Source organism: Motacilla alba, chromosome 10 (genome assembly GCF_015832195.1).
Source record: "Motacilla alba alba isolate MOTALB_02 chromosome 10, Motacilla_alba_V1.0_pri, whole genome shotgun sequence".
NCBI lineage: Eukaryota > Metazoa > Chordata > Aves > Passeriformes > Motacillidae > Motacilla > Motacilla alba.
Genome location: NC_052025.1, coordinates 16,014,303 through 16,148,961, shown reverse-complemented (window position 1 = coordinate 16,148,961; position 134,659 = coordinate 16,014,303). Strand labels below are relative to the sequence as shown.

Here is a 134,659-nt window from a genome sequence, read left to right as displayed (position 1 = left end):
GCTGAGATCTAGCAGATATGACTTCCACGTGATGCTGAGGCTGCCAAAAACTATTATTGTCACTGGTGCCCAGCCATGCCAATCTTTGGGATGACAATTGGGTGAATTACTAGGAGCTCCAGCTCCACATCACCTGTCCCAGTGCTCTCACAGGACGTGGTCTGTGATAGTGGCTGCCCCAGGGCATGAAATGGTGGAGTTGTGCTCCATGTCCCAGTATGAACTCGCTAAACTGGAGCACACCTGACCCTGTAAAACTGAACATCACTGCCATTAGAAGCAGTACAAAGCAAAAGAGTTGCAAGGAGAGAATGCTGGAGGGGAGGGAAAAAGTATTTAGTAAAAACACAAAATGAGACCCCTATTCATGGCTTAATTTGACTTCTTTTTTCCAAAATATTTGTCACCCTTGTTCAAGTCCTGCAACTTATTACTTTAAAAATACCAAAAAAAAAAAAAAGTCTCCTCCCCTTTTTGGCATTTGGTTTTTTTTTTTGTTTAGAGCATCTGAAACAACATGATTTGTGGTTTGGCTTTTTTGTTCTGTTTTTATTTGGTGGGTTTGGTGTTGTTTATTTGAAAGGACAGAGGCTCCACTTTGCTACTTTCTTATTCACCTCTATTTGTCTACTCCATAAACTTCAATATATCCCCTCTGTTTGGAAGAAAATAGATTCTCACTAAACTATATCTTCCTCTTTCCTCTAGCCACTTTCCAAGACCCAGAAAATACTTAAAAATTCTGAAGGAACAAAAAGAAATTTGGGGAAAAAAAGAGTTTAAAATAAGGAAAAATAAATCACTAACATGCTTTTACATTTTTTCCCATGCAAATATAAAACTCCAGAATATTTTTTAAAATCACACTTTGAGAATAGAATTTAAAAACTTCAAGTGATGGCTTTAGAGTTATATTCCATAGTTCTGTAGAAAATGAAGTATTTTTTGACTGCCAGCCTATTCACTCATAAGTACATAGCCTCTATTAAAAATAATCCTCCAAGTAGAAAAAAGAAAAAAAAAAAGTGTCTAAAAATCCAAATTATAATCACTCTTAAGTTATGTAGCAGTTTGCTGAAGAGATGAATCTACTTTTCTTAATGTACAGAGATGAAAAACAATAGATTTTTAAAAGAGAGCCCTTCCATGAAGGAACATGGAAAGACCTCATTAGATAATTATTCATTTAGGAGAAACAATGAATATACCAAAAGAGATATTTCAGGGGACTAAATTAAAAAATCTGATTTCTTAAAAAAAAAAAAAATCTAGTGCAGTTCCCTCTCTGCTGACACGTTTTTGTTGTCAATCTTCTGCTGTTGAGTCTCAAATTTCATGCTCCATTGAAACCAGTTCCATCATGGACGTACTCCAGTGACAGCAAAATTTAGGAAGAAGAATTAATGAATTATTTTGGGTTAATTGTTGGGTACCATAGAGGTCTTTTCCAACCTTAATGATTCTATTATTTCCTTTTTGTTTGTTTATTTTTGAATAAGAATAAGGATAAGAATAAACTTCTTTATAACAATAAACTTTTCCAGCTGGGATAATGGATGGCTCTAGATTTGTCCCACTTCTTAGACCTATTCTTTTATTTCTTTCCTATAAATCATAAATCTTTGATGACGTGGGTCCAATGGCCTCAAAGCCACTACATACACATTATATTTCCACCCATTTGATTTAACTTCTATTACTTTTTCCCACAGTTCTGCTCCTTATTCAAACTAAAACCAACCAAACAAACCAAAACCATCTTTTCATTCCTTTCCCTCGTCCGGATGCCTCACAAAGCAAAGAGAAACGACGGCTTTGATCTGGGGAGAGCGTGGATTTTCTTTCTTCTTTTAAGCAGGCAGAGGATATTCGTGCAAGGGAAGGATCAGGGTCAGGCCAGGCACAGCTTGTAAGTGAAGTTGTCTATCTCCAGGCCACACAACTCTGCTGCAAGTTTCCCTAATGCCTTGGCAGCACTCCATGGCCCAACCTGGAGACACTGAGCTCAGCAGAGGAAGCCAATTAGGTTTTAACCTGCAGTTGGTTCAAGCCCAGGTCCTGGCCGTGAGCTCTGGCTGCCTTATCCACTAAGCTGCCCTGAGTTGGCGAGAGGTTTAAAATTGGAACAGTTTGTTTTGGTGAAAAAAAAATAGTCATAATTTCCATAGAAACCAGAAAAGGATAAAATACCATGAGAAAAATACAATTACAAAAGGTATTTTGATTTATCATCTTTGCTGTTCTCCTTGCTGTAGATTCTCTGAGAATATGCTTTTAACTGCATCATTTCATTAGAAAATCTCCTGTTTTATTTAAAAGTCCATATGTAAATGAGAACAGTATTCAGGGGAAAAGAAAAAACATTCTGGTGCATTTGCATTTGCAGAAAGGGCCAAACCATGAATGAAGGCTACCACATCCAGAATTCCCTCTATATTCCCCCCTTTTTTTAATACATTTGGCAGGGGAGGGGGGTGGGGAAGTAAACAAAAAATTAAGACATGAGCACAGAACCTCAACTTCCACAAATTGGCACGACTCCATCCGACTCGGTGGAGCTTCTCTGATTTATATCAGTCAAAGATTTGAGCTAAAGGTTTCTGGGAATAATGGGAATGGGAGGATTTCAGCAGCGCTTCGCTGACGGAGGAGAGAAGATGCTGCGGGGAGCTGCACATGCAGCGCGTGGCCATGACTGCTTGCACACTAATTAAACCAGTTTTATATTTTGGTACTGGAAAGATGGTTAAAACCATCTGTTTCTTTTTAGAAATCAGTTTCTTTTCTACCAGCTAAGGAGAAAATGTGGACAAAATTAGATCTAGGTGATAAATAGTTGTTTGGGGTTTCTTTCTTCTGCATCTGAAGGTCAAGATGTAAATAGGATTTGCGTCAGTACTTAAGGACAGATGTAAAGGTTTATTGCAGTGCAGCAAACAACATGATCTTAGGTAAATCTCCAATGTTTTGTTTCAACCAAAGCAGTGACTTAATTTATTTAGTGTTCTATTTAAGCTTCCCCTTTTCTGCATGTTTTAACCCTTGCAATGTGGAAGCGTTTAATATAGTTTGAAACAAACGTTGAAAGAAACATTCCCAATTTTTTCACTGAAACTAATTGTGGAATATGACCCAGTCTGAGGCCTCTTACACATCAGGCAATCAACAGGCTGATGCCTCAGTGGAGTGTTCCAGCAAATTACCTGGCACAGCCATCGCAGGGTAGCTGTGCTGGAGCACATCCCTGGAGCTGAATTAGAGGTTGTAAATTGCCTCCACAAATCCCTTCCCTCATAGTCACTTATTGTCCCACATAAGTAGCTATCATTTTAATTGACAGAGTCTTGTGTGAGGGATGCAAAATCATGAAAAATATGAAGTGCATCATACAGAGACAAAACACAGCTCCATTGAAATTACACCTTGTCAAGAGAGAAAATATTCTGGTTGGCTGAACATGAATCAAAGAATTTGGAGGACCAGAATGCTGGAATTACCTGGTCTCAAAAAGTAGGGATAGAAAAGGGCCTGGTTTTCTTATTTAGACTTATCTTCCTCTCGACTTACTTTTCTTTTCTGTTGGTCACAAAGAAAGGGTGTAACTTTGAAAAGGAAAAACATGGAAGAACTAAAATATAAATAATGACAACTTATATTTGTGGAGTAGATAGTCCAGGAGACAGATAATGGCACAAAAGCAGTTCCCCTGGGAAAACAGCTTGAACCCAGCCAGAGTTGGGAGCAATGGCCATCACAGGCTGCCCAAGGGCTCAGGGGTGGTGGGTCTGTGGGCCGTGTCCCTCCCCATATCAGGGTTTCAGTGGTTCACAGGATCCCCATTGGCCCTACAAACAAAGATGAATTTCACTCTCTGAGCACATCTGTCATGTTAGGGCTCTGACACTTTGCATGATGGTGTTTAGCAGTCGTGGTACTGTGCACACCAGGGATGTTGGTACTGCCTTTTCTCCTCTAAAACTGGTGCTTAATTAAAAAATAAGTACATGTGCATACCTGCAATCCCAGTTCTGTCATCTTATGCTGCAAACTCACAAATGGAATATCTCATATCTTTCTTGTCTTTGTTTTCTGCTCCAGTCTGTGTATTGCCCTTTGAAACATGCGCATTAATAAAACAAAGATCAGGGCTATTTTCTCCCTTATTAAAAAATATTAAAGTTAAACATACGTGACCAAAAGGCTGAAAATTGGACAATCAAAACACGCTATCCCTCCTGAGTTCTGTTTGATTTTATGTCTTGATACCCTTTGCTGACAAGGGAGAAATATCTTACGCCACAGTGGAAGTCAACAAAGCTATTTCTCTCTTAAAGACTGTGGGTAGAGGACACTATGTCTTGGTTTTTTACTGAAAAGAGAGATTTTTTTAAAGATTATGTCCTTTATTGATTGATTTATTTATTTAATCCATTCACCGATAGCACAGAAGCTTCTGCTTTAGCACTTTACTGTTGCTGCTTGACTGAGCTATAGAGCTTACTTTTTTTATGCAACCCTGAAATCAGCTTCAACATTGAAGCAAAGGCCATGACACTAGAGATTTTCAAGCTGATGGAGTAAAAGATATTGGGTTTGTGTGTATCAGTGCAATAGGTGTTGAAAATACAAAAAAAAAAAAAAAAAAAAAAAAAAGAGGGCCATTGATCAAAATAATAGATAGAAGCATTTTTTAATCTGCACAAGTCCATACATGTTTGTATCTCCAGTTCTACACACACACAGACATGCAGAAGTGTGTCTCTAACTCCCAAAGTATTTGGCTTTCTATATATATTTCAGCTTTTAGCTTGATTTCATTGACAGTTCAGTCAGAATATCATTCTCCCTTCCCTTGTGAAAAACTACATGTTAAGCCTTTTTTTTTTTTATTTTAACAGAGCTCTCATGTTGTTTCCTTTCTTTTGCCTGACATATGTTTTGTTTTGCTCTTGAAGCAGAGAAGCACAAGTTCTCAAAAAGATTTTTGTTGCCAAAAATCAGGTGTGTTTAAAGTCCAGGCAACTTGAGGAGGGTTTGCTTGAACGGGAGAGGGAGCTTTCTCCTGCTACCCCAACAGCCCTCGTGTTGTTGCTGGCCAATGGAAAAGCCAATCTCAGGGTGAGGACCAAGGAGTGCAAACCTGAAGGACCTTGACATCTATGATTTAATCATTAGGACGAGGTGCTCTGCTGAGGAACAGCCTCAGGAGGAGGTCAGATTTCAAGGATAACACTTGCACCAACAGAATGGTGTAAAAGAGATTTTTTTTCTCACTACAGATATTTATTCAATATGTTGTGAGTGCCACCAGTATATTTTCTGCCCTTGTATTCAAAGCACCTCTAAGGAGAACATGTATCACTGTAAACAGTTCATGGATGAGTAGACTGAGGCACAGCAAAAGCTAATGATCTGACAGTTCAAAATTAATAACTAAATCAGCAAAACAAGTTGCAGAGGAGCACAACCAACTAGCTGCAGTGGCTTGTTTATAATTCTAAATACATTAACATACCTCAGGCCTGACTCCCGTTCCTGAAGGCGAGGCTTTTTTGATGCAAAGCTTCCTAATATACCCAATTTTGCTCTGGATGCTCTGGGAAATAAGAGTTAACTTTAATGAAAGCCTGTTTGTGCTTTAAAATGTCATATATATAGCCTGATTAATGGAAAGAGGTTAGAAAGAAATATATTTTAATATGGTGAACGTAGTTACCAGTGCACTATCAGAGCACAACTGACATGGGACGCAGTCTAAACAAAAGTCAGCAGCTACTAATGAGGCTTGTTAGTGATGCTAATCTATGTAAATGTTATTAATTGAGAACATCTATCTTTTATCTCCAACATTTGGTAATCAGGCAATTAAAAAACAATGACATTCCCGGCGGTTGTTCTCCCAGTTAAAAAAAAGTGATCAAAGAGTCCTGAATAAGGAAAGGGAAAGTCCCTTATCAAGAGCTGGGCCTTGCCTTGGGCTACCAGGGCTCATTAAAGGCAGAAAAGCTCTGTTGATCACCAATTAACCTGATTTGTAGGAACTCTGATAAAGACCTCAAACAACATGAGTTTTCTTAACTATAATAAATGACACAGTTTATTGACAAAAATAAAAACGTTTGGTTTGAAAAAGAACATAAAGGAGCTATTCAAATTGGATAGCCCTACCACACACCAGGCCTGGAAGACGTGGGATGGGTTTAACTTCACCACATTGGTGGCATATTATCAATGCTAGATACAGTCAAACCTATTAACAGCCATATACACAACAACCAAATATATACATATTTGGTAGCTGTCACATAAATTTCTGTCATCTCTAGTCATAACAGACAGCAGATTGCATTAATTATGTATGTACTATGCTCATGAATGGAAATTCAGCGCTCTAGGGTGAACTCTGCATCTCGAAACACGAAAGTAAAAAAAAAAAAAGATATTTTCTTGAGGCTTAATTGGTGGACATTTTGTGATTATACTTTTTTTTTTTTTTAATCTTAGCAGTTGCTTTAAATTATCCCAAGTGTAAATTTCCATATGGCTTTTTAACCCATTCTTTCCTTTCTGGAGAATTTAATTCTTCCTCTCAGGTATTGTTCGTAGTGTCATGATGAGTAAGTATAACACCACAGTGTGACTGTCAACTATAACTGTAATTATTGCCAGAGATTCATTAATTCACATGGTGATGGCCTGTCCCTGTTTGTGTCTCTGGAGAAAGGGAATAATAACTAAATGTAAAACTTGGGCCTTGAGTTGAGTGGAAAAGTAGCACAAATGTGGTACCAAACTCAAGCATTCTCTGTATTTAAAGGTTAATCAGTTTTGGTTTAGCACCACAGCTATTCCACCAAACCTCTGTGTTGTGAAATTATCTGTTACAAACAAATTGTCTGCATAGTGGGGATCTTGCCAGCATTAGTATGTCAAATTATACCCTGAGCTTACATTGCTTTATATGCAACATTTTTTAAGTGTGCTTTAGGTCTTCAATGATAAAATGCAGTTGAGACTGTGAGATTAAAGCTGCCTTATTAGGCCTATCGAGTAGCTGATGTCCATGATCTTTATGGGCTGGATGTGACTTTGATAAGAATCAGATTGGGTCATAAAGTGAAAAAATACCACTGTCACTTTTTCTGACATATCCATTTGACACATGCAGAACTGTATCTCAGGTTTATACATCAAAAATTCAGCTCGCTTTTCTTCCTGATGATGGACACCTTCATCATTTCCACAAAGATATTTTCCACTATAAAATATCTTTTCCTCCTCACATCTGCCTTCTTCATTCTCTGTTTGTGTCTATTCAGTGCAGAACAGAAGCAGTAAAGAAAATCATATGGGGAGGTCCAACGCCTTTAAATGAGCAATTTTTTAAGAAACCTCAGCTCTCATACACAAATTGATGATATGTCGCGTTCAGCAGAGAATGTTTTTGGTGTCAGAGGACATGTCTGAGAAGAAACAAAAAAGAGACATAGCAGTCAGGGTAGCATGAAGTGTCAACAACCCCTTTGAAGCCCAGACCCTTTTTCATTAGGATGATAAAATGAAAGATCAGCTGCTTAATGGTGGAGCATGTGAATATTTTGATCTAAGATGACGTCTGTGGTTTTGCTTTTCTAACTAATGCATTAGTGCCTCTCTCCCTCAGAAAAGGTATCAGTTAGTGATATCATGGGTGAGCTTTTATCTTACCATATAGATCTGAGCGTGTTTTACAGCAAAGATAATTATCTCCAGCCAGCGATTTTGGTTGGTCTTTGATTTAGCTGTTCAAGCAGATGCCACCATAGAGATTCTATTATGCACAAACAATTGTATTTCATTGGTAAGTGCCCTGCATGCCTACCTCATTATTAGAACCCAATTAATTTTTCTTTGTAATAAAATGGAAAGACTTAGAGCTAACAGGAAGGCTACTCTAAAGAAATTTGGACCAACCGCAAAGAGTACCTGGAAGGAGCAGAAAGAAAGAAGAGCAGTAATTACGTGACACATGCACACACACAAAAAAGAAAGAACATGAATTGAAGTTTCAGAAACAGGCCCAGGGAGCACAGATCGCAATCTGGCTAGATTGTGAAAGTACTACTAAGATGTTTTAATTATATGATTGATGTAAGCTTCAAAAGGAAACTCGGCGTTCACAATGGCTGCAAGGTTAGGAGTGTTATCTAATGTATAAAGAAAACCACCACTGAAGGCAAACAGTGCACGTGAAACTTGAGACCTTTCTCTTTCAGAACCAATCAATAACGTCTTATTTTTAATCTATATTATGTTTAAGAAAATGTGATGACATCCTTGATTGAAGATCACACAAATAATTATGCTAATAATGACTGACTTTGTAGGATCTGCAAGGAGTGGATCTACGAGAACTGTCGTTTGAATTCCTGTGACACTGCATGCGAGGGGACCTGTTTCAATTACCTGATAGAAGTACACAGACTTCTTGTTTGAGACAAACTGGGGAGAGCCCTGCTTGGGGACACTGATTAACACCTTCTAACACAGTTCTGATTACTTTAATCCAGTGACTTAGCTTACCAGCAAATTATCTCTTTTCAAGATAGTGGGGTTTTCTGACACTGGGAATCTCATCTTGCAGGGAATTCTGGTATTTCAAATATTCTTTTCCTTCAAATCAGAACAAAATCCCTTCAAATTTTATTATTTTAGGAACCTTTTTTTTTTTCAATCTTATGATTAGAACTTATTTTTGAATCAGTTTTATCATTACAATTGTTATTATTAATGGGAAATAAATAAACAACAATTTAGAATCCACCAAAATGAAATGTTTTTATAATTCGGGGTTAAAAATTCAATTAAGAACTCAAAACAAATCTTTTTTTTTTTTTTTTAATCAGCAAATCATTGTATTCAAGAAGGATATTTCTTCATTTGAAAATTGTAACTGGAAGGTGGTTTCTGAGCTCACTAATACTTTGCAGAAGGTGACCAAATGCTCAGCACGTCTCTGGCTATCAGTGCCAGGCAATAAACTGCTTTTCTGCCTTTCTTTTGGTGCTGAGCTGTTTGTTCCAGGGGATCTGAGGAAATGTTACCTTTCCATACAAAATGCTTCTGTACACCCAATTGAGTTTATTCAAAGGAGCTAATAAGTATTTCTTGCTGAATACTCAAAATGACAGGTGAGGTGGATGGACATGAAGACTTTATCCACAATGGGCAGAAGAATTACATTAAAGCTATACATTCTCTGGGGCAGAGCATATGTTTTTAATGCAAGCATCCACATAAACTTCTTGTGAGATGGGTTTGGGTAGTCCAGACTACCCACTCTTGTCAGGGCTTGTTATTGAAGGGTTACTCATTTGCTTGGGGATACCCAAATAAAATCATAACACAGTTGGCCCAATTCTATTTAAAAGTCCTTTTATGATTCTTGATTGACCAGGCATGATGGTAATAGAGTGAGAGTTAATGCTACAAGCATTACACAGAAGAGGCAAAAATAAAAGCTCTACTGTGCAGACAGGAGGGGTGAAGGGTCCATTGAAAAGCAGAGAGATTAGCAACTCATCACATTATATGTGGGTTATCAGGAGACAGAGGTAATGAAAGTGAGACCTATATCCTTGATCAATAAGAGTTTGACTGCATTTTGAGTTCATTTTCCCCTGCCGAGAGCGAGACAGCAAGCTTACTATTGATCACAGTGTTAATCCATAACTAGTCTGGGCCCTAGCCTAGTGGAACAAGGAGGAAAAATAAGATAATAAGCAGGAACTCTTGATCTTTTATTATGGTGTGCTAGATAAAGAGAGTGCAAGGTTCAAGGTGAAATACTTTACGGTTAACCCCTTCTTTGCTGCTTAACTCCAAGTGCATGAATGAAAGTGAATTAGCCAGGTCTCATGTTTTGATACGTATTGACCTTGAATCCTGTTGACAAACCCTTTGCTATGAAACCCACACATGTGTACAGGTTACCACTCCACACCTCTTCAAAGCCCAGGGGATGGAGCACTCACGTGGCATCTGAGTGATATTGGGGTCATATCCTCAGCTGGTGAAAGCCTTTGTCATATCCCTGAAATAAGCAGGAGTGAGTTGCTGTAGCTGAGACAAGGAGATGCATCCCTAAACCTCACCTTAGCAGGGTTGTTTGAAAATTGAACTTGCTGGTCTTAACACAGGCAATAGTTTCCATTACTTGTATATTTACTCCAGCCGTTGTTAGAAGCACATCTAGATATTCCCTGGTCATTGCTTTTGCCCGTGAGTTGTCTTTTTCTTTCCTCTGATGTTTTCAACTGACAACATGTCATTTCAACTTACTTTTTTCCATGGCAACGCCTGACTGATGTCAGAGACTGCCACATTTTGAGGTGAGCAGCTGATGGGAAGTACGGCAATTACTTTTTAATAAATCCTTTGAAAAGGAAGAAAATTAACATTGTTATTGTAAATAGGTTTTTAAACTATTAATATTCCATAAACTGCAGCTTTGGTAAAATTTTTTAATATCAAAATTTCCTTCAACACTAAAATGAGCTCTGCTTCCTAAAGTTTCTATAAGGCATTCAAAATACAAGTTTTGAGTTCCTTCCACTTGGAGGTGAGGAGCACAGCAGGAGCTTTGTCGTGTTGGAAACATCTCCTGTGGCTCCTGTATAGGTGCAATAGAAATATTTATATTTCTATAAGCATTCAGCCTTTCTGCCTCGTGTGTGATCCCATCACAGCTCCCCAGATAACAGCTCAGTGCTGGCATTTCCAGCCTGAGTTAAGTGACTCATATTCCAGCAGAGCAGGGCCATTCCCTGTGCTGTTGGAAATGTCTTTGGGATATGACTGAGAAAAGCCTTGCAAATGCAATTTATGAGGATTTTTTTTCATTCTCTTTTTAAAAATAGAATAAAATTATCATAACTCCTCTCTATACCTTGATTTTGGGGTCCAAAAGTTACAAGTTTGGTCTGCCTAGGTAAAAATTACTTATCTTCTGCAGACTGCATCAATGCCTACCATCCCTGGTGAATGGGGAGCACAAAGATGCCAGCACACACATGGCGCCAAAGCAGGACTTACTCATCTCAGTGTGAGTCTCACTTTAGTGTTATAATTTGATCCTACAGCTTGGCCAAATCATAATTATGCTCTGCCTGCTAATGACACGTTGCTGCTTTGGCTTGGTAATGTACTTTTCAGCTCTCCCAGGCTACACCTAAGTCGTTCAGATAGCCCATACAACTAATTTACAACCTCTCTGGAGCTTCCTCACAGTTAGCTCCTCTTAGTAGTTGTTAAATTATCCCTGTGTATCATTTACATGTTGCATGATTTGGTTGGGATAATTAATGCCTGCAAAGCACTCTGAGGTTTTGGGATGAAATGTACAGTAGAATTACAACAAATTGTTCTGGTGATGTGATGATAAATAAATACTGAAGAAAAAAAAAAAAAAACAAACTGACAACAGCTTTCGTATGCTATTAAAAACACAAACCTGTAGCTGGAATGCTCTTTTCCAGCTGTGAGTGCCCTGTAGTCTCAGATACTCAAACAAAGAGAAGATTAATCTTCAAGTGGTAGATAGTCACTTATTCTTTAGTGTTCAGCATGTTTTACACAAGGGTGTGTAATTCAACTATTCACTGTAACATAAATCAATTTATGGACAAAACAAGAGGAGGAAAAAATCCCATTGTTCTTTAGCTTAATAACACACACGAAAAAATAATAAAAGGGAAAATGATTTATAGGACTCCAAAGAAATTGCAAGGGTGTTTTTAAAAAAATATCAAATGGTTAAAATATTGCTGTAGGCAGCACCCACAGGTTAAGCTGAGTGATCCTTCCTGCATGGAAGAAGAGAAGCAAAGGCTCCTGCAGATCAAAAGCAAGCATCCCTTTGCAGTTTTAGGGGCTGTGTTTACTGGACTTTTCTCCTTTATTTTATAGTATTTCAGTAGTTCAATGAATGTTATTAGTTTTACATTCTGAAAACACAGCTTTGACTGCAGAGGCTCAAGTAGTTGATGCCTTTAATTCAAGGTGTTGGTTTTCCCCGACAAGGAGGTTCCCCCAAACTCTCTCATCTCATTTTTGTCGTGCACTTGAAAGCACTCATTAAGTTTGCAATGAAAGGAGGTTGTTAGAGCAGAGGAAATTGTAAAGTGGACTCTTGCACAGGAGCTGCTTTTATAAGGCCATGATCTGGACTGGACACTGATGCCTCAAGTTTCTTACACAGCTATTTATTTATAGATGTACGTGAACAAGGCATAGATTTGTGTGCTTTGAACCACATCCCCCGAATCTTTGAGTTCTATTTTCTGACTACAGCCTCCATTTATGCACGTGCCAATATTTAGTGCAATCCCTGCACAAATAAATGTTATTGTCTTCATCTAACCAAGGCAGCAACCTTAAAAATATCACTGATGACAGATGTGTGTACAGAGATTCAAACATACAGATAAAGATGTCTGTGTTCATCTTGTGTGCCAAGCCAATAATGAAATGCAATGTAGCATTTATAGTCAGATCAGAGCTTTGTGGTTTTACTCTCTTGAAAGTACCACAGTTCTCAGGCTGACATTTCTGCCCAAGCTGCCCCTGGGGAGGACTGCAGAGCCCTGCTAAATATTTGCAAATGAGTCTACCCCTTGTGAAAGTCTAATATGGAAAGTTTTGCCTTCAATAAATGTTCATTAAGGAAGGAAGAGCATGGTCTGGAGCTGGAAGTCTGCTTTACTCTTTGTTAGGGAGATCTTACTATGTTTCTAGAAGTGAGATTTTAGAGTCAGCCTCTGGACACAGAGCAAAGTTGTGATTCTGCATGTTGATTTATGCATTTTGTTCAGGGGGAGGGATTTATAGCAAAGGAAGACATATAAAACCATTATAAAAATAATTACAGTGAGATGGATTTTAATCTATTTATGGTCTAGTTTTCACATATACAAAGTGTCCAGAGTGAAGACCTAAAGAGAGCCCCTCAAGTCTGCATCTGGTGCATTCTTACATTCTGTGCCCGGTTGTCACATAAGTTAGGGTAGGTCATTAACTGTCTCACAAAGCACTTTTTAAAATCAGGATTTACCCCTACAACACTTTTTTGACCATTTTGTCAAGCTACAGCTGGATTTCCTTAGGCAAAGTGAGGCCCTCCATTCTGCTGTGTTTGAGATGCTCCAAAAGGACCAAGGTGGATGTGGCAGAGGCTGCCAGGTAGGATGGAAAAATGCAGCCTTACAGGACAGCAGCCAGATGCCAGCACAAATCACAGAGTATTCAAAGAGCAGCAGACAACAGCAACAAAAAAAATTTTAAAAAAAAGGTAGAAAATGTCAATTATTTTTTTTATAGTTTGGAGCTCTTGGGTGACCTGTGCAAAATGTGCTGCTCATAATTATGTCCCCAGTCCATTTTGCAAAAGTCAATGCCTGGACATGCTGGGATATCTGGCATAAAAATTTATTCTTCTGTACACACAAATAAAGTGGCAGTGGGATATTTTGCTGTAACAGAGACTGTAATCACTCTGAGGAATACTGGCATGAGACATTTCAGAGCGGGTTTCAGCTCCAGATTGTCGAAACTAACAATAATTTCTGTAATTATTTTATATTAATTATAGGTCATCTACTAATATCTTTAATTAATTAATGTTCTAATGTGATTATGTAATTTATAGTTACTGTTGGAAGAGGTTAATTTGTCAAGAAAGACACAAGGTAAACAGAAATGCTATTAAAACTCTGTATAAACATTCATTATAAAGCTTGAACTAAACTAAAAGCAGCAGTATAAAGAAATAAATGCTTTAATGTCTACATATATACAGCCATCTATCCAGTGAAATTTCATAGAATGGTTGGATTTCTTACAGGGGTTTTTGTCTCCTTAGAAATGAAAAATCAATGCATTTTTTTTCCAATGAGAATTTTATTCTTAAAAAAATTTTTTTTGCATTTTTGAAAAAATCATTCCTTTTCCTAACATTTTAGCCTAAGGAATTTTTTTAAATATTTTTAATCTATTATTGTGATTTCATTTACGTGGAAAACTTAGGACAAATGTAAATGAAAAGATAAGGATTTCTGTAATCAGTTCAGTCACATTTTTGTAAACAATATTTCATTTTAAAGTCTTGAAATTTAAGCATTTTTTTCTCTCCATCATACAGATATTTTCAATGAGTTTGCAATTTACCTTATCGTCAGCCTTAAAAAATTATATTTACCATTTTCTTGACTGAATTTCCCGAATGCCACAGATCTTAGGAAACCAGAATTACCTTGGGTAGGATTCAGAGACCATTCACAGAGCTCCTTTCCATGCTCCAGGTGTGCTTTTAGCCCTGAAAGCCTTCAGACCCCTTTTCCAAGGTATCCTTGAGCCACTTCCAGGTTTCTTACATCTCTGCTTGCTGCTGGACCTCACAGACTATTTTATGCCTGAGTAACTTAGGTCAGCAGAGTATTCTTTTCTGAACTCACTGGAATTGCTCTTATTTGATTAAAACATGGCAGCTGCTGAAGTTCTTGGGAGTTCTTTGAGGGATGTTGCCTCTTCCTACAGGTTTGTGCAAAACCAAGGTTGGTCTGGGCTGGGATGGTGAAGGAAAAGAGGCAAACAAGTGACAAGAATGAGAGGCACGATGTTAAACAGGTGTAGTGGGATCAGAAGCCATCCCTAGCGTTCATTACTGGCATATGCTATAATACCATCAAATTATTTCAGCAACCTGATGTGAGAATGGGGTGTGGGGTGGAAATTTGCAGATGGTAACAAGGGCAAAAAATGCCGAATGAATTTTAAATCTGCACAGCGTAACATTTTAGCATCAAAGTGAGCATTTAGTACCAAATACCATTAATTAACATTTCCATGGGCTTTTTATTAAATGCTTGCTCAGCAAGTCAAGTGTCTTTCAAGCTCCGAACAGCTGTGAATGTATAAAAATATATTGACACAGATATATTCATGCATGCAAATAAATGTATTTCTTTCGTTTGTCGTGAATGATTGTTATTATATTATAGGCTTTTAACAAGTTAAAAACCAATTTGCATTATCAATCTGAGCAGCTGAAAGGGGGTTGTACATGAATACCTGTCTACCTGTCTGTGATCACTCTGTGGCATCTGGTCCCAGCTAATTCCCTGTTTCCTACTTGTTAGTAGCTCACTCCAGGAGAGTGAGAATGGGCCCTTACTAGAGTTCTCTTCCTTCATCTCTTTTAAGACTACTCAGGTACTCATTTAACAGCAGCTTTCAACCCAGAAAACTTGGTCAATGCCATAAAAAGGGCATAAATTAGGTTTAAAGTAGTGCATTGCAGTGAACAGTGCTACAGTACGTGCAGTACTTACAGCTTGATCATCAGACCCAGTCAGCAGTCACCTGATAGCTTTTGTTTTTACCCTGTGATAGCAACTAAATTAATTTATTTCCTAATAAAATATTTCAGGATGTTGAGAAAACACGGATAAGTAGACAGGATCCTTATTAGGATCATCAGTATTAACATAAAATCCTTTTGTGCTCATTAAGGAAAATACAGTCAATTTAATTAATGCACATTAATCCCCAGTTGACATTAAAATCAGCTAAAAAACAACACTGATATAGATTATTAAAATGAAAGTGTACGAGGTGGCCTCTATAGGAAGAAAATAATTCCTAAAGACCCAGGACTCCCTTTTTTTTTTTTTTTCATATGGAAAATGTAATCTGGTTGCCTGTCCATTTCTCTAAGGAAAGTTTGCAGCCACCTGTGCTTCTCCTGTGAGACTCAGGGGCAAAGAAAGAAACGTGCTGGAGACAAACATCTGTCCCACATCACTGGGGTGATGTGGAAGAACCCTCTGTCATCCTTACACTGCTCCTTGTGGAAGTGCAGCAATGGGTTTGGCACACCCTGAGCTGGGTTATTTTCAGGACCATTGCTAAGCCTGAGAAGCTGCTGCTCACCTTCTTTATCCCATGTGTGCTTTTTTGCTGCCCTGGCTGTGATCCAGCAGCGTGTTAAGACATGGCATGATCCCCCAGTGGGTGTGAGCTCATCCCTGCTCAGCAAAGCCCAAACATTTGCTTTGAGGCATGAGGTGCCTCAGCCAGGTCTGTGAGATCCTTCACGTGGCATCAGTTCAGCAGGTGCTCGAGAGCAGTATCATGAAAAATACCTGAGTGACTCAGGTGTGTGTCAGACTGGTCTGACAAAGCACTGGAGGTGTTCAGGCACCCAAATCTCCTGATCCTGACATGTGTGTTCAGGCATATCCAGTGCCTGGCTGTGTGAGTGCCCATGCAATGCCCTGGCGGGGAACAATGCAGGAATTTGAGCCCCACCTGATTAGGAGCTGTTTGCTGGCACAGTGGCAGTGTTCAGGGATCTCCCAACCCAGCACTGCACTGAGCTCCACAGGAAAGCTCTGCCAAGACCAGGCTGCTCTGGGTGAATTTTGGGGCTGTCCTCAGGGATTTGTCCCAACGTGGAGTGGGAATCCAGGGACCATTCAACATCCAGTCCCGTTCCCTTACGAGCTGGAATGATAACTGGGGAGTTCGAGGGCTGGGATGTGCAGCAGTGATGCTTCAGGTGCCTGAAAGCACAAGGGATTCCAGCTTCACCCAAGAGCTTAATTTCCTGCTCTCTTTCCCTGCTGCGGGCTCTGGCCACTGAGACACAGAGCCATGCTCATGTTTGCATTGCCTCTGGCCCCGTTTTTCTGCAGAATGCAGCCATTTCAGGAGGAACTGATGGAAATGTGACCCATTTCTCTTCATTTCCCAGCAGAGATGGACAAGGAGCTTATGTCCTCTCAGAGGAGGACCTTGAGAGTAGATCACCATCTCTCTGGGGCTGGTCTAGCCTCTGGAGGACTGATGGAAAGGCAAGGAAATCACTCCTTCCAGGGGGGAAAGGACAGCAGGTCAGTCCTCTTTCTTCACCCAGCTCACTTTCCCTTTTAAAGACTCTGGGCAAGAACAGCAACATCATTTGTGAAGGGCTCAGGGAAAAAGCAGAAAACACCAAACTGTTCAGCCCTGCCAAGGGATTGAGAGCCCAAGACCTGCCCAAAGGCAAATTCCAGGCACTTGCCAGGCTTCAAGGAAAAAAAACTGCAGTGCCTACAAATTCTGGTTTTATTTTGACCAGCAGCTGCACAGGCATTTTGAGAAGCCACATTTTGGACATGGGTGTGTAAGTGCCTCTGTACACTAGTATCAATTGTCTTTGAAAATTGGTTTTAGATGGCTCTGCAAATATTGTCTTCCTAGTTTTTTGTTGAACAGGGACTGAAATAATTTTCTGATAGAAGCTGGGTGTTGAGGAGAGATTGACCTTCAATATGTAGCTTAGATTTCAACTGAAGATGGTAGAAAAGTTTCCTGAAAGAAGAAATGTAGTAAGTTTTTGTTTAGAATTCTTGCATGTGGAGCAAAAAAAACCAATTCATTTTCATAGAATGTAGGGTCAATAATTTGTAGCTGTCCTCCTGGACAGCAGTATTGCTAAAATACCACTCAAGTCACAGCAGGTCTCATTTAAGGGAGTGAGTTTTGCCACTGATTGTTTGGTTACATTGCACTTTGTATTTCTTCATCAGTACCTGATGGTTTTATTTTGTACAGCTTTTAAATCCAGAGAGACAATTTCTTTTTTCCTTTTCCTCCAGGATTTTTGTCTCTATTAGAACCTCATGCCCTCCCTTTCCTATTGATTACACTCACAGACTCTTATCTTCAGCTTATAACTTATTTTATTAACTACTTTAGAAAGTGAAGATAAAACATGAAGGAGGAGAAAGGGAATTGTGTGGTTATCCCATGAACAGGGAGGTTTTATTTTTAGAGCAGACCTAGGTGCTAACAAAATAGAAGAATTATTTTTCTTTTTAGTGGCATGACATGTTCCAAACTATGATAAGGTTTTGGGCTAATTAAATAAGAAGTGAGGTCTGTTAATGTACAGTTTTTATGATAGATGTTAGCATGTCAAGTCTTTCCTTCTTTTTGCTTCATATTTTAAAGTTTCCTTTTATGTGTGTGAAAAATGAGTAAAAGTGTCAAGCCTTATCACACCTGACCTTGCTTTTTGGCTAGCCTCTTTCCCTTATCTATCGAACACATTACTCTCCCCATCATAACGTGGTAGTGCAAACATCGCAGCTGCCCGGCAAACATGACCAAAGCTACCTTTAAACTACCTCTAGACTCTTTAAACTCAACTAAAAGGCTGATTAGGTTCCACCTCTTTGGTCATTATCTCATTCCGATAGCCACGCAATGAAAAAGCAATCTAGTAAAAGGCTCTCTCCTAGGAAAGCTGGTTAAAGTGTGTGCTTGCTTAGGACGGTGTACTTAAAGAAAACAATTTATTCGTTCGTCAAAACCAACTGTGTAAACTAGTTTAGCTGTTTGCCGAGGCTTGGAATGAACAAACGTTGTTGTTTTCCTCCCTCCTCGGGGCGGGGGACCGGGGGTTCGGGGCGGCTCCGGCCCCGGCGCTCCCGCGGCGCGGAGCGGGCAGGGCGCGGGTGCTGCGGGTCCTGCCCCGCATCCCGCCCGAGACAGCCGCTGTCCCCTGCCAAAGGCGACAGCCCTGCCCTGCCCCGCAGCCCACGGAGCGTGCATCAGCCTTCTCCAGGGCAGGGAGAACCGGCACCCCCGCGAGAAAAGCGATGGGAACCCCCGGCCGCGCTCCATCTCCCCCTGGCCGATGCTCGCCCCGGGACTGACTCGGAGGTGCATGACCCTCCCCGTGCTGTTTGATCCGTTCTCCCTCCCCACCTTCCCAGGAATTATCTTCTTCTTTTTTTCCCCCTAAACAAATTTAGAAGGAAGAGATTAGCCAGGGGAGGGAGAGGCTGGCTGCGAGCCCGCAGCCGGCGGTGGAAGGGAACCACAAGCCTTTCTCGGGCGGTGTTTGCTCGGGCTCCTTTAGCAAGCGCGGCACAATGGCAACTATTCAGGAATCAGTCAATATGACCTGGCACTAACAAGCCCTAAAAACATATATGCTTCATTCTCACAGAGACTAGGAATCATGTTTTTAAGTGGGATTTAGTTTACTTTGTCAACAGAACAGGTAATGCGGAAAGTCTCCGCTGCGGAGTAAAAGCGCTCCCCGTGCCCTCCTCCGAAAGAGACATTTGGACCATAAAACCGCCTTTCCTGAAGACATCCCAGCACAGGTGGTCCTAAGTGACAGGATTTTCCCAGAGCAAAATTAAGGTGGGCAGCAGAAGCGCCCTGGGAAATCCATCTGCCTCCCCCGGGGGGGATTCCTGAGGGGTGAGCGGGACGAGCTCACATCGGTACCGGGAAGGTGGGCAGGGAGAAGGGCCCTGGCCACAAAAGGGTTACGAGCCCGGAGAGTGGGGAAAAAAAAAAATTTAAAAAAAAAAATTACTGATTAACGTGATCTGTCAATACGCCTCTGCCCCGCGGCACTGCGGGACTGGAGCCGATCCATTACCTGGCACCTCCTTTGCCATCTCCCTCACCTTGCCGAGCCCCTGCATCCCTGGCCTGGCCCTGAGTCATGGGTAAACACCGCCGGGTGCCAGGCTGTGCCCGGGGTACCCGCCCGGGCCGGGCCAGCTCCCGGCCCGCACCCAGCGCGGGGGTCAGGCCGGGGCTGGGGCCTCCTGCGGGACCAGGGCGCAGCCTCCAGAGAGGAAAAGGGGAGATCCCCACTTCTCCAAAGGGCACAGACAAGCCAGAGGGGAAAAAAAACATCCCTCACGAGCAGGGAGAGACGGCTGGGGGGTGAAGATCTGCCCCGCAGCGCATCCCTGACCCGGCTGGAGGAAGGGTTAAAAATAGAAACAATTATTCTTTCTTTAAAAGAAAAAGAAAAAAAAAAAAAAAGAAAGAAAAAAAAACAGTTGGAAAACGTTGTTTTCCGTAGCAAAATGTGGCTGCACGCAGGATAAACATGGAAAAAAAGAAGAAATGCTCTAATGAAAGCTGCCCTGGATGCCCCGCAGCGGGGCTGAGAGGGGCGGCAGCCCGGAGCCGCACCTCGGCCGGGGATGCCCCGCTCCGGCCCCGCCGCTGCCCGGGCAGGGACCACAGCACCGCTGCGGGGAGCAGCCGCCCGGATCCAGACCTCCCCGCGAAAATTAATTCATCACAGAGCTTGTTAAACAATTTGCAAGGCGGACATGATGTGGACTGGGGGGGAGGGGGGGGTCGAGGGGCTTGGGGTGTTTTTGGGGCGGGGGGGAGAAAAGATGGGTGTTTTGTTTTTATCTCCTCTCTGGGGCCAAACAACAGCTGGCAGCCAAAAGACTTTCTGAACTGTTTCATTTGAGGAAAGTGAGGGGAAAACTGACGTCTGACTCTCTCCGCATTTTAAATGTGCTTGAATATAATTGACCGACTGCCGCTATGGAGCGTTTGACGCGCGTGATGGTGCTGCACCCGGGTGCTCCGAAAGTCCCAGGAAATGCTCATTTGCAGGAAGAACTTGTTAAAAATGAGGGGCTTGGATTAAATGTAGAGGCTAAAGGCGTTTGCGTGTGCCACCGTTCGCATCACGATTCTGCAAGCGCTCCTCCACCTCTCCCCGTACATCAGATTTTTAGTTCAGAAAAGCCTGGTAGCTGTGCGGTACTGGCTCAGAGAAACCCCTCACTGCATTTCACGAAAACCTCCTCTGTGCTGTAGGACCTGCTGTGTTAAATTATGATCCAAAGGCTGTGGGGTGGGAACAATCAATCAGAATACCTGGGGTAGTGTGTAATGTGTGTGCTCTTGCCAGCGGGAGCAAGCGGCCCCTGAACACAGTCCCCCAGCAGGTTAAATAAATATGATACTATAGACAAACCGAGAGGATCACATGGCCGCATCAATCAGCTGTTGATAAAATACAATCTTCCTTTAATACACGCTGGGAAAGTTATTTAACACTTACAAAACCTGAATTCAGTGCTGTTTCTTTTAGTAAAAGGGGAGAAAAATATTCTTTGAAAGTGCAACTCTTCTTAAAAGGCACGGAGAGGTGACAGTTGCATTTTCCTGGGGGATATAATAGAAAGCTTTTAATGAAGCCACAGACACTGTACAAAGTACGTGAGCCACGATGCTGGAAAAATACAGAAGCTGTTAAAAGAATAAGTCAATGTAGAAGTGGCCGGAGTCGGTTCCTGGCTGCGCATTAGGGTTTATTTCCTTTTCATTCATGATTTCACAACCCGGGTGGCTAAAAGGCTCCCGAGAACTGTTTCTTCTTGGCATGCAATTAGGGACGAGCCGCTCCAAGGAGGAAGCGACCGGGGGTTCTTCCCTCCCAGCTCGGCATCTCCCGCAGCTGCCGGACAGTTGGAGCGGCTGGAGAAGCGGCAGACACGCGGCTGCTTGGATTTATTTTTTTTTTTTTTTTAGAGAGACTGTCAGATAAATACTAAAACACTAGAATTTCCTAAAAGAAATCAGTTGTCCCGGCTATTTGTTGAAATAAAAGTTTTTGGTAGGGGCTGATCGCAGGGTTTCTGGTTGGATTTTTTTTTTTTTTAATTGAGGAAGGAATGGGGCTCTCGGGGTGCAATGTGTTTCCCCCCTCTCAGGTGAGAAGTTTTGCCTACCGAGATAAAAAGACCTGTCGCCCGAGAACGCTTTGGGATTATCGCCCATTTGTTGATTCCCGCTTTCCACTCACTGAAGTGTCCCTTTAGAATTCCCTTCCCGCTGCCTTGTCCCGCTTCCCCAGCTGTACCCCCTCCCCGACAGGCCCCGGTGCTGCCGGGCTGCAGAGCCCTGCAGAGTTTGGGGGGCTGGCGGCAGCAGCGCGGGTTTCCAGCCCCTCTCCGCCCACCTGCGGCTCCTCAAGGCACGGGAAAAGCCGGCACCGAGCCCCGGGGAGACACGGCATAAATCACCGGGCAGCCCAAACCTCCGTGGGGAAAAGCGGGAGGAAATTCTGACAAGGTTTCCCCTAACAAATGGAGATTAATGCCCGCTGTAAAAAGAAAGCGGCTGGAAATGATGTTTATACAAGAAAAATCCTGGAAACAGGGGAAAGACTGGAAAAACCCCAAAAGCCCGGCAGGCTGCCGGTCCGGGGCTGATGTCAGCCAAAAAAATACGGGGCTGAGAAGCCAGGAAGGCGTTTGATTCCCGGTGCTCCCCTCCGCCCCTGGAGAGCCGCACGGCCGCCGGGTGGGCATCGCGGGGATGCCCCGAACCTCGCGGGTGCCTCCGGGGCTCCTCGGAGCGGGAGGAAATCGCCGGGAAACCCCAGCTCGGGACGGGACAGGACACCCAGGGTGGGCGCGGTCGTGGGGAAAGGCTGTGCCCGGGGCCGGGGTGGGGTGGCAGGGTGCCCGCTGCCAGCCCCAGAGGAGCTGCGGGCGGCTCCGCGCCCCGGGTGCGTTCGGAAAGTTGCGCTAAAAAGCTCTTTACCTGCGCCAGCCACCCCTGAGCACTCTCCAGGGGCTTGTTGGGCAAATGTAATGGCAAGGCCAGGGGGTCTTGTTTGGCTAGACGTGGGGACATTTGTCATGGCTGACCTGTGAACTTCAGCTTCTGAGCCCAGGACTGTAAGGAGAGGCTCGGGCTAATGTAATAAAGCGAGAGAGACAAGAGGAAAGGCCTATCTTGCCCCAGGGCCACCACATGTTCACTCCGTTTTACTGTCAGTGCTACATGGAAGCTGTGGCTTCATTTCATATTCTATTAATATTTACAGCGGCGATTGAATTTCCCGTTACAAAGTTCACCATGCACGCACTGCTAATATGAAATATTAATAGTATTGTGCACATTATGAAAATTCTTCTCATTAAAAAATATATATATTATATATAGCGGGCAATTTGCGCGGGTAACTTCATTTACTGTGTCCACCTGGCGCAGAGGGGACCTGCAGCCCCCATCCCCGCGGGGGATGCCCCGGGAGCGGCCCCGGAGCCCGGGTGGCACCGCAGGAAACAGTGTGACCCTCTCAGTGCCACCTCCACCCACGGGACTGAGTCATTCGCTCGTGAAGGGTCACGTTTTCCATCTGGTCTGGGGCATCCTGAGGACAGGAGATGCCCAAAGCAGCTTTTCCCCGACGAGGGATGAGGCCGAGGAGAATCAGGTGGATCCGATGGTGACAGAGGGGTTTTAAGTATTTTGACTGCTTCTCCCAGCTCGACTTTCCGAGACGGTTTGAAGTCCAAGCAAACCCCGAGTGTCTCAAAGATGAGTAATCAGGCATCACCTTACTTTGCAGACCGCAGCTGAGTCACTTTTCAGTTGCTGCTCAGGGGGAACGGAGAAATCCTATCTCCTGTGAAAGGAAAATTGGCCGCCGGAGTCCCAAAAGTGCCCCGAGGATCAACTGAAATGAAAGTAAACCGATAATTTCCAGATCGCGTGGAAAACAGAGGGGTATCGAATTTAAGCCCCGCAAGCTCAGCTCAGCAGGACGAGCCTGTCCTGGAGCACTTTATCTCGCTGCCATTCGAGGGAAATGCCCAGGTCATTCTGCTCTTTTTTATTACCTTTATTTATCATTCTGAGCACAAGCAGCCCTTCCTTTCCCTGCATCACAAACCTGAACGTTCGTAGCAAAATATAAATTAGCCATTTGTGTGTGAGGAAGGTGCCGGGAGAGACAAGTCTGGGGGCTTTGGGGAGCCCCGTGTGCAGCATCCACAGGTGTTTAATATACTGGGAAGAAAGTTGGCATAACTGGGTATGGAGATTTTTTTTTTTTTCCCTGAGATAACTCTTCAATTACTCTGCTGCCCGTCTGGAACTCAGATTCGATTAAAAACAAAAACATGACAAAAAAAAAAATAAAAACCCAAAAAACAAAAACCAACCTTGTTTTCCGTCAGGTGGGGATGTGTATTGATTTACCCGGGTATTTACTCTCTGCTGATTGCAGTGAGAAAAAACAGCTCTAGAGTCACTTACTTCACCTTGAATCCTCGGTGAAGGTTGTGTTTGAACTGGGGGTGTTCCCACCTGCCTGCTCCCCCAGATTTGATGTTTCCCCATAGCTCTGGGCCCTGGCTAAGCGGTGCCTAGGGGTTTTCTCTGGCTCATTTTGACCGTGGGATGTAATCAGACCCAGAAGGAACTCCCTGGGCAGCTGGAGGTGCTGCAGATGTGGGTGCAGAGAGCTGTTAGCCAGCAGATCGTGGTGGCTCCTCTGTTTTCCCAAAGCTTCTCCCACGCACGAGGAGTAGATGCTATTTATGACTCCTAATAGATCTGGATTAAGGTAATTTAGGAGTCCTTAGGTTCGTCTCTCAGCTCGGGAAGATGACAGGCTCTGGGAGGTATGGATGGGTGACATTTCCACCATGAGATCCGTCCTTCCCCCTCCCCGCTGCCCCCCTTCGCGTCCCCCCCTTCCAGCCCTAAATGTGTCATGCTTTGTCACATCCTCTGCGTGTGTGTTTTTAGAGAACATTTGAATAAAAGGCTCGATGCCAGGTATTGGTGACACAGTGGGTGGAATTTGCAGCCTTTCCACAAAGAGTTGGAAGCCTCCATTTGCATAAGGTCAGGGTACAGCTTCTCACAGAACTTTAGCAGCATCTCTGTCTCTTAGCAACACTCTTGCACTCTTGGTCCCTGCATTAAATTGACTGGTCCTTTCCTTTTCTTCCTTTCATAGGGAGGCTTACAATAAAATGTCACCCTTCCAACCTGTGCCTGTCACCCAGTAGGTCATCTGTTTCTCTTACACCTCCTCCCCCCCACCACCACTTCATCTCCAATTAGGGGATGAGATTATTCATTTGGTGGATTCCCAAAACTGCTTCATTTTTTATTTTGTTAATTAATATTAATAACATTTCTCCCTTTGTATTAATAAAAAGGAGCCCTCATAAACAGTGAGGAGATAAGGAGCAAATTGCAGGCACCTGCAAAACAATGGGATTGGAGTGGGGTAATAAGGCGAGTGGAGATAGAGAGAGCAAGGTTTAGGTCATCCTCTCCACCCATTTAGTTGATGCAGGGTTGAACTCAGCATGGAAGCCTTCAATGTGCTCAGAATATTAGAGTCACCCCTCTTGGCTCCGGCATGGGAATTGGTGACAGAATACAGATGCTGATAGGTGGTGTTAATGGAGGGTCAGCCTTGGACAATAGTATCCATCACTTGCCTCATGGCTCTGCTGTCAGATGGAGTCATTTCTGACTGCTCTATCACCAAGATTTGGGAGAGATTCAATTATTACCTTAGGCTTGGCAGCGCTAGATACAAATCTCTGCCCAAAGGACTGGAAAAATCACCCCCGTTTCCTTCTCTCCCGAAGTGTTTTTCCCCCTTCCTAAATAAAATAAATAATTTTTAAAGGGGGGGGGGGGAATAGGGGGGGTTAGAGAACAAATTTTTAAAAAGGAAAATCAATGTCCATGCCATTCGATCTGTCCCTCTGCTACGAATTCCTGGGGGAAAAAAATATCTGCCAAAGCTTTGCTCGGCCTGAGAGTTACCCGCCAGTTCCATCGCACTGTCAAACTTCTGTAACTTTTGTAGGGAAGGTTCTGGCAGAACCTCTAAACTTTGCAGTCCGTACCCAGAGTTCGTGCTCTTCCCCCTGAGATTCCGGGCTCTGCATCCCTGGCAGGGAGCTAAATCCCGTCTCTGGGTGCCAGGGGATGAGCAGGACACACTGCAGAGCCCCTCTTCACCCAGGGCGGGTGGGGAGATTATTTATCAAGAGCCCTCGTTAACTTTAAGAACGGGGCAAAAGGACAAACTTTAAGCACGAAAAAAGCTCTCCATTTTCCCCTTTCTACTTTTTAAAGGTATTTAAGTGGTGATAGCCGTTTTAAATTCAGTTCGGATTTTATTCCCTGGCTCCCTGTGGCGACCTGATCCACTTCTGAGGAGGAATGGCTTGTTTTCTCTTACGCGTTATCCACCCCTTGAGTGGCGCAAATGCTAAGGTGAAACCTGGTGCTTTTCAGCGGTATTTCTTCAAAACTCTTATTCAAATGCCCCCCTCCCTCCTCGCTGTTCCTCCCGAAGCTTTCAGACACTGTAATTCCTGCAAGATAAATTCTCAGGTAATGGGTTCTGAGAAAAAGCAACAGAGGTTAGGAGTCAACTGCCTCCTCTTTAATAATTCACATGTCATATTTCTTCCACTTTGTCAAGTTGGCTAAAGAAGATGGGCAGGGCTGAGACAGGCAGACACTTGAGTTTATTATCCGAGGGCTGGGGGGACCCAGGGAAAGGCGATGCCCCCTCTGCCTCTGGCAATTCCTGCTGCCCGGCTCCAGGGTTGTGTCTGCTCGCCCATGTCTCAGGGACTGAGCACAGGAACTCTTGGTTCTGCCGCTCTCCCGCCAGGCTTTGCTCTTCCTTGGATCCCCCATTCTCCTCTCCTCTTTCCCTTCAAAGCTGTCTCTCATCCCTTCGATTCTTTTACTACTAAATGTTCTTTTTAAAGTGTAAAACAGGTAAATCAAAACTAAACCTCAGCAAGAGCCCGTACTTTATTTTCCTTAATTTTTATTTTAGCCACTGTACTGTGATTTGTCTCCCTGGGTGCTAATGCAGTCTTGGGTGGGGTATTTCTCTACTCATCTTTGTAAAACTTTTGGGACTCGCTGGCTCAGATTCGAACAGTTTTGGATAACCAAAGGAAGGCTGAGATTTAGCAGTGAGGTGAGGAAGTTTGGTTTGGGCTGTCTTCCCCCAATGCTACAAAACACCAAATGTAGGGAAAAACCTGTCACTGAAGGGAAAGAAACTAATAGTTCACTCTTAGGAAACTGGTCACCATTCCTTAAATGATAAAGGTCTCCAAAAAGTGTTCAAAATGTTTATGTTATAATCCGAGGAATCCCCACTAATTTGTCTTTTCAGACGGCTTTGAGAAAAACTTCCAAGATTTTCTGAATTTGTACTTTCCTGCCTCATCCTTGACACATCCTTCCACCACATTCCGCAGCCCTTTCTCCGAGTGAGAGTGCCGATAATGTCATGTACCTGTGAATGTGTCGGCTGCATTTTGAAATAAAACAGAAGAAAGGGGGAAGAAAAGCAGTTCCCTGAGCCACACTGCCTGCTCTGGAAAGCGCACATACAGGTGAAAACACGAGTGACAGCAGAGCAGAAAATGTCTTTATTCTTCTGGGAGCTGCCTCCTTTCCCCTTTTACTATTTTTGTTATTTTCCTCATGCTATCGTTTAAAGTAAAAGTAGGGGTTTTTTTCCAACAGTCTTTTATTAAAGCAACAACACATTTTAACTGATCTTTTGCAGTGTGGTCTCTTATGTGTGGCCATAAGTCTTATCCAGAAACAGTAAATCTGTCTTATCTGTCAGATTTTGGTAACTTTATACATGAAAGGGAAGAGCAAGCAACCTTGGACGATTTAGAAAAAGGACTTATCAGTGTAAGCAAGGATAACAGCAAACCCTGAGGCCCACGGGAACTTTGCCCTTGTGATACTGGCCAGGGTTTGTTACATTTTTGGTTAGAGGCTCGTGACTTTCACCCTTTCTGCAAGCATCATTTCCAGAAGCAGGCAGCTCTGCTTTGCGGCGAAGATTGCTCTGGGATTTCGTTGGGGTTTGTTTTTCCTTCCGAGAAAACCTTTTGTGTTACTGGGGCTTCAACACTTCAAAAACAAATATAAACCCGAAAGGAGACCCGTGAGCCAAAGAGAAACAGCGAGCTGACAGTCACCCGGCCGGCTGGAGGGGAGCATCCTTGGGGAAGGGATGCAGAAGTGCTCCGTGCTGTGATTCCTGCCTTCCGCCCTCCCGACGACGCCCTGCCTGCCTCGTGTCTTGCACAGGGGTGGCGGGCTGGCACAGAGGTCACCCTTGGGCTCTTAAAGCGCACGAATGTGCCCGAACTGTCTGCGACTGTCGCGTTTCTCCCTGCCCCGAGGAGGGTGAGGCGCTCCCCGCGCAGCGCTCACCTGCCATAAGGCACAGCATCACCCCGGCTGAAACTCTTCAATTCACAGTCTGACACTTCAAAACTTTTTTTAAATTATTTTTATTTCTTTTTCCAGACACCAGCACTTTTTTTTCTTTTCTTTTTTTTTTTTTCCTTTTTTCCCCGCCAGTTCCCGGGATGGGAGTTGATTTTCCCGGTGCCAAGCCGCTCCCAGAGACACCCGGCAGGGCTCGAAGGGAGAGACAGAGCCATCCTCCATTGGCAACCAGCGATGAAACGCACTTGAAAAGCTGCCAGGGAGAATTAGGATGGTAGCCCTATCCTGCAAAATCAGATGGTTTGCAGTGTCCCTGAGCAGCTGTTAGGCTTGTTGAGGTTTTTTTATTAGTATTAGTAGTATTATTTCCCGGCATATTTTTTTAACACCTGCGAAGTTTGTCTATGAGGATGCCACTAAAGACAGAAGTACTGAGTGCTTGACAGACTCCATAAAGTCCTTGGCATCCTTCTGGGTACGTGACAGGTCCAAGGAGCGGCAGGCGAGAGCCGGGGGGTGAGCGCGGCCCGGCGGAGCGCCGCTCCCTGCCCGCTCCGCCTGGCACCCCGGGGCGATGCCACCCCCCTGAAGCCCGGCAGAGACGCCCTCCTGGCCCAAAACAGGAGAGGGACGGAGGGACTGGGTGGGGAAACCACCTGCAGCCCATCCCTCCCGCCTCAGTCGCACACGGCGTGTCCTGCGCAGCGCAAAGGGGACAGAAGCTCTCTAGACGCGCAGAAAACACCGATTTAATAGGGGGAAAAAAGGGTTTGGTGATCTCTGCTCCTTGCTCCCCGATAAGGAGCTGCCGCTGGTTGCGGGGTTCTGTCGGGCAGCCCCCGCCCCGCCCCGGGGGGCTCTGCCCGGAGGAGGATGCGCTGCGCAGCATCAGCATCCCCCGGCATCAGCGATGCTGCTCACACCCCGACACCAGTGTCCCTGCTCACACCCAGAACATCAGTGTCCCTGCTCACACCCCGACACCGGTGTCCCTGCTCACACCCGGCATCAGTGTCCCTGCTCACACCCCCACATCAGTGTCCCTGCTCACATCCAGACATCAGTGTCCCTGCTCACACCCGACACCAGTGTCCCTGCTCACACCCCCACATCAGTGTCCCTGCTCACATCCAGACACCAGTGTCCCTGCTCACACCCCCACATCAGTGTCCCTGCTCACATCCAGACATCAGTGCCCCTGCTCACACCCGGCATCAGTGTCCCTGCTCACACCCCGGCATCAGTGTCCCTGCTCACACCCAGACACCAGTGTCCCTGCACACACCCAGACACCGGTGTCCCTGCTCACACCCAGACACCAGTGTCCCTGCTCACACCCCGACACCGGTGTCCCTGCTCACACCCGGCATCAGTGTCCCTGCTCACACCCCCACATCAGTGTCCCTGCTCACATCCAGACATCAGTGTCCCTGCTCACACCCGACACCAGTGTCCCTGCTCACACCCCCACATCAGTGTCCCTGCTCACATCCAGACACCAGTGTCCCTGCTCACACCCCCACATCAGTGTCCCTGCTCACATCCAGACATCAGTGCCCCTGCTCACACCCGGCATCAGTGTCCCTGCTCACACCCCGGCATCAGTGTCCCTGCTCACACCCAGACACCAGTGTCCCTGCTCACACCCCCACATCAGTGTCCCTGCTCACACCCAGACACCGGTGTCCCTGCTCACACCCAGACACCAGTGTCCCTGCTCACACCCCCACATCAGTGTCCCTGCTCACACCCCGGCATCAGTGTCCCTGCTCACACCCCCACATCAGTGTCCCTGCTCACACCCGGCATCAGTGTCCCTGCACACACCCAGACACCGGTGTCCCTGCTCACACCCAGACACCAGTGTCCCTGCTCACACCCCGACACCAGAGTCCCTGCTCACACCCCGACACCAGAGTCCCTGCTCACACCCCGGCATCAGTGTCCCTGCTCACACCTCCCGTCTGAACCCATCTTCCTTCTGCCTGCCAAACATCTGCAGCATGCCCCATCCTGGCCCTTGATTCCACTCGCTGTTTCTTCTTATTGAGTTCTCCGAGTCTCTCTGCAACTTGTCATAACCTGTAATAAAATGCCATTTTCGTCGGGAGTTAAAGTCCAGAGGGCATCAGATCCATTTCCAGCTGACAGCGGAGAAGCCGGGCAGGACAGCGGCGGGAGGATCGTTTTTGTGTGCCCCCGGGGCTTTAACTATTTCCCAGCGAGGCACCCCGAGGGCAGCCGGTGCCCACCCTGCCCTCCGGGTAGCGCTTCGCAGCCTGGCGTGGTCACCCAGCAGCGCACTGGGACCAGAGCTGGGGCTCCTGGGCAAGCCCTGCCCTGGGGGAGCCTGCAGGTCCCTGCCAGGGAGGGCACTAAACACCAGAACATCCTCACGGCCCAGCCCAGATATGTGAATTATTCTAATTCTCATTGCCACTGTCATTCTTTTTAATTCTTACTCGTATTTTAATTCTTTATTTTTACTGCCAATATCTCCAGAGTACATGGAAGAAGCATGACCACTATATAATACAGAAATAGATACTATTTTATATATATATACATATATATTTACACTATTTTATATATATATACAATTATATATTATATATACATTATATATATATATAATATTTTATATATATATATATACTATTATATATTATATAGAGGGCAACATCAGACACATGCAATGAATATTTGTTCCTTTTATGTCCACATGCCTGAGCATTGAGAATAATGCACAACCATAAATGTGACCATCTCTAGGTGCTGTGTAATTATTTATGCTTACATACATATGCACATTAATAAACACGCACATGCACACATGTGTTTGCACAGAGAGGAGACATAAAGACACGTTTTCCTTGCATTATACTGCACCAAAAAAAATTCATCCTGCCCAGTCTGCCCCCTCCTCTGCTCACGGAGTTGTGTATAGGGCCAGAAAAGCATGTCAGAATATAAGGTGTGAGAGGCCAATAAGCCCTTAAGTGGTTACACGTGATTTATTTTCCTTTCAAGCCCAAGCAAACAAATCACAAAGAGGAGGTTGGTTAAAAAATACTCCCAGCAAGGTGCTCTGTAACCCCAGCGTAGCCCAGCATGTCCTGGCAAGGGGTCAGGCTGTGGGGCTGCTGCTGGGGCTGTGCCTCTGATCAACTATTTATGGCCACTGCATCTTTGCATAACATTTACTTTGCTTTCTTTAATGGCTTTCTCCGCTCCTTTCCCCGCTCCTCGCTGCAAACAGCCTCAGTCAGCCCCAGCGATGATATCAAGAAAGGTTTTTCTTTTTTTTTTTACGGTCCAGCCAAAGGGAGGTCATTCTAATAATACCCAAGGTCACTGGTGGGAGCCACCGAGTCTCCCAGTCATTTTTCATTTGCTTGCAACAGTTAATGACAGTCACAGGGATGGAGCTGGGAGCTGATGGCCATGTGATGTCACCAGCACATGCTAGGGGATTATAAGGGCAGGTACAGGGCAGGGTTGTGGATTAAAAATGATGGAAAAAAAAAATCACTATTAACTGCTTCACTCCAGCAGCTTGGTGGAAAAAAAAAATAAGAATGCTACAGACAAAGGAGGGGGATTTCTTCCTCCCACCCCCCTCCAAATCAGTCCTCTAAAATGCCAGCTCAACTGCTCCATTTTTTCCTGGTTTAGTGACTCAGCTGGAAAAGATCTGTGCAGTGTGTGAGGGGAGGCGCTGCTCGCTGTACCAGCTGCTGGGCAAAAGGTTGCAAAAGCAACCTTGCGATTTCCTGGGGGTGTTCCTCTCCCTCCCACCCAAATCAGAGGCCTCATCCCTCTCCTCATTCTGCCAAGGGCAAAGCCTGTGGTGGCACCAGCAGGAGTCAGACCTAGCCAAGTTTTTGGACCTCTGGAGGTGTGCTGGGGAAGTGTTTTGGTTATTTTAACTCATGTTTTCTATTCCAGCTGTCCACTTGGGAAAAAAAAAAGAACAAAAAGGAAGCAGATCCCCTGGTTAGATCCCCCTGGTCAGGCTCTGTGGCTGGAGGAGCCCTGGGGAGGTGGGTATTGATTTAACCATGTGCACCATGTGAGGTTCATGCTGCAAAGTGCCCCTCGCAGAGCCGTGGTCATCCTCAGAGCTGCCCTCGCCCCCAGGGAGTCACCCCAGGGCTCCCAGTCCTCATGTGTGGCCCAAGGTTCAAACCCATGGGCTGAAACATTACACCCTGGAAAGCCAGGAGAGTGCACCAGCCTGCAGGGACCAGGGGAAGAAGCTCCACAAATCAGCTAGATACCAAATTCCCGAATAATTTAATAAACATAATGATATTCTGCTCCAAAATTGCAGAAGTAAAATTTTTTTGACCTGTAGGATAACTAATAGTTTGGACAAACTGCTCTTTCTCACTGAGAAACAAACCAAAAGATAGATAAATTGCATATTAATCTTCACCCAGCCTCTCATCATTTAACTATTTTGTCTTAGTTATCTCATCTTATTGTACTTATTTATGAAACATGACCTTCTCATAGCCTTTGTTTCTGCATCTTTATTCTTTTCTGACATATTTACTGTATAGTGACCATCAGTTTAATGGTTTATTATTGTCAACACATATATTTTAAAAAAATTCCATGGAGAAAGTTGGATATCAGTTGAAATTTTCTTTCAGTGAATTTTATTAATTCCATGTACAAGAGAAAAACATGGCAAGCCACGAGAAAACAATTACAACAGAAAACAAGTGATTGGTTTATATGAACATCTAATTTCTAAAACTGTTTCACAGCCTCCAAGCATTTATGAAACTCTCACTTCTGAGGTCAGTGGGCTTTGGATCAACTCCTGTTTAGAGCAGGATGGATCAGTGGAGTGAAGAGATGAGTTCAAACTGATGCCGTTGTCCAAAATACCCCGAGATGCATAAACCCCACACTTCGTGTTTTCTCTGTTTGTTGTCTCCTCTTAAAGCTCATCCCTGCAAATAACTTTTCCTTCAGATCCTGCATCTCATTTTGATGAGAAGGCAGAAACAGATGCAGCTGGAGGCTGAATCTTTGAGCCAAACTGAGCAGTGGTGGCTGCAGTGAGCCCCTCTGAAGGATGCTGAGCTGCGGCAGTACGATACCAGCTCTGGGATGTTTTGTTAAGGATCTTCACGTGTTACCTGGTGCTTACTGCCAGAATCAAAGGCTGCTGCATTTATTTCTTTTCCCTGGGAGGACACAAACCCGTGTGCTGCTCCTCAGATGAGAAGAACGTGGCACATCCTTCCCCTCTGCCTGTTTTCCACAGAAATGCCTCACGTCCCGTTTACGGTCGGGCCTGACTTGGTTTGTGGCGGTTAATAGGATTAGAGCATCAGCCTTTCTGGAGGAGATTGAAATGCAGGGGAAGAGTGGGACCGAGTTGCTGGTGTCTTTCTTCTCCTCCTGTGATGGGCAGAAGGACACACCTCCAAGCAGAGGGTATTTGTCTGGTGGGAGCAGGCAGATTATCTGTATCTAGTGAAACAAGGTGTGCATGGCAACCTTTGCCAAGGCTCAGAGCCAGAACCTGCTCACTATAAAATAATTGTGTCACTACCTAACCAAGGCACTCTTCATGTTTCATTTATCTTTTGACTGTAATTGAATGGTTGAAAAGCAAAAAAAAATGTAGACAAATTCCAGCTGTATTGAGATCTGTTTCTTTCTCTGCTACCATGGCCCATCATTAGATAGTTTCACTCTCTGTACAGAAGGTCAGAGAGTATAAATATAAATTGCATTTTGCATTACTTCTAGATGAGTGAAGCTGTCAAAGCAATAATATAAGCTTTCAGTCCCACATTCTACCACTTCTTTCCCATTTTTTGGCCAGGAGGTCATGTGCAAATTGAACGTGACAGCCCAGACGACATGTCCAACAGACTTATATTGTTAGACATTTCTGCCATGGCACTCACCACAAATTAAACCCACGTCGGACTTGGAGCTCTTCAAGAGCTGCTAACAGTAGCTCAGGCTTCTTGCAAAAAAGTTTATGTCCACATCAAGACTGTACAAGAATAACAGCAACTCCTTTGGAGGATCTTGTCAGCAAATGGAAAACACAAGGGGAAAAAAATCTGACAGGTAAACCTGAAAGAGCTGAACACAGTAATGCAGACTTTAAGTTGTTTGAAAGGTGGGTAAATCTATGCTATATATGTGTACTCTTCACTTCTGTCAAAACTCTCTCCTCCAATCTATCATTAATAGGTAATATTTGGTATTTAGTGGATATTTTTGCTGTTGGCATTCAAAAGAGGGAGAGCAAACTCCTAATTTTCCACCTCTTTTTATGCAAGCAAAGTTAACTTGGTGTCTGTTGATAAAACACTGTGTACAGCAGTTAAGACATTGTTGATAATTTGGAAATAACTGTATCTTTATAGCGTTGAAATCTGCATGGACAGCTTCCACTAGCACCTATTTGAGTGATGTAGTCTAAACTAATTTGTGAAAATAGATGCTACTGAATATTGTCTTTTATATTAACTCAGAGCACAGTTTTTTGCAGAACACCAGAAGGATTAAAATTGAGGTTGTTGTCTTCAGCTGGAGTCAAATCAGGTGTCAAAGTAGCTTTAGAAAGTTCTTTGTGCTGTGTACAAAGATAATGCTGAATGACAGTGAAACAAGATCGCTCTGGGGACAGAAAACCAGATTTCCAGCCCTTCACCTTTAGGTGTCTCAAAATGCAGCGCAGGCTCTGAACAACTGAAAATTCTTAGCATCTGGCAGTGTCTGCTGGCCCAGGCTAAAGAGCTGGTGGTCTTGGTCCAAATCTTGGCAGAAAGGAGTTCACGTTATAAGTTACATTATCTGGCAAATCTTTGCAGTCTGAGCAGGGGGGCCAAGAGCTCACTTGGCACAGAACCTCCTGCTTTCCTTCATGGCAGAAATGTTCTCCCTAGATAAGGGCTGAGTATGGATCAAGAAAAGTCCCTGCCATTCTTGCTTTACCAGCTTCCCATGAATGAACAAAGAACTTCATTTTCAAGGACTACCAGGGCTTTCTCTCTCAATTTTTTATTTTTTTTTCAGAAGGACTAAACTTAGAGTGAAGAGTTTGAGCCCCATCTGGTACAAATCGGTAGGGGCTTTGCAGGCTTCAGTAGAGCTACACTGATTTACACCAGATGATGCTATTAGAGGACTGAACTATCCAACAATAATTATAAAAAATGTCTTTGATTATGCATGTGCAACAACTATTTATGTTTACATTGCGGAGATTTGCATGTAGCACAGTGGGGAGTATTTTATCTCTTGAAAACATTGCACCAGCATAAATAATCCACTGACATTCAAATGAGCAAAGAAATACCCGTGTTTTACCACAAGATGGACCATAAAGGATGTTCTTCATGTGTCTTTTTCAAGCAGATTTGTCAATAATCCTCAACTGCGAAGTTTATTCTAAAGAAAGAAAGATGGGACAAAAAGGAAAAGGTAAAAGTTACGTTCTGTTCCAGGTGGTTGCATTACAGATTGCTCTGAACTCTGGGTCTCAGTGTAGCCAGGTGATCCTGCACTTGGGAAAGAGGATGGGGGAACCAGGTGAAAGAAGGACATCAAAAATGCCCCACAAAAGTCAGTACCATACCTCGTGTGGCAGCATTCAAAGCAGATTTTCAAAGAATGTCAACCAGTTCAAATCCAGAGTGAATTGGACACAAACCTATCAAAGGCAGAGATGGAGATAATCATGTGAAAAATGGGAGATTCTGCTGAAGTACCGGGCTGGAACAGCACAACAGAAATTACCACTGGGGTAATTACTCTGACATTTAAGCTTTCAAAACAGAAAATGCTTAAAATATGCAGTAATATGTTGTATCTTTGACTCACAAGAGGAAAGGGAGATGAAAGCACAGGTAATATTCCTTTGATGTTTGAACTACATACTCAGGTCTCCTGCCTTGACTTCTAGGGGTTTTTTATTTGCTAATTGTGCTTTGGTAGTGCTTCGAAGGCATTCAGTTTCTCAAATTAAGGCATCTTGCCCTACTCCAGATATAGCTTTCCTCTTGAGACCAAGGCAGGAGAGCATTGCATTTTAAGTTCAAATGCCCAGCAGAGAATTGGAAGACCCACAGACATCATTTTCATGGCCCTTTTTCACCTTTGCATCTTCCTGATGAGGAAAACAAGGAGATTCTCCCCTTATACCCAGCAGAAGAAGATTTTGTCCCACATGGGAGACTGCAGAGCGCTGAACTCACCTGGGTGGTTTGGCAAAGTCTCCACTCTGTTGGCCTAAAAACACATTGCCTCAGTTTCCCTGTCAAAGGAGTGAGGATGTGATAATGATGAGCTGCCTCTTGGGAGCACTGTGAACAGTAATTTCTGGTTTTATTAGCTCTTCCAAGATGAAATATGTCACATAAATGATCAGAGTTCTTAAACTGGGCTTCATTGGCAAGGGCTTGAGAAGAATTTCTATCATAAAAAGGTGTCTTTGAACCCGTGAAGGAGTTGGTCCTTGATCATGGCCCAACGCTTCCCTTTTGTGTGGCGGGAGGGGAACCATCCCACCCATCCCACTGGGTCCTTAAATGAGAGCCTAAGAGGAGAAAACAAGGTGTATGCTCAGGATCAGTGTGAGACAGAAACCCCAATTAATTTCTGGAGTAAACAGGATGAAAATGAGCTTCCCAAGAATCCTGGCTGCTCAAAACAGTGAGTGAACATTAAAAACCAGACCCGGGTTCTAGCAGAGGAAATGTGACAAGGGGAACACAGGCTTAGTTGGGAGCTTTGGAGCACCAGTCAGATGGGATAAATCTACTTTTGTATCTTTGTGGATTTGGTTTTCTCTAAAAGCAGAGCTCTATTTTGATGGCTGGTTTGAGGGAAAACCAAGCTACTGTCATTAAAACCCAATTTGTAATCCAAGCAAATTAGCCAAACCTCCAGGCGCTCTGCTGACCAGAATTTCCTTACCAGAGGAATCTGTCACTTTGTCACTACAAAATGAGGCCAAATTTTCAAAGATGTCTCTGCAATGAGTCTCATAGGTCTGGTACTGAGCCATCAGGAGATTTGCATGCACAGTTTGGGTTCCCAACATGACAATAAGTTTAACTCCAAATACAACTGTGTTGCATGAGTGCATTAAAAAGAAAAACAAAGTGAGAAAAAGCCTCTTTTCATTTTCTGGGACAAGCATGAGTAAACTAAAGTGACAACTGTGCTTTTGCTTTGCATTCAGACTTCCTTTGATTTTTCATGAGAGCTTGGACACCCAGAAGCTGCGTTCATAGGAGCTAATCAGGAAAATAAAAGAAGTTTTAAAAACTTCTCCTGTCTTGAAATCAATGGATGTGGAGCACTGAAGTCACCTAATGGTTATGAATTCCATTCTCCTGAAGTTTTTTCTGTTGATTACAGAACTGCCTCTAGATCCTTAGAGGGGATATAGATGTTCAAGATATATGGGTACAGTGATGAATGGTGATGGTTTTAAACTGAAATAGGTTAGATTTAGATTAGATACTATAAAGAAATTCTTCCCTGTGAGGGTGGTGAGGCCCTGGCACAGAGAAGCTGTGCCTGCCCCATCCCTGGGAGCGTCCAAGGCCAGGTTGGATGAGGCACTGAGCAACCTGGGATAGTGAAAGGAGGGGTTGGAAATAGATGATCTTTATGGTCCCTCCCAACTCAAACCACTCAAGGATTCTGTGGCTCCATGATTGTTTGAGGGTGAATCTGTTCTGAGAGTCTGAGTGCATCCTCTCTGCCAGCAGGGACAGCAGGGGTGGAGCTGGGTCACTGCTCACTCCCTGCTCGAGCGGAGGTGGCTGAGACCCTGCAGGGTTCCAAGATCATGTGTGGGTCTGAACAGAGCTGGGCAGTTTTCATGTGGTTATAGACATCTCTGCCTTAGTGGCACCAGCTCCTGCAGTCTGCCAGATATATCAAGTGTGCTTCTAAATCTGGTGTTTATTTTTCACTCGATTTTGCCCTCCATCATGATTTAACCAGCTGGGCACGCAGTGCTTCTCTTTCCAATTTTATCACTAACAGGTTTTGCTATGGCTCCGTTTCTTCTGCATTTTATGTGTTTTTAAATTGGTAGCTGCTTTAATGATATTTGCAGCTAATATATCCCTCCCCTGAGCCACATCCACTGCACTTACAGCATTCTATCAAATATCTGTGCCAGGGCTACAGTGTCACAGGGTTTCATCTTTTCACCCTGTCTAAAAGGGGAGTTTGGGCTGGGCCATCACAGGGGCTGCTGGCACACACTTCAGATCACTCGTTTATGTGTACTTCCCAAATTGTCACATTAGTGCAGCCCCAAAGCAGGGTGTGTAGTCATGCAGTGACTGCTGTCCCAGTGTAAAGTGACACAGCTGGGCAGTCCAGCGTATTCTGAGAGCAGTTTTTGAAGCTGGGCTCTGCTTCCTACAAGTGCATTTTGTGTGCTCACTTATTGGTGTGCTTAAAGATATTTCATTATTTGTTTATGTATGAATTCCTTGCATATTATTTCATGTTACATGATAAAATAAATTTAAAACATTTACAAATTTATCAATCCAGGATATTTTTTATTCTCTTTCTTCCTCCTCTTTTTTACTGAATAATAAATCAATGTTTAGGGAACCCATTTGTCATGCAGAGAAAACTTGTGTTCAAAACTTCTGTTTATTTTTCTGTTTCCCTCTGTTGATATCTTCACTGTGGGTCAATTTGTTTTTCTTCTGGGAGGATTTCTGCCTGAAAGGTTTTGGCCAGAATGTCATACCTAGGTTGGAGAAATCTTACAATTTAACAGAAATAGATGTCATTTTTTAAGCATCTTTACTTTCCAGCAGAAGAAATACATGCACATATGGGATTCAAGCTAAATGTCTCAGAGTCTCCTCTGCCAGAAGAGTTTGTTAGGGCTGAGGGTTGGACAAGTCAACCACAACATCTGTGAGGAGGCAATGCCTGGGGTGACAGGAGAAACAGCCAGCCCTCCTCAGCCAGGGACAACTGACCCTTTAACCAGTTCACAACCACCACTTGCTTCCCATGTCATCTCCTCTAATACAAAATGTAAGGCTATCCTTATAATAAGTCTTGGTTTTTGGCATGATTTTTGAATTGTTTGTTTGTTTGTTTGCTGGGTTTGGTTTGGTCTGGTTTTTTTTTGTAGAATGAAGAGCTGTGTTCCTTGGCATTATTTTCTGCAGCTCTAAGTAAAAAAACACACATCACTTTCTTAGCCCAAAGTATTCACTTTGCAGATGCCCCTTACCAGATTTGCTGTAATAAACCAGTGTTGTTCTTGGGAAAGCTGAGGGTTAGTGAAACATTTCATGAACAAAATAATCCCTGATGTACAGGTGAGCACAATCAGGAACAGCCAATACTTTCTCTTCTTCATACCCATTGCAGAAGCAACTCAAAACACCAGCCCAAATTTCAATTTATGGGCAGAGGAAGTGCTGAGGAGATGGTGTTGAAGGCTGAGCGCTGCAAGTATCAGTTCCTTTGCAGACATTGTGCCAGCCAAGCTCTCAGTCCCCTGCTTTGCCACCATCTCGAGCTGCTGCTCCGGTGCCTCCTGACACAGCACAGCCAGCCAGAACCAAACGTGCCCATCCCGGACCTTCCCACCATGGTTCACATCTTCCAAGGTGCTGAGGTGTGCCCTCACAGCGCTGTGGGGGACCTGGCAGAGTGACAGCACTGTGCCCAGGGCCAGGCTCACCTGGCTCTGCAGGGCTCCCCGAGCAGGGGACACCAGGTGGTGCAAAGGCACTGGAGTGGATCCGGTGCCATCTGCCCTTCTGGCCATGAGCACGGAGGCTCTTGGATGTGCCAGGGAGTCCTGGCTGCCAGAGCAATCCCTCGGTGCTGCTGACAGCTTGTAGGAGGGACAGGACTGTGTCCAGATGGCCCCAGATTTTGAGGAGCTACACTGAGAGATGGAAGCTGAACTCACCCTTCCCATGTCAGTGGTGGGGGCTGAGAGAGCTTTCTTCTCCCATATTCCCCATTTCCTGCTCCTGTCATCTGCCATCCCTGACAGTACCAGCACTGACAATGCCACCCCATCACCAGGCAGGCTGGCAGCCATCCCCACCTCCCCCAGCCTGCACCGCCTGCCACCTTCCCCCACCTCCCTTCTGAGGGCCAGCCTGGTCTGCTGGGTGCCCCTTTCTGTGTCTCCTTCCTCACCACAGCCTCCTGTCTGTCTGCCCATCCCAAAAACCCAGTGACAAATCCCTTTTCCCACCATCCCGTGCCTATCCTCCAGATGCCCTTTACGCTGCTTTTTTCCATCCTTCAGCAAGATGGAACTTCTTACCCTCACTTCCCAGATCCCCATCTTCTTTCTTCTTTCACATATTTCATCATTTCTTACTGTATCTGAGTTTCTTTTTCATCAGCGATGCCAGCTTGGATCCTCTGTTTAGCCACAATTTGTACAACTGCCTCTTCCCCTCCATTCCCCCAATCCTCCCCTCATGGCATTCCTGCATCAGAGTGGATAGTCCCTCTTTCCTGTCCCTGAAGAAATGGGTCCGAGGTGACAGCTTTTTAAAACTTTGCCAAGACCATAATGGATAGGTCAAATGTAAAAGGAAATCTGTCTCTTAAGTTGTCCCTTAATTTGAAGTGGACACTGGGAGTTTTTCTTCATCTGAAATTTACCCTGTAAACACTTTACATCCAAGGAGCAGTTGCAAGGATGTACATGGATTCCACTTAACTAGGCACATGTTTCCACGCAAAACAACCTCACAAAAGCAAGAAAAACCTTCACCCAAATTACTCAGATTTACTTCTATTTGGGATAGATTTACTGGTAGGACCAAGGAGATTGCATCCCTCTTCCCTCACTAGCAAACAAGCCATGGATTCCCAAGAGGAGAAAAGCACCCCCATCTCTATAACGGTGCAGCTCAGGTCCATTTGTGAAGAAAGCCTGCTCTTTGCTGCAAAAACTGCCCTTCTCTCCCAGTAATCTCTTTGCTCTGGAAAGTATTCTTTGTTTCTTCATGACTTTTCTTTTGTCTGCCTCCTACTTATCATCCCCTTCCTCTTCCCCCCAGTCACTTTGTCACCAGGGACCACTGACAGCAGCATCTTGAATTGTATGGCGAAGTTCTGAGCAGGCCTGGTGGGTTTTTTCCTCATTTACACTCCTATTATTTTACCTGGTAGAACCGTGCAGCAGCTGGTCATCAGTATGCCTTGATGCTCGAATTCCTTGAGCAGTGTTGGTTGGACCGCAGAACTCTACCTGGTTCATTATTGGGAAGTTCAGGAGAGCCCCTGTGATTGATACCCTGTGTCCATCACCACTCTTGACCAGAAACATTGCTGCTGAGCTGGGTGGGAAAGGAGAAATGCCCCTAAGGCAACACTGGGGCCACAGCCCTTCTCTGAGTGCTGGTTTTGAAGCAAAATCTATTCTGAAAAAGACATAAAGAGGTCATAGAAATTTTCTAAATGCTGTAGAGGAAAGAGCTACCCTCCTTTTGCCAAGCTTGAGTTCCAGAGAGGCCCATAACTCCATTTTTCTGTGTACACACATGTGCACACACACACACACACACCTGTGCCCACAAGGAGAAATGTTCAGATCTCAAAGATTTAAAAACCAGACACGGTGACTACTTACCAGGCTTTAGAGGTCCAAGGCAGTACAAAAATGTCAGAATCAATCAAATGACTGCTGAGGAAAACTTAAAAATGCTGGAGATAAGGGACACCAAAGGAAATGTTAACACTTTAATATTTAAACCAACTCTTCTCATTGCATACAGTGCTCAATGCCCTCTGATGCTTCCTGTGGCAAAGAAAAAAATTTAACGAGTTGAAACTGAGACTGCCAGGCAGAACAAAAATAAAATGCTGCTCGTGGCACATTGCTTGGTGTGTGTGAGCATCACACCAGGCCAGTGACCCTGAGAGAGGCTTGTTCTGCTCATTCTCATTCCTCCAAGCAGCTGTTCTCAGCCTCTGGCTGGGGAAGACCTTGTGGTCCATGGGGCAGCCTCCAAGTGACCGGGGGAGGCAGCACCAACTGGCAGGTCTGCAGTCAGCAGGAAGAGTGGCAGGGGCTGGAAAAGTGAAATGGATTGAAAAATCCTGCTGTACGGGAAGAAATTAATTTAACTCTTTGGTTCTAGTTCCATTGCTAGGCCAGGATAAAGCTGTGGGACAAGCTGTTAAAGTGACACCCAGAGAGAGAATTCTTCCAGAGGTGTAAAAACACCCAGAGTGCTGCCTAAGTTTTATAGATGAGACATTCAGCTGGCAAATCTACCTTTTATCACGTTAAATTTAATTCAAATCCTTTTGCATATTAACACGAGTTAATAACCTGTGTCCTAGGCTTTGTGGGGCTCTCAGATGAAGATCAGTTTGTGGGTCAGGAGTGGCTGCTTCAACCCCCTCCTCACTGGGAGCCTTGGGAAGATGAAGCCATTTGTGTGAGCTTGGATGTCCCTGTGTGGAACAGAGAGAAAGCAGTTCTACAAAGGCACCTCCAAAGGAGGATTCCACCCTCCTGGTCCGAAATGGGCTTAGAAAATGAAAGCAGAACTGCTTTTATTGCTGCAGGCTGGTTGACTTGACAGCCCCTGGTGAAACCATGCCCAGTATGGACCAGAGTGACACCCAGGTGGGGTCTGCAAGTGACATCATTTTAACAGAATAGATGAGAAAGGGATTCATCTCTCCCTTTGCTTCAATCTCCTCTTCTTTCTCTTTGGATGCATCTATTGAAAGATGTGTGATGAGTGTAGCTAGGTGCTTGTCTGGCATAAACCATCTCGGGATTTTTGAGAAACTTATGATAATCTCCAGGACCTGGCCATCAAGCTCTTTGTGAAGCATTCAAGGCCATACCCCACACAAATCTTCATTCTAATTTAATCCAGACTAGCTGAGACTGGGCTCCATTCAGAGCAGTGAAAATCTGGTTGAATAGCCACCATCAAAGTGGAGCAACAAGGGGAGCAAATTACCAAAGCAGCAAACCTGGGGCAGGTGTCCCCTGGAGAAAGGCTGGTGAGCTTCCCTTTAAAGGCTTATTTTGTGCAGGGGAAGGCTCTCACCTCCCAGAGTACCAGTTCTGTCACAGATTAATAGTCTCTTTCCATAGCAACACCTGACCCTTTCCTCCCCTTGCCTTGATTATACATACATATATACATATATATACATACAGACATATTCCCTGTCTAGGGAAAGAATGGACAGCTGACAATTTTCTGTGGCATCAGCACAATGTAATGAAAGGGAAGCTTGGAAAAAAAAAAAAAAAAAGAAGAGGGAGAGCTGGAATGCTACTTCTAAAAAAAGAAATATGGGGAGTCACAAGATCTGCAACCGTGTCACCAGCACAGCAAGGTGTTATCAGGAGCTTCAGACAGGATCCTGAAGCTTCCTGGAGAGCCTCTACTACAGCAAATATTGAATAAACGTGGGTGACAGCGCTTTGGAAACTGGCCACTGCTGGGGCAGCTGCAAGGATGCCCAGGAAAAGGCAGATGCCTACTTGGCCCCTCTCAGGCAATGCTGTAAAACTTGGTCTGCAAGTGCCTGGCTGAAATCCCAGCTGAGCTTGCATCATCCCTGGCCACAGCCCTTCAGATGAAAAGCACACACTTGGGGTTAGAAGCAGAGACATCTTTCGTGGCTTCCTTCAGCCCGCGGTGTGCAGGATGGCTCGGCAGGGCTTGGCCTCCTGCCACCTCTTGCAAGGAGGAAAGTACAAATAAAAACAAAAACCCTGCACCCAGAGTAACACAGAACATGGGAATGAAGTGAGTAGGAGCTGGAGAGGAAATTCTTTTCAGAGGAGGCTCCGTTAATAATATTGTATTTACAGGAAAATTAATTTTGCACAAAGAACTGAAGGGTTCTTTTTGCAAAAACTGAATTTGTGCACAAGACCAACACATATCCAAAGGGAAAAGGTCCTCAGGTCCGGGGGATGTGCTGTAACACCATTCAGAGGCCACACAAAGCTGCTAATAAAAATCTCAAGGGGTTTTATCAACCCCTTGATAAAGCAGCTGGCACAGGAGGGTGTCCACCAGCACTGAGCTACAGACCAGGGCAGGGGATGGGTGATATTGAGATGTTCTCAGGGTGGCAAAGAGCATGTCCCTCATGCCTCCTGACCACGTTTAGAGGGTATGGAAACATTTGGAGGAGACGAATCCTACAGGAAAAGGTTGGGGTAAAAGCAGATCCCCTGATCACGTTAACAGAGAAACAAAATGCCCTCGTAGAGCTACTGAATAAAAAATCAAACTTGCACAGGAAGACGAGATCATGTTTAAGAAATCCAGTATGGAATGGATCCACGTCCCAGGGAGAAGGGAACTTGCAGGTGAATTGGAGGCTGGCAGTGACCCAAAACTGCTAAAGAGCACAATGCAAAGCATCGAGTGCCTGCTACTGATACTCCAGTGATCTGATGTGAAGAAAAGATATTGCCCAGGGGAAAAAAAAAAAAATCATTCCTAGAGGCCAATAGATTAGGTAGTGTTTGTTCCAGCTGTGAGGAGCAGGCGGCAGCCTATCAACACACCAAAACATCTTTGCATCTCTCATTAGAGCTGATGAATTTTCCCTTTTTTCCCCCTCTGATGAAACAGATGTCCAATTCATCACATCTGAAACATTTTGTTTCATCCCCAAAGATCTGGGCTCCTCACCCTGGGGCACTCCCCTGCTGAGGCTGTCCCTGGGAGCTCGGGGGCCTTGGGGCTGTGGGTCAGCAGGGATCCCTGGGTTCAAGGCCCCGCAGCAAAGCCAACAGGCATGTTCCGGGGGGGGGCTGAAACAAAGGGGGTTGGAATTCCCAATTTGTTAACCTTATGGGCCCTCTGAGGCTGCTCACAGCCATAGGAGTTAAAAAGGATGGGGAGAGGTGAGGGAAACAAATGAAAAAAGACAGTGCATTCCTTGCTTGATGTTATTATCCCAGGGCCATGGTGGGCTGGGGACCACTGGGACAGAACAAAGAGCCACTGCAGACATCAGTGTGCTCAGATGGAGGGTCCCACCTGCTGAAGGAAGCACAGATTTTTGACTTTTTAATCCAGGCTCAGTCAGAAGGTTATTAGACCCATGACCACTGGGCCTAAGCCAACAGCAGGCCCCTGACTGATAATTTCTACAGATTATATTGATAAAATAGAGGATTTCTTTGAAGGCAACACATGTTTCTGCTCTTGCTATACACAAACCATCCTGGAAAACCACACGTGATGCATTCCCTGTGCATTCCTCTGGCATTCATGTGCCTCTCCAATGAAATAAAGTCCACTAAAGCCAAAGCCAAGCTGTGTTCAGCTGTGTTGGAGAAATAAAAATACACTCACGTAATGTGTAAAAAGTGCTTCCAAATTAACTAAAACGAAAGAAGCTCACAGATAAAGGTAACTTCTATAAACATGATTGAAGGAGTTAAAATCTAGAAAGAAATTGTTAGCAGCAAAATCTGGTGGAGTAAGACTCCCACCAAAGCATCCTTGCTCTGTGTAAGCTCTCAGCCTTGCCGCTGAATTAAGAGTTATCTCCTACAAAGATATCCAAACCTGATGTTCAAAACTGAAGTGAAAAATAAACTCACAGGCTCCTTCAAAATAACAGTTTGAAATATATTGTTCACCTTTGAAATCCTGATAATTATGACACTTTTAAGCCTGGGAACCCAGGAGAACAAATTATAGTCTTGATGTTGAGCTGCAATTCCAATTCAGCATCTCCTCACTGCGAGTCTCCTCACAGACACATCTACTCAGTCTCTGCTGGCCAGATTTTATTTTTTTTTTCTTTGTGGAAAGGTGGGAATCAGTAAATGTAGGCGTAAGTTATGATAATCACCTTAAAAGGCTGAGTTGCTTTTGAATTTCTCTACGGTTTTCTCTTTTTTTTATATCATTTGTTACGCTGAGAACAGGAAAGGTTTGCCCACCTGGGTGTCTGTAAACTTTCCTGGGGTCTGTGTCAAGCTGATTTTTATACATTCCCTCTCGGAGAAGTCTCCTGTGCAGGGAACAGCAAGTTCAGATTTACAGTAGGGAATAGAAGAACTAAATTAGGGTCCTCGTGAGTGTAAAATAAGGATAATCACAAGAACACGAGGATAATCACAAATCGCGTCCTCAGCTCAATCAAGCGAACAAAGTTTCAGTCAGAAGGCAACTTGAATTTGGTTCATCAGTTCCCACCGCACCCATCGGGCAGAGTCACCTCAGCCCCGGGACCTGCGGGAAGGGTCCGGCGGCTGCGGGGAGGGAGGGAGGGAGGGAGGGATCGCTGCCCTCCGCGCCCCTCCGCGCCCCTCCGCGCCCTCCCTCGCTCCTCGGGCTCCGCGGGGATCGGAGCAGCGATCCGGCCGGGAGGGCGGAGGGGGGGAAGCACCGCGGATGCACCGCGGGTGCGGGACCCCCAGCGGGGCGGTTGCGGCACGGCCTGAGAGTGCAATTAGCATTATCTTGATGAATTTCTAGGCGGCGAGTCCTTGCTGTGCCTTTCAGAAGTCGCAGGGCACTCCGTCCCCATCTGTTCCTTTATGATTATTACTTTATTTTTTTTTAATTTTTTTTTTAATAGTAATCGGTGACCTGGTATAGATGACTGGGGGAAACGGGGGTGATGTGGCTCCTGCAGCGTCAATCAAAAGTCCTTCTCCAACCCTCCCCACACGACCACTTTCTATCTCCCAGCTGTACTGGCAAGATGTTCTTAGCCAAATACATGATTCTATTAATGAGCACTTATATTTGCTAAGGAATGCAAATTCTTTCTCTCCGTGTATTATTAGCTGTATCAGAATGTTTGTCCTTTCAGTCCTCTTTGAAGTTGAAGGAGGAAAGGCTGCTGTGTGGCACTGAGAAGGGAAAAAATATGAGAGAGAGGAAAAAACACTTCTAACTCCTCCGGGTTTTTATTTGTTCTCTTGCCAAAACCGCCAAAGGTAGCAAAAGTTACAGAAATTATTTAAAATCTGTGGTCTTTTCCCTCCAAATTAGATAGATTTTTTTCCCAACTGATCATTCCCTTTTCATAATAATGGGATCTAATGAACAGCCTGGTTTGAATTTGCTTTATAAAATAATCTCTCAGATGCTCTGGAGAATCTATTACGCTTGGGATGGAAATAAATCAAATTGCCTCCCCGAACACGAGCACGGCTGCTCTCGGCGCTTTGGGCTGCAAACGATCACCCTCTGCCCCCTCTGCCAGTGTGCGGCCGGTGGAGCGATCCGCCCGGGAATTCCCGCGGGATGCTCGGGGCTGAGCCCGGTGCCCGCTCCAGCCGGGAATTCCCGCGGGATGCTCGGGGCTAAGTGCGGTGCCCGCTCCAGGCTCCAGCCGGGAATTCCCGCGGGATGCTCGGGGCTGAGCCCGGTGCCCGCTCCAGCCGGGAATTCCCGCGGGATGCTCGGGGCTGAGCCCGGTGCCCGCTCCAGGCTCCAGCCGGGAATTCCCGCGGGATGCTCGGGGCTGAGCCCGGTGCCCGCTCCAGCCGGGAATTCCCGCGGGATGCTCGGGGCTGAGCCCGGTGCCCGCTCCAGCCGGGAATTCCCGCGGGATGCTCGGGGCTGAGCCCGGTGCCCGCTTCAGGATCCAGCCGGGAATTCCCGCGGGATGCGCAGAGCTGAGCGCGGTGCCCGCTCCAGGCTCCAGCCGGGAATTCCCGCGGGATGCGCAGGGCTGAGCCCGGTGCCCGCTCCAGCCGGGAATTCCCGCGGGATGCTCGGGGCTGAGCCCGGTGCCCGCTCCAGCCGGGAATTCCCGCGGGATGCTCGGGGCTGAGCCCGGTGCCCGCTCCAACCGGGAATTCCCGCGGGATGCTCGGGGCTGAGCCTGGTGCCCGCTCCAGGCTCCAGCCGGGAATTCCCGCTGGATGCTCGGGGCTAAGTGCGGTGCCCGCTCCAGGCTCCAGCCGGGAATTCCCGCGGGATGCGCAGTTTGCGCGGCCGAAGAGCCTCTGGCTGCAGGCTGGCAGCGGAGCGCGGCCGCGGGGGATCCGCAGAGGTCCCCACCCACCCGAGGTCCTCACCCACGAGTGGGGGCTCTCCGCAGTGAAGTTTTTATTCCAGATAAGTCGGGGGGAGGTGGGGGGGGATGAAAGGGGGCCCCCGCGTCAGCTCAACTTTTGTCATGTATCACTTTTCCTCTTGAAAGGTGTTATAACAGCAATTCAATTACAATAAATAGTGTACATCATCCTCACAGCTGGAAAATTCTGTAACTAACTGTGACCAAACGTTGTAAAGGAATATAGCTTAACCAGTAATACTTTTTTTTTTCTTTTTTTTTTCTTTTTTTTTCTTTTTTTTTTTTTTTTTTTTTTTTTTTTTTTTGGTGCTGACCACAGGTTAATTAATTTCAAGGAGCTTAGTATATCTAAACAGAAACACACTGTGATGCTGGCAAGAAATCATAAAACATAAAACGTGGAATTAGGAAGATCATGTGAAATCTCCACAGCAGTGTCTGGTGCCTGGGAATAATTCCGGCCGTGCCCCTCAGCCGGCCCCCTCCTTTCCCGGTCCCCCAAAGCCACCGGAGGCACCGAGCCCTCTGCAAACAGCTCGGGGCACACGCTGGCACCCTCAGTGCGACAGCCACCCGCGGCTGGGGCTGTGTGTGCCACCCGCTGACACCTTCAGCGTGTCCTGAGGAGCCCGCGCGGGCCATTATATACATTATAATCATTAAATACATTATATACATTATAGTCATCATATACATTATATACGTTTATGTACATTATATACGTTGTATACATTACAGGCCATAGGTATAGACTTTGGTTCAACAGCCGCTGCCAGCCCGGGATTAACCCCGTGCGGGAGGCAATGAGCGTTTCACCTCGGGGCTGCGAGGTGCTCACACAAACAGGGGTGCGAGAGAAGCCCCGAATCCCCCGTGGAAAAAAAACCCCGGGGGAAGTCCCCGCGAGCCGGGCGCAGCTCCCCTTCCCACTGACGGTGACACCAGCTGCCATCTCCCGCTGCAGTTGGGAAGATTTCGGGAGGATTTCATGGACTCGGGGCTGCAGGAAAAGGTGCTGCCTGCCGTGGGAGGTGTTTTCAGCCCGACGCGTGGAAGTGGGGGGGTTTCCACCTCGGCTGACCCCGAGCGGGGGGACGACAAGCGGTACCCCGGGAGAGGAGCCGGGATGGGGCCCGGGGAGTCGCATCCATCACCCGGAGGCAGCTGGGAATTGATCCCGCGGCTGGCACTGCGCTGTCCTGCGTGGCCGTGGGGCAGCGGCAGGGGAAGGCTGGGTGGTGCAGGAGGGGCGGGGAGGAAGATGGGATGGGGCTTGATCCCGGTTTGGGGAATTCAAACACACCTCCCACTCCCTCCCCGAAATTACAGAGAAAGGATGAGAGGCAGGTGGATTTCCCTGAGGAAGGGAGGCAGGATCGGGCCCGTCCGCCAGCTCCTGCCCTGATTTAGGGATGCTTTCACCAAGCGGGCTGGAGCCACCAGGAGAGTTCCCATTGATTTCCACGTTTCTTAGCGAGCTGTTGGCCACGCTTCAAAACAAAAAGAAAAGCGGGGGGGGGGGAAATTTAAAAAAGAAAAAATAACCCCCAAAAATCCACTCACGGCTTGTGAAAACTTTATTGTGGGGGGGAAAAAAGGTCATTCCACGGATCGTCCTGTTTTTCTTTAAAAAGGGAGAAAACACAAATCGCCACCTCCAAATTGCAATCGGCAGCCCAGAACAAAGGTCCGAACCCCCGCGTTTCGCAGTTGTCAGGACAATCTTGTCCATCTCTAGGGTGAAAGGAATACAAATTCCCCCCCTCCTCTCCCTCAGCCCGCAGGAGGGGGCATCACCACTTCAATCCTGCGCCCACCGCCCTCCCCGCAAGCCGGCTCGTTAATATTTCAGTTTTTCTCCTCTTCCCAAGTAAAACTTTGAGAGGTAAACTCCTGCCCCACGTCCTTGCCCAGAATGGCAACGATTCCCTCCTGCCAAGTTCGTTTGCTGCTTTTCCTCCCCTCCCTCCCCTCTGACCAGGTACGAACTCCCCGCAGCGGGACGGGACCTTTCCAGAGATTAAAAAATATCCACGCCATGCGAGCACAAGCGTGCTGGTTTACAGGGCAGCTCCATGGCAAAGTTAGGACTTCCGTAATTTTTTCTGCTTTTTTTTTCCCTCCGAGAATACAGTTTGTTCAGCCGAAAGCGGGAAATTCGGCAGAAGCTGGAATTTATGTTGTACATGCGGAAAAATTCTCGGATTTTTTTTTCCCCCAAGCAGGGAAATGGTTCTTAAAAATTGGCTTATTTCTGTTTCTCCACACTCCCCGTAGAACGCTTTTAATCTTGCGTCTCTCTAACTCTGTTTCCCCGATTTTCTGTCTTTATTTCCCCATTTCTAAAGTTGCACGTGAAAGTCTGGATTGCAAACACGTCACCATCCAGGTACAGGCAGAGGGGCACAAAAACCCGAATCCTGCTAATTCCGGTTTATCTTTTCAGGGAGAAAAAACAAGAGCTCCCCGCAAAAGATATTTCTAATAATCCTTTGAAACAACCCATTCCTGCATATTCGAATTATTTTATTCTAAATTCTTCAGCCTTGTTTATTATCTTCCGAAAATTGCTTCCACTACCGCTTAGGTTTATTTTTGTGACATAACCCTGAAATATTCCCAGCAGAGCAAAATACACCCCAAACTCATCCCTCAAAAGTTTGTTTGGTTTTTGTTTTTTTTTTTCTTCACACCCTCAAGTTCGTTGTTAATTTTTCGTCTTGAAGTTCTCGTCCTTCATTTAGAAAAAGTGGGGTCCTCGAAAAATGAGGGGGTTATTTGTTAATTAACTGGCTGCTTCAGATGGCAAGGGGAAAAAAAAAAAAAAAAAAAAAAAGTTTTGTTCATTATTGAGATGTCATTTGCCAGAGTTAGCACTGTCACATTTGGGGAGGAGCGGGGGAACGGGAAACTTTGGTGGTTTCAAATATAGACTTTTTTATCATAACTTTAACAAATGTAAATATCATCATTTTAGGCATTTTACAGGGGTTATTTTCTACTTTCCACCGTGACAAGGGTGGTTATGTTTTATTTCTAAAGAAATTGTGAAACTTTGGTTACTCAGTGGAGTCCGAATCCTTTTTCATCCTTTCCAAGGACCAAAAAAAAATTCATCATTCTTGTTAATATTTTTTCTTCATAAAGAAAAAAAAAAACATATATATATATATATATATATGTTAATAGTCTATTAGTCAATTACTAAAAGCATATTTTCGCTGCTTCCCTGTCCTCCCTTTACCTGAAGAAGCACACACGGCACCACAGAAATTGATTTTAAAATATCAATCCCACAAAAATCCATGCAGGATGTGCAGTATCGGGCATTTTTTACTAATTCTTAGGACGTGTCTTGCAGAGCACTCAGGAGTAAAACGCAGAGAGGGAAACTTTCGGGCGGTTCGAGGTGCCAAGCACTCGCCTCGGAGCTAATTAGGAAAGAGCATCCCGGCAAGGTCCGATTTCCAAACCCGGCTCGTTTCCTTTGGAAAGTTACCCGCATCATTTCTTTTAGAAACCACAATAATTAGACCTGAGCTAACTACTCTTCCTCCTGGTCAACAAATCAATAGCAATTAATTTGAAATAGCTGAGATGATAAAACACTTCCTATTGCACCTGACCTTGCCAAAAGAGCTATAAATAGAATATACTGAATATATGTTTTAACACGGTTCCCGTTGCTTTAATCCTTCTTTTGCTGTTCTTCGGCTCTTATGACGCTTCTAAATTTCCTATTTCCTTCCGTTTTTACGACCTATTTTTTTCAGACTTTAAACATATTTTATGTGAACGATTTAATGTTTTTAATACAACAATAACGGTACGAGATGTTTGTAGCAAAAATCATGTAGTTACATATAAGTTCGAGTAAAAAATACATCTCGTGGAAGAATCAGTAGGATGAATGATACAGTATTAGACACGAATATACATGTAGCCAGTATTTTACCACTTGTGCACACTGTTTCAGAGGACCTGGATTGATCTAAAATTGAAATTGTAGAGAAGAAGAAGGTGATGGGGTGGGAGGACTGCAAAGGGAAGAGATCAGAAACGTTTAGGTGTGGAATATTAATTATGAAACACACAACTCTCCTCACTTTTCTTTGCTCAGTAAGAAAGCCTCGTCTTCCCCCGCTCCCCCTCTTGCTCCTTCTCCCTCTCTTTTATTGGAAAGAGGATCCTAAATTCCTTTTGACTGATAGGAAGTTACAAGACAAGATGCTATTTTCCCTTTCTTTTCTGACAACTCTGTCATCCCCGGGATCATAGTCATGTCAGAGTGTCTGTCTGGGAGAAGAAGAAGAAGAAGGGGGAAAAAAAAAAATCAGTGGAGCCTGTGGCCATCTTTGCATCAAAATTTTCCAGACCTCTATTTTTGATTGTGATCCCGCTGATCTGAGTTTGAAATGCGAACACAGCAAAGCCCCTAAGCCTTCAATCGTGTGAAATTTTCAAAAGATCTCTAGAAGCAATCTCAGGCTGTCTGACCCCTGACAGGCGGAGATCTCTTTATACCTCTCTCTGCCAGCACTTCATTTGTTGGAATATCTTTCAGATTTGCACCTCCAGATGACAACCTGAGTGTTTATTATGTGTATGAATCTGAAATCTTCACTGCAGTACAAAGGAGACGTCTTAAACATCATGTTTAATTTCAGATCATAATTACCTGCTCCTCTTTTGCTTCTAATTATCTATTCCTCCTTCCTCTCTGTGGCATGTTGATATTTTGTTGATTCTCCCTTTTAATCAGCCTTTCTTGCTTACTTTTTTTTTTTCTTTTTTCGTATTAGTTTAGTCCACGGGGGAATTAAACATGTCACGGTGGACACACATCATGCCTATGTGGAGAGATAAAATTCTAGCCATGAGAGCGTGCTCCCTATGGCTCTGTCTATATATGGGTGTGCTCTGGAGAAATAATAACTATTCCTGCCATTATAATCCAGGTTGTTAGTATGCTTCATCTCCCATTAATCTTTATACATCAGTTTAAATTGGCAGCAGTGTTTATGTTTTGTCCCGTGACGTAGCAGCAATGTCATTTGATAGCAACCAAAGCAGCCGGAGCCCTTTAGCGTCCCTCCTTTCAGGGAAGCAGGAAGGGGGGGGGTTGGAGGAGGAATGGGAAAAATACAAATAATATATTAAACAAAACACCCCCCAACATCTCCAACTTTCCCCCTTTTCTTTAAGGGGACGTTTATGTCTCCTTCCTGCCCTCCTGTTCACCTGCTTAAAGAAACCCTCTGTTGTCCAGGCTCTTTGGAGAGGGAGATGGAGCTGGTGATGCCGATCCCGGTTATTTTTATTACATTTTACATTGCTGGCGTTAATGTCTCAGGTGGAACAGCCGTCCATTGAAAGCATGGTAGGTGTCATCCCAAGTGCCCAGCTCGTTTTTTTCACAGGCTTGCTAAGGTAGAACCCCGCCTTGCTCTGCAGCTAAAAAAGGGGGGAAATAAATGATTCTTGTGGGATGGCAAAAGCCCGCAGAGGTGGGAGGCTGCTGCGGGATCCCCGGCGTCCACCTCCTCCCCGGCGACCTCCCATCTCTTCCAAGGTGCTTAGGAGTTGAAGATATTTTTTTTTCCCCTATGGGGATTTCACATCACTTGTCCCTACCCCGATGCTGCGGACCTGTGGTGCTGCTCTGCTGAACTTATGAAAATATCTCCTCCTCGGTTTAGTTCGCCCCGAAAACGCTTTGCCTATGTGTTCAGCTGTTTCTGTGTTTATCCATTTTTCCCATAAAACTTGTATTAAAACAAAATGTTACTTTTCTTTCTCTCAGGAGCTGTGTATAGAGACCCTCCCTTTTTGAAATAGACCGCAGGGACTGTCATTAGATCAGATGGCAAGCCTTTATAGAAAGTGTTTTGCATAATTACATACCAAAGCCAGAATAGTCACCCTCACATTTTATGGGTCACAAACCATCAACAATTGGCACATTATTGTCCAAGAAACCCAGTCCATTCACTGATAGAGAAAACTAGACTGCCTAATCTAGAACTGAAGAAGATTGAAATTTCTTCTAACAAGAACCCAGAGAAGATTATTTTCAAACTGACAACGTGTTTACATATAGTTATAAAGTTCAGAGGACCGGTGGGGAGAGAGAAAGGGTATAAACCACTAAACATGATTAAGAATCGCACAGTGGCCTAATATAGATGGTTCATCAAAAAGGAACAGACTGAAAGCTCCCCCCCAACCCCGCCCGCCCCCCCCGCCAGCCCCTCTCCTTTTCAGATCTGTTCCCTTTTCTACCGTTGTGATTCAGTAATTAAGATATTCTTATTTGGACAGACAGCTCCTCTGGTAACTGAATAATATTAGTTCCCTTTGATGTCAAACTTTTGACAGTTATCACACTAGCATTGGGCAATTTAGCACAAATGCCCTCTTTTTTTTTCTTCTTTTTTTTTTTAAGGGGGGAAAAAAAAAAGTCTTTGAAGAAAAGTAATAAGTGTGATCGCTATCAGCAAATGATGTAAATCTCAGTGGACAGGCATCCCTGGGTATAAATTACATTTTGTTGTATATAATGAAGCGAGTTTTGTTTTTACCTCATTCCCTTATCAATGTCCAAAATTAAGGCAATAATCCCACTTCCTTCACACCAATTCACCACAGTCCCTCTCCCCCCTGATTATTTTCTTTTCTTTCACGGGAAAATTGGACGGTTTTCCAAGCCCTCCCTCCCTCCTTCCCTCCCTCCCTCCCTCCCTACACCCCCCTGCCCCGCTTCCCACCCACCCTGCGCAGCGCGGAGCCACCGGCGCTGCGGCGCGGGGGAGCGGCGGCAGCTGCGGGCGGAGCGGAGCGGAGCGGGGCTGCGGCCCCGGCCCCGGCTTCACCTGAGCCCCTAAAGCCTCGCCCCGAAGCCCCTCCTTTTGCCACGGCCAAAAAAAAAAACCAAACCCAGCAACCCAAACCCCGCAGCCCTTCGCTTGTGGCGGCTGGCAGCAGCAGGGTGGAATAATAATAATAATAATAATAATAATAATAATAATAATAATAATAATAATAATAATAATAATAATAATAATAATAATAATAATAACGTGCGTCCCCGAGCTGGATTTTGCGAGGGGAGTGGAGCCCGGCTGGCTGGGAATAGAACCGGTTCCTGCCAGGAGTGGTGAAGTGGGGTGGGGAGGGGGGGTGGATTGCAAACATTGCAAGATCTAGTTCGGGACTTTGGGAGAAGGGGGTCTCCTGGGGGATGTTCGCCTCTCTGCAGCATCCCCTGTCCCCGAGCAGGAGCTTTTCACTGCAGCTTTAAGGATGAGCCCCCCACTTGCCCCCGCGCCGGGCGAGAAACCTGCCCGGTGCCGGGTGGGGATGAGGGGCAGAGACTGATTTATTCTGCTTTTTCCATCATAACTTTGGTGGAGCGGGGCGGGGATGGGGGGGAGGAAGGCAGCTCTCGCCAGGTTCGCCTTATCGCGAGATCTGGGCGATTAAAATAATATGAAATGGAATTTTAAAAAATAAAACAAACCCACCCTTCAGTTCTTAGTGGAGGTGTACGGAGGGAGGTTGGGGGGAGGAAGAAGGTGCAGCTCCGTGGCTGCAGTGTCCTCGCTAATCCCGCGGTGCCCGGGACAGCTGGGGGGAAGTGGCGTGTCCCCGTGTGCGCCAAACCCCATCCTCATCCTCCCCATCCTCATCCTCTCCATCCTCCCCACCCCTCTGCTGCCGCACGCAGCCCCCGCCGGCCCGGGCAGCACCCCGAGCCGCCCCCCGGGGCCAGGCAGCGACCCCCGGTCCCTCCCCAGCGCTCACCCCGGGACGGGGGTGCCACCCGTGGGCTCCTCCCGGCGCGGCACCGGCGGCCCCGGCCAGCCCTCCCTTCCCTCCCCGCCTAATTAGCAGCCGTGGGGAGCGCCCTGATTAATTGAAATGCTTTTTGTAACACTGTAAGGGTGAGAGCCGTGTCTGCGGCCGCAGACGGGTTATATTATTTTCGGGCTCGGGTTTCGGTGGCCCGGGAAGGGGGGAAGCGCGGCGGGATCGCTGAGGATGCGTTTGTGCTTCCCGGGCGATAACGTCGCCCCCAGCATCGTCCCTCGCCCCCAGGGAAGCGGCCAGGCTTTTCTGGACGCTTCGCTCCAAAAGGGTATCCTCGTGTTGTGTAACATTTTCCGAGGATTTTCATTACACGTTCAGCCAAAGGTAACACAATCAGAGAGGGGAAAGTTTCTTTCCGTGGCCTTTTTCCCGATGCCGGCGCCCCGGGGCTGCTCGGGCCGGGGACTCGCTCGCCCGAGGCGAGGCCAGCTCCGGGCCGGTGGCCCGAGGGGTGTGAGAGAAACTGGGCCCAGCTCGCCCCACAAACTCCTACCGTAAAAACAAATCTTCGCCTGCCGCCGCCTCGGCATCCTCCGTGCAAATAAACCTCGGGAAAACCTCCCGGCAGCTCCTGGGAAATCCACGCGGGGTGTCGGGCGAGGGAAGCGTGCCTCCCCAGCGCGGCGGGGCAGGGGACACTGGGCCGGGCTGCGGGACAGGCAGGGGACACTGAGCCCCGCACGGCCCGGGGTGGGCACCCTCGGACCCCCCCTGCCAAGCGCGGAACAGTTCCCGCCGGACCCCGCGTTCCCCGCAGCCACCAGCTGCTGCTTCGGACTGGGGGCACCGGGAGTCACTGGGGCAATCTGCACTTGCAACAGGTAGAGAAGTCATTTTCCTTCCTCCCGAGCCCTTCTCTAAACAGAGAGGCTATTTCTTTTTCTCCGAGAGAAAGGGGTCCCTGCGGAGGATCTGTTGTTTTTCTTGTGGAAATAAAAAAAAAATTTAAAAAAAGGAAGAAAAATGTATCTGCGTCTCCATATTTCTCAAGGATAAAGACTTGAGAAGTGCAATGTAAGAGACAGCTTCGTCTTCGGAGAGAGTGTAGTCAGACGAGGAACTTCAAATAAAGTCCTTGAGCGGTGAAAGAGAAAGTGCGGAAACTTTCCCAGAGGTCACCTTTAAAGCAGCAGAGAAACTTCTCTCTCAAGTTCTCTGCTCTGACATTTCTCGGGGGGGTGAGGGCGCCAAGCCTTGCCTAAAATCGATAACACTTTATAGGAAGAAGCCCGGGTAACATCTCAGACACCCGCCACCCCCCATTCCCGGCCCGTGGCCCGCGGTCGTGGCCGCCGCTCCCGGGCTCCGCACGCACCCGCTGCCCGCGGAGCGCGGCGCTCGGGCGCGCACCTCTGCCCCTCGCCACCCCGGGGGAAAGAAACCACCCGGGACTAGAAAAAAATCAAGGACAGTTAGCGGTGCTGGGAAAGGAAGAGCAGCGCTTTGATTTATATTGTGTTCGGGAAAGAAAAAGGGAGGAAAAAAGGCAATTGAAAAATCCATTCCGGCCCTGAATCCCAAGCAGAGTTCTCGTCGTTTGTTTTTCTGTTTACAGCTTGTTTTAAAACCATTCTACGAACTAAAAAAAAAAAAAGAAAATAAAAAGTTTATAAGCCTCCGGGCGGTATTTGTATTTCCCAAGAGCAGAGGTAAAGCCTCCGCACCCCGTCCCGGGGCTGCAGCCCGGAGCGAGATTTGGGAAGGGCACAAGGAGACCCTGCAGGAGCGAACCCTCCGCACAGAAAACCAGTCATGATTCATTCCTAATAATTCCTTAGATAGGAGCGGCAATTCCTTCCTTTGCAACACTTTTCGGGTTACACGCGAGGCCGGGAAGGGACGGGAGGAGCGGGCGATATCCCTCTCACACTTGCGCTTGTTTCGCCCGCGAAAATTATCTTTTTCCCCCCGAAAAGAATCGACCTTTTCCTCTCCTGTCGTTCCTCCCGATTTTCTTTTTTCCATTTATTTCCCTTTTAATTTTTTTTTCCACGCTGTGCCTACGAGCATGCAGGCAGTAAACGAATCAGGTAAAGGGGAGGAAATGGCCCATATTTATTTTGAAAACCTTCCTGGTGGAGGTTGTGGGTTCGGTACAAGGATCAGTTTGGCCTTAAATACCAGTAACGCGGCGAGACTTTTGCTAGAAAGGCCTCTAAAAACGACAAGGGGGAAAAAAAAAAGAAAAAAAAAAAAAGAGAAAATAGCTGATGCCTCCCTTTCCCAGCTGGATGTTGGGGATCGTTTAAATACCCCTTTTTCCCTTCGAGGGTCCATAATAAAAGCGGTGACAGTGACACTGGTTTCCGCACAAGGAGGGATGTTTCGCTGCTTTAACATTGTTATTTTTGGCGGCGGGTGAGGCTCGGGGAAGGCGGCAGCACCCAACGCCGCTGCGCTCCCGCAGCTCCTACTGCGACACTGTATTAACTCCTAGTTAAGCCAGCAAATAATATTGTTCATTCATCTTTTTCAAAGTTGATTTATAGCAATCGACAGGTTAAAGCGTCATCTGACTTCATTACTTTTAAAAGCTGTCTATTTCAGAACTGTCACTTTTCATCACTTAAACCGAATAAACGGTTGAAGAAATGAATTGAGAGAGACTTGGAGATCGTGTTTATAATTCTTTGTCTCGACGTTAACATTCCTAATGACCTGACCTGCATGGGGAACCTGCGTGCCTAACGCCGAGATTAAAAACAATAATAAAAAGAAAATCAACATCAACCCACCAGCCTCCAAAAGTTACAGGGGAGGCGAGGAAGTGGGGACAGAGGAAGAGCAGCACCGAGATGCTGCTGCACTGGCACGGGGGAAGCGTCATGTATGATCACACATGTGCCCACGCACGGAGATGTGGAAGTTAGCGCTGGGTTAGCCGTCAATAATTCTCCTGTGTCCGTTTCTTCCCCACACTCCTGCCGTGGCTGTTTAATATATGGGGGGAGCGTGAGGGGGGAATAATAATAGTAATCATCATCATATTTAAAAAACCATTAAAGGGAAGGTATCTCGGATCCTTTTAGCTCACTGAGTAATTTTCATACGCTATTAAGATATTTCTTTAAAAGCCACAAAGCGATCATCTCTGAGAAGGCTGCAGGTATTGTAGGGAAAGGACAGACCCATAAAGGAATTTTTTTTCCGCGTTTTTTAGAGACCTTAAAAGAGTAAACAAAAAAAAATCTAAATCAGAGAAATGCACTCCTCAATGACAGCACGAGTCAAAGCTCTCAGGAGTTTCCCTGGCCACATAAAAACTGGCGGCTCTGTGTTTGCTCCCCATGCTGGGAATTCACCTTTGTGGGAGTTCTCCTCCCTGCGCGTCCAGGTTCCCGCAGCGTGTTTGGCTCTATAAAACTATTGCCAATAACCTGCGTTTATTAATAAATCCTCGCCAGGGATGCTTCCAGGGGGCAGAGCTGTGGGAGAGGGGGAATTGTCTTAAACAAAGCAGACAGGTTGCTCCCTACCTTTGCTCTCCCTTAACGCCTGAGCGCTAAAACAAGACTGACCACCCTAAAAACGGAGCAGAGGCGCGGGCAGAGCCGGACCCCGCTCCGCGGCCGCGCAGGAGGCGGGATGCCCTGGAGGGGCGTGCGGAGAGCGCGGGTGCGGAAGGTGCGCGCTCCAGAGCACTGCAAGAGGAATCGCGGGGGGAGTCAGACCGCGGCCGGCCGCCACGGGGCGGGTTGGATTTTAATAAAAAATCGCGTATGATCGGTTAGGACGGCGTGGTTGTGGGGGTTTTCTTTTGGTGGGGTGACCCCGCTGCGCGCCCGCTGCGCGCCCGCGTCCCCCCGCGCCGCTCCCGCCGCGCTCCCGAGCGCCACCTCGCTGCGCTGCGCGCTACTGCAGGCGCGCAGAGCCCGCGCACCTGCGGGGCCGCGCGCGGGAGGCGGAGCGGGGACAGCACCCAGGGGACAGCACCCAGGGGACACGCGGAGCTCCCGCAGCCAGGTCTCAAAAGGAACAGAAAGGGTTTCTCTACAATTTTTTTGTTTGTTTTTGTTTTTGGTTTTTTTTTTGTTTGGTTTTTTTTTTTTTTTGTTGGTTTTTTTTTTTTTTTTTGGGTTTTTTTTTTTTTTGGTGCCTGACCTCGCAGGGAGATTGAGCTCGGGAGCGTCCCGGAGCACAAGCTGCTGCGATGGGATTGGATATTCGGGTAAAAAAAGTAAAATTCAAGGAGCTCTCTCTGCCCTGCTATGGCCCGGGTGCTCAGGCAGCAATTTCTGCACCGAAAAAAAAAAAAAAAAAAAAAAAAAAAAAAAAAGAAAATAAAACAATCATTAACTACTATCAACTACTTTCTTTGAATCAAAATGGTACTTAGAAGGCAGAGTCATTTCCTTATGGAGCACGTACAACTGCTATTTCTCAAGATAATTTAACATTTTTTAATCTGTTTGTTTTCCCCAGGAAAAAAAATATAAATTAAATGGTAAAACCCCCAAAACAGCAGCATTAGCTGATATAGTTCGAAATTCCCACGTCGCTTAAGGGAATAATCACAATAATAATGGAATAGGAAGCAGTGAATAATGCAATGTAAAGAAGATGATAGAAACGTAAAGTCTCGAAATAGTTTCAGCGCTTGGAGGACTCATTTGGGAAATTATTAAAAAGAAAAAGGAAAAAAAAAAGAGGAAAGCCCCTGCAGGCTCACAATAGGGACAGTGTCACATGCGCATTTCAAAGCACCCCGCGGATCTCTCCGCGGGCCGGCTCGCAGGCAGGTGGTGCGCGGGGAGGCAGATTTTAGGGGGGATCCCTTTTCCGTCCTCCTGAGAAGGGAGCAGCGGCAGAGGCAGGAAGCAAAGGAAAGTCCCCATCTCCCAGGCTTTTGGTGGCTTTGGGTGACAACGGAGGGCAGACATCCCCCGGGTCCTCTTCGCCCTCCCGTTCGCAGAGAACTCCTGCCCACCAGCGCACATGGCAGTTGTTTAGCATGAAACGTGCTATTAAGTATTGATCAAGAGCATCCACATGTTATTCCGAGAATGTAAAGAGCTATTAAGAGCCATTTGACTTCAGCAGAAAGTAGCGAATATTAGTTAATGAGTAATGGAGAAAATAGAGAGGTGCGGGGCGGCGGGCCCCCGGCCGGCCCCAGCACAATTGGATTCTTTCAAAGAAAGCAGAAAAAGAAGAGGAAAAATCGCTCTATTTTTTAATTCCAGAGAGATTTTCAACTGGGAACAATATAACCCAACAGCTGCGACAGGTGGAAGAGAGATAATTGAGCAAAGGCTGCTTTTGACAATTAATATTGCGGGGAGATAATGTCCCCGGTCGGGGTTTGTTAAGAGCCCGGGGATGCGAAGAGGCAGAGCGGGAGATGCAGCAACACCCAGAAATTATGAAAAACACTCAGAATTATGGAAAATGAAAAAAAAACCTCCAACAAAACAGGAGGGTGAAGAGATTGGGAAGAAATTCCCCCTGTCCAGTGCGGCCAGCGGATCCCCCAGGCTGAGAAGTTGCCCGTCCGAACACCACCCTTTTTTTTTTTTTTTTTTTTTTTTTGGTTTTTGTTTTATTTTGCTGTTTGCTTTTTTGTTTTGTTTTGTTTTTTGTTTAGAAAAGAGTGCTTCAGGTAGACAACTTAATGCCCGCAGTCTTTTTTAAAAAATGCTTTTATTGCTATTGCACTTCCTACCACAAGATGCAGAGCAAGTCAGCGGAGTTTGTATTACAACTATGTCATAATGTTTCACTGATGCAAAACATGTAGCCAGAGGGGGTTGCTAATGATTCCTGGATTAGAGAGAGGGAGAGCGAGAAGTGAGAAAAAGAAAACCTGGTTTCTTTTTTTTTTTTTTCCCTCTTCTTAAACTACGTAAAACCTGCCCATTAATAACCAGCCCTTGCGACATCTCAGTATCTCGCACAGACACGCGGACCTGCCATGAGCCTTTTAAACACCGCAAACGTTTTGCATATTCCACCTATTAATTATGTTTGCAGCCTATTAATTTCAGGAGGTTCTTTTCAAGATGAGACAACTTCCAACTTTGTATCCGTGCGGGGGGCGGGATGCTCCAAGGGCTGGGGATTTCCTCTCGGGGTGAAGACCACTTCAAAGTTACCCTACTACTGCCCCCCAAAATCTCTCCCCTCTGCCCAGGATATGCAAAACCTCTGTCCCGGCTGCTTTAGGTGCGGACCGGCTCCTCTCAGGGCGTGCAGGGCCCCCGGGGAGATGAGGCGAGGGGTGAGAAGGAGAGATGTCGGGATTAAGGAGCGCCCTGCCGGGATGCCACCCGGCGCTGCGGGGCTTTCCTCGCCCTCCCCCTGTGCTGGGCTCTAGGCCCGGTGGCAAAGGCTCTCCCGGGCAGGGTGGGAGGTTTGGGGGGAGGGATGTGACCCGGGCAGGGCGCAGAGCCCTCCTGCACGGTGAGCAGGGAGAGCTGGGGTTCGACCGCCCGGAGCAGGGGCTGCGGACCCGCCGCGCTCGGGGCGCCCGCTCATGGTCCGGCCTCATGGTCCCTGTTCCCCGCAGCCTCTCCAGCAAGGCTGCAGCTGGAAAAGATTTCCCCCATTTGACAAAATAGTTTTCTTTTTAATTTCTCCTTTTTTTCTTTTCTTTTTTTTTTTTTTAATTTAAATTTTTCTCCTGAGAATGAACCTCTGAAACCCGTGCAGGGAACGACGGGCGTCCCGGGGAGCCGGGCAGTGCTCAGACAGCCCGGGAATCAGGCGGGGGCACCGCTGCCACCTCCCCTGCCCCGGCCACCACGGGCTGGAGCCATCTCCATCCTTCCCGCAGGCTCGGGGGCGACGCTGGCCGCCGTCCCACTCCTCCTTCCCCCAGGGGCAACCCCTCCGGTCTGTCCCTCTCCCCGGAGTGACTCGTTGCCCGGTCCCATCCCTGTCCCTCGGCCCAGCTTGGCATCGCCCCTGCAGCGAGGCCGGATCAGGCCCGGCGGGCGCTGGGCAGGGACCTGCGGGGCCAGGTGCGACCAGAGAGCCCGAGACCTGTAGCGTCCTCGGGAAAAGGCAGAGGCGAGGAAAGGGCTCGGGTCATGCTTACAGCCCCTGAGATCTGCCGGGCAGGCATGAGCTTTGCCCCTAAACCCCGCCTAAGCTGGACCCGCGGGCAGCTGCCAGCCCTGGAGCCCGACCCCGACCCCAGGGCTGCCACCAGCCCCGGGCACCCCGCCGGGACGGGCAGCGGCAGGAGCTGTCCGGCCCTTTAATCTCCGGATTTCGCTCAGAAGAGATGAAAAATAAAAAGTTTCAAATGTGACCTACTTCCATCTCCCCCTCCCCCTTCCCTTCAGATATTCACGTCATCTATTAAGGGAGGGTGGGGGGGAGAAGGGAGAAGCTAAATTTACGAGGTCTGGTGGGTTCTGGAGTCTGGGTGCTGGGAAACAGGTGTTGGCAGTTCGCTAGAGTGTCAGTCAACTTTTGGAGATGAAGTCATTAGGGAGGTAGTCTCCTCGGAACAATCTGGTGGTTTCAGTCGGAGTTAATTTATACCGAAAAAAAAAAAAAAAAAAAAAAGAGAGATGGGAGGAAAAAAAAAAAAAAAAAAAAAGGAAAGAAAGGAAAAAATAAAAGAGCCTGTAGAAATACCGAAGGGGACAAACATAACGAGAACAGATTCACACTCCCACAGATTATGCCACTTGGAAGTCACATCCTGAGAAAAATAGCCGGCTCTCGCACAGCAGCGGCGCGGGGCGGGCGGGGGCTGCGCCGGGGGGCGCGCCGGGGCGGCGGGGCTGGGAGGGCACAGCCGGGGGGAGAACAGGTCCTGTCCACTCCCCTGGCCGCCCCGCACCTCCACCGCCTCCGCTCCAGCTCCCAAGGCGACAACCGTCCGGGAGGCGACCGGCCAGGGTCACCTTCTGCTCGGGTCCCCCCGCACCCCGCCGGCACCGGGGCTGGAAATTGCCGGTGACCCTGAACTGTTCCCGGCTGTCTGTGGAAAGGCCGGCGAGCCGCGGGCCGAGACAAAAGGTTTCATGTGCACAAACACAATCTCCTTCAGGCCTGAGCACGGCGCTGCTCGGAGCCGGGGCTGGCGGCCGCTCCGTGCCGGTGAGCCGGGGGGCGGCGGGGGGCGGCGGGGAGGGGGGGCTCCGGCTGGGAGAGCCCGGCAAAGGCGTGGTGCGAGCCCTGCCTGCGAGGCATCGTGGCATATCATGTGCTTCAAAAGATGGGGGGGGGGAAGGAGGAAAGGAATGATGCTCAGATCCCATCGCCCACCCCCCTTTGCAGTTGGGTGACAAATCACCTCCGTTGTATCAACCACTTGTTTCTTTTAGTATCGCGGGGAAAGATTTCATTAATGCTCCTCCAGCTTCCCTTTCCCCCCCCCTCCCCTCCCTCCAAATCTATTTTCTTGCTCGGAGTGTGTCTTCTAATCATAATTAAAATCGTCTCATATACATCGGCGTCTCTTGTGTGCATATTGAATTGCAGGTGACTGGGCGGAATGTTATTTCACTCGTGTCCCTCATTTTTACATTCACGCTCACACGAAAACCACAACAACAACAAAAAGGGGGGGGGGGGGGGGGGAAGGAAAAAAGCAGAAAGGCCACCACCTCCCCGGCCGCAGCCAAGGTGGGTCGTGAGCAGCGACAGAAAGGCGATAGTCGCGATCGATGCTTTACCAGGCAGCCGCCACGCACCACGGCCAGCCCCACGGCCAGCCGCTACTCCACTTAATATAATTAAGATTAAAACTGAAGTGCTGGCGGAGGGAGCGGGTGTCGCTGGGTCGCAAGGACAGCAGCGGGATCCGCTGCCCCGGCTCAGGCACGCAGGGGTCACTTCTATTTAGCGATTTCCACCTTATTCCCCATATCCTGCTCTTTAGGTGCGGGCTGCGCATATGCGCGGCGCTGCGCGCAGGTTCCGCTCTTGCACTGGGCAGAAAGCTCACCCAGATGACCTTTTTCCTTTTTTTCCCCCCTTTAAAAGCAGAGAAAGATGATCTCTGGGGCGTTATTTACGGCCACGTAATTAAGTCAATATGATGGTTTCGAACCAGAATCGCAGTCCCACTCGCGGTGGAGCGAGAGGGGCTGGAGCCAAGTTTATTGTCTATCATTTCGAGGCATGGGGGATTAATTTAAGCGCTATTGGTATTATTTCTCTGCGTCCGAGGCCACAAGCAAAGCACAAACCGAAGTGCTGGGTGTTTATTCCAGGCGATGTGACAGTCTGGATGCAAGGCGAGGAGGGAGTGTGGGAGAGTTCAGGCGAGGGCTGAACCAGCCCCGCAAGCAGGGCTGAAACCCGTGTCTCCTTTTTCTTCCAGGCTTAAATGTAGGTTTGTCATTCTTTACTGATTTTTTTTCTTTACTGATTTTTTTTCATCTTTTTTTTTTCTTTTTTTTTTTTTTTTTTTAAACCAAACAGATAGGCTTTGCTCATTTAATTTCCCGACACCGTATTCAGCCTCTGCACCTTAAAGTCCTTCGAGTGATAGGTCCACGTTTATACCTCCTCTGGAGCAAGTGCAAAATACGCTTCAGCTCAAGGGCTGGAGAAAATCCTTCTCCGCGAGCAGAAGCTCTGCTGAGCAGCCTGGTGCTGCTGATTATATAGTGCAACTTGAAATGATCTCAGCCGGTGGAATATTAATCAAATCAATCAGGGTTGACAAATGAGAAATATTTGAGGGAAGGTGGTAATTTACAACTTTGTTATTAGTTAAGAATCTCCCGCCTTGTAAGAGTAATTAATAACTCCTGGATGGGAACAATTTGGAGACGGCAAGAAGACAGCGTCTTGAAATAAAACAGGATAAAGAGAGGGGTTGAGAAGTGAACTGCGCCTCCGTGGAAGAGAAATTGCAAATGATTTTTTAAAAGATGTCTGCAGGGGTATTATATATATAATCTGTACATTATGTATATACAAGTATAAATATGGAATTATCAGGCGAGCGAGCGAGGGAGACTGGACAGGAGATAAATACTGAAAAAATAAATCAAAACATTGATTCTCGTGGTCACGTCTCCCGTCCAAAGATTAGATGAAACGCTGGGATTCAAAGTACTTCAAAGAAATTATCCCCAAAATGCAAAAGTGCGAGGCAGAAACCAAAGGAGTGAGTCCGGAGTGATTTGAGAAATGTATTTTCCCCCCTCTCTCTCGTTCACCCACACTCCCCCTCTTCCATGCCTGATAAATGTGAAGACCCCTTTTCTCCCCAACTCCCGCTCAGATGGGAAAACTCAATTGTCTGCAATGTTTATAGTGTTAACCCTACTTATCTACAGAACCCTCCCCTCCCCACCCCTCCCTTTTCACTTTCCATAGACACACATCGATTATTAGACTGTATGGACCCCCCTCCTTTTGCACAACCCCACCCTCAACAACTGACCAAAATAATGACTTGTTGGAAAACTATAAATCATTTTCGTGTTTCAATCCCTGAAGACTCTATTTAAGTAAATAGGCTTACTGTGAAACAATGCATAGATCCAAGTCCTTCTCCGGATTGCTTCCAAATGCTGCCATCTCCAAAACTTTTATTTACAAGAGAAGAAGAGGAAGAAGAAGGAGGGGAAGGTTAAAAAAAAAAAAAAAAAAAAGAAAAGAAAAAAAAAAAAGAAAAGAAAAAAAACCCAACCCAAACTTTGGCAAACTTTATCTCTTCTTTATTATAAGCTTCAGCCTCGCCTTGGTAAGCCCCAGCCTGTTCTACAAAAGGTGGCTAGAGATTGAGATTTATTGGTTTCCAAATGAAAAGATTCATTCGATATAAGAGGTTAACTCAAAGTTCCTTAAACCGTGACTAGCATTGGCAAGGAGCTTTGCCTAGTCAGCACAAAGGCAGTTCAAAGAAACCTTTAAAAATACACACAGATATACATACACACAAACACACTCTCACACTTTAGCCTCAACTGCAATTTTCTTTTCATTTTTGTTTCTTTCTGCCATTACAAAGCCCTGAGCCCCTTTGTAGGTAGCTGGAGGGTTTTTTTTTTTTGTTTTTTTTTTTTTTCTCCAAGCTGAACTTTGCCATTTTGGTGTTGACCAACCCCCTTTTCTTTTTGCAACCAGTGAATGAAAAGACTCGATGAAGAAAAAAAAAAAAAAAAAAAAAGATTAAGAAGTAAACGGGGTGAAAAAAAAATCCTTCTAATTTATAGCGAGCAGAACAACGTTTAAAAAATAATACAACCCCAAAGAAAACCCCAAATCCGTACAAAGAGGGGGGGTCAGGCAAGGTGACGCGGGAGAGAAAGCGGCGAGCGCGCCCCGCGCTGCCGGGGGTGCTGGGAGCGGGCTCTGCGCGTTTGGGGTGCTGTCACCACACATGTCCGTCTGTCCGGCTGTGTGTCCGTGTGCGCGCCCCGAGCCGCACACAGCGGCTGCGGGGCTGGAGGGCTCCGTCCTGTGTGTGGAGCCTGAGCTATGGAAATGGTAATGAGGGAAAATTAACCCGGCCGTTTGTTACATTGCAGAGAGATCAATGCCTGACCCGGGGCTGAAGGATAGCTTACTGCTGCAGGAAAGATATGAGATAATCGCTGTGAAACACGCTGGTGGCGGGGACAAACAGGCACCCATTTGAATATCAGTAATAATAATAATAATAATAATAATAATAATAATAATAATAATAATAATAATAATAATAATAATAATAATAATATCATCAACAGCATTAAGGTCTCGCCAGAGCGTGCGAGGAGCTGAGAGCGGGAGGTGCTCAGAGCAGCTCTGGCGGTGCTGGGGCTGTGGCCGGGCTGTCCCGGGGGAGCTGCGGACCCCGCAGCCCGAGCCCCCCGCGCCCCGGCCCCGCCGCTGCCCGGGGCTGCCGCATCCCCGCAGCGCATCCGAACGGGAGCACGGGCGGAACCTCGGGGCTGCGGGAGGCTTGCGGGGATATTAGAGCGGGGAGAAGCTGACCTTTTGGGGATTTAATGGGTTGGTTTTGTTTTTTGGTTTTTTTTTTGTTTTTTTTTTTTTTTTTCAGTGAGACCTCGAAATAAAACATGAGAAGATGAAGGGGTTGGACAAATTCAGCTGGAGGAGAGAGACTGAGCTGCTGTCTAAAAAGCAGCCAGCGGAGGCTAATGAGACCTTTGGGGTAGGAAAAGTGTACTTTTTTTTTTTCCTTTAGTAATACATCAGTAAACCCACAAAATTGCAAATAGTGACAGTGCAAAATGAATCATCCTCCTATAAAGGGACTAGGAAACACAAAACGCGAGCGGGGAGGGGGTGTCTATCAGGCGTGGAACATAATAAAATTATTTTTTTTGAAAGGCAGCTGAGGAAGGTGGCAGGGTTCTTCCCATGTTTCAGAAGACAATATGGGCAGTGTGATGTGCTCTGACCTGCCTCCTATTGTACAAGTTCGCCATTGGCTTCAGCGAGGGAAAGATCGAGTTTTATCTGAATAAAGTCCAGCAAACTTTGCTGGATGGCAGCCCTTCCTCTCACTGCTCCTTTGAGCCTCCTGCAGTGTCAATGCAAAAACTGGTCTGGATGTCAATGTCTCATTTAAGGCTTTATCCTCAAGATATATGCTTCTGTCAGAGTTTATTATTATTATTGTTGTTGTTATTATTATTTACTTTAGTGAGCTTAGAAAAAAAAAATTAGCTTCTTTATAAGGGTACGTGGAACTGTCTGCCAAGAGGGTGAAATTTGAGGTCACTCTACAGCTAATTTCCAGGGGTCCTTCACTAATAACGATGCAGGAGTTAAGGCAGAAACTTGTTGGCTGAGATTAGATTCTGCAGGAAGGAAAACCTGCGAGTGGAATCCATTACATCTGCAGCGGGGGACGACCTTCTTGTCCAGAAAAACAAACGTTGCGAAGAATAGGGACGGACAGTGATCTCCAAGGAAGAAACGGAAGGCGCTGGGATGGTTTGGGATGCCCGGAGCTGAGCCCCAGCCGCTGCGGCCCCAACCCAGAGCCCTGCAGCGGGTGGGGAGCAGCGCCGCTCCCACCGCCAAGCTCAGGCAGCAGAGATGTGGTCTGAAAAAGGCTCTGGGGCAAGGAAAAAATAAATATTGGAGAAGGATGGAAAGTCGCCCTTAAGATGACTAAACAGTTTGTGATCAAGGGAAGAGAGCGGCTGGTGAAGCCGCTTTCAAAATTAGGATTATCTTTAAACCTGGGAATTAGGAGTGGCTGAACGTGGCTTCGCCTGCGGGGCAGGAGTTTGTGGGAAGCGAGGAATAAAGTTTTAACCGCAGTACCTGGCCAACGGAAATAATCACGGGAATGGTTAAAAAGACGCTGGGAAGTATCAAACGGAAAAACAAACAAACAAATAAATAAACAAAAACAAATCGCGAAACTTCCCGGAAAGCTCGAAAGGGCACGAAGGAGGGGATTGGACGGGGGAGGGAGGGGGGGTGGAAAAAAGGGACAGAAAAAATGATTCTGCGATGCCTGGATATTCCGACAGGAATGGATGAAAAATGAGAAATCGGAGAAGCGATTCTGTGCAGCTATATGCGGGGAGTTAAAAATTACATCTGGAGCAGAGCTGTCCTTAGCAAGACGTTCTTGCTCTTTGATATCATATATATATATATATATAATATATATGTATATATATTTATACACGTATTAGCAACAAGTATTCAAGGATCTAAACTAATTGATTCTGAAGTTTCTTGGAATTTGTCCAAAGAGCAATATAATTTTAATTGTACATTGCTTAAAACTCCATTTCTCGAACAGTGTGAAACAAGTCATAAAAGTCATAAAGCGTATCACTGTTTTCCCCCCGCACATAAATACTCGTCCAACACCCTCAATTCTCTCCTGATGCTCCTAAGAGGTGCGAAAATAATTTCGAAGACGTGTAACTACACCATTACAGAAACCTGGAAATTGGTAATCCATTTAAACTGATTTAGAAAGCACTTCTGATTCTAAGTTTTAGTGGGAAAAGAAAAAAAAAAAAACAACAAGATTAAGACACCTTCCCATCTATTTCTACTTACCCACGAGCAAGAAAGGTTTTGAAATCTAATTTTAAACCTGAGCACTAATGTTCCAGTTGGGCTAATGAGGTAGAACTGGGTTACTGTGCGAAGTATTGGGGTGGAGATAAAAAAGGCCTGTAAAGTTTATATACACTTCTGTTTTGCTCATCCCGCCCTTGGAAACACAGCCAGCAGCATCCCCAGCTAATCAGCCAGAGCCAACCTCAGCGAGCGAACTTTTGTTTTTCAATTAACGACACTATATTTTCAGCATTAGAGACCATGGCTATAAATATCTGACTATTTCTCTTAAAGAAAAAAAAAAAAATACGACAGAAGACTGACTGCCCCCTCCCCCCTTTCCCTGCACACCCACACTTTTCGTGTCTAAAATTAGCAGGAAAACTATGCACTGGAGAGAAAGTGCGATGTAGCTAAAGGCAGGGAGGCTTCATTAGTTCCTGCAAAGGCTTGGGTTGGAGCTGGGGCCGGAGCGCCAGCCATCAAAGGAAGCCAACTGCATCTTTGCAGATCATTTTGGCGCTTCAGAGAGCGATTCAGGCTGGAAATCTGTAAAATCCACGCAAACCTTTCTCCTCTCGCTACTAGGCACCCTTTGACACAGTTGTATTGAAGTTGGGGCTGGAAGGTCCTTGGAGGTCTCCGAGTGTGACAGTACTTAGAATAGCGGGTAGATGGCACAATTTTCTAACATTTAGAGAGAAGAACCCACGCTGGGAGCAATAAGTCCATTTAAAAGCCCTTTATTTAAAAGGAACAAAGATAACTGACAAACAAAGTACAGAGACATCTCAATGAAATTTCTAGAGAAGAATAAAAAAACTCTCTGCAAAGGAAAACACAAGTTCTCGGGTTTATTTATTGTTGTTTTAAGTACAATGCCGAAATTAAATTAAATTAAAATGTAGATGTATCTAACAAGCTCCCGGAACTAAGGATGTTTAAATCAGGGAATCCAGGATAGTAAGATACGAGCGGCTATTTGAAAGGAAGGAAATTCAGAAAATAGGGGTAATGTTTCAGAGTGAATACAGCTCTCACATGCCCGTTGTTTAAAGGGCTCCATCACATCAGCACATGCAATTTTTTTTTTTTTTTTTTCCAAGGCGAATCGGAGAAAGATGTGGTCAAGGGTGTGTGTGCGTGGGGGGGAGGGGGGAATAAAACCAGGGAAGAAGGGGGAGGGGGGAGAAATCTGAGGTTGGGAGCTACTTTCTAGGAAAGGGAAATAATCTTAAGGGCGCTATGTGGCTGCATTTCAGTAATTTTTTTTTTTTTGACAGTGCTTGAATCCAACAATGAATGGTGCTGTTTTCTGAGTTCATTCCTTTTATACGCATGCAGGGTAGTGGGTAGGGTTCAAAGCAAAGGCTAAGAAAAAGGAGAGAGAAATTTCAGCAGAGGTAGGCAGCATCTCTGCGAGGTGGTGAGGCTCCCGAGAGCCGCTCGCAAGCATTTATGAAGAGACACGCAGATAATTCAGGGACAATTTCCCCCCCTTTTATTATTCATCTTGGACTTCGAAACTCGCCGGGTTTTGATACCGAACACACGTATGTTCGATATTTTGGGGCTGAAGGAAAAAAAAATACGTGAAAGTAGGGGGGAGAAGGGAGAGGGTGATGCCGAGAAATTAGACATTGATCCGGGTTTGATCGAGTCTGGGAGCTTCCACCAGCAATAAGCAGGCAAACACTCCCAAAACAGAGACAAACACACGCTCGCAGCTCCACTGATTACGTTAAAAAGGAGGGAAATAAAAGGAGGACGGGTAAAAAAGGAAAAAAAAAAAAAAAAAAAGAAAAAGCGAAGGGGAAAAAAAGGCAATAAGCTGTATGTTCCCTCGAATCTGCGGTGCTGTAAAGAAATCAGTTTCCGTATAAATGATTGTATTTGGGTGGGTGCTTTTCCGACTTATTTGTTGAGTAAATCTCTCTCACCGCGCTGAAGGCGAATCCCTGTTGATAAATCCATCATTACCGTTTGGATACAGGGAGACAGCAGCGCCACTAAATTTATCTTACATTTGTAGCGCTTTAATAGACATTTATTAAATGCTTTCAGAGAGAGACATGGGGCGCCTGATTACATCCTAGTTATAGACAGAACATAAAGACACACGTTAACAGCAATTTACAAGAAGGAGGGGGAAAAAAAGAATAAAGAAAAGAAAACAAAAGAAAAGGCAAAGTTTGGGAGTGAAGCTGCTGGGAACCAGGCAGCGTGCGCCTCTCCGTATGGCCGCTAAATACCAGCTTTTTTCTCCTGCATTTCTGGGAACATTAATCGTGGCCTAGAGATGTGTGTGCATGTCTCCATATAGAGTATGAGCCATGCTCTCGCACACGCAGATGCGAGCCTGTGGATCAAACAAGGCGACGCAGATTTCTGTTCCATTCCCCAACACACAAGAATACAGGAGAGCATTTACAATGGATTCATCACCCTCTTCCACACTCGCCCTCCACCCCCTTACCCCTCTTACACCCCCTCCCAGCACACCCCCCCACATCCCCCCGCCAGCTTTTAACTCTAATTTCAATCTTCTTCAACTGGAGAATCTCCAGGGACCTGGGCAAACTTGTGTAAAATAGTTAAACCAAGCGTGTTTCAAAGAGGATTGCTGAGTTCCTCTTCCTGCCTTAATAAACCGAAAGGCCCAGTTCAAAGAAAACACGCTGGAATCAAAATTCAAAATATCTCACGACTCGCACGGATGGAGCAGGCTGCGAGCGATGGATACGGCTTGGTGCGTTGGTGGCCATGTAGTGACAAACATTTCGCCCTCTTTTTTTTTTTTTTTTTTGGTGTGTGTATGGAAACCCTTCCTTTGGGCTTTTTCTCCCTCTCTTAAATATACACATGTATATTTTAAACCTTTCCATTTGCTTCCAACCCCCTTTCTTCCAGCGTCTCTCAGGTACATGTTTAAAGCCACCTCTCGCTTTTATGAAGTTCACCCGCTCCTGCAGAGATCTGCTCGAATTCGCCGCTCACTGCCCTCCGCTCCCCTCCGCTCCACAGCGCGGAGCCTCTGCCTCAGGACCAAGGATTTAAACGCATATACATATATTTATTTTGTTTTAGGGCGTCTCGCAAGGCTCGCCTGCGCGTTACCTTCCCACCACCCGAGTCACTGCAAGGGCAGCATCGCCCGGATAACACATGTAGCTCGGAGCTTCTCCTCCTCTAACACCGCGTGGGTCGCCTTTCACCGGGGACAGGGACACACACACACGCACACCCACAACAGAGACACATCCGCACAAGCACAGAGCTGATCCCTGCACCTCCAGGAAAAGAAATAAATAAATAGCCACCGCGCGAAACCTTCCCTCCACCTCTGCCCTTCTGCGAGAGCACTTCTTCTATCTAAAAGTTTCCGAAAGAAAATAAATACAAGTGACACAGTGGTGGGGGAAAGCTCATTAGTTCGTTGTCCAAGTCTAATAAAAGAACAGAAGTGCAAATTATAGAGTTCAGCTTCAACACACGCTCTGTCAACTAAAATCAACCGAGTGCAGCCTTGATTCAAATAGCTGCGAAGTTGGTCCGCAATTCAAAACCACCTTCCCCCTCCTCCCTTCCCCTTCCCACCTCCACCCTCCGCCCTGCCGCAGGGACATTTGGTTGGAAAAATATTGTTCCAAGGAAGGTAATGATAAAGCTTAACATTAGGAAGAGGAGTGCGCAAACTCATTTCCCCATCGGTAATCCCAATAAAAGGAGCGTGGTGCTTCGCTGGGAAGGGCTGGGACGGGGGCTGCGTGTGTGTGTGGATGAGGAGGGGGAGGAGGGACAGGACTCCTGAAATAACATCTTCTTTCCAGCAAGGTAGAAGAAGAAACGGCCCCTTTGTTTTGATAATTAGCTAAGCCCAAACTAGGAAAGCAGATGTGTTTGCTTAGCTAATCATAAGACAAGTTTCTTTCAAAGAACTTCATTGAGCGATGGCAATTCTGAAGGAAGGAGAAGGATTTCATTTTCCTCTCTCCCTTGCCTCCCACCCCCCTCTATTTTTATGATTATTATTTTTTTTCTCCCCCTATACTTCTAATATGATAGAAACGCTTCCGATTACCTAGATGGGAAGAAAGCAAACCCTCTTCATCATAGCACCGGGCTCGCCCCCGGAGCAGCGCAGCCACCTCGGGCTCTCCCTGCTGCACGTTACCAGCCAGATCTGTTGACATTTTACGTGGGGGGGGATGGGTAGAGAGAGGGGAGGAAAAAAAGAGAAGTGGGAAAAATAAAGTTTTAATGACATGTATGACATATTAAATTAGGCAGTTTTACAATTGGGTTTGAATGCGATGCTAACTGATTACAACTGTGTTATCAAAAGGGTGATAAGATTTATAACTTCGCGAGCACAAGCCTCTCCTCTTAATGACAATAGATGTTCAATAGCAGAAATCTGGTTTCTATTTCCCAAGAAGAGACGCTGTGTGTCTCCGTTGCCCCTTTATTACCGCAGGATTCAAGATCCTCTCTAAAACAGCTCGGCACTTGGAAATCCACAGGCCAGGAATACCTTTATGGTCCCTATTAACTACTGTGTTATTTACACTTTCGCTGGTGCTTCTCACTCAATACCCGTATCACATACGAGGGGATAAGACAGCCTCTCTCCTTGCCTTTCGCTGGCTGTTTTGGGTTTATATTTTGCATTTCTTTGCTTTACAAAAAGGGGGGTGGGGGGGAAGGGGAGAAGAGGGAAATGAAAAAAAACAACCCCACAGCTCTGTCCCTTACACCCTTCTCCTCCCCAGCTCCCTAAACCAACACATTAAGCAAACTTTAAAAACTGGGTTCCTATTACAAAGCAGCGCCCAGGACTAACTGCTTTAAAATTACTGCATAATTAGATTTAGTTGAATTTCACCATTAATTAGGCAGCCGCACTGCGGGGAGCCTTTGAAATCTGAGAAAATGGGAAAAATCATCTGAAGCACGTTTTTTAAACCCAACTTCAATAAATCCTGACAAGGCCTGCATTTCTCCGTGTATCTCTTTCCATTCTACAAAGCAAAGCGAAGCGAGAGCGATCCCCAGGACCCACTAAAGTTTTAATTAAAAAAAAAAAAAAAAAAAAAAAAAAAAAAAAAAGAGGAGAAAGAAATAAAAATAAAACCCATCTCCATTCCCACATCCCGCCCGTTATCACCGGCGGTTACGGAGCGCCTCGAAACATCCTCGCCTTTTCCTCGCTATCCCTCTTTCTCTTTCCCCCCTTTTCTTTCCTTTTTTTTTTTTTTTTTATTCTTTCCCCCCTTTCCCCCCTTCCCTTTTTCGGCCCATCCCGAGGATGCCGCTCTCCCTGCGGGCTCGCACGCCGCTATCCCACCCGGGGTCGGTGTGACCCCGCTGCACCGCGCCGCGCTCGCACGGGGGAGATGCTTCCACAGGTCATTGACATGCGGATGGGATACGGGCTCCGGGGGAAGCGCCGCCCGCGGCCGCGGCCCCGGCCCCGGCCCCGGCCGAGCCCGGCCGCTCCGGCGGGGCCGCGGGCGCTGCGCGGGGCGCGGAGCGGGGCCGCGGGGCCCCCCCGGCTGCGCGGGGCGAGGGCCCGGCCGGGGCCGCCATGTTGGCTGAGCTCCGCCGCCGCGGACTTTCCCACGCGTCTCCAACCGCGGCCGCGCAGCCCCCCGCTCCTCCTCCAAACCTCCAAAAAAAAAAAAAAAAAAAAAACAAACCCCTCCAAAAAATAATAATAAAAAAAAAAAACCTCCCACCGGCCCGGCCCGGCCGCCGGCGGCGGCGCGGCCCCGAGGCAGAGCCCCGCGCCCGCGCACGGAGATACGCGCGGCTCCGCACGCGTTCACGCACACACGGACACACGGACACGCTCACACGCGCGGGCTGGCACCGCCCGCCCGGCGCCTCCTCCGGCCCCAGCCCCCGCTTTTGTCTGAACTTGGGGAGCCGCCTCCTCCCGCGCCCCCTCCGCGCCCCGCGGGGCCGCCGCCCCCCCGGCGGGGCCGGGGGAGGTTTGGGAGAGCGGCGGCGGGGAGGGGAGAGCGGAGGAGAGGAGGAGGAGGAAGGGGAAGGGGGGGGGTGAAGAAGACCTTTCGCGAGCTGTGGGTTGCACCGCGGGCGGCTCCGCAGCTCTCGCTGTCGTTCCGGGTCGCCTTTGGGTCTTTCCCCGCCAGTCCCGGTGGCAGGGGTGGGGGGGAAGGAATAGAGCGAGCTGAGATCAGATTAAAGCAGAAAATATAATAAAAGGGAGGGTTGGGGGAACCGCACGGAAAAAAAAAAATAAATTAGACACTTAGAGGGAAAGAGTCGCCATGTTTAACAGCTTTTTTTTTTTTTTTTTCCTTTTCTTAAAAAAAAAAAAAAAAAAAAAAAAAGGATCTCCTCAATTCAACATAGAACAAGCTTCTCCATCCCAACCCTCCTCTTTTGTCCAATTCAATCTTTGGATAGATCTTTTGTTCTAACTCAGCATGAAAAGAAAAACTTTCTTTAAATGCTATAAACTTAAAACTAACTGAAGTCCCTAAACAAATCCTCCTCTGAGCATTCCAAACATATATACACGGGGCTTGTGTGTGTGCGTGCGTGTGTGTGTGTGTGTGTGTTTTTATTTAACCCTGGTGCATTTTCTGTTTACTATTATTCTCTGTGAACCAAAGCTCGCTGCAAGAAACTTATAAATACAGAGATAGCTTACAGGCTTTAAAACATAAAAAGCAGAGAATGTTTTGGATTTGAAAATCATAAATTATAATTTAATGCCAATAACAATTTACAACAAATGGTTGTTTACAATAAACTAACACAAAACAAACAAGTCAAGATCCTGTGTTCTTAGTAAGCATAAAAACTTCACACACACACACTCACATGGATAGCACTTGCAATAGAAAAAGCTAAATCTAGAGGTCAGCAATTCCCCTGCAATAATAGTATATTTATATATTTATATATATTTATATATTTATAGAAAAGGAGCCATGATTCAGATGTAAAACTCTGCTCAAATTCACAGTCATACGCCCCTCAGCCCCCAGTACAGATGTGTCTAACTGGAACACACTAAAGATCAGGGTTTAATCGACTTTACAGAATGATCTCTCTCCCTCCCTCTCTCTCTTTTTGTGAAACCACAACATGGTGTAGTTACGTGTGGTAAAAAGGGAGAGGGGGAAGCCTCAGACAAGAACAAAATTGCAAGCTTTCACATACAAAGCATCTGCTATAGACCAAGGGGAGGGCGGGCGGGGGGGAGAGAGAAAGAAAAGAGAGAAAAAAAATAAATGACACGCACACACACGAAATAAAATATCAACCCCTTGCAAAAACCACATCATCTTGCCTTCCTTCAGGTTTGGGTCGGGTTATTTTGTGGGGTTTGTTTTTTTTTTGCCTGCTCGGGATAGCACTCAATTCCCCAGTGGTGTGTCCGGTGCTATGCCACCCGCCCAGGCAGGTCCCAGTCCCGGTGGGAGCTGCGCCTGTGCCAGGGCTGCAGGAGAGGGCCCCGTGCCTCCACACACAGGGGACATCCATGGACGCCCACGCCTGCCTGCGTGCCAGCATACACACAGACATACAGCCCATATGGAAAAGGGGGAGATGACCTGTGGTCATGCTTTCACAGTCTAAGGTTAAAAAAAAAAAAAATAATAATAATAAAAAAAAAGAAATCCACTTGAGAGTATATATACATTAAAAACCGACTCCTCAGTGCTAGAAGCTAAAGCCACTCCATTTGAAGACCTCTCAATGACAACGATAGATGGCAACTACGGAGTATTATAAAAAATCACACATACTTAAAGAAAACTCATTGCAAACAACTGACCTATATTTACAATACTGCTATTACCTTGCTTGAATGATCTTGTGCGCGTATGTCAGACATTTACAAAAGATTTTTCGCCCCATTCTGATCATAAAATAGATACTGATCTCCAGATTTCTAATACTTTTTCACAACAATACCTTTCCTACGCAGGCACTTAAGTGTGACAAAAATAAGGGCCTTTTTTTTTTTTTTTTTCCAGAAAATCCATTTTTAATTAACAGGAGGATTAGATGAATGGGGGTTGATGGTTTACCATTTCAGCATAGTACTTCCTAAAACCAGAGATAAACCACGAACTTAAGTCCTCCACCCCCATCCCGGAATTAAACAGGTAAATACACTACAATACATCTGCTACAAACTTACTGTGACAAGTAAACAAATCAATCGCCTATGGACTTAAATGACTGCAAACTATAGAGAAGTAATGTGGTTTCTGAAAGACATTTATGACAGCCAAACAAGTTTCAGATATCAAATAATATTTTAATTTCTGAATACTTTCAATTTTCCTTGGAATATAACACACAAAGACTCGACCAAACAGTTCAGTTATTATAACTTTTACAGTATACAGAAATGTTGCACTTAAAAAAAAAAAAAAACCTTCAGTTTTTTTAAACACAAAACTGTAAACTCTAAGATACTGAATCAATCACGTTATCTATAAGTGCCAACAGTGTTATTTTGTCATGCTGATTTCAATGGTATTTTTTAAAAAGGGAAAATATCAACAATTATTATAATACAAAGGGCTTGCAAATATACAAACAGATAGAGGAGTTTAATAACAATTCATGATGAACTATGTGGAACCCAATTCAAATTACAAAAGTTCACTTTGCTTGTTTGCTTGTTTTTGTTTTTTTTTTTTTTCCTTTTAAATCAAAACCGTAGTGTGTCTTGGACACAAAATCCTTCTACCTATAATAAATCCCCACAGTTCATTTTCTGTCCGAAATATCAAAAAAACCTAGATTTGGGGGGAGTTATATGACACGTGTGGTTCATTCGGGTCTATATAATTATAGCTCTCTCAGCTTCAAGCTAGATTTTGGGTCACCACCTTAAGTGCGCTTCCATCATTGTGTTGTTGAGGGTTTTTTTTTTTTTTCTCTTTTCCTTTCTTCCTATGATACTTTCGTGGACTCAGTTTTAATTCTTTCAGAACATATATTTTAAGGATACACAGTTTATTTTTTTTTTTAAAGAAGCCAAGGTTATATCAAAAATTATTATAGAACCACAGAATAAACTGGTTTGAAACCAGAAAAATACAAAAAAGAACAGCTATAGGTACATAGACACATAGGACAATTAATAATTTGGAAAAAAAAGACTTACTTTCTTCCGTTCTGCTAATTTTCTCCAAATTTCCTTTAAATGCACTTTAAGCGAGATTTTTTAAAAAGTTTACCCCAAAAAAAAAGAAAAAAAAAAGAAGAAAAAAGAAAAAAAGAAAAAGCCCACCATCGTTTCTTTTCTTCTTCTTTCTTTTTTTCTTTCCCTCTTTTTTATTTTTTACAAAAAAAATGATAAGTAGCAAGTTTTTTTCTGAACGACACGGGAGTTTTTAATGCATTCTGTAAAAGTTCATTTGACAGTCTCTTTTTTTAATTCACAGTCCATTAATTTTTTCCTGTCTTCTCTTTGCAAACTTGTAACATCCTTTTACATCCTTTCTTAGCAGAAGGAAATTTAAGAAACAACCAGAACCCAAATGTCATTTGCTTTCCTTTCACTCTCATCTCCCTTCTCAATTTTGAATTTTTTTTTTTTTTTTAAATTTTTGTCTTGGTGGTTTTTTTTTTTTTCCTTTTTTTTTTTTTTCCTCTCTCGGATGTTTTATTGAATGGACATGTAAGGCCAGTTAAAACTGCTGCCAGACAGTAACATATCCCTGATTAGGGTTTCTATGGGGGTTTTACCTACCAAACGGACGAAAAACAATTGCTCTATGACAGAAGAGGAGACAGTGCGAAGGGAGGGGAGACGTAGTAATAGCTTCCCGAATCGTGTTGGCTGGTTGGGATACTGGCTCCTAACATACTCTTCCAAAGCACACTGTGACTTCTCCTGTAAACTTTCAACATGGGCTACATCAGAGAGACCACAGGCATCTAGAAGAAAGTGTATTAAAAATAAAAAAAAAAAAAGAAAGAAAAAAAAAAAAGAAAGCAATCATCAGATTAAAAAGGTTTTGGTGGTTTGTGTTTTTTATTTTTTTTTTTAATTTTTAATTTGATTTTTTTCTCTTCAAATGTCTTGGTTTAAGAGTGGATTGTGCGCCATCACCTCGCCCCCCAGAGTTTAAGTGGGTTCTACCAAAAGGGACAATCTCTCTGTGCATGCGTGTGTGTGTCTGCATTTCTCTCTGGTCTAGAGGGTCTCCTTTAGGACTGAGCACAGCTCCCAGAGTCGAGATTTCTAATGGCACACAGACCTGAGGGGTGGCAAGGAGGTGCTGGCCAAGCCTAATTTCATATCTCTGTGGTTTTTGGGGGAAAGGCTGGGGGGGCGGGGAAGGCTTGAGTCGAAAAGGGGGAAAGGGAGCCACTATTTCTCCACACCCCCCCTTCTTGGAAAATAATTGGGGGGAGCCTAATCCTGTGATGAGAAGGACTACTACTCACAGTGATAGAAATCATAATAATAATAAAAAACTGGCCCAGCCAAAGATAATGGCGCCCCGGATCCAGCAACAGATTCTCCCCCAAAGAAGACAACGCGTTTTTCTTCAGTCTTTGAAACTGATTTAAGTGGCCCTTTAAAACTGATCTTGTCAGTTTAGCCTATTCAGAGGCAGCCATGCAAACTGTGATCTCTCTGTTCATTTGAGCTGTTTCTTTTCCCCCCTCTTTTCTTTTCTCTTTCTTTCTTCCCCCCCCTCCACTCCCCCCTCTTTTTTTTTTTTTTCCTCTTCTTCTTCTTTTTAAACCTAAAGGCCCTTACAAGAAGAAAACTCCCTGATAGGGTCTGGACATTTTTTTTCTTTTTTTTTTTTTTTTTTTTTCCCTGATACGCTAAAATACAATAAGTTCCCTTTAAATCAGAGACGTCTGTGCTGAAAGAGCACAGGTTGTGACCTGACCTCCCTGTGGCTTTCCTAGGCACAGGGCTAACACATGCATATTCTGCGAGTCATTAGAACCCAGATTTTTCCCCCCTCCCTCTTAAAAGAGGCTGCAGCAAACATTATATGCATCTATGTGCGTCTGCTTTACATCAGGGAGGGTTATTGGGGTGCTGCAGAAGCTGCAAGCATCACCCTATATTTTTTTGCATGTGGCTGTCTTCCCCAGAATCAGATAACAAGAAACGTTTATCTAGTTGGGAGGCAATTTACACGCCAGGCCTCCCATTTTGAAAATAGTCATAAATTAAACAGTTACGACAGGATCGGACGATTGTTTTCTCAGAAGGCTAAAAAAAAAAAAAAAAAAAGTAAAAAAAAAAAAAAAGTGATTTGGGAGAAAAGGCAGGATTGGAAATAAACTCCTTGGTGTGGGTGTGAGCTGGGCAGGGGCTGGGGAGGGATGTGAGCGTGTGTGGGATCCTCGCTGAGCGGCTGAGCGAGGGAGAGCAAAATGCATCCTAGAAAAACGATAGAAAAATAAAATAAGCACCCCACGGACACCCCTTCCCACTCGGGATCCCTGTCTCCCTGTGGCTAGATGCGCCCTGCTCATTGATCACCTCAGGATTTAGCACCAGTAATTGGGGGGGGAGGAAAAAAAAAAAAGGAGAAGTTTTTTATGTGTAAAGCAATAATATATAAAAGGAAGTTTAGGTCACGACCCAGAACCTGGACAAAGTCCAGAAAATGACTTCGTTCCCCAGACCCCCTTTAACACAACAAGGAACGGATTGTGAGCCCTTCTTTTCCCACATAAACTACATTTTTTTCCTGTTTCCTGATATCAGGCTTTAAAAAACTCTGATGAGTAATTATTTTGCAGGTCCTGCTTCCATTCATATGTTTATCGCGTGGCCACTTTCCCAAGCGTCCGAATGAGTTACAGGCGAAATATATGTATTTTTAAATTTAATCCCCAAACTTCCAGGGCTCCAGCACACTGGGTTGCCGGTGCAGCCTCAAAGTTAGTGATCTGAGATAACGTATTGCACAAATTAGCGAGCAGATTTTTTTTTTTTTTTCCCCTCAGAAGAAAAAAAAAAAAAATTTAGCCTCCAGAGTTAATATCAGGATTATTACTCACCCAGGTTAAACTCTAGTGCAAGCTAATTAGATTTCACAACGCACTCAATTATTGCTTTATAACTCATGCACTATTTCTAGGCAGCAAAAGTTGACACATATTTCCCCCCCCCTCCCCTCTTTGATTATCTAAGAAACACCTCGAGGTCTTTTCCTCGGGAGAGTCATGCTTGTGCCACCCCGGAATTACACTGCGGAGCGGCAGCTTCAGCCTCCTCTTACTTTTCCATACTATCCCTGTCTACTTATGGTAATGATCTTTTCGCACCCGCTACTCGCTTTGGACTATGCAGTTCCTGCTGGGTACAAATGCAAACTTTTCCCCTTAGCTTAAATGACACAGAACTGCTCACTGCCACATTCTGTTTAAATCAGAGACAGCTCTTTGCAAAGTTGATTTATTTTATTTTATGAGATGGCAGGGAACATATTTTAAACTCAGATTTGCGCATTTAACTTTTTTTTTTTTTTTTTAATTCAATTTTTAATCCTGCAGGGCTTTTTTCCCTTCCTGGCTGCCCATAAAATGATCCTCTTTTTAAAGTGGTTTCACTGATAGGACGACTTGTATTTAACAACATCAAACAGATTTTGCTGCTGTTCGGATGCGTGTCATTAAATGCAACAACCCAGAGCTATACTGTTAAATAAAATATTATTTTCAATGGGAAGAGCGCAGTCTCTCGTGGCGAATGGGTGCCTCTTCCCAGGCCCCTTCTCTCCCAGTCCCCAGCATTATTCAGCTAGGGTTGGGGTATATTTTGGCTGTCTGCATTTTTCTTTTTAAAAAAAAAATAAAAATAAATGGGGGTGTGTGTATTTTATTTTTATTTTATTTTTTTCTGATTTGCACTCCCTAGAAGATGGGATGCTCGGATCCGAGGCCCTGAAGGGGAGAGAGCACAGGGCACCGCTTCCTAAAAGGAAAAGAGACCGCGCTGGTTCTCGGGGGGCAGGGAGCGGGCATGGGGTGCAGGCAATAACACTTTGCAAGAGCAAACACTTCTCGAGGGGGGCCCGGGGAAGGAGGAGAAAAAAAAAAAAATAAAAGAGAAAGGAGCAAAGAAATGCCGCCTACCTGAGGTGAAGAGGACTATGGCCTTTAAACAGCTATATTCTGCAGAGTCGACATGCAATGCTTTCAGTTTTTCTACTTGCTCTTGGAAGATTCGTATGTGGTCCATAAAGGCGACCACTCGGTCAGCAGACATTGGCGAAGCGTGGAGGCCAGCAGCTGCCAGGAGCGGAGCTACGTGGAGGGGCATGGAGCACTGGGCAGCGTTGAGGACAAATAACTCGCTCCAGGTCAGCCTCAGGAGGGCCACCTGGTCTGTGATCTGGAGGTCTGGGAAGAAGGGGATATTCCTGGCCCACTCCACCGCGCTGAAGAGCATCCTAGCTGCCAGTTCACAAATGTTCTCGATGCCCATGATGTTGTTGGGTTGCATGCACTGACTGCCAAAGCGGGAGGTGGGGTAGGGCTCTGCTCTCAGAAGAAGGGAGATATATCCGGATAGGTAGGAATGGCAGTTGAGAGGGTCCCCATTTGTCAAGGCGAACTGACCATGAGTTGGCTGTGTGGGTGGCATTCTGCCCCTCTGGACCGCTGCAGTAAATAAAGAAGAAACTACAGCTATTAATATCTGAATTGCGACCATCGGTTCAAATACAGCCTGCTTTGTGTGCTTGTGCGTGCCTGCGTGACCCCGCACCCGGCCAGCTTCGGGGGGAACATGCATTTTCCCAGCCAGAGTTCAGCCCCGGCCCCGCTCGAAGGCTCCGCAGTTCTCGGGTCAAGTCAAGCAACAACAAAAGCTCAGGGACGCAGTGGGCTCGGCCAGGGCCGCTGTGGGAGCCCAGCTCCTCACTTCCCAAAACACACCACAGTCCAGTTATCCCCCCCTCCCCTCCACCGCCATCCCCTCCTTCAAGAGATGCAGGATACGTCTTTGTGTGTTTTTCCTCCGTTACACCTAAACCAGCTCATTGATTTGAGGCTGGGGGAGCGGGATGGGGAAGGAGGAGGGGAGAAGGAAGAAACACTTCAGTTCGAAATCCCCGGCTCTGGTCCCACACGCGTTTCTCGCCCACTGAATACATTGTTGCTGCTGGTATTATACATCCCCCCATCTCGTAAAAAATACCAAAGGAGGCGAAATCACCCCACGACATCCCCGGCAGGTCCCCTGGTGAGGCTCAGAGCATTATCCAAAGGCACCTTCCCCCGCTGCCCATGGAAAGTGGGCCTTTCATTTTGTTAATAAATTTACACGGTGACAGCGAGAGAAAAAGGAGAGAGAAAAAGGGCTCAGAGGCAGAGAGACGACAAGAAGGGAGAACGCCTAAAAATGTGCTTGATTTATATTTGTTATCGCCTGTATTCCAAGGTTAGTTACTCTTGCAGAAACACAAAGAGAGGAGCCCGGCGAGTCCCAAGCCCCCTCACCCTTAACCTACATAGCAGCGTCCAGACACAGAGCACGCACTGGAAAACTGCAGGCTCACATTTCCCGTCTAATTTTATATCACAAAGACTCCACTTGCAGAGATCCGAGCACCCCACACTTACTTCTGGACTGCTCCTTACACCCCCCACCCCATCCCTTCTACCCCCTCCTGCCTCTCCCGGAGGAACAAGAAAATAAGAGGAAGAAGAGAAAAGTGAGGCAATAACAACCAGGAAAGGCAGGCACACGGCAGTGTGTAAATACACACACACACACGCGTGGAGATGTGTGTGTGTATAAATATATTTTTAAAGGAGGAAAAATCCGGCTGGGAATCCACAGTGGAGTGCTGTAGAGCCTCGGTAGGGTGAGTCCCATTGTAATAGTAATTTGAACCGCCTGTGTAAAATTGCAATCTAAGGCAGGGTGCTGGAGGATATATATATATGTGTGTGTGTGTGTGTGTGTGTGTGTATGTGTATGTGTGTGTGTGCATCTCAGGAGGCTCCGTGTGTGTGTGTGTGTGTACACACACGCACAGACACACACACACACACAGGGCTGCTCGGGGGACAGGGGCTAAGGCTGAGCATGCAGGAGGAAACACGAAGGAAAAGTAACCACACGTCAGAATCATCATCTCGCTCCTAAGCAGCGTGAAACTAAAAATCCACTTTCAATAAACCTCCATCAGCAAAATCAAAACAAACACAAATCAATTACGAGTGCAGGAGAAAGCATGCGAGAGCCCCTGCCTCCCTGCCCACCCTGCCCAACACCGCTTTCTTTCATTACGAGAAAGTTTCTGGCTGGTTTATTCGAGGGGGGTGGGTGGGGGGAAGGAAAGGTTCTGGTTGGGTTTGGGGTTTGGAGAGGAAGGTTAAAAATGCTAAGAGTAATTATATATATTATTTAAAAATAATAAAAAAAGGAAAACCAAACAAACCCCAAAACGCAGCGAGTGAAAAAAAAATTGCAAAACAAATGAAATCCCAATACCTTCCCGTCTCATGCCAACTTTGAGGCATTTTTTGAGGCGGCAGTACTGACACTGATTGCGGTGGTGCTGGTCAATGGGACAGTTCCTGTTGGCACGACAAGTGTAGCTGAGATTCCTCCTTACACTCCGCTTGAAGAAACTCTTGCAACCCTCGCAGGTAAACTGGCCATAATGTTTGCCACTAGACTTGTCCCCACAAACCACACATTCAATGTGCTGCTGCTGCTGCTGCTTGTCTCCTTGGTTCTGCTGGCTCGGCGGGTTGGTCTGGGCTGGCGTACTGGGAGGGCCCCCGGGCCCCGGGGTCTGTGGGGTGTGCGGGGCCCCGGCCGGGGGTCCCTGCACCGGCGGGGCTTGCGAAGGCTGCGTTCCCTGAGCTCCGGGCACATCGTCCTGGGGGTCTCGCCACGCACCGACTACCATTGCCATATCTATTGGACACCGTTGCCAAACTTCCTGTTCCCCCTTTATTTTCAAAGTTTGTTTGCTTTGCTTTTCAGATCAGCTTTGCAGCAGTCTTTTTATTTTTTTGTCCTCCCCTCTCTCTCTCTCTCTCTTTTTCCCTCTCTCTCTTTTGTTGTTTTGCCTTTTTTTTTTTTTTTTTTTTTTTTTCAGGAGGGTCGGGGTGGGGGGGATCTCCCGGTACCGGCGAAGGTGCAGAAGCACGGGGCGATGGAGGTGTGTGTGCGGGGGGGCGAGGTGCGAGTCGATTGTCTGGGCTCCAGGAGAGCAAAGTAAAGGGGTGGTGGGGGTGGGGGAGAGAGGGGGAGAGAGAGAGAGAGAGAGAGAGGAGAAAAAAAAAAAAATCTCTTCAAAGATCTCCCTCTCTCTCTCTTAGAGCTGATCTGCAGCAGAGTAGTTGAAGGAGGAGAGGCGGGTGTCTGGGGGCCAGGTCCAGGGAAGCTCGCAGTCAGCCATTCAGGAAAGCCATCAAAATAAGAATGAATAAAAGGTTAAAGATTACACACACAGCGGAAAAAAACACGCACAGCGGAGGAGACTCTTCTCGGCGCGGAGAGCGGTCGGTCTCGCCGTAGTTTTTGGAAGTCCAGCTTGCAGCAGCAACATCAACTGCGATCGCTTTGTTTTTGTGGGCTTTTTTTTTCCTCCTCCTCCTCTTTCCTCCTCTCTCTCTGCTCTGTCTCTCCTCCCTCCTTCGCTCGCTTTAATTCTTCCTCTCCGCCGCTCCGCCCGGCCGCTGCGCTCTTGCTCTCTCTCGCTCCCTCTTTTGGGCTCGGGGGTGTGGGGGGGCTGTTGGCTTTTTTTTTTTCCTCCTCCTCCTCCCCGCTCTCTCTCTTTTTTTTTTGTTTTATAAAAAAAATTCTTATTATCGTTACGATTACGATTATTATGAATTATTATTATGATTGTTTATTTGTTCCTCCTCCTCTCCGGCGCCGCCGCTCTGCTCCGCTCTGCCCCGTTCCGCCGGTTCGCCGCTCCCGCCGCGCCGCGTCCCCGCCGCCGCTCCCGCTCCCGCCGCCGCTCGGGTGCCGCTGCCGCCGCTCCCGCCGCCGCCGCTCCCGCCGCCGCTGCCGCCGCCGCCGCGCTGCCTTATGCTGCTTCTGCCGCCTCGCAAGTGGGCTCTCGCCTCCGCGCCGCCGGTGCTCACGGCGCGGGCAGGGGGAGGGGGGCCGCGGGGCGGGGGGGAGGGAAGGAGTCAACTCGCCAGCGCAGCAGCGCCCAGCCAGCCAGGATGATAAAAGAGGGGAGCGGGAGGAGGAGGAGGAGGAGGAGGAGGAGGAGGAGGAGAGGAGGAGGAGGAGGGAGAGGGAGAGAGAGAGAGAGAGAGGGAAGGATCATAACCCAGCGCGCAGCATCGCTCCTCAGCCGGGGAGGGAGGGAGGAGGGGAAAAAAATCACCACGGGGAGAGAGCGCGCCAGCGCTCCCCCCCCCCCCCCGCCCCAAAATAAAAAGAAGCAGGGGCTCCCCCCCGCTCCCCTCCCCTGGCGGCGGCGGGGAGGGGCGGCGCGGGGCGGGGCGGGCGGGCGGTGCGGGCGGCGTGTGGGCCGAGGAGCGGCGAGCGCGCTCCCCGCCGGCCGCTCGCCCCGCTGGCGGGAGAGTGAACTTTGACACGGCTGCTGCAACTCAGCGCGCGTCGCCATGGCGACCGCGCGCCTTATAAGGCAACCGGGCCGGCGCCTGAGTGGCCAGGAGCGCGCGCCCCGCCCCCCGGCCCTCATTGGGCCGCGCCGCCCTTGCGCGGCCCGCCATGGCCGCCGCCGCCGCCCGCGCGGTCCTAGCGCCGCCCGCCGCCCCGCGCCCTCACGCCCCGCCGGGGCCAGGGGTTAGGGCGAGCCCGGCGTGCGGAGCGCGGCGCCGCCGCCGCCTCACCTGGGGCTGCCCGCCGGGGCACGGCCTCGGGGGTCGGAGGGGGCGGCGGGTGCCGAGCGGAAAGCAGGCGCTAAAGCGAGGTAAAACTCCACGGAATAAAGTGAAGCCGAGCCCCGGCGCTGCCGCTGCCGCCGCCGCCGCCGAGGGGAAGGGGCGGCCGCGGGTTGCCCGAAAGCGGTCGGGGGAGCGCTGGCGCTCGCCGGGGGTCTCACGGTGGAGCCTCCCCCCCGGCACCTGCGCTCGCCGCGGCCGCCCCGTGTCCCGCCGGCCTCCCGAGCCGTGCCCCGGCCGCCCGCGGAGCCGCGCCGAGCCCGGCCGGGCTGCGCTGAGCCGCGCCGAACCGAGCCGAGCGCGCCCGCGCACGGCGCTCCGGGAGCGGCCGCTCGCACCGCCCGGCCCCGGCGGGGCGCGGGGCTCCGCCGCTCCGCCCGACCGCTCCTGGTTCCCGCTCGCCCCGGAGCGAGGGGACCGCGGCTCCGCTCCAGACAGCTCCGAAGCCCGGCACGCCGCTCCGCCGAGCGTGACAGCCGTGCCTTTGGCACGGCATCGCCACGGCGTGGCTCGCCTCAAGCCCTTTAACTTTATTTCGGGGTTTTGCGGGTTCGGGGGTTCCGTGACCACACGTACCCCGACGCTGTAACGCGACCTCCGTTCTGTACCACGAGCAGGTAACAGAGCTAAGCACGGGGACGTGTTTATTTCCCGCTGAATGGAGCTACCGGCCAGCGGAGCGGGGACTCGAGTCCGTCTCCCGGTGAAAATGGCCAAAAGACACTCGAACAAGCGAAGGGACGGAGAGATAAAATAGAAAACATGTTAACACAGACAGATAAATGCCCGGCCGGACCATTCCTCCTCTGCGAACACACGCGTCTATGAGCGCTCGCATCCCAGCCGGTCACCAAGCACGGCCGCGGGGACACAGACCTGGGCACAACTCTGTAAGGGATTAATTGCCCCTCACCTTCTCACACACACTTTTTCATGTTACCACATGCCCACACACTTCTGCCGCAGGAATAATACATGTGGCTGAAGCCGCAGGTGCGGAGGTGGTTGGAAAGTTGTAAAAAGCACCTCGACTTGAGAGTGTCCTGCCGGGAAACCTGGTGTGTTCAGACCCCACGGGCGAAGATGTTTTTGCGACTCAGTTTCAAAGACAAGGCTGCAGCGTTCCCATTGATCCTCACGGAGCAAAAAAATAACCTTTACCCGAAACAGTGACCAGGAGAGACTGGGAAGACAGAAAGTGGGAAAGGAATCTTTCCTGGTTAAAATGTGGGGAACTGCCTTATGATTTCCAAACAAGCCAGAGCTAAGGAGGTGACCTTTTGGGGAGGGTAGGAGAAGGTGGGGGTTCAAAATGCAGAATAGCCACAGATTGTTGCTGATGTTGGATTTCCTGAGGAAAAAAATAAAAGCCGAAACCCAAACCACAACCCAACACCAACCTTTCCTGTCTCGAATCTGACAAAGTAAACAGGATTAATTCACCATATGAAAAAACATAAACGCCGTCCTAACAAATACAGGAATCAGAAGAGAAAGCGGTTTTTAACAGGACGCACAATATTAATAGTTTGAACGTATGATCGTAAAAATGAAAAACCAGTGATACACGCTTAAAAGCCGCCGTATACGCTGATTGCTCAAGCATTAATGAAGAATGCCCCAGATTAACTATTTGCTCTTCGAGGGATGCAGCGATATAACTATCTATTAGCACCATTAGATGCTTTGCTATTTATTTGAAAACACCCCTGCGAGTGGGTTGAGACAGAAGAGATGAATGTAAAAATGAACTGCAGCTAATTTCGCTAAATAATCCTCGAAACCTGAGCGCTTCGCAAGGAAGGGGGAGATTCTCCACTGTCCTTCTCCGAGGCTAATGACAATGGAAATGCTCTGGTTTAAAAGTGAGATCGTCTTGGTTTTCCAAATAAACAAACGCATCCCTCCTGCCATTTTACTGCAGATGTAAATTTATTTTAATGAGAGGGATTGGAAGGATTTATTTTGCTAAAATTGAGTTGGGGATAGAGCCGGTGTAAATCTTTAGGTTTCAAAAAGAGAGGAGGAAGGAGGGGGAAGCTGCTTTCCTGGCAGAAAGCTGCCTAACAGTCCTCTAATTCTTTCTAGATTAAATCGCAATATGAATACAGCATCGAACAAATACCGAGTTTCGCTCTGAACTCAGTGGAAAGCAGTTACGTCTAACAGAATTCAATGAATTCCTCTTCTCCCTCAATGTAGTATGTGTGTGTTTTTCTCTTCCACCACACTGAAGTTCCATGAATAGGGAAAGTGGCTCCTATTGTGTGCCTCTGAACTTCCAAGTCAATGCAATTTTTAACCACTGGCTTGTGGTACTTTGAAAATCACCAGGGGCTGTCAGAGTTGGGTCCTCTGAAAAATTTACAGTGCTAAATCAGAGCATATGCTGTGAGAGAGGGAAAAAAAATTGCTTAAGATTGGAGCAAGTACAGTATCTGGCTGCCCCCTAGTGTAAGTCTCTTATCTGCCTAAAATTCAACTTTAAAAGAAAAGGATCTCTTAAAGGGAAACGACTTTTGGCTCACGTATGCATACGAGAATGAAACTTCTGTACATTTTAATCTGATTAATTCCTAAGGATTTAAAATTAATTGGCTTGGGCACTCCTAGACCGGACTATAAGATTTCTGCACCAGGGTTTCTGCGAGAGCTGTGCCGAATAGGTATTTTTAAGGGATAGTGGTAAGGGATTGGGGGGGGGGGGGGGAAATCCTGTTTTGTGATTTTTTTTTTTAACGAGGATCCGAGCCTCGCTTGCTCTTGTCAGAGCAAAACACTTCTGCTGCCTAAAGTCACATCTACGTCTTTTGCAATAATACTTAAAAAAAAAAAAAAAGGATAAATAATAGCCTTAAAGCCTCAGCCGAACTGCCAACCACACCTTCGGATGGTGAGTATATTCCAGCTTCTTTCCATTGTACTTGCTTAGCCAGGGAAGCGACCGGAGGGGGAGAGGGGATCTCGGCGCTCTACCTTCACCACCGACCTGTTTTTTTTTTTTTTTTTTTTTTCTTTCTTCCTTCTCCCCCCACCCCAAATAAACGCTGCCAGCTGCACGGAGCGACGCGATCGCGGGCAGTTTAATACCTATCACTTAAAGTTAAGAGCCTCGTCGTGCCCTCCCACCCTCCGGAGCAGGGGAGCAGGTCCGTCCGCGCTCCTCCCGAGCAGCCCCGGCGCCGGGCAGGGGCGGCAGCGCCCGGGCGCTGCTCCCGGGGAAATGACTCGGAGGCGCTTCGCCTCGGACCTGGAAGCCGGCTCCGGTCCTTGGGTTTGTTCGCTTGTTTGTTTGTTTGCTGCTTTGCTTTATTTAGCTAAAGGACGTGCTAACTGATGGTGCTGCAATTACACATACTTGGGTCTGCCCCCCTCCCCTCTTCCCCTCCTTAGAGCAACCCACGTAACCTTAGAAACGATCGTTTAAGACGCACGTTAGCTAACATTTGCTTTTTTGGATTTTTTGTTTTCCTTAAAAGAGAAACACAAGAATCACAACACATTGCCCGAAAAAAGTGTCAAAGAAGAAGAAAAAAAACTATAAGTAAACATACCAAAACCATATTTGCCTTGTTCAAGGTCCCAAATCGCTTGCATCTTCCTTTTTCTACCTCTCCTTTAGTTTGGCAGGTGAAACAAACAAATGAAAAAAAAAAAAAAATCAGACCGCTGTTTGCCCCCCAGAAAGATGTGCGTTGGGTAATTAAAGAGAAGTCTCCTTCTTGGTGTTTATCTAAGCGATTGTGCAAACTGATTAAAAAAAAAAAAAAAAAAGAGAGAGAGAAAAAAAAAGTAAAGTTACAGCCTTCAGGGGGGGAAAAAAAGGAAGCAAGGTGAAGGGAATAGATTTCCCACAACCTAAAGGGAAGTGCTTTCGATGTATTATTAGCGATCAGCCTTGGGAGAGAGAGGAAAAAAAAAAACACCCTGAACACACTCTAACTTTACACAGACAAGATTTCAGGGGGGGCTTTGTACACAGCTGCTTAGGAATGTGCGCCTTGCCTTTAAGAAAAAATCCCCAAGCCCAAGGTAGGAGATGTCTTTGAGTGATCCTTGTCTCATTTCATTCCTTAGAAGGAAGAGCGTCTCGCTACACCTTGTTTGGAGCTGGAAAGGCGAGACTTAAAAAAAAAAAAAAAAGAAAAAAAAAAAGAGGAAAAAAAAAGGGAAAAATATTCACAACCCACCCTTCCAATTGGGGAGAAAAAAAAATAAGAGAGGGAAATCTCCTAAGTTAATGACTGTGGGGGTAGGATGGATGCGACGGATTTCAGCCCCCCCTCCCCCCCTTTCCCACCTCCCCCCTCCCCGGCAGGAAAAAAAAAAAAAAAACGAAAAGAAAAAAAAAAAGCCAACCGCAAACAACTACAGGCTGGACTATCAACACATGCACCGAAGGGGAAAAAATATATAGTGTCCTGTGTAGGGTCGGCAGGGAACGCAAGCACACGCTAAAGCAAGTTGGGAAAGAATCCGAGCTAATCAGCAATCTCTTTCTCTCTCTCTCCTTCTCTCCCTCTCCCCCTCTCTCTCTCTCTCTCTCTCACTGCCCCTGAGATCCCAGCTCGAAAGAGGTACTCCACATTTTTTCATTACCAAAAATCCGTTGCAATAATCATTTGTTGCTAATTGAAACCCTTGGAGACATTTTTCCCCACCCCCTTCACAAACATGGCAACTTTTAGTCATGGGAAGCACGTTTAGTTTTATTTTATTTAAATTAAAAAAAAAAATACGGTTAGGAGAAGGCTGAATCTTTCACCCACGAGAAATATCAGCGAGTCAGCCCCCTTCCCTGGGATGGGAGGGGGGAGTGGGGGGAACGGGACCCCGGTACAGTGAGGGCTTGGGAAAATTTGGAATACATTATACCGCCTTTGGCAGGAGAATACTCTCCAACTAATGGATTCCTGCTCCTTTTTGTGTGTGTGTGTGTATCAGTGTGGGGGGTTTCTTGGAAAGAGGGGTGGTGGTCGTGGTGGTGGGGAGCTGAGCTTTTATTTTAAGAAACTGTTAGGGTAGGGAGTGTGTCATACTTGACAAATGGAACAAACGCTCTTCCATTTCTTGCTTGTCCTTGCCTTAAAACAGGAATTAAGTTAACCACAGTGCTGCATGTTAATTGCATGTTTACTGGGCTAATGAAAATTACAAAAGGGTTTTGCCACCTCGATCGGTGATGAAAAAGTATGAAGGCGATTGTCATTGCAGCCTTCGGGGAGGGCCCGGGGGGTGGGGGGGGAAGGACCGGCCACGAACAATATTGATCAGAAGAAGGATAAATCTTTTAACTGCTTGTTAATACCATAAATATGGTCTACACAAGTTTCCACTCTTGTTAAGTCTAATCAGTACATGGAAGATGGAGACATAGCCCACTTGAATGAATTTTTATTATTGCCAGAGGGGTACTTGCATCTGTGGGCTCCTTCCCCTCCTCAATTTGAGCACCCCCCGCCCCCCCTTCCAAAACCCCCCCTTGCAGAGGAGGATCGTGAAGGTGTGCAGAAAGCACAGGAGACAAATCCAAGCTTTTTGTCCTTTCTTCATTTTTCCAAATGCTCCTTTTATTTTTTTTATTTTTTTAGTAAAGCTGAACGGGTCATGGCGGGGAAAGCCTAAAGGGGGGACACCCCTGCCCGCCCCCCCCCCCCCCCCCCTTTTATTCTTGAGATCTCTGGATGAAAGGCTGACCCAGTAATTCAGTTTGATGATAACCATTTTCATGCTTGAAAACAATCTGCCAAATTAAACCTAAATGGAAAGAGCAGTGGGAAAGGTAGTGAGAGCAGGGCGTTTTGAAATCCCCCCCACCTCTCCGAAAGGGATTATTTGGCCAAAGGAGGAGGGAAAGGCAATTAAATAGACTAAAGATGATTTAAATCCCAACCAAAAATAATTCCAGGGAGAAGTTTGCCCCCTCCGGTGTTGCCCAGCCCTGGATTTGAAAACTTTGGCCCAACTTGTGGCAATAGCTACAACTTTGCTCCGCAGGGGTCAGAGGTGAGGGCTATTTTAACCCTAAAAGCCTGCGAGTGACCAAGGTTGCGGCTGGGTTCGCAGCACTAATAGCCATAATTACCTCCTCCCCTTCCAGGGACATTCCTCGCAGCAGCAGTGTTAGACGCCGAATTGAAGAAAATCCTGGAGTTGAACATATCTTCGGGGGTAAATAACAGCAATATGAAGGAATTTCAGAGCTCTCCCTTTCGCTTGGGGGGATTGAAGCTTTTTTCCTTTTTTTTCCCCCCCCTCTTTTTTTTCCTTTTTTCCTCCTTCCCCCCCCCCCTCCCCCCCCGCCTTGCCAGCATTCCCAAGGCGCTGGGTCTTTGTCTTAGAAGGAATGGAGTGTCTGAATGGTGTGAAAGGGACAGAGAGGGTTGCTTCAAATCGATTTTACTTGTCCTCTCTGTCTTTTCGGATCAACGCCCTTCAATGGACACATAGGTGCTCTTTCAACCAAAAACTTGTGCAACATTTTCTGCCTGTATTGGTGCTAAATACAATAAATGCTGGGCAGATTTTTTTTCCCTTTCTTTCCAAAGCAGAAAGCACCCTAATTAAATTGTTTTATATGGACAGTCAAGACAGACCAATTAAGTATGCATTAGTATAAAGATATATTCGAGAGATAAGCGCTCTATAGGAGCCCTGTCTAGGCAAGGTGTGGAAAGTGTCTTCTCGAAGAGAGGCTGTGAGCAGGGTTTCATATGGATTTTTCCCCTCCATTGCCTCCTATACTCGAGTAACGGGCTGAATAAGTTAGAGAAAAGCCATTAGTGAAAGTGGTTTCTAAACAAAGTTAACAGGTGGATGTAGCTGGTTTTACATTTGAATAACAGTCGCACATCTGTAATACACAGCCCGGGATTTATGCAGCGCCCGTGCAGGCAATGCCCATTTGCAGAGATGAACGCCTCCGACCTAGAGCTGAGGTGCAAACGCACACGCACGGGGGTAAAATAAATATCTGGGCACCTCTGTGGGCTGCAGGGCATGATGTGAGCGAGCACACAGAGACGATGCAGGCATCACTGGGTGGCCATTGTGTGCAGGCACCCAGCCTGCAGCAGACAGGCACCCACGCAGCAGGCACTGCTGTCTCGGACACCTCGGCGGGCACAGCACGCTGCTGGTGTGATTGCAAGGGGAGGCATTGGCTTTCCCAGGAGTGAAATAGCAGATCAGGATAAAGCACACACACATGCACACGCGAACTTCTCTTGCTGCCCATTTTATCACTCTGGGAAAGCTCTCGTTATGGTTAACCACAGGAAACGGGCTTTAAGCTCTTCTCCATTTCCATTATTATTATTATTATTTTCCTCCACTGAAGCTTTTGCATGTCGTTCAAAAAAAAAAAAAAAAAAACACCAAAAAAAAAAAACAAAAACAACCAAAACCAAAAAAACAAAACACCTCAAACCAAAAAAAAAAACCAGACAAACAAACAAAAAAACCACTGAGCCCCCAGCAGCCCTGCCTCAGCCTGGTCCTGGGGCAGGCAGAGCAGCGGGATGCGACGAAGAGGAGGGGAGAGGCGGGCTGGAAGTTGCTGGGGCACCCTCCATCCCTGGGCACATCGTTGGCACCGGCTGAGGCTGAGCTGGGGCAGCGAGCCCTGTGCCCGAAGATGCTGCAGGGAGGCTGCGAGCGGGGAATCGCCCTTTCAGTGCCGTGACACCGCAGCGCACAGAGCGGCCGGGGTTTTGCTGGAAGGGTCGGGGAACAGGGGGTCGAGGGGTTCAGGGATGCGGGGCAGCGGTGCGGGGGATGCCCGCTTGGATCCCCATTTTCCAGCAGCGCCCTGCGTGTGTCAGCCCATGCCAGGGATGTGGGAGATGGGGATGAATAAGCCATTCCTCGCTGAGGTGCTTTAATGGCACGGTAAACAGGTTAGAAACAGACGTTTTTAAAGACTCGGTTTTTCTTTATTGGTCACCTTCGAGGATAAATCATAACAGACAGTATGGGGGGCAAAGAATTCATCTGAAGGAGATCTCAGCAAGTCACTACCCGGACAATAGTCCACCTCCTGTTGGGTTGCGTATTGATCAGGAGAGGAGCTGAGGATGTCGCCACACTAAATATTTACTGATCACACACAAATAGCCGCGACTTGAACGATTTTCTCCTGTGAGGAGAGCAGAGAGAGAAGGGTAAATCATTTTATTAGTGTGTATAAAGCAAAGAGCACACTCTGGCTTGGAGTGTTTTAAAATGTGTCTTCAGCTGGATGAAAAGAGTTAGGGAAATCGATATGGAGTGATTAGACGAACCAGTCGTGTCAAAGAGAGAGGCTGTGAATTTCATGGATTTGGTTATACCGGGAGGGGGAAAATATACCGAGAGATTAAAGGGAGGAACCCATTGTAGCAGAGCCAATGAAAAAATAATATCTAATCAGAGCCGGCAAAGGTAGGGACGGGATAAGACCCACATTTCTAAAGAATCACATCAGCTGGAGAGGGATCAGGGACACAGATGAAAGAGGCAAACGGGGGGAGAGCTGGAGAGTAGGAGCCTAGAAATGCTACAGAGCAAATCCAGGAGAGGCAGAGAAAAGTCGCCTCTGTGGAGCAAAGCTGAGATACCACGAAAATGGGGACAAAAGGCTCAGGAGCGAGGGAGAGGGCTGGAGTGATCGGGCGCCTGCCTTGGAGGTGAAGTTGAGGGGTCCCCAGCCCGTGCACCCACCAGGCAGAGAGGGCTCTGACAGCACATCCAGCTCCCATCCGAGGGGTTTAAATCCTTCTCCTACAAGTTTGTTCTCCCCTCTCCTTCCCGCCCCCCTCCCTCCCCACAAGCAAATGTGGTGAGTAAAATGGATTTTAGCGTTTAACCACCTCATTTTATCCACGTAATGACAAGGCTCGTAATATGTAATCTACAGATTACTGCCATTCGAGGGTGACCACAAGTGGCATAGAAAAAAAATTAAAAAAAAAAAATTCAGCATTTCTGCAAATGACAAAATGGCTAAAACCAGCCCTTGCTTTAAGTATTGAAGTTGGGGAGTTGCTGCTGCAGGATTTTGTCGGTTGTAAGGAGCAATTTAGCCGTGGCTCAGGTACAGCCCTGGGGTGTCTCGGCGGATTAAAGAAAACTTTGCTGGAGACAAGCAAATATCTGAGTGCCAAAGGGCAGAAAGCTGGGACTAGGGCAGGGCTCTGCCATGCGACATTGAAATACGTTCAGTGAGGATGCTCGGGATTATGATTATTATTTTTTTGCCTCGAATCCGTGATGTTTGGCCCGTCTTCACATGCTACCTTCTCTCCGCGTATTTTTCTTTAGCAGAAAATAGGATGCGACTGCAGAGAACTAAGTCAAAGCAGCGAGAGAAAGTTTGTACCGCACTTTAAAAGATGCTGATTGCTGGGAGGGAGGAAAGGCATCTCAAGCTAGGAACCGAGGAGTAAAACTGATGTGAAAACAGCTTTTCACTTCTCCTCCAAGTGCTAATTTTGCTACTGTAAACAAACACTGAAGTTAGAAACAGCTGCAAATAGCCTGCCGGGCACCCAGGGCTCAAGGACCGGAGGGGGTTGACTTTTGCTCGTCTCTCGAGCTGAATTTCCCCCCAGCTTTGCTTTTTTCTTTTTTAACCCCAAAATCAGGGGCTGATGCTGATTTCAGCTGTGGAGAAGGGACAGAAAGTTAGGCACACACTAAGAACATTTCATGCGAGCCTATGGAGCGCAGGCAGCCCGGCTGGATCTCTAATGCAACAGGAAACCTCGGGACAGACTCAGCCTAATTAACAGTTTTCCATAGCTGAAGCGATTTTTAAGAATCCCAGTGGATTAGCCCAATATGTTCAGGTGTGAGGCTACGAGGGCCTATAACTCCTTTCACTATAATCTTATAACCTCCTTACCTAATTCCTTAGATTGCAGATAGGAAGAGTCTGACCCTGGAGGTCGTAAAGAGCTGGGTTTCATTAACCCTTCCCTCCCCGGCGCCGCTCCAAGGTTAACTGCGCCGGGCTGTGTGCTCGGGGGAGCGAGGGAGGGCGGCCAGGAGAAAGGGATTTGCAAGAGGGGTCGATCCGCCGGGAGGGCAAAGCTTAAAATGATTTCTGCTCCCTTCGTTCCCTCCCTTCAGCCAAAGGAAATATGGAAATAGGGAACTTTTCTCTTTCCTATGCATCCGGAGGTGTATAAATGTACGGATGTTTGGGAGGCAATTCATCCCCTTCACGCCATTTCATCATTGTTTATTATTTTTAAATTAATTTTTTTTTCTCCCAAACGTGGAGGAAATGAAACATTGTAGAACCATCAGCAAAAAGTAGAGAAATCTCCATCTTTAGGACCAGCACCAATCTCTTGAGCTTCTTGTCCGCAGTAGAGCTGTAATCTTTAAAGAGAAAAAAAAAAAATCTAGAGAAGCTTCTCAGACTGTATTTGCCTGGGAACACACCTGGTTTATATTTTAATAGGTAGTTACATTGTATTGATTCAGGGTACATCATTGATGTTGAAAGTTAATAACTCTCAAATTATATCTATCTGCCTACATACATAATTGCATACACAGTGTAACACTGGAGGAATTTGCATTTTGCAGCACATTCTTTGTTCTTAAATCTTTTAACACACTGAGTTGTTCCTTTGAAGAAAATGTTATTGAACCACATGTTTAAGGAAAAGATGCTTCTAAACTATATGTTTAAGCAATGAAATTGTTGAGTGAAATACAGATTTCTTTGTATCTCACACAAACCTTGCCACACGCCAATCTTAACCTACACATCGAACTGCCTTTTTTTTTTCTTTTTCTTTTTTTTTTTTTTTTTCCCTCCCAGTTAGAAGGCAGAAATATGTGAACTGCTGAGAGAGGTGGGTACTTTTTGGTAAGTATGTTTAGATATGATCTTCAGATACATTTATTGTACTTTCAAATTCTTGGGATACTAATTGAGCTAGCAAACAATATCCCAGCTGAATGTCTCAGCTTCTTCCCTATTTAACAGGCTTTAATGTAGAAGTATATTGTAGCCATCCTGCTACTAAACAATGTAGCTGAGAAGTCAGCAAAAAATGAAAAAAACATGTTAAAACCAAATTATAATTGCTGCCTTATATCTGACTCTTCTTCCTTTCTGCAGTCCTAATGAACTCTTTAAAGTTTTATTTATTTATTTTTTTATTTCTGAGTGACAGATCAAAAATAATTAGCAGAATCAGAAGCAGCCGGGAAGCTTGAAATAATGTGTCTAAATATTTCATATTGCTACTTATAATACCAGCCCTTCAGTTGTAAAAAGGAACCATTCCCTATTTATTCTGTGGTGGTTTATAAATACAGAAGGATAGATTCTTTTTTTTTCCCAGGGCCTGTCTCAACGATGCCATAAATAGAGATTGAGCTATCAGGAGGGGAAAAAGAAAAAAAGGGAAAGAATAAAATAAAAGCAAAACCCTGGACAGGAATAGAGACAGACAGATAAATGTATAACTGCATCTGAACAATGTTACGTAGCACATTAGGAGTTGGTAAAAAAAAAAATTAAATCTATCGCATATTTATAACCTCATAATTAAAATACATTCTTATCTCTCTCCTCTGAAAGGTTGCAGCTTTCTTGGAAGTATTTTGAGTGCATATTTTAAACTCCATGTCTCGAACTGAATTAAGATGAGCTGTTTTGCCCAAGAGAAAAACCTTTGTTTACAATTTAATATTTAACTTTCAGCTGCCTACCCATCGCCATATCATTTTCTTTAGATTTCACCTCCTTACATTTGCAGGCTTTATTTAAAATGGTGTTAGCCTATATCAAATCCTAATTTCTTATCATAAGAAAGGAGTTGATATAATCCAAAACAGTCCCCCTGGTCTAATCGAGGTAAACTGGATGAGAATCTTTCACATTCAAAGGGTTAAAGCTAACCCGAAAACTTTAAAGCAAAGAGATACCAGCAAACAGTGAAAAATGGTACATCTGCTCTCTCTTGACAAGCTTGCATTATATCACATGTAAGGAAGCCCAAATTTTTGAATCTAAGACCAGTTTTAGTTTTTAATAGGAAATAATTACATGGAACTTTATTTCCAGAGAGAATGTCCCTTCCAGCTACAGTGTTTTGCTTTGATCTAAGTATTAACTGGTAATAAAATAACCATATTTTGGATCCTAAGCATATTGATGCTTAGAGGAATGTTATGCTTTCAATCAAATTTTAACTTTAGATTATCCGAAGGTATTCATCCTTCTTTTGTCAGAAACCAATTTGCTCTCTTACTCCTACAGCTACTCACATGTGGTTTGGTACACTTTGTTATTTTATAGTGGAATTTGCACTATTGAGGTGGAAAACTTTTTAGATGGAATGAGATCATGTTCCAGCCTGGCAATTTGGGCTGTTTCTCATACAGGTCCCCAGCCCAGCCCTTTTTTACACTTGTTGTGCACCACCACCATCACTCACCTCCGAGGGCGACCACCGCGTCAGGATTTTGTTTTAAATATTCAGATTTTTTTTATTTAATAATTTATTATTTTTTTTTAACCTGGAGAATCAATCATTTGGACCCATCCTGAACAATTAACCTCCCCTTTATATTAGAGCCCCAAGTGCAGTACTTCATAAAGACATGAAAAGGACATCCCAGTCAGCAGGACCCGAGCCCAGGCTTGTCACAGAGTATAAAAGGAGAGAGAAGGGGAGTTTTTATCTCTTTGCCCCGCCAATTCTTAATAGTTCTAAGTTTCAGTGTGACAATAAAACAGTTTTGATAACATAGCTCATGGGTTTCTCTGCCACATAAAGTTTTCTTAATAATAAAAAAGAAGAAACTTTATCCCTGCTAAATTAAAATAGGGCAGATGTTGGATATGGTTCATATTAGCCAGCCTTTCACCCCTTTGCCCCTGGCACTAAAGTTCTGACTTTTTCTTTCTACTATGTCTGTTTCTAACTGAAAGGTATTATTCCTGCCCTGGCTCTCTTCTTCTATTTATTTTTTCAGTGTCTAAAATTAAACCTATTCATTTAGTAGTATACATTCTATTTCACATTGCTAAACCTGGCCGGAGAGGGGAAACGCTCTCCAAAAAAGTGATGCACCACTGACCTTAAAAGAAAACATGAAGCAGGGAAAGCTGTTCTTAAAAGGTTTATTTCTAGAGAATTTTGTAGCTCTGTTGACATTATAGGGATAATGGCTGTATTGCAATGGGCTTTCAAGGCCCAAGAGGTTTATGTTTTCTTCTGACCGTGAGTCTAATAAAATTTTAAAGGTGCACAAAGTCTCATCACTTTAGATATTTAAAACTGGTTTGAAAAATCTCTTGGGAAACATATATTATGGTGGATAGCCCCACTGAGAAAGCAGGGGATAGACAAAAAAATACCCTGAGTCCAAACCCAAATAAACCCCCCCAGTTTTTTTCATGCTAGCTCTATGAAAATCCTGGCTATTAAACTCCCAAGGATAGTACAGCTATTTTCTGCAGGGCTCTGCAGATAGAATTTATTGTCCATTTGGAATGATCAAGTTTAGGCTAATAAAAGGCCCTCTGTAAGCAGAAATGCCCAAGTTGATGTTTGGCAGAGTTTTCAGTGGTGGAGTTTATACAGGATGGGGGCTCTGCACTATTTGAAATAACTCCTATCCCAGCAGCTGAAGATGATCTGACACACAAGTCAACGTTAGCAGGCAGTGAGTGAAGGTTAATCAGCGCTGCTTTCTGAGCTGGGTGCTTGAAAGCAGGAAAAAGTGAAAGCTGCTTTCTCTAGCCCTTCCCTATGCTAAGGTGCTGCTAACTTTTATGATTTTTTCCCCCCTTCCTCTTTTACTATCTGTCTTTGTGCCTGAGGGCCAGTGAAAGAACACTGCAGATTCTAGATTGCTTTCAGAGTTTCCCTTTGCTGATGATGGATTACCATGTCAATTTAAACGGCATAGGATTAATTTGTTTCAATGATTTCTCTTTAGGCTGAATGCCAGTCTTTTTTTTTTCTATCTCTCTCCTTGCTCTTCAGAAAAAAATAATAACAATAATAATAATAATAAATCCTTAAACCCCCCAAACACTTTTGAGATCCCATGTTAAAAAGACAATAATAGAAATAGACAAGTTAGGTGTAATGTTGCAACACAGTTGTAGGTTTGAGTGTTTTTATCTCGTTCTAAGGGGCTGCAGCATACAGTCAGTCACATTAAAATGAAATTGGATCCAACGTTTATTCAATAAATACTTGTCTTGTAGGTAATCCAGAACAGAGTGCTTTTGACACATAAGGACTTAATTTGTCTTGGATAACAAGTTATTAATATGGCACATTTAAACTTGCCACCTACAATAAGGTCATTTAGATCTATAATACGACTCACGAGAGAACTTCATAAAGCCAGAAACAAAGTTTGAAACTGCCTCTGAGGCGCGGAGCAGACGCACGGCTCACGGTTTGCTCTTTTCAGAAGAAAGTTCAGAGCAAGTAGGAGCCACCCAAACCCAAATGGTGTGCATCTGCTCCTCTTTGAAAGGCAAACGTAAATGGAGAAAGGAGGGGAGAGAGAGAGAAAAAAAAAAAAAAAAAGGAACCCAAACACACATTTTTGAATGAGTAAGCTTTAAAGCTGTGCTGCGTCTGCTCGCAAACTCATCGCAGCTTTGAAAGTGAAAAAACAACATTTGGTTCAGAGTGGAAATTCGCCTGCATTTGCACCCTACCTCTTCCATGTGCTTCGCAATTTACTCGCTTTTAATAATAAGTGAGGAAGTTGGAACATAATCCACCCATAAATGTTATTGCTGTAATTTGACTGCTCTGTGTTTGTTCATGCATTAGTTGTATCTGTAAAGCGAAGTGGGGATGGATGGTGGGGATCCCCGTGCAGCATGAACAAACAGAGCTGTTTGGGATTTCAACACCCAAACGTCCTGCAATTGTTTTCAGTTTTAGTTTCAGACCTGTCCTAACCCTGTGGTGCCTGCAAGAGGTGCATCAGGAAGGGAATATTGTGGGAATGCTGCTCGGGATGTGTTTGGTGGTGGCAATTTGGTGTCTACGCTGTGTCCCTGAGCTTTGTTATTCTGCTTTTCTGTACTAAGCTCTTGGTTGCTCTTGCCCTGGCAGATTCTGTCTCTTTAAGTAACTAAATCTCATTTTTAAGCTATTCCTGAGAAAAGGATGTTACACATGAGTAGAAAAATGCAGGCAAGAAAGGCTAATTGAATGAAAAGAGAGAATTAGGTTAAAAATAGAGTACAATCCAGTATCACATTTTCACTAGTGTAACCTGAAATGAAGGTGTCTCCAAGTCCCCAGTGATGCCAGAGTGTTTAGATGTTGGGCACAGATGGAGACACCTATTGAAATGTGTCTGAAGAAGATTAATAGGACTTGTCAGTGTTGGGAAAGCACTGCTTTGCTGTAAATTTCTACTAGCACAAGATGAATTACCGATGAATGCTCAGTTATCAACCCCATCACTATCATTGGACACTAAATCAAATTGAGCAGTTATCTACAATCAGAAAATTTCTTTTAAAAGTAGGCATACACCTTTAGGCTTAAACTCTTTAATAAGACAATATCCTCGATGGTATGTGTGTGTTCACAAAAGGATATGATTAAAAGTTTCTATACAAAAAGCTTCTGTTCAGAAATGAGCTCCAAGTTCAGTGTGAAATCAGGGCTGTCAGACAATAGAAGATACTCAGAAAATGCTGGTTATATAATACAGAGTTCTGATGGAGGTCTGATCCAAAATGGATTTTCATGCGTGTCATTAGATTTTGGATCCATCCCTATTTATGAGAGGTTTTTTACAATCTCTGCTCTCCCCTTATTTATGGTCATGATAAACACACCCCTTCTCTCTACCTTAAAGACTGAGCATCCAAATCATACATTAATGCAAAATAGCCATCATGACTCAGGATATATGTATAACAATATTACCACCTCCCCCAACATATTTAGGAAATAACAACTTAATATAATGAACTACGTGATGAAAGAGTCAATGAATAATATTTTAGCTGAGAATATTTCTTTCTCTCCTTTATGAAAAGCGAAACTGTCACAAGCAAAACTACCGCAAGCATTTACCAGCCCACTCCTGAAGAATATTACCTGCATTTACCATCTGATGCTGCTGATGACAATGATATTAAATAAGCATTACACACTTTTAGTTTCTAGGATTTCTGTCCCTCTCACGCAGACACTGCATACTATATCCAAGGAGATTTATCATGGTGTGTTTTCCAAAGTCAATTTTTCCCTTTTTTTAGAGACAAGGGCAGTCATTTGTGTTTAGGGAGGGAGACAGGTACAGAGTCTTTATCTGATCTGCGTCCCCAGCCACCAGCACCTTCTTAATCGACGGCAGATCCCCACTCTGGAGGATCTGGCCCTGTCTGGGTTACTTCTTAGCCAAGCAATGTTTCCTTCCCTTCATCTCCTCATGTCTCACCTGTGATGCGTGTTGCTTTTTGAGAAGGGAAAAACACACTGTTTACCACACAGCCCAGTTTCAAAGCCTTTGTGTGTTTCTCATCTCCAGCCAAAGCTTTATTATTTACCACCCTAAAAATTCACCAGGGTAAGGGATAGCAGAAGTTATTTCCTTCATTTTTACACCACAATTTTCACACAGCAAATGCCCTGCATTAGGACCAGATCCCACTCAGATGGAAGTTATTAACTTTCAGCAGAACGGGGCCGATTTCAGCCAGCCCCAGCCTGTGCCCTTCGAACACGGTCGCTTTGCAGCATCCCCGTGTTTATTTTTTTTCTTTGGAGGGCATGATTCTTTAAACATATTTGTTTTACACAGAGCAGCAGTTGAATCCTAACTTTTTTTTTCCCCCCACAAACACGTAAAGAGAATATTAATAGGGAATATTAACAGCGGTGAGTGCAGCATGAAGCTAGTTAGGTTGTAGTAGCTGAGAAATATGAACTAGTGAACATAATCCATAAACTCCATTTGGTTACTATAATACTCCAATCTGTATTTATTACAACCCCACTCTGATGCTTATACAACTGCAATTGCTAGATTTATACACTCTAATGATTTCACAATAGAAAAAACCTGTGTCTTTATCTTTCTTTTCCTGTCCAAAATAACCCCTTCCACATATACTTCAGGCTTCTCCGGACCTTGTCTGGGTTTAATCACAGGCTTTGGGACAAAATGTGCATTATTAAGAAGTATAAATATTTTCAGAAGCAATCAAAGGGTTGAAAGATTGATTCGGCATGTAGATTGGATTTAATTCGAAGCAGCTTTGTTCTAATGAGGACTACTGGGATACAAAGACGGCAGCCGCTCATGGCCACCAGTTGGGAACTTCGACTCGCTGCAGCAACCTGTCAAGAATTCCAAGAAACTGCCAGGTATTGAGCAGAGAAGTGCTGGGGAGGACGCTGGTCTATTGTTTGCAGCCTCCTTCTGAGGCTGGGTTAAGATTTCATAAGTCCCTATTTTACCAGAATGACAATTCAGCTTCTTGCTGCCCACAGGGATAAACCCTGCAGTGCCTCGCTCGGGGAAAACCCCTATGGACTTTGTGGGTGGCTTTGCCTTGAGGGAAAGGCGGCGAAGCTTGGCTGAGCCTCAACTCCAGCCAGTTTGGGAGCTGTGTAGCAATTTGTCCTGCTCCCAGACCTGGTTGCTTTCGCAGGGATCTGTTCCATTCAGTTTTGCTATCTGCACTTCTAGATGTGATGGGACCTTTCTGCATAGGGAGGTGTTTATCCCTAGGGAGAATTACAGCTCTGTGAGGGGTTGGAACCTCCTGTCCTTGTTGGGTGACCCAGCAGAACTGCTGGACCCGTCCTGTTTCCTGCCGGCAACGTCCAACAAAACATTCTTGGGATGATGCTGAACCAACGGGGACCCTTGACTGCTTTCCCCTCAGACTTAAAAAACCCCAACAGTGAGATGTGAGTGTGGCCCTGGGGGGTGTCGCATCACAGGTACTTGGTTTCCTAAATGCCGAGCGTACAGTCAGAATCACAGGATATACAGGATCAAACACGGACCAGTTTCTCTCTCCCCTTAGCCCCCCCTTGCCTACTTTTGTCCATAAAAGCAATAGAAAGAGAGAAAGCTTGAATTTTCTGAACTGTTTCACCCATCCACAGCTGGAATTCCAAAGCGAAATGAAAATGCCTTTAAAATCAACCCTACATGGGAGCCTGAGAGAACAAGTTTTCCTTTGTTGTAGGGTATAGTATTATTTGCTGTAGGTTTTTGATATACATTCTAAATTAGGCCTGCAAAGGAATGCTTCATCTTTAATTCATCACTCTCAGCTGAAAGAGATTAGCAATGTCTAGCACGCACCCTTCGTATGGTGCTGACCTCATCAAGTATGGCCTGAAATTAATTAGCCTCATTCATTCCAAATGGAAAAGGATAATGGAGCTGCATTTTAGAGATGACCATCACAAATTGTATGCAGCATATTTAAAATCTTTCCCCCCTCGCTCCCCTCCCCATTAAAAAAAAAACTATGTAGATTAAAATTCTTTCCAGAACTTGCAATATGTCGGAGTTATCGAGGCATTAGGAGCAGAAACCATTCCGTTTTTATTTGTGGAACTGGGAGCCACATTTTGTATGTGTGGCTGTAAAAGCAGCAAGCCTGTCTTAATGGCAGAACACCTGGAATTAATTTGATATTTCCAGGTGCTCTGGCAAACTGGGACATCAAGCACTTGATGTTTAAACATTCTTCCACTGGCTTGCTTAAATCAATATGAAAGTGGTGTCCCTTTGTCATTCATACATGCAAAGTGCTAGCACAAACTCCAGCTTGGCTTCAGAGTCCTACATCACTCATAATCTAATTAGAAATCAGAGCAGAGCTGAAGCAGCATTCTTTGTGGATTCTTGGGCAGCAAATAGGGATACTTGTCTTTTGTTTCCCTCCTCGATTGCATCGTTCACAAGCTTTCACACCACATCTCTAAAGGTGGTTAGGTGCCTCAAGATGTTGACAGGCATGAAGGACAAGATTATTTAGGTGCCTAACCCGGGTGATTTCAAATGGAATTAAGCAACTGGATGTTACTGGGCTGGGAGGGGGGATGGTGGTGGTGTGGGGATGGGGGGGGTGAAAAAAAAAAGCGGCCAGTGCATATTAAAAGCTCTAATTTGTTGTCCTAAACTCTAGCAATGTGGGTGATGTTTTTCCAGGGTAAAATTGCCTGCAGGGTACGTTTGCTGAAGCCTGTTAATTCCTCCTGAGGTCAGTGGGTACCGGGTGCTGGGCAGCACAGCCTCTCCTGGCTGGGCACGGTGGTCGCGTGTGCTCCGGCTGCTTCCCAAGAGCCAGGGACAGTAATGAAGAACGTGGGATTTCCCACAGGAATTTGGAAGATGCCCATGTCTAAGACAATGGTGAGGATTGGGCCAAAATCCAGATCCAGCCTTGATTCCTTCATCCAAGTAACCCTGTGCTGACCCACGGCTGCTGATGGATCGCAGCGATGTGGACCTTCCTCCCTCCCTCCTCGCTGCCCTGCCTCAGATCACCAGGAGGACCTGAGAGTACTGTGAGTAAGAGATACATTTTTTTCCTCACACAAAAAATTCATTGCAAAACTTCAGATTTTGAAATGACAAGGTCAAAATGGCTCATATCTGCAATGCTGGGGCTTGGGGAACATTCCTGCAGTTCTTATACCCAGGGCTGGAAACACAGGGAAAACATTTTGTGATATGTACTATAATCACCTCATACCCAGAAAAATGGAGAATTAATTATTTCTCTTTTCACACAAACAAACATTTATCTTCCAAAGACTCCGTTCATTAAGAACTGCCATTGAATCCAAGATTGAACCTATTGTTATTAATCCTAAATGAATTCAAGTTTTTCTACCATGAACAAAGCTGCTTGCCATCTGATAATCCAAATTTGCTCAGGAAAAAAGAATGAGCAAATGTTAGAAGCAGCAGGTGAAATCATACCACAGTTATTAAGCCTTCTTTCAGGGGAAGCACAGGATAGATTAAATTGTTATGTTAGGCTATGTTGTGAGTCCACGTCAATTTTGTCTGAGATCTTATCTTAGCTCAGAACTGTTTCCTCCTAAATTAAACAATGTTGAAGACATGAGAAGCATATTGACCCAAAGATTCATAACTTCGGATTCAGCAGACTTCTGATCTTTTGTCCACAGAGTATCAAGTTGTAAAGCTGTGGGGTATTAAATAATCATGATTATCTTCAACTTGCCCAAGTTGATTTGTCATGCTGGGACACTGGCACAGATTTTCCTTGCTGTTTTTTTTTTTTTTTTCAGAACCATGCATTGATTTTGCCTGCTAGCTGGTATCATTTGCCACTGACCTTATTGAGGGTGGTCCTATCCTAATATTAAGTCTCATGCACCAACTGTGGGCTGTAATTCTATCTCTGGTGCTCTTCACCCCTCTTTTGCAAGCACCATTGTCCAATAAAGCAGCAAACAAAAATCTTACAATCAAAAGAACTGAATTATGCTGGTACTTCGATCAGCTGTTATCAGGCTGTTCTTGAGATTCAGAAATGCAGTGTAATTCACCTGGGATAAGAAATCAAATTTAAAAATGAGCTGAACAGACATTTTTAGGAATACGTAAATTTCTAAATAAACCAGCTTTTTAATTCCACCTTTTCTATATTAGAACAGATCAATATTGTCTGCACTTGGAGATGAGTTTCAGCTGTCATAATTAAATATCATCCTGCTTCTTGCAGCACAACGATACAAGGACTTTTACTCTTGACACAAGAGTTTCCTCAAGTAGGGACAACTCACTTATTACAGCAATGATTTAAGATCCACATGGTTCCATCATGTTTCAGAAAACAAATCTCTACCAAAACACACAGCACGATTGATTCATCCCTGGAGTCAGAGCAACGAAGAGATGGAGTAATAGAAGAAATAATATATTTTAAATGCTTTTTAAATACAAACATAATGATGATACATTACATAATGTGATCTACCCAGCCGGACTTCTAATTATCTACATGCAAACCTCATGTTCATTCATCACTTCATTCTCTTCAGGTTTTTGGTAGACACTACCACGGAGCCATAAGTTTGAATGGGAAGGGAAACAAGGACGGTGCAAGACTGTGTATTAGCTTAGACAAGTAGGATGTCATTGCCAGCCTGAATTTGTTGATGAAACCAGGCATTAAGCAAGCAAATCTGCAGCCACTGAAGCACGAGTTTTCTGACTTTAAGTAATGACATCCAGGAGGTGACACAGTGGATTTACACCAGCAAGTACCTATGGACTAATAATGGCCACTTAGCCCTGACAAAATAACGAGACAAAATGGAGACTCACCTCTGCCCTGAAAAGAAAGATTTTGTTTTTCCTTGTTCTAGTCTCATTTCAAATATTCAAGAATCTGGGTTTGATCATCTTTGAGGATGGGGAAGGACATTTGTCTCTGAAGAACGGAGCTCATGGAGTCACTTGGTCAATCCCCATCTGCACCCAGCAAAGGCCATGGAGATGTTCAATGGTACAAAAAGCTATCAGCTCCCAATCTGGGGGCTGAGTGTGAGGCTGGGTCTTTCTGGGGGCTGAGGTTTGTGTCCCTTTGGTGATCTATAGTGGTTTCACCTGAATGCCTGGATGTTGTAGGTCCACATGCACATGGTGACTTCATGTGCTGAAAACACAAGTGTGGCCAGGAGCCATCATAGTTCTTTGTTCCAGCTCAACTATTTAGCTCCCCTTCTGCAATGTTTTCTTTCCATACGTCCTAATTCTCCCATCTTTTTCCCCTAATAACAACATAAATGAGTACTCTACAGGTGTAATTACGGTAATAGTTCTTTTACTGCAAATACTGGAAGCCTGTAACCTGTAATTCACTTTTTCTGATAGTCTCCTATTCCAACACTAGACATGTTATTTTAAAATGTCTAGGACCTGAAAGCTAAATTTATAGTGATAGATAATAGTAATGGAAACCAAGCATCCTCTTTAGTTCAGACTTCAGAGCTGTGCTGTATCTCTTGGCCAATTCTAGCCTTGTTCTCCTAGAAATATCATACCCATCACTCCCACAGTGATTCAAACATCAGAGTTAAACAGAAGGAAGTAAAACAAATCCCAATTTGTTTATTTTAAAGTATGAATCTATAAAAACTCAAGACATACTAACATGCCATGTCTTTTTTTGAATGATTCCATGGCAACTCCTGGGGCAACTATTGCTTCTCCACTGTGAATCTGCCATATTTCTGATAACATGAGCTACCCTTCTTTTCTAGGAATGAACCATCACGAGACCGTGGTTGGAAAGCGTGGGGACCAAGCACTCAGGGAGGTGGCTGATGCAGCTGATCCCCTGGCCCTGGGCTGTGGCCCAGCTCTTGGTCATGGCACGAGCCACCAGAGGCCAGAGGTGGGGACTGTTTGTGTCTTGGCTACTCCTCATCTGTGTTTTGAGCTGCAGGAAGCCCTGAGAACCAAGGAAACACGAATGCACCACCGGGGATTTGCTCCTCTCGTGGTCTACACCTGAAGAACACCACAAAGTTCTGCCCTTTGCTTCTGCAGGTAGGAGCTCAGTCTAATTTACAGGTTTAGTTTTAGTTTAGAAGCAAGATAATAAAATATTTTATCCTGAAATAACTCACGCAAATGGTCACCCTCTTCTAGAACTGACATTGTTTCGTCATTTTCTCTCCATTTTCTGGGTGAAGCAGCCAGCGTGAGGAGGGAATGCTGGCACATACCCCACTTGATAGCTCAGAAGAACAAACTGACAAATATTTTTTAATATGCTGCAGCTTATCAACATCCCAGTGAATAAAGGGCAAATGAGATTTTCCACTGGTTATTCATAGATCTACATGGAGATGCTGATAATCTGCCATTTAGTCCAGAGACTGGACAGAAATAAATCACCAGATAAAACAAAATATTCCTAGTGAAATCCTTTATGGAATGTGCTCTTGCCCCAAACCCCTCCTGGAATAGGCACAGTCATGCTCCCTGAGACCTGGCAGCCCTTCTAAGTGAGCATATGGTCTGCTCAGCTCTCTCAGTGCTGGTGCACGGTGAGTAAACACGCTGAACTGTCAGAGCAAACAGGGGGCTCTTTAATAGCACGAAATTCTGTGCCTGCTTCAAACTCCATCACTACTCCAGAAATGGATTTCCCTTCTCTGCTGGAGCGTGCACTGTTTGCAGGAGGGGCAGGAAAAGAAGCGAGAGAGTCTCCTCAGATGGTGTCTGTAACCATCTCCCTTAAAGACCCTCCCTTAAAGGGTCTTGGTGTGTCAAAAGTTGCATTTTCTGGTGATGCTACATCGCCTTCTCTGTTCTTTTGAGACGTCCCCTGATGCATTATAACTTGCTCAGTCATTGGAACAGAAAGAGGGGCCTGAAGGTAAAAATCCCAGTGTTAATCAAGGCTGGCAAAGGGCAGAACATTAGCTGCAGTAATTGTTTTTTTGAGGGAGTCAACAAAGCCGGGCTCGTCGGCGCTAGCAAACAGATCTGGTCCTGCCTCTGTGCTCCTCACACTGGCAGAACATTGCCCTGAAATCACTGGAGCAGGGATCGGGCCAGGAATGAGCAGCTAAGTTGCAAAGCAAATTAATTCCTGCCAAAAAAGTTCAGCTATGCTCAGAAGTATGTAAAGTGTCTGATTTGAGAAGTGTCAAGTAGCATTTGTGACCAATTATCCAAGATGAAGGGGGCAGAGCTATGTTTACATGTACTAATCTTCAGCCAAAGTTTGAAAACTCTAATTCATGGACACGCATCAAATTTCCTTTCCAGGCTTGGCATTTGCCTGTACGCACGCATGCACATTGCTCGGGGATGACAGGAAAACATGATTATGACTTGCAAATAATACAAATAAAAAAAAAAAAAAAGAAAAAGTGAGAAGAGCTGCCATGCGGCAGCAGCGTGGTAATTAAACCTATATTGTGATATGCAAAAAGAATCATGGACCACTGTATGAGTAAAATAGCTTTATCAGCTGCGCTGAAATATGATTTGTGGTGTGTCTATATTGTTATTTTTTCCACAACCTCTGAAGCCCTGGGAAATGATCTACACAAAAGAACAAGAAGTAAAAGCTGCCTCTGCCATCTTCTGTTTCATTGACATAGGTATACCAATTTAATGCAATTAATCAAGATAGGAGGGATTAAACAGTAACTCAGCTGACAACGACAGAGTTAGCATTGCTGTGGCAGGAGAAGGGCTGCAAAATGAGAGTGGTGGCCAGGAACACTGTGAGGAAGAACAAGCTGGCTGCAGTTTTGGGAGGTTTATGCAGATGTATTGAAATTTAGGGGCAGCTGATTTTTCATGTGGCCAAGTGTTTATCTGCCCCTGCCCTTTCCTTTACCCTCTCAGACCTTCCAGGGTAATCCCCAGAGTGGCAACAACTTTTAAAGCGATTCCTCTTTCTTCTAACAGATTCCTGATGCTAAAGGTCTGACCTTAAAATGAGCAGTGCATAGGGCAAGAGTGGGTACTGCAGTGAGCTTCTGGCCTTCAACCCTTCCAAATACAGCTATTTTGGTAACCAGAACACTATATTCACGATGGGTGAGGGAACAGAGCCTTTCAGTGCAGGGCTTCTCAGCACATTAACTCTATCAGTGCTGGATTCTGGGTCCCTGTGCAAGTTGCTTGTGCCTATTTAAGACCATAAATGCAGATTTGCAGAAGCCTGCAGCATTCTGTAACTTCATGGTTGTGCTTTAGTGCCCGATGCACCCCAAAACTGGACTAAGTCCTGTGGATTTCGATTTGGTTCTGGGAAGGACTGTAATCACATGCAGCTGAGAGTGCATCCAAAGACTTGGATTTCTTGTTGGCAGGAGAGGCACAGCCTGGTTTGCTACAATGCAACTGTCCTCATTAATGTTCTTCAAGCCCTGATGTACTGGGACCGCCATGGTTGGGTCAGAAGATGGCTGAGTCTTCCAGGCTCACTCTCTTGTCTTCAGAATGTTAAATTGGGTGATAATGAGTAGTAACTGTGTCCTTTTTTACGGTGAAGTTGACACTTGCCTTCTAGTAAACAGACACAGAGATGACCCTCCTCATTTCGCACAGGTCACCAAACAGCCCTGGAATGGTAGGGGTTATTGGCCATTTACCAAACTCTGTTTGACTTGGGTTCATGGGTGAGAGATGAAAGGCTCTATATTGCATTACCAATCCCTGGGGCCAGCCAGTCTCCCTAAAGAAGCATTTCATTTAGCAAGGCAACTGCTGGCCCATGGGAATCCCAGACTTGGGAAAAAGAGGACACAGTTTCAATTGCAAATGTTTCCTTAGGGCAGATGTCTTAAAGCCACACAGAAACTCACTGCTTCAGTGTCACAATAGTTGCTCCAGGACACTTAATGACCAGCAGATTTTCCCCTTTAATTAATCTCCCCTTTTTCCTAAGAAAACATCCTTTCGTTTCCTTGTGCTGTTTCTGCCTCTGCCCTGCTGCTTTGTCCATCTCCCTGGGGCAAGGCCATTGCAGCAGTTGTGAACTGTTACCTTTTCCAAGAGCTTCAAAATTGAACCAGATGAAGCAAGGAGCCTTGGTAACACACTTGGAAATGTTGGGCTCTTGGGAGGAGAAATGAGTACTCCTGAAGTGTCCAAATAGTTTCCTTACCCTAGAGCAAAGATGCTGACTGATTTTCTTGGTTATAGTAGAGTGGTCATTGCTATTGGGGTAGTCCAAGTGCTACCTTTTTACAGATAATGGATGTAGTGATTGATGGCTCCAGGAAGAAGAATATTTGATTCAGACCAAGAATTCAACCCTGATTTTCCTATGCTCTGAAAATCCATTGTTGTACCAAATTCACTATCACTGATTAAAATCCTCTTTCAGTTTCCTCCCTTACTGTTTGTAATGTGAGTCATGAGACATTCAGAAGTTGCATTTGTTGTTTGATAGTTTTACATCATGGTTGTAATAGTGCATCTGCCAAGTCAGCAGGTTCTTTTCTGTGTTTGTTTATTTGTTTACCCCTCCATTTCCAGCAAGTTCTTGTTACCCAATTCCTGCTGACAACAGAGGAAGAGGCACAAGTCAGCTCTGAAAATGAAAGATGAGAAGGTAAGTGAAAAGAATAGTAAACACAGGCCATTCATGTAACAGGATCCAATTCATTTTTATGCCAGGGAGAATTTTTAAATGGGACTTCTCCCAGTGGAGAGCTCACAATGCTCATGGCCTGTTTCACTAAAAGACAATACATGATTATTCTGGGCTTATTATTATTTTTTATCACTCTTTTTCCAGTTGCAGGGAGTGAGGGCAGAGATGAGATCAGGACCCAGTTTATTGTGCAGAACAAGGGGCTGCAGGACCCTGTGGAGGCAGGTAAATGCACCCAGGCTGAAGGTTCAGGTGACAGGTCTGAGATGGGAGAATCCATCAACAGCAAAAGTGGGGACTCAGCCTCCTGAGCTCCTCAGCCCTGGGCTCCTGCTGCTTGTTGCTTTCAGCATCTTTTCCTTTCACACTTATTTTGAATCACCGAAATGATGAATTGAAAAAATGTCATGTCATTTGAAGCACTCTTTATTGTATTTATAGGAAACAGATTATCTGCTCTCTGAGGATAGTGGAAACGGAGTATGATGAGCTCATCTGGAGAAAATGTAGGTTGGGTGTGACAGAGAAACTTGTGTTTTATACCGCAGTGACATCTTAATTTCTGGTTTTGCTATGACAGACTCAGTGATACTGAACCATCCTGGTTCCTGCCTTCAGGCTGGGGTCACAAGCTGGACTTGGAAGAAGAAACTTCCATGCAGAGATGTGACTGCAGTGTGAACACTGTGCCAAGGTAAGGAAATTTTGTTTAATTCGGGGTGTATCCAATATGTAAAATCCATACAAAGTCTGTTGTTCATCCCAGCCTAGTTAAACTGGATTTGACCACTACTTGTTCAACCTAGTAAAGTGTACCTGGGTACCACAGTAACACCTGCTCTGTTTATATATTAAGATTATTTTGCCAGGTCAGCCCTTTAGGATTTAACATTTAATTCATAAAGGATTCTATAACACATGCCCAGTTGTGCTCTCTCTCTGCTTCCTGATGATTTGGGTGATTTTCTCTAGCCAATTTATATTTTAATTAGCCATAACACTTCTTTACTTTCTAATTTGAACAAATGAGACTTAAAAAAAAAAAAAGCTAAAAAATAACTCTCAAAGTCTGAATGGATGCTCATTATAATTTTCTGTTCAGTACTTGCAGGTCCTGGGTTACCTTAGGTGACATTTTCATGTGGACTGCTCTGTGTTAGTTCTGCTCAGAGAGAAGGTAGTGACAGTGGATCCTGTGTTATAGGTTTCTTTACAGATGAAACCTAGAGTGTCCTAAAATCCAGTAATCCACTCAATACCAGCAACTTCCACACCCCTCTGTGCTCCCACCATTGCTTTGAACCAATTTATTCATTCATTTGGGCTTTAAGCACTCGGATGCATTCCTTCTTGCTGCAACAGCAGGGGTACAGGAAGGGGTGTTTGAAACCACGCAGTCAATTCCACCCTGGATTTCAGGAGGAGTTATTCTTGTCTCAGAGATGACGCATTCAAATATCCCTCTACGGATTCCAGGTGAGTTAGTCACATTTGGATCCTTCCAAGTAATACACAGAAAGGTGGTGAGAAAATGATGAGTCTCTGCCTCATCACAAAAAGAAAAAAGCTCAGAAAAGTAGGTCTGTACTAGCCCTCAAAATATTCTAGAAGGACCTGGGGCCAAAGGGCTTTAACCTTAGAAACAGTAGAGATGCACAGTATTTACTTTACTGACTGACCCATCAGCTGCTCTGTGTCCCCAGAAACAGTTCAGGAAATAACTGGAAGTATCTGAAGACATAAAAAGGATAATTAAGTTTCATTGTGGAAATAAGAGGGTAATCTGTCCAGACAAATCTAGGACCTAGTACTGAAAGCTGTAGCATCTGAATATAAAAAAAATGAGTAATTTTGAGAAAAGATGTCTATCAGGACTGTAAATTCAGAGAGTAAAAAAGTAGCTTTGCTTAATAGACCATCTCTCTCTCCATCTTCCTCTAACTCATTTTCTTATTCTCTTTCTTCCTTCTGTGTTATTGCAAAAAAATGTGTGCAAAATCTGATATTGAGAATGCTTTAGCTTCATTCCCATCTTCTATTCTCAAAATGTTTCGTTCCACTGGGAAGATTTCCCCCGGGAGATAACCTCAGCCATGAGTGCACGAGGCTTGTGGGGTGACTGATTTGCAAGGGAACAGCTGCATTTTGAGGTGGCTCTGAGGCAGCCACGTCCCCACTCTTCTGAGGTTCTTAAAGATATTTGTGAGCTGGCATGAGAAATCACCTGGGACTCAGAGCAGACCACAAGTGCTTAGGACAGTGTTTTCTCTGCACCTTTTCTTGCTGAGCAGAACTGCAGCACTATAAACAAATGTGAGTTTTGCCTCATTCTTAGGTCCTGTGAGTTATGAAAGCCCACTCCAGATGTAATGAATGTATAGATCATTTTGACCAGATCATAATCTATTAGTAAATAATGCTCTCTGAAAATGTATAGGTGAAATAAAGAACACTTCTTGCTACTATTGCTGTATTGGTATCAAGGATTACTGTGGAGGCCAACATGATCCTCAGGCTTTGTGCTACTGACATTTAAATACAATGCAGAATTAACTACAGGATTTGGTTAGTAAATTCCCTTCTGCATTAGGATATTCAGGACTTACACTGCTGAAAACAGAACCCAAAATTATACAAGGCTTACCTATGCCTTGGCTTCAGCTCACTGACACCCTCAGTCATATTTAGAGATTTTTCCATTAGATTCCTAATTTTGGTGGTGATATTAATTAGCAAATCACACAATACTTTTCAGAATGAGTAGATAGAGCAAACCCCTATAATACCTATGACTTTTCTTTGCTATCCCTGGAGGAAGCCCAAGGGTACCAGACTAAGACCTAAGGCAAATTGTCAGCACAGTCTATAGGCCATGGGAAGGTTAGGTTTAAAGAAGATGTCACTTTAGGGACATCTGTGTGACACATGCTGCAGTGTCCAGACATTGGAGACTACGTTTTTGCACTAAATCTAGAGAGGAAGTCAATAGGAAAAAAAAGGGAAAGAAGCACGGGGGAATAAAAGTACTTTTGAAAGAGAAGAAATCTACATTTCAATGAAAATCCTTTCAAGGCATTTCAAATAAGAGTCTGAGAGAAATAATTACAAAGTTTGGAGAGAAAGAACGTTAGCTTTGATATCTTTTTCTTCTATGAAGCAATTAAAATAAGCAATTTTTCAAATACTAAGCAGAAAATTACTAATGGCTGAACCCAAAAGCTTTCATTTCCTTCTTGGGGCCTTTATTCTTCTAAAAAAAGACAAAAAAAATGTGAAGGTGGTTTTCCAGATAGATTAATGCATAAAGCAGTCGCTAGTTGGATGTCATAAAAACTACAGCAGCATAGAATAGCTGAGATTAAGAGCTAGATTTAAATCATGCAACAGTCCAGTTAATATCAATGTCTAATTAAGAAATGCATAAGAAGTCTGTAATGTTGATTTGATGGAGAAAAACTCTAATAGGGTTTCTTTTGGAATTTTCCATTTCAATTGCTGTGTAGACTTTTAATGGATGTCCTATCCAGTCTTTGGTATTAGCAGGAATCATCCTCAAATTAAAACCAAGGCCTAAAATGGAACACAGGTAGACAAATTAGCTGGTCTGGGAAGCAGCCTGGGTAGAATGACAATGTGAGCTGAAGCTGAAATTTGAGTACAAATAAAAGAGAGCAAACGTCTCAAATCTGGCATCGAAACCCTCTCTGCTTCTCGTTTGAAACAATCTAAAACCCTGTAATTTGAAACAATGCGATGTTAACCCATTTCCCCACCTCCCTGAGCCTGCAGAAATCCCTGACAATTCATACTTAGACACCTAGACCACTCAGCATTATTAATTAGTCTTTTTTTATTTAAAAAGCTTTCCATAGTTATGCATATTAGTGGTGTGTAGAGGTGGGTTCTTCTCTGCCTGTGATGGGATTTAGAGCACACAGGTCCCTGTCACCATCAACGAGCACCATTAATCTCCCACTCCTCTCTGGGTAACTAAATCTCTCAAACCCCTGGAGCAAAACTAAGCCTGTGGCATCTTCTGTGTCCCATGGATCATCCAAGACGTTTGGTCTCTAGATATGAGAGGGGAACTGGTTTTGAGCATATGACTAATGCCCTGAAGTTGCTAAAAGAGGAGCAGTGTAACTCTTGGTATGCACAAATCCATTTAGCAAAGAGGGGGAAATCACAGTGCTGGGTTAAAGCAGCAGTGTGTTTGTTATCACCACTCTGTTGTTGATCCAACAGAGCCAGAGGGAATGATCTCAAGGATCCAGGAAGATGGTACACTCAGAAGAACCCCTCTGACCAAAGCATACTGGGGAGTAATTTCAAAGTTCAGTAGAACACATTAAAATATAATACATTGGCCATGGCAAAGCAAGGCACGTGATTCCATCTGTCTACATGTCTCTTTCCAGTACTAAATCCATTCCGAGACCTTTCAGAATTATATCATTAAGTCTTGTCACGTCCACAAGGAGTGGAAAAGACTGGAGGTGAAAATCAGAGTAACAGTGAAATTTTGGCACTTTTATTTTTGGGTCGTTGCCTGAAATGTCACGGTCCAAATTCATGCCTGACATTGCTCCCTTGACCCATGAGGCACAAATATGTCATATTAAAGAGTGATACCGTGGCTCTGGGGCATGCCCCAAGGATCCTTCTCCTTGAAAGAGATGGGAACAAGGATGCTCTCAGTGAGGCATCTGCCTTGTCAATGGTACAGAAGGTCTGATGTGAGGACACTCAGGCCATCAGAGGAGTCTGGGTTTTTTTTACCCTTCTCTTGCCTGTAAGACTGGGAGGTGCCATGGCCTGGGATGATGTTAGAGGATTGTTCAGGTGGAGTTCTAAGAGGATGCTTTGTCTGCAACCTTTATTAGATTTATGCAATACTCAGGGAAAAAAACAAGAGTATGAAGCAGGCTGTCCTTTGCAAACACTCACAACAGAAAAAAACCCCAAACCTTAACTTGTCCAACACACTTGAGAGACACAAATTCTGTTACAGTTTTGCTAAATGAGAGGAATATTCCTCCCCTCCTCTATAAAACCATCCTTTTAGACATTACTGCAGTCATGACCTCACTGCAGTTCCTGGATTCCTTCTGAAGAGATTAAAATGAACTAATACACAAATGATCTCATCAGAGCATAAAGGACATCTTACACAGGGGGGAAAAACTAATCAGGAGAACTTCAGTGCTGCATTTGTTGTAGCAGTAGAAAAAGAACTGTAACACCACTGTGGAAAAACAAACTAAAGGTACAATGCCAGAGAGGCATTTTTCCATCTAATGAACCATTTGGATTTGTCCTACCTCATCCTGCCTGTCACACCTGTCATCCTCTTAGCTGTCTCCACATCTATCATGTTTCCCTTTTTCCTGCCTTTATCTACAATTTCCTTTGTCTATTCTGTGCCCTTCCCACCTGCTTTAATATTCCTGGTAACTATGAATTGTGTGCACTGCTATTCTCAACTACACCTAAAATGCATTTTGCAGAGTACATACATACAATCACCTTACACAAAAGTATTCACACATACTTCATCTGTAGTTTATGTCATTCTGGATTAAGAACACCTTTTCTATGTTTTCATAGAGTTCTCAGCCCAAGGGGTCATGGATGATGACAGTTCTCATCTACTTTGGAGCTGTTCTAAGAGAAATCAGGAAGATGAGTTGGGAGAGATGCTTTACTTTCTTTGGTGGGAGAATCTATAAATTAACATTTATGTAAGTGAGACTCTCACCACATTTTTAATGTTGTATCACATTTTGAGGCTGGAAAATAGAATATCTTGGAACTAGGTGATCTTGAAAGTCTTTTTCAACCCAAGCTTTCCTATGATTCCATGATCCTCGGAACAAGATGAATATAGTGTCAATAATGCAACCTTATCTCTGGTGCCCATAGGTGCTCCTCAGCTCTGCCTTGAGGTGACACCGTTAAGCAAGAGGTGACAAACCGGTTTCCTTTCCCAAGGAAATGTCACGTAACTGCCCAGGGGCCCCTTTTGGTGAGGGTTGCACCCTGACTTTTCAAGGAGAGATGCGCTGCTGTGGCCCCTTCCCACCCTGGCTGGAGGAGCTGAAGCTGCTCATTCACAGCTGTGACATCTCTCAGGCAGGAGGAAAGGCAGAAGGCATCAGGCTGTAGGGAGGGATCAGAGCAGCCACCTTTGGACACTGGCAAAGAAACCTCCAGAACTCATCCAGAGGAGAAGAGCTCCCAAGGCTAGACCATGCTGGTACAAAGGATGGTGGTACATTTCTACCCACCCAACAAGATTTGCTACTCCCAAATGGGGGAGCAAATACATCCAACCCCAAATGCTCTACAGCTGATAGACCTGCTCCAGTGAAGAGAGCCCTGAGTGTTTTAGGATATGTGCTGCAGCATTAGGAAAGTCCAAACAGCCAGAGGAGCAGTGCAGAGCATCTGTCTCCAAGAAAATAGTATGTGAAAAGCTGTTGTAATTCCTGTCCCCAGCAGCCTAACTGGAGGCACAGACTTCCCAAGTCTTGGAGGACTTGGAGAACTCAGGATCCTCAGTGAGATCTCTCCCCAAACGCTGCAGATTTACCAGGTCAGCTCAGTCCAGGCCAAAGTTGCCGGGAAAGGTCCTGGGCTCTGCTCCAAGTTCAGTGCTCTATTGATTGGAAGAGGTATTTATTGTAGGGCAGGATCTTGAGCCAAGACAGCTGAAGCTGCAAGGACTAAATTGTCTATTCCCGACCCACAGATAAAACAAATGGCCAGTTTTAGCCTAATCATCACTTCTGCCTGAGGAAAGAGAAACTCTTTGAGGTAAGTTCCCTTGGATATAATTCTTTCTTTCTAGGTTATAGAAGGGCTGCAGCTAATACATATCCTGAGTCATAATGTGGATTTGCACCTTTCCTGTTAAATCTAGCTGGTTTATGTCCAAAGGATCCCTTCTCTCCCTAACGCTCGCCCATATTGTTACAACTTCTACATTAGTTGCAGGTGTGAAATGCCAACTGATCCACACTTCTGGTGCTGTCAGCAGGGGAGTAATGTGTGTCAAAGGCCTGCTTCTGAGAGGGGAGGTCACCCGGATCTCCATTCGCACATCTGCTTTGCTAAACACAAAACTCTGGAGGTTTGAAAAGCTCCAATGTGCACAACATAGGATGTGATCACACGTACAGAAGGAACTGCTTGTGCCTGTCATTTAGTAGGCAGGACACAGCATTTTCCCTCAGTACAAAATTCTTCCTGCATTACAACAGGTGACGTTTTACTTGTAAGTTCTACATTAATAAGGAAAAGACCACTCTTCCCTGCATTCCACGAGCAGACAGGATACCAAGAGGTTAAAAAAGAGCCTCACACATTAAGCAGCTTCAGAAAGATGCTAATATTCAGCATGCCCCTGCTTGGAGCGTGCAGACAAGAAGATCAGGGAAGTGCCTGATCAGAGCTCCTGAAGGGACCGTGCTGCTGGAGCCTGCCTTGCACAGAGGCATCCTGGTTTGGTTCTGAGGGCTTCCAGAGGAGCTTTCAAACGTTTCTATTTCCTGCTGTTAGTGGATTTTTTTCATACCTTGGAATAAGTCTTCCGATGGTAATGTGTTTGCAGTTGATGCTGAGATAATAGTTCTTGCTCAGGGGACCTCTAATACACAGTATTTTATGCTTTCTACATTTTATATGAGATCAAAAACTCCTCCTATATATACATATATGCCTAATTTTTTCTTGATTCCTGCTAGAATCTAGAATATCCCTCAGTATCTGCCATAAGGATGCTCACAAGTAATCTATACAGAGTATTTTTTGGTCTTAATATGTTTGACCTTTTAATGTTGTGTTTATGACATCATGATTCTGGTTACTTTGCACTTCCAGGACATTTTAAACACATGCATCCAAGCATCATTCACCACTATGCACTGTATTTTTTCCTCTCTCAGTTGACTATTCCTAATTTTTTTTGGGGATAATGAAACCAATACTGACCTTTTAATACAAAATGAGAAAACAGGGACTTGGTCTTCAGCTGTATGCTGATGTTCCATGGATATAACATCATGTTCCATGGAATTTAGACCTTGAATCCTCACAGTAACTTAGCCAGAATTAAAGAAAAGTGATTTCTAAAGCCCGAAGCATGCTGGGGAGAGCCATGAGCTGAGCACATAGATCAGAGCATGTTTCATGAACACCTGGAATGCCAGCCCTGAGCCTCTGCTGCTCATAATGGACATCTCCTTAAGGGAGCTGCTGAAAATAATTTCCACTAGAATCAGAAGAAAATAATTTTCAAGAGAATCACTTTTAATACTAAGGAAGGAGAGCACTTGCATTTTAAAGAAAAGTTTGATTCTGGAAAAGAGTCTCTGTGTGTGTGAGTTAGAGGAGCTGTGCTGTAGAAGACAGAGAGGCTGTTTGGCTCCTCATGGAAGCCTCTGTTGAATTCAGGCCTTTCCCCTGAAATTCACACCAGAAATTCAGAAATTTCGTCTTTGATCAGCACAGCTTCACTGTCTCCCTGAGTAATAGGAATGACATTGGTTTCCCTGAGCTGTACATTGTAGACATGACAGAGCCATGAAAAGAAATGGAGAAAGGGATACTGATTTTCTTGGAATGAAATACAGAAAATTTGAGCTCGGAAAACATTTGAGTATAATATGATGAAAGTTTAAAGAAACATTTTTAAAGAAACATTTTCCAAGAGCATGCCTGTTAGTTTTAGCTTCATTTTTGCCATGTATAATTATGAGAAACACAGACAACTCATAAGATTTTTTAGTTTCTGTTGAGAATTGCCTTTTCCAAGACAATTCTGTTATACTATTACTTCAGCCCACTGGGTATCATGTAGGGAAGGTGCAAGATTATGCACATGAATATTTCTGTCTACCATTTAGGCGTGCTGAGACAATATCAACTTATACTTTCTCCTGTCATTGGTCCTTATTCCATAGAGGATATTCTTAATTACCAGCAAGACAATTTGGTAATATCATGTAAAGTGTAACAGCATAATTTCTGCGATGATTTACACCTGCTAAGGATCTGAATACTGAATTTTAAAACATAGCTTAAGTTCAGAAGAAAGAGTATTTTTTCTACAAGACACTGTTTCTATTTTTAATAGAAATAATCTCATTAATTTAATTTACTGGCACTGTTCTTCTAAATTAAATGGAGCTTTTGAACACGAAGACACCATTTTTACACATTTTCACTGCCCTGAAAAATTTGGAGCACACTTCTGTACTGGATTAAATCAACTTGGGTCTAAATGCCTAAACACTATTTTTGACAACTGTGCATGAGGGATGTGCCTGTACAGGGATTCTAAAGAATAAAAACCTAAAAATATCTCAGTTGCAAAGAAAATTCCCTGTATTCCTTCTTACACTTCGTAATAGTGGTTATATATATATATCTTTTTTAACCCTCACAGGTTTATCTCTAATTCTGTTGGAAATTATTGAAATTATTCCACTGACTTTAGCAAAGTCTCTTTTCTGCTAGATTAAAGGCAATATTTGTGCTTCAGATTTGCTGGTGATGTCCCACTAATGAAACAGGTAATTTTATAAACATGTCAGGGAGGGTAAGTGTCCAATAAAAAGATGTCAGATAGAGATGCACAAATTACAGTCTATTTGTAATGGAAATAAAACCAGGAATTCTTACTGTGAGTCATGAATTTCTTTATAATTGCTTCCACATTTGGGACAACTTTTCCCTAGGTTGTCTACAGAAACCCTGCAATCCTTGGGGCTTCTGATGGCACTTATGATCACAACAACACATCTCATTTCTGATAAAAATTACTTACTTTGGGAAGGATTGTTTTTTTCTCAAATTGCTTTTCTGAGTCTTTATCTACAACTATTTTCTTATCCTCCTCCTCATTTTCTATTTCTAATATAAAAACAGGAGTCCTTATCAATTTAGAAGAGCAATAAATCTAAAGAAAATTCAGGCAGAACTGTAAAGCACAGTCTATTTTAAAGTTCCAACTCAGATAATAAGACTCTGGTTTGTGCTGCACCTCACTCATGGACTCAGTTTTCCATAGTGCATTCAGTGTTGTAATAATGCAAATCAAATACAATTTTAATAACTCCTTCCATTAATGTTTTAAGACTGCAACACTTATGAGCATGATTCTAATTGCATGATTTTGCTACAGGCAAGTTTTATAGATCTGTCTGATCTTTGGATATTTGCACCGTTTGGATTATTTTAAATAATTAATTTTTGGAAGAATTTCAGTCTCGGTAACAACAGTTGGGTTTGATAGTGGTTGTCTTGTCAGTAATTGTGTGTATCTACTTCCATGCCAGGATAAACTAGATAAATTTAGAACTCTTTGGAAGGAGGGGGCTGAGGTTTATACCATGGCAAATGTTATGGAGAATGTTCTTAGGAGGGCAATATTTATAGACTATGTTAATACAAGGAGCAAAGGAGGTTTAAAGTGAATAAAATTTTGTCGTGCAGAACAATTAGTTAATTAAATTGCAGGACTTTCTGCCAAAAGAATACCAAAAATACAATCAACTTAAAATACCATTAAACATTCTTGTTTTATGCAACTTCTATTGCCAGTCTCTAATGCACTGAGTGATAGGAATGAGGAAAATACCTCATGAGAAGAATTAGTTTGACTTCTGACATTTTTCTGTGTATCTGCTGGGATTTTCTGCCACAGGGGCCATAAAATCATGGAATCATTAAGGTGGGAAAAGATCTCTGAGATGATCAGTCCAACCACTAACCCAACACTGCCAGGTCTAGCACTAAACCATCTTCCTAAGCACCATATCCACACATTTTTTGAGCACCTCCAGGTATGGTGACTGCACTTCTTCTCTGGGCAGCTTGTTCCAGTGCTTGACCACCATCTCAGTGATGAAATTTTCCCTAATATCCAACATAAACCTCCCCAGGTGCAACTGGAGTCTTCTTCCTCTCGTCCTGTGGCTTGTTACCTGGGGGAAGAGACCGACCCATACCTGGCTGCACCCTCCTGTCAGGGAGAGTGATAACGTCCTCCCTGAGCCTCCTTTTCTCCAGGCTGAACACCCCAAGCTCCCTCAGCTGGTCCCCAGAGGAGATGGTGAGGGGCTTGCAGGACCTCTGGTGTAACCCAACTGCTGTTTTTAGGCAAGGCAAGCAGTTGTTTGAAAGCTTGCTCCTCGCTCCAGAAACCCGTGTAAAACCTCAAGCTTTCCTGTCATTGTGCAAAATGGGATGAGGGAAAGGACAGGATATGGGAAGAAGGTAAGTGGGGCAGCCAAAGTCACAATGAAAGCATTTGCTGAGTGGCTGGTGAGGGCCCTTACCTTGATACTGTCCCCAGGGTTTCTCTCTAGTGGCCGGCACTTGGCTCTCCTCCTTGTACGTGCTGTTCTTCACCTCGAGCATCACTTGAGATCTGCAGCAGAAGGTTCCCTCCTTCAAGATGAACAGAAACACCAACACAGTCTTGCCCACTCTTGATTCCTCATTCCTCATTTCTCCTGTAGAGGATTTGCTCCAAATTTTGCTCGTGACAAATGCCTATACAAGGCTTGGACGAACAAGCATTGAAAGTAGCAGTGGGAATTTTCTTTTGGGGGTTAAAGAATAGCTATGAACCAAAAATTGCTAACTGAACCTTAGGAGGTGATTTTTTTGCCTGCAAAAAATAATATGTTCTTCAGTGAATGTGGCTTTGCCCACCCCAACAGTGCAGGTTTTCCTGTCTGTTTGGTGAATTCTGTGTCTGGCATGATAGAAAAGAACATCTCATCTGAAATACCCTGAGTGCATTTTCCTTGCAGGAAAAAGTTCTAACAGTCTTGCTGCAGAGTTTTCACACTGACAGAGAAACAGTGCACAGGTTGTGCAAAACCTATGATAAACTTTTACCTGAATAGAAGAGCTTTTAATCAATCCTGTTTGAGAGGAATGGAAGGGGCCACAGGCACATAGACCTTTGAGAAATATAAGTTTTCCATGAATGGATACTCAGAAGTATGGATAATTACAGGAGTATTTGAGAATTTCACTGCTGGATCAACTCAGCATGAAGTTCTCAATTATTCTTTCTCAGAAGTCATCCCAAACAAGAACACCCTGATATACTGAATTAATAAAAGTGGATTGTGGCTAGGGTTTTCCACGAGAACTTTGTCCTGGAAAATGCCAAACAAGCAAAAAGGTTTGGATTGAATAATGCAGTTTCCATGAGGCTTCTCTGCTGAAAAAAAGGTTTTAAAGACTTTTAAAAATCATTGCAAGTGTGCCAATACATATTATTCTAAGTGAACATATATTTGCTTCGAAATATATTTTTATTTTAATTTTTAATTTATAAGTGAAAGCAAAAAACTGAAATATTTTGAAACTACTGAAGCAAATGCCTCAGTTAGATTTTTCACTTTTTAGCAGCTTATTGGTTAGCCACAGAATTAGCTGAAAAAAGATGAAATCCTGAAAACTCCCAAAGGACAGAAGAAAGCACTTCCCTGTCAGCTACAAAATGAGTGAAAATTATAATGACATTTTCATTTAGCACAGAGATTTACTAAAACACCCACATTTTCACAGAAGTTGCAAAGACTTGAACTCGGACACACTTTTGGTTTCTCCCCAGGTGTGATGCTTAATGATAATGTTTTGACTAGACCTGGTCACACACCCTCTCAGATAAAGAGCTGGAGGTATTCCAGCCTCTACAGGGGCAATAATCTCTGCTTCATATGCTAGCACAAGAAGGAGGGCAGGAAGCACGAGCAGGAAATTTCACCGTTTTATTTCAAACTAATGCATTCAAACAGGAAATTATAATTAAATAATTTAGAAGGGAGCTATCCAAGGGTAAAGAGCCTTAGATGCCATGAAGGGTTAAGCTTCGTAGGGCACAGAGGGAAGGCCTGTGTAGCTTCACTGTGCTAATGGTGTGGGGAAAGAACTTCTGAGATGCCTGCTCAATTTGTCAGGATTTTATCTTCTGAACTATTACCTCCAGCTTTCCCCAGAACACCCTTCCCAGCCCTTTTATCTGCGAGCTATCTTCAAGTTAACTGTCTGCCTATTGCCTTGGCTGAACCACACTAATAGTCAGCTAATTACACATGAACACTCTAATTTGCTTTGTCTTTCTCAAAAAACTCACGCGTGTGCAGGCACGCACGTGAGTGCACTTCTGCCCGTGCCATGAAACTGCACCAGCCGAATTGGGATAAAATTTGTTGCATTTGTTTTCTGCCCCCTCTGATGCTTCCCCCCACCAGGCCACCACCAACGCTTGTCATTCCTGATTTGCAACATCACCTGTTGCTCCAACACCAGGCTCCTGTAGAGCAGAAACTGGAGCAAAGAAGAGAAATACGTGTTTGTCATTGAACTGAGCTGAGAAGAAGGAAGAGGAGAATGATAAGATCATAGCCTGCAGCACTTTGTTTATGAGAACATCCTTCCAGTGATATATGTCTGCACCAGGTGAAAGTATTGTGTCACCCCTAACATATTTTAAATGCCAGGGCTGTCATGCAAGAAGACAATGATGAACAAGTTTAAACAGAATATGGTTTTGTAGCCATGTACAGAGTTACCCTTTGAAGGTTTGCACTGGTAGTGCTTCTTAGCAAAATGTTTCCAAGCTCTGTTATATTCCCCTGCAGAACCCCTCTCACACAGAATTTAAACTAAATGGAGACATTGCTATTGCAGGCAAACTGAGGGGGTTGTACATAAAGCAGTGCATTTCCTCAGGCAGGATTTTCAGGCCATTTCACACGTCCTCCCTACCATACTACCCAAGTTTGTCATAACTCCTTGGATAGGAGCCCTGCTCCACTCAGCAAATAGGCAAAGAAAGCTCTGTCTGCACCCTGCTCTGAGGAGCAGGGACTGGCCCCAGGTCACTGCATGGCAGAGGTTTACTCAGACTAACTCTAGCATGCTCCTGTGGACTGAATTCCCGTTAGCTGCTGCAGCTCCCAGACCACATCACCTGCTTTAACTCACACTAAAGAATTCTATTTGCGTGCTCCAAGGCTGCCTGGCCTGGTGGGACGGGGTAAGCAGGGTTATTTGGAGGATTCTCGTCAAAAGTGCACTCCTGGGCCAAAGTGAAAGGCTAATGCAGAAGCACCTTTCCTCAGCAGGCAGGTATGCCCAGAGCTATCATCACATGGCAGTTTTCTTCCCAGATATTTATCTGGAGCTCAACTGCACGAACACCATCCCCGCGTTCTAACGCTGTTGCACAACACCACTCCTTGGCTCAGACTGACAGCTTGAATTGAGCCTTGGGAAAGCCAACATCCAGCACACAACACTGAGAATGGGCATGACCACATCCCCCTTGGATCCAGGTGAAAGAGCTTTAGCCGTGTGTGTCACGTGGAAATGAAGGCAACCGTGACACCGCGGAGTCGTACGCCGTCGAGGAAGAGTAAGGTCAGAGCCACTCCATGACCCATCCATGACAGCATTAATAACTTCACAAGAGGGAGGAAAGGGAGCTTCTGATTGCCCGAAAAAAAAACCTTCAAGGAGGTAGGATTTTTAAGTACTTATTAAGGTCCTGTGTGGGCTTGTGTAACGCGCTCAGCACCTGCCCCTCAGTTTTCCTTTCTGTAAAATGGGCATACCTTGTTTTCCACAAGGTTATTAGGAGGATTTTCCAATTAAGGTTCATCATAGATGGAAGTGTCTTGCAAACAGTATTTAATCACCTGGCCAAAAATGGTTTCCAACTTCTTTGAGCAGAATGTGAGTTTTATAGGGACTAGTCCAGAAGGCTATGGGATCACAGGCTGCATCTTTAAGACAGAGTTTACTTCTGAATCAGTAAATGTACTAGACAAAGCAGCCATTATTTATGCATTCCTGCATACATGGCAAGGTGAAAATAATAGAATAAACATCATATACTTCATTATGATATCGGTTTACACTTCCAGGGTACACAAAAAGAGGCCATTTCATCAAGCTAATTGCCTGAAAGTAAAAGAGAGAGAACTTTAGCTATTAGTCTATTATGGGGCTTTTTTCTTAATCACAAATAGGGGCCGTGTGTCCCCAGGGGGATGTGTATTCTAATTTACAATTGAACTACAGATCAGAGCAATCAATCTTGTGCAGCACTTTTACAGTGTAATTGCTGCAACATAACAAATAAAAAAAAAAAAAGCAGCCTAAGTCGAGTTTCAGCTTGAGGTGGAGATATTTACCAGGCATTGGTTCGGGGTGGGAGGGAGGCAGAGAGAGGAGAGAGGCGCCAAAGCCATGAATATGCAATGAGGGCTCATTAGTGCCCCAGTGTTGCCATGACGAATGGCATTATCCCCAGACTGGTGCAGCCTAAACATGAATTTTATAACGACCCATTTATCATGACTTGTCATGGGTTTCTTTACTGTACTTTCTACTGACTCTCACACCTTCCACCATTAGCACCTCAGAATCCCTTCCTTTTGTTCTTTTTATCTTATTCCATCTTAGGTTTTGGTGCGATAAGGAGAGGAGGGCTGCAAACGCTGGTGTTCAAGAGTTCAGAGCTTCCCAAGCTGAAGACCCACCGCCAAAACGTGTTGGTGGTCTTCAGTCCACTTACTAGTGGATAAGTGTCCTCGTTGTCACAAGTATCTGCAATCTTGTCAGTTGACTCAGCAGAAAGGTCTCGGGTTGACCGAGCATCCCGACAACTATCTTTCCACTCTGGCAGATGTGATGGATGAATCTGTTTTGTTGACCTAGGCTTGTCTCCTCCTCAGCCCCCTCCATCTATGTGCACAGAGTAACAATCCACCCCTCATCTTCACGTTGAAAAAGGCGCAAAATCAGATAAATAAACAAAACCCGCTTTCTCCCAGTTTCACTTAAACGAAAAAAAAGTACTAGGTCTAAAACCCAACTGATAGGGAAAGCATTTACGTTCCAGGAGCAAGCAGTATTAGTCAACTCTACAGGAAAACCAAATTACTGTGAAGTAATTAGTGTCTGGCTTTAGCTCATTTTTGGTCGCTGCACGTTGTCTCTGTTTTACTGCTGTCCCTTTGGCCTGACTGATCCCACATTTAATATACCACTGCTTATAAAGAAATCCCTGTGGCTCAGAAGGCTGAATTGCCACTGCTGGGCTAGGGCCTGCTCTCTAGTATATAGAGGCTTTCATTTCCCAAGTTATGTATCTGACATCTCATGGCCAGATCCATGCCAGTTTATTTCTGAGAAGCCTGTCCTCATTATTTACCCCAAATAGTTTCACTGTCAGTCTGCCTTTTTTTTTTTTTCCCCAACTGTGAAGTGGCTTGAGTATCTGAAAGTATCAAGCCCCTCTTTGTTGGATTTTACACTTTTGCTATTACAAGAATTTGTCTTTAGGGATAGAAAAATCAAGCAACTTATTTCCAGCTATTACTTGGATAGGACTTCATGTTCTTAAACAAGTTCTGAGCTCCCATGATCTCTGAAAACAACTCTCCCGAGGTCTTACATCAGGGTAGTCCTACAGTCCTTTCATTACTCTACTGGCTGTTTGAAAATATTAAAAGGCATCTAACATCCCAGGCCAGCAATTTATAGACTCAAAGTCTGGCACTGAGGCCCTCAAAACCTCTATTTCTTCCCCAAAATCTGCACTTTGCTACTATTGTTGCCAAGACAGGCACGTGTTTCACCAGGAGTAGTTTGTCAAAGCAACAGTCCATTATCCAAAGATTCATGACAGGTTCCCACTCTGGTACAGGATGGAAGAGAGGCTGGATGTCAGAGAGGGAGGAGAAAGGAAAGCTTCCTCTCAGAAAGGTGCATTTGGGAAATGACACACCTTGATTAATCAGGGCATAGCTGATTAGGCCAGCAAATTCTTGCCATTTTTTTTTTTCTTTTTTAAACCCATCTGTGCTCCTTTGGAGAATATAGGTATATAAAAATATATGTATGTGCAGTTTTTTAAAGCCCCTGACAGCATCTTCCACAAGTCTGTGACCTATGATGGAGAACTCCAGCTCCCACTACAATACAAACAATGTTCTGTTAATTATCAGGAGACAAAAGAAGAATAGAAATCACTCTTAAAGAAGCAAACCAGAAATGACATCTAATATTGGAGAAAATGTCCACTCTCCCCACAAGGATTCAGGACACAGCAAATATTATCATTATTCCTGAGAATAAATGTTTGCCCTATGACCCAGGTGATCTGATCACCCATTGAGTGGAGAGAATGGAGAGTTGTCACAAACAATGTGATTTAATTAAATTATTTTAATTTAGCTCCTATTAGGAGCACTAAAACTGACTGTACTCAGTCTATAAGATCAGATTGATACATCTGATCCATTATCTGCAGTTTATGTGATGGAATGAGCCAATTCCTGTTTGAGTTGGTTGCAGGTCCAATCTACAGAGGTTATTCCATTATTTTATACCAATACTTGCAGCTCCCTTTGAGAAATAGGCTCATCTTTATTCCACTCACCTCATGGAGCAGAAAGACATGGAAACAAGGAATATTAAGGGGCAGCTAATGGAGATGACATCGAGCTCTGGGTCACTTTAGCACCCAGGAATCACAGAATCACATCAGAGTTTTCTAGGTTGAGATCAACCACCATATGGAGGGCAGCTGCCCAGGAAAGGAAAACATTCACTATTCCTCAGTCGACCCACAAATGGCAATCATTAAAATAAAATAATTGCAATCTTTAAAATATTAAGTCCTTGGTTCTAAACCGACAGGAGTCTAATTACAGGAAACACACAAACTTCAGGAGAAAAAGCCTACTTTCATTGTCATATGAATCCAGCTTCCAATAAAGTATCAGAGTGGAGATTGTTTCAGGGAGAAATTAAGAAATATAGGCAATATTTTGGGGTGGAAGAAAATTCTATAAGGTAGGACTAACTGTTTATCCTGAATTTAGGGTAATTTTTGTGACTGAGTGCTGTAGGGTCAGAAATAGGCTGTCAACAGACTCACATGAAAGTTCTGCTTTAAATACATATATTTGAATGTAATAAAACTCTGACCATATAGTAAAAATCGGCAAAATTATATTTGCTGTAGTTTTCTACATTTACAGGTAGAATTCATAAACTTAGGATAAAAAAACGCTGAGAAAAACTTCAGGTGTGATTACTATTTAATGCTTTTCAATGGCCTTTCAACTGACATGTATACAAGAAAATTAAAAAACCCCCATAAACCAGACACTATTTCTCTGTGTAAAGTGATGGTCTTTTAAAGACATGATAAAATTCTAAGCCTGAACACAAAACTCCTTCTGACTGAATATTGAAGTGTTTGAACACCCAGGCAGTGCCAGGGACAAATCCTTATGTGCTTGTAAGGTTCCTGATTGTGCTAAATAAACCTGACCAGCTTTTTTTTTGCTATTTTTGTAGAGAAATTCATCCCTCCCTTTTAGTTCTCTTTCAAATATGACCTAATATATTTTTTTTTCTCTGTTCAAAGCTTGGCTTTATTCATCCTAATAAACTAATGATCTTTTCCATTGGATATACCTCAGCCTTGTCTTTAAGGCTCCTCACCTTTCTCCAAGTGAAGCCAATGGCTTGCTGCTCCCCACTTTTAAACAAACAAACACAATGTCCTTCTTCCCCCTTCCTCCCCACTTTCTTTAATGACATCTTCAGTCATTAATGAGTTAATAAAAATCTCAAAGTCATCTGGGAATAGATAAGGGGGAAGAAAGAAGAGTATTGTACACATAATGACAGGCTCCCTGCTGGCCCTAAGATGTCATGGGTCAGCCATGTCAAGAATGTGTGTGCCCAATCATCTGCTGATTTTTATCAGCAAGGCCTGAAGCAGAATCTGACACGGCCAGTTTGGGAGTTACAATGAATAAACAATGACTTCTTGGATTGTTGGCGGCTGTGTGATAGAGTGAGAGGGTTTATATATACTAAAACATGATGACATTAGCAATCAATATACCAATTACCGGACAAGTTATTGGACGAAGAATGCACATGTCCTGGGCTTTGTGCACTTTGAACATGCTACCAGCAAAGGGGACCACAGAAATAATGTTAATTAACCCATTCCAAGCTTGATACGCTAATACCTGATGGTGCCTTGAAGTTTCTGAGAGCATGAGGTAGGAAAAAACCTTGGTCTGATATAGCACATTAAACTTTCGAAATATAAGACACAAGCCTGACAAATTTATTTTTCATCAGGACTTGAGGAAGAAAGGAATAAATTTCTTCAAGTGAGCAGCTGAGATTGTAACAGACTTAAATTGTTCTCTATAAAATTTCACCTAAACAAACTTCAACACTGAGAAGTTAGAACATATCCCTTATAGGTTGGTTAAGGAAATATCCCAAAAGCTCTCACCTGCCTATTCTTAAGTAGAGAAAGTAAGATAAAACTCTAACACGCTTTTTTATTTCTGTGTGACTGGAAATGCATTTCTGCATCTGATCAGTCTCTTACATTCTTTAGTGTGCTTAAAATATTCAGTGTTTATGAGTTTGTCTTCTCTTATTCTGGAAGTGATTGTGAAGATAAAATGACAGTATTTTAATTGAAACCAGAATAGAATGGGATTATGTAAATCACCTAATTCCAAGTACAATATAGAAGAAAACTAAAGTGGAGATCAATGTTGCAGACAGATCTAGATTGGAGTTAAATGGTGTCAGCTCTCCATTAAGATGGACAAGTCCATGATCTAATGGAAAGCTCATGGGTTTTGCCCTGAGATGCATTGTTAAAATGATGTAGAAAAAAAAGACAGGTTTTATGATGGTTCTCCATCCTTTTCTGTGTAGTCTCTGAATGACAATTTTACTGCCATCTGGGAAGCAGCAATGCCATGGACCCTTTGACTTTTGCTCAGGTGGGAGCAAACAAGGCAGGGTGTAAATATAAAATTTAGCTCTGCCTGCCAGGGCATCAACCAATGCAGTAGAAATTGTGCAGGAGTAGAGAGAAGGGTTCAGCCATCAGAGTGGTCCTGTGTACTTGCTGTGTCGGGGGCTGAATAAAATCTGCAGATATATCTCTTACAGATCACTTTTGTGGTGTTACTCTAAATTACAATCAAATCTGCTCCTGCTCCTCAGAGCACTAAGCACTTCTCAGAGTTGTGTTGGATGGTGATGGCAGAGGGACCAGCCTCAGATAAAGGGGGAAAAATAGATGAGGCTCCATCTGGTTTTAACTGCGGTGGTTATGAAGTGTTCAGCTGGATCCTTCCAAATGGCTCTTCCCTTCTCATTGAGTAAGTTCTCGAAAAGTTTAAAAGTGAATTTGTCCAGCATGTGTGATATGAATAACAAAATGCTTTTAAATGTAAATGTTTCATAAAATAGCAGCATTACCATACATTGCAGTGAATACAGTTACAAAATCCAACTCAATAATCCCTCCTCTGTAATTTACAATTAACTTTTTGCCTCAAGGTAACAGCTACATTCACAAAAATAATGGTAATAGATTGACCTTGTTATGAATGGATAACAAGCTGGAAACAATATAGTTTGTCACAGAGCATTAACTGTTACTGTTGAAATTGTAAATAATGTGTATAGAACTTACAATGTAAATGGCTCCCCTTAAAAATATTAATTATGTCAATTAAAGACTTGATGCATAATGGATTATTCTGAAACCTATTTAAGTCCATGTCAGACTGAGTACACCATTTTCTAAGATCCCATTTCCAGACTACTGGAAACATCTATGGCTGTGCTTTGACTGCTCAAGGTGGACAAAGGAATATTGCCTTAAATTAAAGATATATGGCTGCCTCTTTTCTTTACATTTCTCACTGCTTTTTCTCATCAGAAGATGAGACTGTTTACAGACACAAGGCTCTTCTGAAGTGCTTTCAGGCTTCT

General features: G+C 44.9%; 1 protein-coding gene and 2 long non-coding RNA genes across 6 annotated transcripts; 2 read left to right on the top strand and 1 right to left on the bottom strand.

The window, feature by feature from the left end:
- Nucleotides 1-66,909: 66,909 nt before the first annotated feature.
- On the top strand, nucleotides 66,910-69,144 carry LOC119704928. Its single transcript, XR_005258101.1, has 3 exons — nucleotides 66,910-67,233; nucleotides 67,790-67,903; nucleotides 68,562-69,144. It is a non-coding gene; the product is annotated as an uncharacterized LOC119704928 (long non-coding RNA).
- Nucleotides 69,145-77,780: 8,636 nt separating this feature from the next.
- NR2F2 (nuclear receptor subfamily 2 group F member 2) lies at nucleotides 77,781-91,869 on the bottom strand. Of its 4 annotated transcripts, XM_038146673.1 has the most exons (4): nucleotides 91,660-91,869; nucleotides 91,209-91,270; nucleotides 82,900-83,427; nucleotides 77,781-79,722 (listed from the first exon to the last, which is right to left on the bottom strand). In XM_038146673.1, exons 2-4 carry the CDS (start codon nucleotides 91,249-91,251, stop codon nucleotides 79,448-79,450), a joined length of 846 nt encoding a protein of 281 aa, XP_038002601.1. In that variant the 5' UTR covers nucleotides 91,252-91,270; nucleotides 91,660-91,869; the 3' UTR covers nucleotides 77,781-79,447. The 4 variants fall into 4 exon arrangements, with proteins under 4 accessions (XP_038002601.1, XP_038002600.1, XP_038002599.1 ...); XM_038146672.1 differs by lacking the exon at nucleotides 91,660-91,869 and having other exon boundaries at nucleotides 91,209-91,618; XM_038146671.1 differs by lacking the exons at nucleotides 91,209-91,270; nucleotides 91,660-91,869 and adding an exon at nucleotides 85,268-85,805.
- Nucleotides 91,870-92,013: 144 nt separating this feature from the next.
- LOC119704926 lies at nucleotides 92,014-124,380 on the top strand. Its single transcript, XR_005258100.1, has 5 exons — nucleotides 92,014-93,660; nucleotides 93,755-93,825; nucleotides 98,468-105,023; nucleotides 106,831-110,211; nucleotides 113,671-124,380. It is a non-coding gene; the product is annotated as an uncharacterized LOC119704926 (long non-coding RNA).
- The last annotated feature ends 10,279 nt before the right edge of the window (nucleotides 124,381-134,659 follow it).

What these genes read in the sequence shown, in the direction of transcription:
- NR2F2 (XM_038146670.1), bottom strand. Translation starts at nt 85,697, where the DNA reads ATGGCAATGGTAGTCGGTGCGTGGCGAGACCCCCAGGACGATGTGCCC. An exon ending in AGTTGGCATGAGACGGGAAG is followed by an intron (nt 83,449 to 85,267) that starts GTATTGGGATTT and finishes TAATAGCTGTAG; the next exon opens with TTTCTTCTTTATTTACTGCA. An exon ending in CATAGTCCTCTTCACCTCAG is followed by an intron (nt 79,723 to 82,899) that starts GTAGGCGGCATT and finishes ACTTTCTTCTAG; the next exon opens with ATGCCTGTGGTCTCTCTGAT.